Raw genomic sequence first — 144,179 nt, forward strand, 5'->3', positions numbered from 1 at the left:
TGCAGCAGTGGGGAGTCGGCAGGACCGGAGACTGAAGATCAGCACCACGGACAGCGACGCCAGGGACAGGTGAGAAGAATGTTCCTGTTCTCCGCATGTTATCACGGAGAACACACGTGTGCCATAAACAAGGCTCACAGAGGGCAAAACGCACATTTGACACGTCCGTGAAAAACGTGCGTGGTTTTTCACAGACGTGTTAAAGAGGCTTTAAAGTATGCTAATCCCACCATCATGCATTACTCCATTTCACCCCGCTTTTCAATCGAAGGCGCAAAATAAGAGGCAAACCACACGACTGCAGGATCAGACTACACACAGGACTGGTTTGTAGTCTGCACATTAGTCTGCATGGAAGCTGTGAACAATAATATAGAATATTCTGAATGAAGATTGTTTATATTTTTTTCTTTAGAGCCACTTTCAAACTTGCCTATTTAGTACCAATAATTTTAAGCCAAAATCAGTGAAGCCTACACACAGAAAAAAAAGAAACCCTAAACTGGAAACATTGTCATGTTTTAGACCCACTCTTTTGTTTGACTTGATAATACTGATGCAAAAATTGAAAGTGACCAATTTGTGTTCATGTAGCCTTGGTGGACACAAACTATAGGGCTGTTTTACAATATTTTCTCTCTTTATAGATTATAGATATATATTATATCTATCTATCTATATATATATTATATTATTATTATTATATTATACACACACAGTGGAACCTTGCTTAACGAGAACAATCCGTTCTGGGACTGTGCTTGTTAACCAAGTTACTCGTTCAGCAAAGCAAGATTTCCCATAGGAAATCATTGCAATGCTGACAATTCGTTCCACAACTAGTTAAATGTCCCATCCTGGTCCCCTATTCTGTCATTCCACACACGTACAAACACGCAAAAACACACAAGCACGCACGCAAACGCACATATTATATGCTCACCTTACCTTCCATCGCCGGTCTCCTGGGACTTGCTGTTCTCCGGTGCGGGCCGTGTATCAGGTAACTATAACGACGAGGGAGGAACTTCCTGCCAGAGCGCTGACGTCAAAGGCAGAGCCGCTTGCCTCTGATTGGCCAGCGCACTGCCTTTGAGTAGCGGTGACAGGAACCAGGAAGTTCCTGCTTTGTCGCTATGGATGCAGATGCCTGGAGTGGAGCGGAGCGGCGCACTACAGGACCCAGGAGACCGGCGATGAAACGGAAGGTACACATATTATATGCTCACCTTACCTTCCGTTCCACCGCCGGCCTCATGGTACTTTTAGTTCGCTGCGAGCACGTCGTGATGTACCTGGGAACTACAAGATCCATGAGGTTGGCGGTGGAACGGAAGGTAAGGTGAGCATAATACTGTATGTGTGTGCGTGCGCGTGCGTGCGTGTGCATGTGTGCGTTTGTGTGGACTGCAAGTGTGGGTCAGAGCGCGGTGGATGGACGAAACTGTAAGTGTCTGAGGTGAGGATTTTGCTCATACAGCAAAGCTTTCTCGTAAAGCGGGTTACAAATTTACAGAAGGCTTTGCTTGTTAAGCAAAATTCTCGTTTAGTGGGTTACTTGTTAAGCGAGGTACCACTGATATATATATATATATATAAATTACATATACATACATATAGATAGACATCTATATATCTCTATCTAATCTCTCTCCATCTAATTATCTATACATGGAGATAGATATATCAATCTATCTATCTATATCGACATGTATAGATAGAGATTAGATGGAGAGAGATATATAGATTTCTATCTATAATATGTATGTAAAAAAATAAATAAATATAAATGAGATATTATATATATATATATATATATATATATATATATATATATATTTTTTTTTTTTTCCCCTTTCACAGAAATGTCATTATTTTCAGAGACATGGAAGAAAATGAAATACAGTAAACGAGTCTTTTAATCAATATTTCCCATCAGTATACAAGAAAAGCAAAGCAAAAACGTATATATAGTCATCCACTTTACTATTCATCTTGCTCTTTTCTGGCCTAGTGTTAATAATTTATAATTTTAAGCAAATATAATGAAAAATGTGTTATAGCCACTTTTTATGCAACTTTATAGAAAACTAGACAGGAAAGAAGAAATAACCCGGTCGAGTTTTTAATTATTGACTCTTTGGTAGCTTTTTAAAATAAATTCTGAAGAACATAAATCACAAATATATTGTCGCTAGAATATATTCACAGTGCATTTAGTTACAACATCAAAAAGGTGCAAGGAATCCTCAGAAATAAGTCATAAAAAAAATAGTCAATGTATACTTTCATTGAAAAGAAAAAAAAAAAATCAGTTTAACATCAAACCAATAATGGGCACAAGGTTTGGGCCAAACTCATCTATGTTACCTTATATGCAGATCACACCTCAATTCATGTAAACACTCAGGCTTCAAACCTCACCTACTGCAATATGTGCCTAAGGGGTATTCCCATCTCAAAGATCCTATACCAAAATGTATAAGTGTGATAATAATATTAGCAAATACCTCAAATTAGAAATGTAGTATAGTTCCCTTGATTAACTGTTTCTTACCTCATGAGCAGGGCATTGCAGTAGCCTAGCTATCCATGGTTACAACCAACAACTAATTAACCATCACTATATGGAGTGATTGTAACAATAGATACCTAAGCTGCAATGCCCCGAACTTGAGGTAAGATACATAGCTAATCATAAGAACTATTAGATACTAGTAAGGGTATGTGCCCATGATCAGGACTCTCTGTGTCCTGGATGCAGCGGGTCAGTGAGTTTCCTCCGCAGGAGACTGCAGCTGCTTCTACCCACGATCAGGGTTCAGTACGCTGCGGTCTCTCACTTGTGTTCTCCCTACGGAGGACGCAAGCAAATCCGCAGCAAACAATTGACATGCTGCGTCTTGTAAAGCCGCACCACAGGTCAGTGTTTGCTGCGGAAAAAACAAGCATGGTAGGCACGGGATTTCTAGAATCCATCCACTGTGCTTGTACTGTACAACGCAGCGAAAACACGCTACATCCAAAATGCTGCAAACACTGATAGTGGGCACACAGCCTTAGACGTTGCTAATATTATTACACCTACTACATATTAGAAGAGGATCTTTGAGATGGGAATTCCCCTTTAACGCTTTTTAAAGGGTTGTGTGGGCATGTAAGTGTTTTAATTAAACCCTCTGCTTTGAAGAATAGCAAGAAGGCTACAGTGTTAACTTTTTTTGGACCATATCCGCTCTATGTTGATTATTACTCAGCATAAGAAACTGGATTTAAATTTGGAACATACACTAGGGGCTCATGGATACTGCTGTGTGGGGCGAGAATTCAATCAATAAAGAGATGGTGGAAACCTGTTTTTTTTTGGATACTGTTTTAACGTCACTCTGCTGGGAGAAGACAAAAACACCCCTGAAATAGCCCTAAAGTGTGTGTGCATACAGATTGTGAGTGACAAACCACTTCTGGTAAAAGAAGCATCCCTCCAAACAATTCCTGCCTTCTATTCAAAGGGAGCTTGTAGAACCACGGGGGTCACAAGTCAGCTACTGGCTGCGTTATTGCAGCTTTATGTATTACTCTAAAACGCTGCAGCATTTCACAGTAAACATATCTAGAAATGCCGGCCGGGAACTACGCATCTCAAATGATTAGTCCGAAGCAGGTTACTGGCAGGTCAAGCAAAGAAGGGGGGAGATGGGATAATGGGGCTAGTAGAAGAAGAAGATGTGCCTGCAGCAGAAACTGCCCCGCAGAGAAACTGCCCCGCAGAGAAACTGCCCCGCAGAGAAACTGCCCCGCAGAGAAACTGCCCCGCAGAGAAACTGCCCCGCAGAGAAACTGAACTAATTTTCAGTTCCAAAAGTTTTAGGAAAGAGGTTGATTCTTTTCAAGGAATAGCCCTGTCCATGAAGGGTTGCATGGGGTAATCCACTGCTGTCAATTTTAAACCTGTTGGGTGACATGAAGGCACACCTAAGACACCTATCCTTCGGATAGGTCATCAATGTCTGATCATCCGGGGTCAGAGTCCTGGCACCCCCGCCGATCAGCCGATTCCTGTGTCTGCAAGAAGAGTCCGGAAATGCTCAGTTCTGGAGCTGCCACGTCACCCAAGAGTAACGTTTCCAGAACTGAGCATTTCTGGCCGCCTACACTGCAAACAGCTCATCGGCGGTGGTGTGGGGTGTTGGACCCAGGCCAATCAGACCGATCATAAGGTTAGACCGTCAATGTTAAAGTAGTGGTCAACCTCTGAGTCTACATAAATAGATAAATTGTGGAAGAAGTAGAAAACTAGTGTAAAGGAAATGTAGTGCAGTCAGGCAGATGAAGGATGTGCGATTCACCTGAACTGCAAAGAATAATCTGTTCCAATCTATACAGTAAAATCTCCAACAATTTGCTCTAGTTATTTATGATGTAGCCATGAAAGACTTGTGAGCTTTGTTTCCGGTGTTAGGTCCCTGCATATACCAGAGTCATGTGCATAGAGGTCAACTCAATAGCAGGGAGCTGTACAGTTCTAGTGCATTGCCGTACAGGCTCAGTTGGATATTGCCTATATGGAGAGTAGCCCAGAATATACAACATCCGATGGAGGGTGCCAAGTATATTTCAAAGGGTTGTCTGGTACATTATATTGATGGCCTTCCTTATGATAGGTCGTCAATACAATACTGAAGGGAGTGTGATACCCAGCACCCAGGCCAATTAGTGGTTCCTGGAGTAGGCCGGATTTGCTCAATAGTGGCGTGGAACAGTAAATCTCAGTCAACTGCATAGTTGCAGCAGCATGGTACTGCAGAGCCATCCCTAGTAACTCAAATAGGGGCGGATGTGCAGTACCCAGCCACAGCGCAGTTGATGGAACTGTGCTGTTGCTTTACACAACCGAGCACATCTGGCCGCAACGGTAGAGGTTCATCAGTGGAGGTGCCGAGTGTCACACTCCAATCAGTCCAGTATTGATGACCTATACTAAGGATAGGCCATCAATATTAAAAGAAGAACTGGACAACCCCATTAGTTAAGATGAACTACATAGGCATTCCAACATGTTGTGTATTACAATGCAGTGATATATAATTATATATATATATATATATATATATATATATATATATATATATATATATATATATATATATATATATATATATATATATATATATATATATATATATATATATATGAGACCATTACTATTTATTGAAGTGCAAGCACCAAACATATCCTTTCAAATTCCATTTTTATTCAAATTTGTTTTATGAGCGTGTTACTTAACTTGATGGTTTCTCGTCTTACATCTCCTGCTTTCTGGAGTAGAGCTCCGCAGTGAATTTACACTGTGGGAACAATAACCGTGAATCTCGATATTCCCCCTATTCATTTCTCGATTAGTAATTCAAAAACACAGCAAGGATTACAGTACATTAGTGTCAACATTAAAATTAATAAAAAAATAAAATCTAAGAACCATGTCAATCCCAGTGTGCCATATGCAATAACCCGATTGCCAATATCAGGGTAGAGCGTGACAGAGCAGTCACTAAATGGCCAACTGTGCGCTCGAGTATCCATGCAGGCACGTGAGACATGATGGACGTGAACGTCAGACAGCCGGACATGGGCTACAAACTTCATGCAATGAGTCAATTTCTGGGACATGAGCACAAAGTTATAAGGCACTCTGGGACCGAAGATCCGGAAAGCAGTAACGTCATCCACAGTACAGTCGTGTTCCCACAGTTTACTCCAGGAAAATACAGCTGCCGCAAAGAAAAACTAAACCCTGATCAGTGTGTGATATATACCACCGAGAATGCCCGCCGCAAAGGGAAAAGTGATCTGACATAATACTGGACCAGTGTAGAGATTCACCAAGTTACTAGCGAACACGTATATTTACCAAGACAAACTTCTTTATACATCACAAAAATATTAGGATTTGTAGACCGTGGTCCTTGCAGGTGGGCGACACATTAGAAAATACTTACACACACAAGATCCAAAAAGGTCTGCACCCAGTGATATAAATACAAAGCACATTTTCGGTATGCATCGTGCAGCTTTAGAGAGGAGACGAATGCTTTGGAGGAGCTGGAGGTAGTCAGTCTTTAGAAAATTTGCTGCTCAAATAAGATCTTCTCAAAGCCGGGAGGAGGAGTGTGATAGAACTCGCTGAACTGGCAATCCAGGATGGCGCTGTCATCCACTGCAGGAGAAAACATGGGCACAAGGGGTCAGTGAATATCCGCGAGACCCCACAGCAATTCAGATTGTTACTGCGCACAACATGAGAACTTGAGAGTTCTCCTGTCCACGGTTAAAGGAGCTGTCCAAGACTTTTATATTGACTGCCCCATCCAGTCAATGGATATAGAAAAAGTCTACACAATACCAGGTTTTGTCATGTAAAAATATGATACCAAGAAGAATCATTGTAGACCTATACTGGTATGAACCATATTTATATAATGATGCAGACAGACTCACCGGGTTCTCTGTCGTGCATTATTTTAGTCTATATATGCCTATTGGAGGCGGACAACAAGACGTAGTAGATGATGACGTCTGCATCATTATAGTCAATGGCCTCATCGGCGTACAACCAAATTCAGTTTTGCTGGTAATTCGGACGCAAGAAAACGCAGTGAGAAAGGGCCCTTAACAGAGACTGGTGTGGTCATGCAATGCGCACTACCCCTCCATTCACACTGATAATATGGGACCTCTGTTTTCAGATTGGTGGTGGTTACTGATCGTATTTATCACCATAAATGACGGTTGGATATTCCCTTTAATCCCTTCACCCCCCAGCGATTTTTCTTTTCTTTTCCTTCCTTTTTTTTCAAGAGCCATAACATTTTATTTTTCGATCAATATTGCCATGATGGCGTTTTTTTTGCGGGGCGAGTTGTACTTTTCAATGAAATTATCAGTTTTACCATATAGTGTACTGGAAAACAGGAAAAAAAAAAACCCAAGTGTGGTGAAATTGGAAAAATGAATAGCGCTTTTGCTGCCATTTTCCGAAACCTATAGAATTCTCATTTTTCGGGATCTGGGGCTCAGTAACGGCTTATTTTGGCTTCTTGAGATGCAAGTTTGTAATTATACCATTTTTGCGTAGATGTGAAGTTTTGATTGCCTGTTAATTGCATTTTTTGCATTGTTTTGGCGTTTGGAATTTTTTTTCTCGCTATACGGTTTAGCGATCAGGTTAATTGATTTTACATTTTCGTAGATCGTACATTTCTGAAGGCGGCCATACCAAATGTGTATATATTTTTTATTATTTTATTTTCAATGTTGCGAATGGTGTGGGGGAGGCGATTTGAACTTTTTTTTTTTAACTTTTTACCAGTTCCCCTAGGGGACTATAAGGATCAGCAGTCTGATCGCTCATTCATTTCTGTTGTTGCAGAATTCCTATTGGAGCCGCTGCTCTGCCGGCTGTAACAGTAACTACGTCATGATAGCGACAGCCATCACATGACGGGGCCTCGGTTGGCGGCGGGAAAAGGAGCTTTACGCGCACATTTTAAAAGGCGTGGGTGGATGGATCGCGAATCCACCTGTGCCCTGATAGCTACACATGTCTGCTGTTCATATCAGCAGACATGTGCAGGGATCGGTGACGGCTCACCGCAGCAGCCGGCGGTGATCACCCAGACACGATTTAGGACGTAGCGGTACATCCTTGGTCATGAAGGGGTTAAAACCGTAGTCTTCAGTACCAATCCTTCTGAAACAAACATTATAACTCTGTAGCTGACTGCTACCTGGATCTCTATATACTCAAGAGATGTCCATGTTACAGATTTTAGAAGCGTAGTCCAAATACGTTGACATGTCCACGTAATCACAGACAAATCAGTGCATCCAAGAGGGGGATGTGCCTACTAGCCCACAACCCCTTGTCCTCAGATAGGATACTTTGTAGTCTTACGGGTGTTGTTGTTAGCCACTTTTCTCCATTAAGAACACAGATATTCAGCTAAACCAGTGGTGGACATACACAGAAGAGGGCTCATGTGCAAGAACACTATATTGACCCTTTCCAAACCAATAGTTTATCATAATGAACTTAAAGGATACCTGTCACCAGAATTTTCGCTATTCAACTAAAAGAATCCCCTTCTGCAGCTCATGGGCTGCATTCTAGAAAGGTTCATCTTGCTACTGGCCCCCCCTTTCAGACCTAAATAAACACTTTATAAAATATTACCTTTTGGTATGCTAATGAGGTTTGCTGGCCCTGGGGGCGGGCTGTATTTCGTCCGTTATTCCCCCTCCTGCCGCTGTTTGCTGTCTCCCAGTGTTCATTTACATAGATGAGACCGCCGCCCTCATCTTCTGCAGTGCTCCTGAAGTGTCGCGCATGCCCAGTGGCACTATCACGGGACTTGAGCATTGTTCAAATCGTGAGCGCCGTTGATGTTATTGCGCATGCACGAGACTATGGGCGGCTACTTGGATGACGCTGGTGATGACATTGTCATCACCAGCGTCATCCAAATACCCGCCCATAATCTCGCACCTGCGCAATAACATCACCGGCGCTCACCATTTGAACAGTGCTCAGTCCAGCGATAGGAGCACTGTGTAACATGAGGACGGCGGCCTCATCTATGTTAATGAGCACTGGGGGACGGCGAACAGCGGCAGGAGAGGGAATAACGGACGAAATACAGTCCGCCCCCGGAGCCAGCAAACCTCATTAGCATACCAAAAGGTAATATTTTATAAAGTGTTTATTTAGGAAAGGGGGGCCAGTAGCAAGATGAGCCTTTATAGAATGCAGCCCAGGAGCTGCAGAAGGGGATTCTTTTAGTTTATTAGCGAAAATTCTGGTGACAGGTTCCCTTTAAATCTGTTACAGAAGATGCTTTAAAAGTGGACGCCCCCGTCTCCAGCATTTTTTTTTTTTTTAACCTGTTGGGGCCCTGACCACAGGTTGCACCAACAGTATATCCACTCCAGACTCAAACATCCAAGTATATGGGGGAGTAGTGAGGAATAGCTGTCAGCTAATGGAGCATGACAGAAACTGAAGATTAATCTCCATCTCTGTTCTGTGCTAAAAGCCACGAGCTGTTTGGAGATGCACATGAAGACATATCCAAAGTAATCCGAATTACAGCCACACATCACAGCATATTAATATGGTTTCTTTCCTAAAATCAGTCAGAGAGAACACTACTTACCATACACAACAGGATACACGGTCCCTCTGATACCTGATGAAGGGCAGAGCATGTTCTTCCCATTCAAGTAAACATTTAATTCTACGTGATCATAGGTGATACCCTAAAGGAACAAGCAGACAAAATACTTAAGCTTCAATTGATAAACTCTCTAAAATAAAGTTTGCAACTTTTGTGAAAAAAAGCAACATACATTTCTGATTAATAAAATAAAAATGGGGGGGGGGTGCGCGTTATCTGGGACTAAAGGATTGATGACCTTTGTAGGATGGTGACTGGGAGATGGTGGCCACTGCTTAGGTCTGCACTAACTATGAGGCAGCTGCGTTCCACCCGTTACATCACATAACGGACCGATGAGGCAGATTACTACTGATTGATTGGGTGATGTACCGCCATAGATCTTACACTGATGATCCATCGTAGACATAGGTCTTCAAATGTAAAGTACCAGACACCCCTTTATTAACTTGCAAGAATCTGCAAAGGGAAAAGCACCAGGCGGGGCCAAGCAAGTTGGTTTACTATTTCAGGAACTTTATTGGAAATATTCTGTTGAAAGAGAAAAGGGTCATTCACTCAGGAATTCAATGTAGGAGGACTAGTAAACCAGCTGCCATGTAGTCCTCCATATTCATGAGCTCGCTATAACCCTGCTCTCATCACTGATTGTCAGCTGTGTACACTGTGCATAGGCAGGACCTGTGTGAGTTCAAACCCATGTGACCAGAAGGGGCGGGGCCTCAGCTAACAAAGCAGATACCACGAAGCAACATTTTTCTGTTGGCTTAGGCCCCGCCCCTTCTGGTCACATGGGTTTGACCTCACACAGGTCCTGCTATTGAAATAGTGAATTGTTTGTATAATACTTCTGCTAATTCTAACAGGGGGAGTGGATAAATATGCATATCCCGCCTGTTATTATCGGATTTTGTTAATTCCAAGTAGGTGTGATAATTTTTTGCTGGGGGCATGTACTTTTCCCTATATAATGCTGACCAAACATAAGCAGTCAGTCAAGAACACAGAAAACCCCCCACTCCCGCACAATTCTCAGTGTGTGAGATATAATCACATTTATGTCGCAACTTGCAATCTCTGCAGTGCAAGCAGAGGCAGCTACTTATTTGTGAAATTTAATGAGAGCCTGCTCTCATCTCACTGCAGAGCAATTACAAGTTGCTCTGAGCAGAACAGTCAAATGTATTCAGTGACATCGACAGTACAGCAGAGCTGCCTGTGCTAAGGAGGAGGAGATCTGATAGAAGGGTTTGTAATGTGGCACAGCTAACCTCAGCTGTGTTGCCTCTTCCCCAACAGGAACCTTATATGAAAGCTGTTAACCAACTGTGCTCTACTCCCAGCACCTTCTAATCATGCAGGAGGTTAGACCAGAAGATCAGAGCTGTATACTTCTATCTCACACCAGAGACCTGCTGTAACCTATGGCCGTGGGAGTGCTCTTCCTTGTTCTGAATGTTACTACATCCTTATTATTGGTCCAAAAAGTTAACTCTGATGCAAAATATTTGGGATTGCCAATGCCTCCACAAAGGAGAGCAGAAAAACAAAACAAAAAAAACAATGCATTCTGCTCTGCAGTCACCATTACATCATATGTTTATTTCAGCATGAAAAATGTGTAGGGGATGTATAATGTAAAACTGCTATAACACTAGGTTTTCTCTTAAAGGCCTCTCTACAGTACGGCTTTGGAATAAACCAAAGTGTAATAGGATCAGGCTTTAAGTCACTACATCATACTACCCATTATAAGCTTGAAGGCAGAAAATAAAAGCTGGTTTACATTATAATTTCACATTTTTCGCTATAGGGCTATAGAGAATGGAGAATTTGTTGTGATCACAGCCGTCTTGTATTATCCTGGAGTGTAAGAGACTGCTAAACTAAAAAGCCACCTACATCCAGCACGCAGCGCTCCACAGATGCCTTAGCAGTAAAAAATACTTTTTGGGAACATATAGAGCACAAATAGTAACAACCACGACGCAGAAAATATAACTACTTCAGTGCAGGAAAGCCACACTTTGCTTACCACCACGTCACCCTCCTGCGGGAGGCTATTTGCCGGCAGCCTGTTCTTCTCCTCATCGTTGTAATAAATGGCCCCATCGTTTCTTATGACCAGACTGTGCACATCGCGACCCAACGGAATCTGATTTAGATTTGCTTTCTGAGTTGCAACTCCAATGCCCCACACACCTGGAACAGCAAGGAAAACAAGTAGCAGCACAGTCTTCTGCATTTTCTGCAATGTGTATGGTTTTGTTGTGACAACTATAGTATATGAAAAAGAACAATCATCAAAAGAAACATCAGCGTTGCAAAAAATAACGGTCACCAGGAACAGCGGCAAAGACTCAGCGCTGGATCTGGGGAGAGTAAGTGAAGCAAAATCTATTACAACACGCACCTGTGAAGAGGGCTTTTCGGAAAGAGGACCTTGCTTACAGTCTCACTGTAGATATGTGCATTACGGAGGTAGTGACAGTATAATATGGTATCACCGCGCCTCCTCCGTGCACATGCCTACAGAAAGACTAGTTGTAAGCAAGTTATATAGGTGACCAAAAGACTGACTGGCCACTAGTGATGTGTCAGTCGCGAACGATCCAACACAAAGATCCGGGTCCCTGCTATGACTGACAAGATCCGGATCCCCAGTGAGCGCCACCAACATTTCTAAACAGCTCTTTTCGCTGCTGAAACCCCGCCCACCCGCGTTTAAACCCCAAACACTCAATATAATTGGTCCCTTGTAAGTGGGCGGGATTTAGCCTCGGGTGGGCAGGGTTTCATCGGCGTTACTATAATCTTAAATGTGTTCACCTGGGGTTAACACATTTAATAGGGAGCCATGAGCAATCCGAATGAGCAGTCTCTTTTTGGTGAGCGGAGCCACGGGAACCGGATCACCAAAAAGAGTTGGACTGCCCATCACTATGGCCACAGTAGCTGGAAATATACATAACTTTTAAAAGGACAGTTGCACTACACTACCCTATTTCACAACATATCTGATACCATAAAGGTCATCCTTGTCTGAAGAACAGATAGATAACAGACAATGGATCAATATTAAAGAAGTTACTTTGAAGGACAAGTAATTAATAGGGTCATTCCGTGTCAAGTGGACCAGTTTTAAAAATCGTCCCCACTCAACGTTCTCCGATTTTGCTGAAAATTTATAAGGATGTACATGTATGTTTGAAAAGAGGTTCTGTAAATTTTTAGGGCCAGATCTCAAATATGTTGGGCACTGTTGACTTTTCACTGGAGGCCCCCCCCCCCCCAAGCCTGCGGCTTCAGCTAAGAGGATTTTGCAAACTTTGGCACATAGCCATTAGAGTTCTATACTGGCTATGATGCTGAAATTTGGCATACTAGCTCAACTTTTGCTGCTAAACGCGATAAAATTATTACCGGCTATGACAAAACAATATTTCGGCCGCAATTTTGTGTCAAAGTAGCTTGCAAAACGCCTCGCATAAAATTCATGCCAAACTTTGCCCATATATAACTCAAGACCAAAAACCAATAGGAACTGGTGCTTTACCCTGTACAACAAACATCTTCATGACTTTGCATTCCTGCAATATCACGGTCAAAGCATATGTATTTGTGGAAATATTCACACCCACATATGATGAAAAACTTAAAAAAAAACGAATTTTACCTATTTTTAGGTCAAATTTCCCAAAAAGGGTACCCCTAAAGTATATTAATTCTGTTATCATTTGAAAGAGCACATTTTTCTCTACAAGGATCATTGGGGTTTTTTTTGGAGTCTCTCCATTTAAGAAAAGAAAAATGCCACTGAACATTGTGTTATTTATTAATACGCAATGAATGCTAACTGCACTATTCAAACCCTTGCGTTGGTCCATGGTGGTTATACCACAACCAATTCCCTAAGAATTGGTATTATAATCCTATTAAGAATTGTAATAATGCTGTCTTTCGAGAATTGGCAGCCCCATCGCCTAGGAGCCATGGCCGATAGCCGTGCAAGGCAAGTCGCGGGTGGTCTCTTTATCGCAGGTTCCAAAGCCTGAGGGTGGGTGTCTTTGCCTAGGATCCCAAGCCTAATATTGGGTATCTTTTGTTGGTTCCCAAGCCATAATGTTCAGTCTAAGTAAGTGGTCTGGAATTGTTGCTGAATTTGCAATGAAAGATGAAGGGTCATTTGACACCCTTGTTGCAGTCCACACTTTCTTAACAGTAATTGTGGAGTATCTCAAGACTCTCATCAATGGGATTCATCATATCCACTACTTCAGTGATGGATCTGCAACCCAGTACACAAATTTCAAAAATTTTCTCAACTTGTGCCACCACAATGCTGATTTCAATATCAGCGCTGAATGGAATTTTTTTGGTACCAGTCATGGAAAGTCGCCCTGTGATGGGATTGGAGGGACAGCAAAGAGGTTGGCAGCTCGTGCCAGTCTTCAACGCCCAACTGAAAACCAAATATTGACCCCGGTGGATTTATTCAACTTTTGCAACGAGCAACTGCATGGAATCAAGTTTTTTTTTGTTCCAAAAGAAAAAAATTGACGAAATACGGGTAGTTCAAGAGGAAAGGTTCAAAGATGGACATACAATTGCTGGAACAAGAGAAAATCACCAGTTTGTGCCAATTGATGACAAAAAGATTCGCATTTCAAGGGTGTGAAATGACCCTTCATCTTTCATTGCCCATGTAGATGGATCTGTCAGATCAGAAATGCCTTTTGTGCCAATTGCAAACCTCCAGCCAGGGCAATACATTGCCTGCATTTACGATAGGAACTGGTGGATTGGAAATATTTCTGAAATTTCAGTCGACGACCATGATGCATTAATACATTTTATGCATCCTCATGGACCAGCTAGCTTCTTTCACTGGCCTGTGAGAAATGATACATGCTGGATTCCCGAGCAGTCGATCATTGCAATAATTCCAGCACCAGCTGCAACAGCAATGGGCCGACAATACAGCTTCTCTGAACCCATTATGTTGCAAATTCAGCAACAATTCCAGACCACTTACTTAGACTGAACATTATGGCTTGGGAACCAACAAAAGATACCCAATATTAGGCTTGGGATCCTAGGCAAAGACACCCACCCTCAGGCTTTGGAACCTGCGATAAAGAGACCACCCGCGACTTGCCTTGCACGGCTATCGGCCATGGCTCCTAGGCGATGGGGCTGCCAATTCTCGAAAGACAGCATTATTACAATTCTTAATAGGATTATAATACCAATTCTTAGGGAATTGGTTGTGGTATAACCACCATGGACCAACGCAAGGGTGTGAATAGTGCAGTTAGCATTCATTGCGTATTAATAAATAACACCATGTTCAGTGGCATTTTTCTTTTCTTAAATGGAGAGACTCCAAAAAAAACCTAACGATCCTTGTAGAGAAAAATGTGCTCTTTCAAATTATAACAGAATTAATATATTTTAGGGGTACCCTTTTTGGGAAATTTTACCTAAAAATAGGTAAAATTCGTTTTTTTTAAGTTTTTCATCATATGTGGGTGTGAATATTTCCACAAATACATATGCTTTGACCGTGATATTGCAGGAATGCAAAGTCATGAAGATGTTTGTTGTACAGGGTAAAGCACCAGTTACTATTGGTTTTTGGTCTTGAGTTATATATGGGCAAAGTTTGGCATAAATTTTATGCGAGGCGTTTTACAAGCTACTTTGACACAAAATTGCGGCCGAAATATTGCTTTGTCATAGCCGGTAATAATTTTATCGCGTTTAGCAGCAAAAGTTGAGCTAGTATGCCAAATTTCAGAATCATAGCCAGTATAGAACTCTAATGGCTATGTGCCAAAGTTTGCAAAATCCTCTTAGCTGAAGCCGCAGGCTTGGGGGGGGCCTCCAGTGAAAGGTCAACAGTGCCCAATATATTTGAGATCTGGCCCTAAAAATTTACAGAACCTCTTTTCAAACATACATGTACATCCTTATAAATTTTCAGCAAAATCGGAGAACGTCGAGTGGGGACCACTGGTCCACTTGACACGGAATGACCCAATATTAGATTGGTGGGCGTCTGACACCCGGCCTCCCCACTGATCAGCAGCCAGATAGAAGCAGTGTATGGAGCTGGGTTAGCTGAGTACTGCAGTTTATATACAGTCAGGGCCAGAAATATTTGGACAGTGACACAAGTTTTGTTATTTTAGCTGTTTACAAAAACATGTTCAGAAGAAGGGAATTTTGTTACTTACCGTAAATTCCTTTTCTTCTAGCTCCAATTGGGAGACCCAGACGATTGGGTGTATAGCTACTGCCTCCGGAGGCCACACAAAGCATTACACTAAAAAGTGTAAGGCCCCTCCCCTTCTGGCTATACACCCCCCGTGGGATCACGGGCTGCTCAGTTTTAGTGCTAAAGCAAGAAGGAGGAAAGCCAATAACTGGTTTAAACAAATTCAATCCGAAGTAACATCGGAGAACTGAAACCGTTCAACATGAACAACATGTGTACCCGAAAAAAACAAAAATCCCGAAGGAAACAGGGCGGGTGCTGGGTCTCCCAATTAGAGCTAGAAGAAAAGGAATTTACGGTAAGTAACAAAATTCCCTTCTTCTTCGGCGCTCCATTGGGAGACCCAGACGATTGGGACGTCCAAAAGCAGTCCCTGGGTGGGTAAATTAATACCTCAAGTTAGAGCTGCAAAACAGCCCTCCCCTACGAGGAGGCAACCGCCGCCTGCAGGACTCTTCTACCTAGGCTGGCGTCCGCCGAAGCGTAGGTATGCACCTGATAATGTTTGGTGAAAGTGTGCAGACTCGACCAGGTAGCTGCCTGGCACACCTGTTGAGCCGTAGCCTGGTGTCGTAATGCCCAGGACGCACCCACGGCTCTGGTAGAATGGGCCTTCAGCCCTGATGGAACCGGAAGCCCAGCAGAACGGTAGGCTTCAAGAATTGGTTCCTTGATCCATCGAGCCAGGGTGGATTTGGAAGCCTGCGATCCTTTGCGCTTACCAGCGACAAGGACAAAGAGTGCATCCGAGCGGCGCAGGGGCGCCGTGCGGGAAATGTAGATTCTGAGTGCTCTCACGAGATCCAACAAATGCAAATCCTTTTCATACCGATGAACTGGATGAGGACAAAAGGAAGGTAAGGAGATATCCTGATTGAGATGAAAAGAGGATACCACCTTAGGGAGAAACTCCTGAATCGGGCGCAGCACTACCTTGTCCTGGTGAAAAACCAGGAAGGGAGCTTTGGATGACAGCGCTGCCAGCTCGGATACCCTCCGAAGAGACGTGACCGCTACCAGAAAGGCCACTTTCTGTGAGAGTCGAGAAAGTGAAACATCCCTCAGAGGCTCGAAGGGCGGCTTCTGGAGAGCAACTAGTACCCTGTTCAGATCCCATGGATCTAACGGCCGTTTGTACGGAGGGACGATGTGACAAACCCCCTGCAGGAACGTGCGTACCTGAGGAAGTCGTGCTAGACGCTTTTGAAAAAATACCGATAGCGCTGAGACTTGCCCTTTAAGGGAGCTGAGCGATAAGCCTTTTTCCAAACCAGATTGCAGGAAGGAAAGAAAAGTAGGCAATGCAAATGGCCAGGGAGACACTCCCTGTGCCGAGCACCAGGATAAGAAAATCTTCCACGTTCTGTGGTAGATCTTAGCAGACGTGGGCTTCCTAGCCTGTCTCATGGTGGCCACGACCCCTTGAGATAATCCTGAAGATGCTAGTATCCAGGACTCAATGGCCACACAGTCAGGTTCAGGGCCGTAGAATTCAGATGGAAAAACGGCCCTTGTGACAGTAAGTCTGGCCGGTCTGGTAGCGTCCACGGTTGGCCGACCGTGAGATGCCACAGATCCGAATACCACGACCTCCTCGGCCAGTCTGGGGCGACGAGCAGGACGCGGCGGCAATCGGACCTGATCTTGCGTAGCACTCTGGGCAAGAGTGCCAGAGGGGGAAACACATAGGGCAGCTGGAACTGCGACCAATCTTGCACTAAGGCGTCTGCCGCCAGAGCTCTGTGATCGCGAGACCGTGCCATTAAAGTTGGGACCTTGTTGTTGTGCCGGGACGCCATTAGGTCGACGTCCGGCCTTCCCCAGCGGCGACAGATTTCCTGAAACACGTCCGGGTGAAGGGACCATTCCCCTGCGTCCATACCCTGGCGACTGAGGAAGTCCGCTTCCCAGTTTTCTACGCCGGGGATGTGAACTGCGGATATGGTGGAGGCCGTGGCTTCCACCCACATCAGAATCCGCCGGACTTCCTGGAAGGCTTGCCGACTGCGTGTTCCGCCTTGGTGGTTGATGTATGCCACCGCTGTGGAGTTGTCCGACTGAATTCGGATCTGCTTTCCTTCCAGCCACTGCTGGAAGGCTTGTAGGGCAAGATACACTGCCCTGATTTCCAGAACATTGATCTGAAGGGTGGACTCCTGCTGAGTCCACGTACCCTGAGCCCTGTGGTGGAGAAAAACTGCTGCCCACCCTGACAGACTCGCGTCTGTCGTGACCACCGCCCAGGATGGGGGTAGGAAGGACCTTCCTTGTGATAATGAGGTGGGAAGAAGCCACCATTGAAGAGAGTCCTTGGCCGTCTGGGAAAGGGAGACTTTCCTGTCTAAGGACGTCGACTTCCCGTCCCATTGGCGGAGAATGTCCCATTGAAGTGGGCGCAGATGAAACTGCGCAAACGGGACTGCCTCCATTGCTGCCACCATCTTCCCCAGGAAGTGCAAGAGGCGTCTTAAGGGGTGCGACTGGCCTTGAAGGAGAGAGTGCACCCCTGTCTGTAGTGAACGCTGCTTGTCCATCGGAAGCTTCACTATCGCTGAGAGAGTATGAAACTCCATGCCAAGATATGTTAGTGATTGGGTCGGTGACAGATTTGACTTTGAAAAGTTGATGATCCACCCGAAAGTCTGGAGAGTCTCCAGCGCAACGTTCAGGCTGTGTTGGCATGCCTCTTGAGAGGGTGCCTTGACAAGTAGATCGTCCAAGTAAGGGATCACCGAGTGTCCCTGAGAGTGCAAGACTGCTACCACTGCTGCCATGACCTTGGTGAAAACCCGTGGGGCTGTCGCCAGACCAAATGGCAGGGCTACGAACTGAAGGTGTTCGTCTCCTATAACGAAGCGTAGAAAACGCTGGTGCTCTGGAGCAATCGGCACGTGGAGATAAGCATCCTTGATGTCTATTGATGCTAGGAAATCTCCTTGAGACATTGAGGCAATGACGGAGCGGAGAGATTCCATCCGGAACCGCCTGGTTTTCACGTGCTTGTTGAGCAGTTTTAGGTCCAGAACAGGACGGAAAGAGCCGTCCTTTTTTGGCACCACAAACAGATTGGAGTAAAAACCTTGACCTCGTTCCTGAAGAGGAACAGGGATCACAACACCTTCTGCCCTTAGAGAGCACACCGCCTGCAGAAGAGCATCGGCTCGGTCGGGATGTGGGGAAGTTCTGAAGAACCGAGGCGGAGGACGAGAACTGAACTCTATCCGGTACCCGTGAGACAAAATGTCTGTTACCCACCGGTCTTTGACCTGTGGCAGCCAAATGCCGCAAAAGCGGGAGAGCCTGCCACCGACCGAGGATGCGGAGAGAGGAGGCCGAAAGTCATGAGGCAGCCGGCTTGGAAGCGGTTCCTCCGGCTGCTTTCTTTGGGCGTGAGTGAGTCCGCCAGGAATCTGAACTCCTCTACTCCTTCTGAGTCCTTTTGGACGAGGAGAATTGGGCCCTGCCCGAACCTCGAAAGGACCGAAACCTCGACTGTCCCCTCCACTGTTGAGGTTTGCTTGATCTGGGCTGGGGTAAGGAAGAGTCCTTACCCTTGGACTGTTTAATGATTTCAGCCAATTGCTCACCAAACAGTCTGTCTTGAGATAATGGCAAACTGGTTAAGCATTTTTTGGAAGCAGAATCTGCTTTCCATTCCTTTAACCATAAGGCTCTGCGTAAAACCACAGAGTTGGCGGACGCCATTGACGTACGGCTGGTAGAGTCCAAGACCGCATTGATAGCGTAAGTCGCAAACGCAGACATTTGCGAGGTCAAGGACGCCACTTGCGGCACTGATGGACGTATGACAGAGTCCACCTGCGCCAGACCAGCTGAAATAGCTTGGAGTGCCCACACGGCTGCGAATGCTGGAGCAAACGACGCGCCGATAGCTTCATAGACAGATTTCAACCAAAGGTCCATCTGTCTGTCATTGGCATCTTTAAGTGAAGCCCCATCTTCCACTGCAACTATGGATCTAGCCGCAAGCCTGGAGATTGGGGGGTCCACCTTTGGACACTGGGTCCAGCGTTTGACCACGTCAGGGGGAAAGGGATAACGTGTATCCTTAAGACGTTTGGAGAAACGCTTATCTGGATAAGCATGGTGTTTCTGGACTGCTTCTCTGAAGTCAGCGTGGTCCAGAAAAGTACTCAATTTACATTTGGGATACCTGAAATGGAATTTCTCCTGCTGTGCTGCTGCCTCCTCCGCTGGAGGAGAAATATCCAGCAGTCTATTGATGGCCGCTATAAGATCATTCACCATGGCGTCACCATCAGGGGTATCCAGGTTGAGAGCAGTCTCAGGATTAGACTCCTGATCACCTAGCTCTGTCTCATCATACAGAGAATCCTCTCGCTGAGACCCTGACCAGCGTGATGACGCCGAGGGTCTCTCCCAGCGAGCTCGCTTAGGCTGCCTGGGACTGTCGTCCGAGTCAGAGCCTTCAGCCTGTGATGCCTGGGACCCCCTTGGAGCACGGATTAGTTCCAACTGAGGGGGACCGGGGAACATTGAATCAGCAGTGCCCATGGTCTGAGTGACCGGCCTGGACTGCAAAGTTTCTAGAATTTTTGTCATAGTCACAGACATCTTATCAGCAAAAACTGCAAACTCTGTCCCCGTCACCGGGGCAGGTTTCACAGGCGTCTCTGCCTGGGCCACTACTAGCATAGGCTCCGGCTGACGAAGTGGCACAGGGACCGAACATTGCACACAATGGGGGTCAGTGGAACCTGCCGGTAGATCAGCCCCACATGCGGTACAGGCAGCATATAAAGCCTGTGCCTTGGCACCCTTGCTTTTTGCGGATGACATGCTGTTGTCTCCTCAGAGCAATATAGGGGTATAAGCCAAGAAGCGACCGTACAGTGCAATATATAGGTACAGACAAAAGTACACAAAACAACACTGTGGCACTAGTGGGGTCAGCACCTAGGTGCTGCTTACCGCCCGCTTAACAGCGGGTGTGTGGTCGCCAGAATCCCCTGTCTGGGTCTCCCAGGGCTATGTCCGTTCTCCAGCTCAGACTGTGTGCAGGAATGGCTGCCGGCGTCCTGTGAAGAGGGGCGGGCCGTGGGCGTGCTGCAGACAAAGAGCGGGAAACTGGCGTCCCACTGTGCCCAGTGAGAGGGCTGGAGTATGTAAATAAGACTCCAGCCCTCGGCGCTGACTATTGTACAGCGTCTCTCCCCTTCCCTGACTGACAGGGCTGGGGGCGGGAACGAAGCGTAACTAGGCCGCAGAAGCCGGGGACTAGATTTATAAGCGCTGCCGTCGTAAAAGCACGGTCGGCGCGAAGTCCCCGGCGCACCACAAGTCTCAGCCGCGCCGCAGTCTCCGGGGGCGGCCGGCGCGGTAGTTCCCCACACATAAACTCACTCAGCCAAGCTGCAGTGAGTATAACCCAAGCGCGCAGCGCTACTGTCCCCGGCGCACTAGAACACCCAGCAACGCTGGAGTGTGTCTGTGCCTGTCTGTACGGGGACACAGAGTACCTGAATGTTGCAGGGCCTTGTCCCTGACGGTACCCAGCTCCGTATCCAGCAGGATCTCCGGGTCTGTGGATGGAGCCCGGCCTCAGAGCCTGGAGGCCGGTAAGATCCCACTTCACCAGAGCCCTTCAGGGGGATGGGGAAGGAAAACAGCATGTGGGCTCCAGCCTCCGTACCCGCAATGGGTACCTCAACCTTAACAAACACCGCCAACAAGAGTGGGGTGAGAAGGGAGCATGCTGGGGGCCCTTTAGCATGGGCCCTCTTTTCTTCCATCCGATATAGTCAGCAGCTACTGCTGACTAAACAGTGGAGCTATGCGTGGATGTCTGACCTCCTTCGCACAAAGCTTGAAAACTGAGCAGCCCGTGATCCCACGGGGGGTGTATAGCCAGAAGGGGAGGGGCCTTACACTTTTTAGTGTAATGCTTTGTGTGGCCTCCGGAGGCAGTAGCTATACACCCAATCGTCTGGGTCTCCCAATGGAGCGCCGAAGAAATACAATTATATATATAATATGGGCTGAAAGTGCACACTCCCAGCTGCAATATGAGAGTTTGCACATCCAAATCGGAGAAAGGGTTTAGGAATCATAGCTCTGTAATGCATAGCCTCCTCTTTTTCAAGGGACCAAAAGTAATTGGACAACGGACTCTAAGGGCTGCAATTAACTCTGAAGGCGTCTCCCTTATTAACCTGTAATCAATGAAGTAGTTAAAAGGTCTGGGGTTGATTAGAGGTGTGTGGTTTTGCATTTGGAAGCTGTTGCTGTGACCAGACAACATGCGGTCTAAGGAACTCTCAATTGAGGTGAAGCAGAACATCCTGAGGCTGAAAAAAAAGAAAAAATCCATCAGAGAGATAGCAGACATGCTTGGAGTAGCAAAATCAACAGTCGGGTACATTCTGAGAAAAAAGGAATTGACTGGTGAGCTTGGGAACTCAAAAAGGCCTGGGCGTCCACGGATGACAACAGTGGTGGATGATCGCCGCATACTTTCTTTGGTGAAGAAGAACCCGTTCACAACATCAACTGAAGTCCAGAACACTCTCAGTGAAGTAGGTGTATCTGTCTCTAAGTCAACAGTAAAGAGAAGACTCCATGAAAGTAAATACAAAGGGTTCACATCTAGATGCAAACCATTCATCAATTCCAAAAATAGACAGGCCAGAGTTAAATTTGCTGAAAAACACCTCATGAAGCCAGCTCAGTTCTGGAAAAGTATTCTATGGACAGAAGAGACCAAGATCAACCTGTACCAGAATGATGGGAAGAAAAAAGTTTGGAGGAGAAAGGGAACGGCACATGATCCAAGGCACACCACATCCTCTGTAAAACATGGTGGAGGCAACGTGATGGCATGGGCATGCATGGCTTTCAATGGCACTGGGTCACTTGTGTTTATTGAGGACATAACAGCAGACAAGAGTAGCCGGATGAATTCTGAAGTGTACAGGGATATACTTTCAGCCCAGATTCAGCCAAATGCTGCAAAGTTGATCGGACGGCGCTTCATAGTACAGATGGACAATGACCCCAAGCATACAGCCAAAGCTACCCAGGAGTTCATGAGTGCAAAAAAGTGGAACATTCTGCAATGGCCAAGTCAATCACCAGATCTTAACCCCATTGAGCATGCATTTCACTTGCTCAAATCCAGACTTAAGACGGAAAGACCCACAAACAAGCAAGACCTGAAGGCTGCGGCTGTAAAGGCCTGGCAAAGCATTAAGAAGGAGGAAACCCAGCGTTTGGTGATGTCCATGGGTTCCAGACTTAAGGCAGTGATTTCCTCCAAAGGATTCGCAACAAAATATTGAAAATAAAAATATTTTGTTTGGGTTTGGTTTATTTGTCCAATTACTTTTGACCTCCTAAAATGTGGAGTGTTTATAAAGAAATGTGTACAATTCCTACAATTTCTATCAGATATTTTTGTTCAAACCTTCAAATTAAACGTTACAATCTGCACTTGAATTCTGTTGTAGAGGTTTCATTTCAAATCCAATGTGGAGGCATGCAGAGCCCAACTCGCGAAAATTGTGTCACTGTCCAAATATTTCTGGACCTAACTGTACCACCCTTGAATTTCAACTTATCGGTGGAGGTGATGGGGGTTGGAATCTGCAGATCTCAGATTAATGACATCTTGGAAGGAGAAGTCATCCAAGTCCAGGACCACTGATTTAATATGTTGGAAAGCATAAGAATAAAGGCCCAGTCACACTAAACAACTTACCAGCGATCCAAACAACGATACAACCTGATAGGGATCGCTGGTAAGATGTCACACTAAGCGACGCTCCAGCGATCCCACGAGCAACCTGACCTGGCAGGGATCGCTGGAGCGTCGCTACACGTGGCAGCATGCTGCGCTTGGTAACTAAGGTAAATATCGGGTAACCAACCCGATATTTACCTTGGTTACCAGCGCACACCGCTTAGCGCTGGCTCCCTGCACACCTAGCCACAGTACACATCGGGTTAATTACCCGATGTGTACTCTGCTACGTGTGCAGGAAGCAGGGAGACGGCTTCTGCGGACGCTGGTAACCACGGTAACCAAGAAGCCCTTCCCTTGGTTACCTGATATTTACCTTCGTTACCAGCGTCCGCTGCTCTCACACTACCAGTGCCGGCTCCCTGTTCTCTGCGCACATAGCCACAGTACAAATCGGGTTAATTACCCGATGTGTACTCCAGCTACATGTGCAGAGAGCGGGAGCCGGCACTAGCAGCAAGAGGTAAATATCGGGTAACCAAGGTAAGGGCTTCTTGGTTACCCGATGTTTACTGTGGTTACCAGCGTCCGCAGAAGCCGGCTCCTGCTGCCTGCACATTTAGTTGTTGCTCTGTCGCTGTCACACACAGCGATGTGTGCTTCACAGCGGGGGAGCAAGAACTAAAAAATGGCCCAGGACATTCAGCAACAACCAACGACCTCACAGCAGGGGCCAGGTTGTTGCTGGATGTCACACACAGCAACATCGCTAGCAAGTTGTGCCTCAGCAGCGATGTTGCTTAGTGTGACGGTACCTTAACTGTCAGCTGTACACACAAGATATCAGGTATACTGGAGACACAAAATGACAATGAATCAATGGCTCCACCTTCAGGGACAACACGGAGCAAGACATTGAATAGTTAGAGGACCTTTCATCACTTTTTAAATGCTAAACTGGACACATCATTACAAAAAAGCTAAAGAGCTGAATAAGAAGGGAATTTTGTTTACTTACCGTAAATTCCTTTTCTTCTAGCTCCAATTGGGAGACCCAGACAGTGGTGTATAGCTACTGCCCTCTGGAGGCCGCACAAAGAACTACACTTAAAAGTGTAAGGCCCCTCCCCTTCTGGCTATACACCCTCCCGTAGGAGTACAGATTCCTCAGTTTTAGTACCAAAGCAAGAAGGAGGAAAGCCAATAACAGTTTCAAAAACAAATTCAATCCGATAACATGATCGGAGAACTTAAGAAACAACATGAACAACATGTGCACCCGAAAAACGAAACCCTAAGAACAAATAGGGCGGGTGCTGGGTCTCCCAATTGGAGCTAGAAGAAAAGGAATTTACGGTAAGTAAACAAAATTCCCTTCTTCTTTTTCGCTCCTAATTGGGAGACCCAGACAGTGGGACGTCCAAAAGCAGTCCCTGGGTGGGTAAAAAGATACCACATGAACGGGCTGTCAGACAGCCTCTTCCTACAGGTGGGCCACCGCCGCCTGAAGGACCTGTCTACCTAGGCTGGCATCTGTCGAAGCGTAGGTATGCACTTGATAGTGTTTGGTAAACGTGTGCAGACTCGACCAGGTAGCCGCCTGGCACACTTGCTGAGCCGTAGCCTGATGCCGCAATGCCCAGGACGCACCCACGGCTCTGGTAGAATGGGCCTTCAGTCCAGATGGAATCGGAAGCCCAGCAGAACGGTATGTGTGAAGAATTGGTTCCTTGATCCACCGTGCCAGGGTGGATTTGGAAGCTTGCGATCCCTTATGCTGACCAGCGACTAGGACAAAGAGCGCATCAGAACGGCGTAGAGCCGCCGTGCGAGAAATGTAAATCCTGAGTGCTCTCACCAGGTCCAACAGATGTAAACCCTTTTCAAATTGGTGAACTGGATGCGGACACAAAGATGGTAAAGTGATATCCTGATTGAGATGAAAGGAAGAAACCACCTTGGGAGAAAACTCTGGAATTGGACGCAGTACTACCTTGTCTTGGTGAAACACCAGGAAGGGAGATTTGCAAGATAACGCCGCTAGCTCGGACACTCTTCGAAGAGACGTGACCGCCACAAGAAAAACTACCTTTTGTGAAAGCCGAGAAAGGGGAACCTCTTTCAAAGGCTCGAAAGGCGGCTTCTGGAGAGCAATGAGAACCTTGTTCAGATCCCAGGGTTCCAATGGCCGTCTGTAAGGAGGAACGATATGACAAACTCCTTGGAGAAAAGTGCGTACTTTAGAAAGCTGTGCCAAGCGCTTCTGAAAGAATACGGATAGCGCGGAGACTTGACCCTTAAGAGAGCTAAGCGACAAGCCTTTTTCCAACCCAGACTGCAGGAAGGAAAGAAAAGTTGGCAATGCAAATGGCCAGGGAGAAAACCCTTGAGCCACGCACCACGCTAAGAATATCTTCCACGTTCTGTGATAGATCTTAGCTGAGGATGGTTTTCTAGCCTGTCTCATTGTGGCAACAACTTCATGAGATAAACCTGAGGCCGCTAGGATCCAGGACTCAATGGCCACACAGTCAGGTTCAGGGCCGCAGAATTCAGATGGAAAAACGGCCCTTGAGACAGCAAATCTGGACGGTCTGGTAGTGTCCACGGTTGGCCTACCGTGAGATGCCACAGATCCGGGTACCACGACCTTCTTGGCCAATCTGGAGCGACGAGTATGGCTCGATGGCAGTCGGACCTGATTTTCCGGAGAACTCTGGGTAACAATGCTAGAGGTGGGAACACATAGGGGAGTCGGAATTGCGACCAATCCTGAACCAAGGCGTCTGCCGCCAGTGCTCGGTGATCGTGAGACCGTGCCATGAAAACTGGGACCTTGTTGTTGTGTCGTGACGCCATCAGATCGACGTCCGGCGTCCCCCAGCGGCAACAGATCTGCTGAAACACGTCCGGGTGAAGGGACCATTCTCCTGCGTCCATGCCCTGGCGACTGAGAAAGTCTGCTTCCCAGTTTTCCACGCCTGGGATGTGAACTGCGGATATGGTGGACGCTCTGCTTTCCACCCACGTCAAAATCCGTTGGACTTCTTGAAAGGCTTGGCGACTGCGTGTTCCCCCTTGGTGGTTGATGTACGCCACCGCCGTGGAATTGTCCGACTGAATCCGAATCTGTTTGCCTTCCAGCCATTGTTGGAAGGCTCGCAGGGCAAGATAGATTGCTCTGATTTCCAGAACATTGATCTGCAGGGTGGACTCTTCCAGAGTCCACATCCCCTGAGCCCTGTGGTGGAGATACACCGCTCCCCACCCTGATAGGCTCGCATCCGTCGTGACCACTGCCCAGGACGGGGGAAGGAACGACTTTCCCTGTGACAATGAGGTGGGGAAAAGCCACCAACGCAGAGAGTCCTTGGCAGTCTGAGAGAGGGAGACATTCCTGTCGAGGGACGTCGATTTCCCGTCCCATTGGCGTAGAATGTCCCATTGTAGAGGGCGCAGATGAAACTGCGCGAACGGGACTGCCTCCATTGCTGCTACCATCTTTCCTAGGAAATGCATGAGGCGCCTCAGTGAGTGCGACTGGCTCTGAAGGAGAGATTGCACTCCAGTCCGCAGCGAGCACTGCTTGTCCAGTGGAAGCTTCACTATCGCTGAGAGAGTATGAAACTCCATGCCAAGATAAGTCAGAGATTGGGTCGGGGTTAGATGAGACTTTGGAAAGTTGATAATCCACCCGAAACTCTGGAGAGTGTCTAGTGCCACTTTCAGACTGTGTTGGCATGCCTCTTGAGAGGGTGCCTTTATAAGCAGGTCGTCTAGATACGGGATGACCGAGTGACCCTGCGAGTGCAGAACAGCTACTACTGCTGCCATGACCTTGGTGAAGACCCGGGGGGCTGTTGCCAGACCGAAAGGTAACGCTACGAACTGCAGGTGTTCGTCGTGTATGACGAAGCGTAGGAAACGCTGATGCTCTGGTGCGATCGGCACGTGGAGATACGCATCTTTGATATCTATTGATGCTAGAAAATCTCCTTGAGACATTGAGGCTATGACGGAGCGTAGGGATTCCATCCGGAACCTCCTGACTTTTACGTGTCTGTTGAGCAACTTTAGATCCAGGACGGGCCGATACGATCCGTCCTTTTTTGGGACCACAAACAGATTGGAGTAAAAACCGTGACCTTGTTCCTGAAGAGGGACAGAGGTCACCACTCCTTCCGCTTTTAGAGCGGCCACCGCCTGCAACAGAGCATCGGCTCGGTCTGGTGGGGGAGAAGTTCTGAAGAAACGAGTTGGTGGACGAGAACTGAACTCTATCCTGTACCCGTGAGACAGAATATCCCTCACCCAACGGTCTTTGACGTGTGACAGCCAGATGTCGCGAAAGTGGGAAAGCCTCCCACCGACCGCGGGTGTGGGAATCGGAGACCTCAAGTCAGGAGGACGCCGTTTTGGCAACGGTTCCTCCGGCTGCCCTTTTTGGGCGTGACTGAGACCTCCAAGAATCTGAGCGTCTCTGGTCTTTTTGAGTCTTTTTTGACGATGCGAATTGGGACCTGCCCGGTCCTCGAAAGGACCGATAACCAGACTGACCCTTCCTCTGTTGGGGTCTGTTTTGTCTGTGTTGCGGTAAGGATGAGTCCTTACCCTTGGAGTGTTTGATGATTTCATCCAAACGCTCTCCAAACAATCGGTCACGAGAAAAAGGCAAATTGGTTAAGCACTTCTTGGAATGAGAATCTGCTTTCCAATGTCTCAACCACAGGGCCCTACGCAAAACAACGGAGTTGGCTGACGCCACTGCCGTGCGGCTTGTAGCGTCAAGAACAGCATTAATCGCGTACGACGCGAATGCCGCCATTTGCGAGGTCAATGGTGCTACCTGCGGGGCAAATGCACGTGTGACGGAGTCAACTCGCGCAAGCCCGGCTGAGATAGCTTGGAGTGCCCATACGGCTGCAAAAGAAGGCGCTAATGACGCTCCAATCGCTTCATAGATGGATTTCAGCCAGAGCTCCATCTGCCTGTCAGTGGCATCTTTAAGTGCCGCTCCATCTTCAACTGCAACCAAGGATCTAGCTGCAAGCCTGGAAATTGGAGGATCCACTTTTGGACACTGGGTCCAACCTTTGACCACCTCAGGGGGAAAAGGATAGCGTGTATCTTTAAGCCGTTTAGGAAAACGCCTTTCAGGATAAGCGTGGGGTTTCTGGATTGCGTCTCTAAAGTCAGCGTGGTCCAGAAAAGTGCTTAAAGTACGCTTAGGGTATCTGAAATGGATTCTCTCGTGCTGCGAAGCTGACTCCTCCACAAGAGGAGCTGGTGGGGAAATATTTAACATCTTATTGATGTTAAATATAAGATCATTAACTATGGCGTCACCATCTGGTGTATCTAGATTGAGAGCGGTTCCAGGATCAGAATCCTGATCAGTTACGTCCGCCTCATCACCCATAGATTCATCTCGCTGGGATCCTGACCATTGGGATGAATGTGAAGGCCCGTCATAGCGAGCCCGCTTAGGCTGCCCGGGGCCATCGTCCGAGTCAGAGTCTTCACCCTGAGGTGTATATGCCCGCCCCGGAGCTTGGAGCTGAGGGGGACCAGGGGGCAATGATTGCACAGTGTCCGTGGCCTGAAGTACAGGCCTAGCTCGCAATGTGTCAAGAATTTGTGACATAGTGAGAGACATTCTGTCAGCAAAAGCTGCAAACTCAGTGCCTGTCACCTGGACAGCATTCACAGGTGGTACACCCTGGGTCACGTCCAGCAGAGGCCCCGGCTGTGCAAGCGCCGCAGGGGCCGAGCACTGCACACAATGGGGGTCTGTGGAGCCTGCCGGTAGAAAAGTCCCACATGCGGTGCAGGAAGCATATAATGTCTGTGCTTTGGCACCCTTGCGTTTTGCGGACGACATGCTGCTGGCTCTCTGAATGTGAGAGAGTCTATAGCCAAAGGGCGACCAGCGCTATGTAATACCAAGTATTTGTAGCAACAAAATACTAAGAATACTACTGGCACAAGAGGGGTGAGCCCTGAGGGCTGCTTACCGCCCGCTGAATAGCGGGTAAGAGGCGCAGAATTCCTTGTCTGGGTCTCCCCGGCTCCCCTCTGCAGCTCAGCGTGTCAGCAGGAATGGCTGCCGGCGTCTGTGGAGAGGGGCGGTCCGTGGGAGTTCCCAAACAAAAGTGCGGGAAACAGTGTCCCCTCTGTGCCGATTGTGAGGGCTGGAGTATGTAAAAACGACTCCAGCCCTCAGCGCTGATGCACTGGCCAGCGTCCCGCCCCTCTCCTGACTGGCAGGTCTGGGGGCGGGAACGAACGGGAGCAGGCCGCAAAAGCCGGGGACTCGAGTTATCAGCGCGGCCGCCGTAAAAGTGCGGGCCGCGCTGAAGTCCCCGGCGCACCACAAGTGCCAGCCGCGCCGCAGTCCCAGCGGCCGGCATGACCGATCTCTAGATGTGGCCAGCGTCCCGCCCCTCTCCTGACTGGCAGGTCCGGGGGCGGGAACGAACGGAAGCAGGCCGCAAAAGCCGGGGACTCGAGTTATCAGCGCGGCCGCCGTAAAAGCGCGGGCCGCGCTGAAGTCCCCGGCGCACCACAAGTGCCAGCCGCGCCGCAGTCCCAGCGGCCGGCGCGACCGATTCCTGGAAGTGTGCCTGCTTCAGCTAAGCTGAATGAGGCCATGGCACAAGCGCCGTAGCGCTGATGTCCCCCGGCGCACTACAACACCCAGCATGCTGCGGTGTGAGCGCCTGCACGGGGACACAGAGTACCTTGAGGATGCAGGGCCATGTCCCTGATGTACTCCGCTCCATCCAGCATCTTGTCCAGGGGCTGTAGATGGAGCCCGGTCTCAGTGCCTGGAGACCAGTAAATCCCACTTCACCCAGAGCCCTGTAAAAAGGGATGGGGAAGGAATCAGCATGTGGGCTCCTGCCGCCGTACCCGCAATGGGTACCTCAACCTTACAAACACCTCCGACATACAGTGGGGTGAGAAGGGAGCATGCTGGGGACACTATATGTGTCCTCTTTTCTTCCATCCGACATAGTCAGCAGCTGCTGCTGACTAAAAACAATGGAGCTATGCGTGCGTGTCTGACCTCCTTGCGCACAAAGCTAAAACTGAGGAATCTGTACTCCTACGGGAGGGTGTATAGCCAGAAGGGGAGGGGCCTTACACTTTTAAGTGTAGTTCTTTGTGCGGCCTCCAGAGGGCAGTAGCTATACACCACTGTCTGGGTCTCCCAATTAGGAGCGAAAAAGAAAACAGGTTTGTTTGTTTAATTTCTCCTCTTCACTGTGGAGATATTGGGCCGATTCATCAAAGCTTTCACCTGAGAATTGTGCGTAAAAGTTTTGAAAAGTTGTGCCAAAATTTGACTTTTGTGCGGTCACAGAAGTCTCTCCCAGTTCCAACAAAATGGGCATAGCTGAGGAGGAGAGGGTGGGACGCCACAGCTCGTCTAATTCATGAGGAGCTGCGGGATTTTGTATCTGACTCCAGTGCGCCCCCTTATCAAGACCAGCATGATCAATACAGTCTTGATGAATTGGGCCCTTTAGCTTGTAGATTTTAGTGTACCTAATTTGTGAATTCCTCCCACCTCCACCAAACGGGGGCGTTAATAGATTCTTCTTAGGGAAAATCAAAGCAGGAAACTATAGACAGGAGGGGGAAAAAAATCCCAAACAGATAGCAACCCCCTAAGAACCAGGTGACACAGATCTCGCTACCGGTGTATGTGGGCATTATGAGAGCAGGGAGACGACAGGAGCTCTGCGTGTAATTACATACACCGCTCTGCAGCCATCATAGGCATCAGGGAATAATACCCCAGTAGCTGGGATAGACACAAAGCAGTGTGACACGCAGCAGCTCTGCTCTCACTGACCGGCCATGGCATTTACATTATGAATGACAAAGAGAGCAGAGGAGTGAAACAGTGTCACATACCACTGCCCCAATGTAGAGCGGTGCATGTAACGTCACTGCAGCGCAGCTCTCCTCCCACTGCACTTCTGTCAGTGCACACTTGCAGCAAGATATGTTCGATTTGGTTAAAGAGGACCAGCCGCCAGGATTTCCGATATAAACTAAAGCCAGTGCTATACTGGTGCTATCAGGCTGAGTCTATACATACCTTTAGCTGTGAGATCAGATGTATACGTTCTGACATACAGGCAAATAAAATTTGTGAAATGCCCTGTTATTTGATGGGATGGGTTGTTCCCACTCGTCTGCCTTTGTGTCCTTTGTCCCCTGTCTCTTTTAATACAGGGGGAGGAAGGAAGAAGGACAGGGGAGGATGGACAGGCAGACAGACAGAAATAACTAGCAAAACCCAACCCACCTATTAGATATTCCATTGCACATCATAACAAGTAACAGGGCATTTCACAAACTTTACTTGCCTGTATTTCAGAAAGTATACATCCGACCTCACAACTAAAAGTAGGTTTAGAATCAGTATGATAGCGCCAGTATAGCACTGGCTTTTGTTTATATAGGAAAATCCTGGTGGGTGGACCTCTTTAAATATACAAGTCATACCAGATAACAGTGGAAAAAGCCAGTTCTAAGCTTCTCTGAGGTTTGCTCTCCCCACTCCTGTAGGACGCTGCCTATGATTTTATAACGTCATGCAGTTGTAGACATAATTGCCCCATTGAAGAATCACTGCTAAAGCCCTTTGGATACATTTTGTTCACAGCTCTTCACCTACGTTATGATGGTAAGTTTAGAGAGTAAACACGGCCGTATTTTCGATCCAAGTGCTGACAGTTCTAAAAAAAAAAAAAAAAAAAAAAAAAAAAAACCCGGAACCTTGGACGGGTTTTTTTTTTTTTAAACTGAATTATAAGAGGCTGCAGCAGTCAACCCCCTGCCAGTAAGTAACGTCCGAAGTAACGGCAGAAGAGAATACCGCCAAGGCAAGGTTCACTTCCAGTGATCATCCGTTATGACTGACACAGCAGCAGTCTGTTGGCAAAAAAGATCTGCAAATACAATTTTTAAAAACAGATTTCAGCTGGTTCCATTTAGTTTACCATTGATGTCTATGGAAAATGAATCCATTAAGTAGTCATCCATTCTCTTACAATTTAAAGTTATCGAGCAAGCAAAAAAACATCCTTTTCAAATGAAAGAAAAACAAATGGCTAAATAATGGACCTGTTTTCCATAGACTTCAATGTTCAGAAAAATAAAAAATTAGACCCAGCTGAAATCAGTTTTTTAAAAAGTTGTGTTTGCAGAACTTTTTTTTGCCAACAGATCGCTGCTGTATCTGTTCTAACAGATGATTACTGGACATGTGAACTCAGCCTGACCTGTATAAACATGGCCAGGTTCAGTCCTCCTAATATCACTGTACTGATATGAGTACCAGGCCTGTGCCAGGATCCTGCCCTCACCCACCTGTAGATTGCACCTTAAACTCAAAGTAGCTCTTGTTTTGATGCAGTGGGGCATTAGCAAGACATGCCCCCGTGCCACAGATCCTTCTGCCATTCTTCACAATTACGACATCAGTTCCTGCAATAAGAAAAATGAAAAATACATATGGGGTAAATATATTTTATAATTTGATAAATTGGACTTTAAGGCTATGTGCCCAGGGGACATTGTACCTGCGGATATATCTGCAGGTTTCCCGCAGCTGATCCCCGGAATCCGCAGTTATACATAGCTGCGGGATTCCAGCAAAATATCTGCGGTAAACCTGCGGACATTCATGCGACTTACCTGTGGAAGTCCCGGCCTCTATCTCCATAGTGGAGGAGCGGGATTTCCGAAAATATTTCCACAGGAATAATTGACATGCAGCTACGTGCGGCTGCGGGACATCCGCAGCATATTACACAGCCGCACATACCGCAGCATGGACACAGACACTCCCCATATCCCATAGGATAACATGGGGAGTGTCTGTACTTGCTAAAACCTACGGATTTATCTAGAAAATCCAGATAAATCCACAGGTTTTCCACTGCAAAATCCGCAGGTACGTTGTCCCGTAGGCACATAGTCCTACAGGGATTTTAAAAAAAAGTCAGTAGCCTCTATTTTAAAATGGGAAAACAGGAGTGATTCAAACTTTCGTTTATCTTTTGATATATACTATTTTTTTTTGTAAATCTTTGTTGGCTTCGACTTATTATTTACTTCTCTTAAGTGACCTGAACCTACAATAGTTTGCACTACATAGTGAAATACATCACTATTGCAGCATATAATAAAAAAAAAAGTCAATCTTCTGGTCTACATGATACATGGTAGTTCAAACATGGCGCTGATGGGGTTTTTAGTGTGCCACTACCTGCCATGGAAAATCATTTAGACCCTAAGGCGGGCTTTGCACACTACGACATCGCAGGTGCGATGTCGGTGGGGTCAGAAGGAGGCGGGTCGCTGGCCAGAGCGACGTCGCAGGGCAGGTGAGTGCATGTGAAGCTGCCGTAGCGATAATGTTCGCTACGGCAGCTATCACAAGATATCGCTGCTGCGACAGGGGCGGGGACTATCGCGCTCGGCATCGTAAGCATCGGCTTGCGATGTCGCAGCGTGCAAAGTACCCCTAAGACTACAGAGCACAGCAGATTCCAGCCACCTAAACGCCGCTGATAGTGAAATATACCGTAAACAGTTTAAAGGAACATGACAGCAGATACAAGCTGCCCCATGCAGCCTTTCAGAGAAAAACAGTTTAATAGAGGTCGGGGACCAAACTGGAGCGCGAGTAGGCAGCCAGGCATTTTCCAGCAACTTCTCCTTGCTGCTGCCAGTGACTGACAGGTGTCTCCCTATATCCACACGCAGGAAAAAAAAATGATCACTCAAGAGAAGAGCAGCAGTCGGGACCCACCTGTCTGACTAGTTTCCTGTACGGTTTAGTCCCAGGCGCCTTACAATGCAGCAGCACTTCAGAGTCAAACATACCTGTCTGAGATCTGCCTGCATCAGCTGTCAGCTTTCCATTAAACAGCAACAGGAGCGAGCTCTGGTCATTGCTGTTAGCCTGCTCCATACACTCAACATAGGATGTACTCAAAAGCCAGATTTCAGGAAGAGGTTAAATAAGTTGTCCAGGACTCACACACTAATGATCAGTCCATAGCCTACGTCATCAATAAGAGATCAGACGACATCAGCACGATTAGCGAGTACCGTATGTGCTTTCGCCTGGATGTATGTAATGTATAGGGAGCAGCTCCACAGCTTTGTGCTGGATGTATGTAATGTGCAGGGAGCAGCTCCACAGCCTTGTGCTGGATGTATGTAATGTACAGGGAGCAGCTCCACAGCTTTGTGCTGGATGTATGTAATGTACAGGGAGCAGCTCCACAGCTTTGTGCTGGATGTATGTAATGTACAGGGAGCAGCTCCACAGCTTTGTGCTGGATGTATGTAATGTACAGGGTGCAGCTCCACAGCTTTGTGCTGGATGTATGTAATGTACAGGGAGCAGCTCCACAGCCTTGTGCTGGATGTATGTAATGTACAGGGAGCAGCTCCACAGCTTTGTGCTGGATGTATGTAATGTGCAGGGAGCAGCTCCACAGCTTTGTGCTGGATGTATGTAATGTGCAGGGAGCAACTGCACAGCTTTGTGCTGGATGTATGTAATGTACAGGGAGCAACTGCACAGCTTTGTGCTGGATGTATGTAATGTGCAGGGAGCAGCTCCACAGCTTTGTGCTGGATGTATGTAATGTACAGGGAGCAACTCCACAGCTTTGTGCTGGATGTATATAATATACAGGGAGCAGCTCCACAGCTTTGTGCTGGATGTATGTTATGTGCAGGGAGCAGCTCCACAGCTTTGTGCTGGATGTATATAATATACAGGGAGCAGCTCCACAGCCTTGTGCTGGATGTATGTAATGTACAGGGAGCAGCTCCACAGCTTTGTGCTGGATGTATGTAATGTGCAGGGAGCAGCTCCACAGCTTTGTGCTGGATGTATGTAATGTGCAGGGAGCAGCTCCACAGCTTTGTGCTGGATGTATATAATGTGCAGGGAGCAGCTCCACAGCTTTGTGCTGGATGTATGTAATGTACAGGGAGCAGCTCCACAGCTTTGTGCTGGATGTATGTAATGTGCAGGGAGCAGCTCCACAGCTTTGTGCTGGATGTATGTAATGTACAGGGAGCAGCTCCACAGCATTGTACTGGATGTATATAATGTGCAGGGAGCAGCTCCACAGCTTTGTGCTGGATGTATGTAATGTACAGGGAGCAGCTCCACAGCTTTGTGCTGGATGTATGTAATGTGCAGGGAGCAACTGCACAGCTTTGTGCTGGATGTATGTAATGTGCAGGGAGCAACTGCACAGCTTTGTGCTGGATGTATGTAATGTGCAGGGAGCAACTGCACAGCTTTGTGCTGGATGTATGTAATGTACAGGGAGCAGCTCCACAGCTTTGTGCTGGATGTATGTAATGTACAGGGAGCAGCTCCACAGCTTTGTGCTAGATGTATGTAATGTACAGGGAGCAGCTCCACAGCTTTGTGCTGGATGTATGTAATGTACAGGGAGCAACTCCACAGCTTTGTGCTGGATGTATATAATGTACAGGGAGCAGCTCCACAGCTTTGTGCTGGATGTATGTAATGTGCAGGGAGCAGCTCCACAGCTTTGTGCTGGATGTATATAATGTGCAGGGAGCAGCTCCACAGCTTTGTGCTGGATGTATGTAATGTACAGGGAGCAGCTCCACAGCTTTGTGCTGGATGTATGTAATGTGCAGGGAGCAACTGCACAGCTTTGTGCTGGATGTATGTAATGTGCAGGGAGCAGCTCCACAGCTTTGTGCTGGATGTATGTAATGCACAGGGAGCAGCTCCACAGCATTGTACTGGATGTATATAATGTGCAGGGAGCAGCTCCACAGCTTTGTGCTGGATGTATGTAATGTACAGGGAGCAGCTCCACAGCTTTGTGCTGGATGTATGTAATGTGCAGGGAGCAGCTCCACAGCTTTGTGCTGGATGTATGTAATGTACAGGGTGCAGCTCCACAGCTTTGTGCTGGATGTATGTAATGTACAGGGAGCAGCTCCACAGCTTTGTGCTGGATGTATGTAATGTGCAGGGAGCAGCTCCACAGCTTTGTGCTGGATGTATGTAATGTACAGGGAGCAGCTCCACAGCATTGTGCTGGATGTATATAATGTGCAGGGAGCAGCTCCACAGCTTTGTGCTGGATGTATGTAATGTACAGGGAGCAGCTCCACAGCTTTGTGCTGGATGTATGTAATGTACAGGGAGCAGCTCCACAGCTTTGTGCTGGATGTATGTAATGTGCAGGGAGCAGCTCCACAGCTTTGTGCTGGATGTATGTAGTGTGCAGGGAGCAGCTCCACAGCTTTGTGCTGGATGTATGTAATGTGCAGGGAGCAGCTCCACAGCTTTGTGCTGGATGTATGTAGTGTGCAGGGAGCAGCTCCACAGCTTTGTGCTGGATGTATGTAATGTACAGGGTGCAGCTCCACAGCTTTGTGCTGGATGTATGTAATGTACAGGGTGCAGCTCCACAGCTTTGTGCTGGATGTATGTAATGTGCAGGGAGCAGCTTTGTGCTGGATGTATATAATACGCAGGGAGCAGCTCCACAGCTTTGTGCTGGATGTATGTAATGTAGAGGGAGCAGCTCCACAGCTTTGTGCTGGATGTATGTAATGTGCAGGGAGCAACTGCACAGCTTTGTGCTGGATGTATGTAATGTGCAGGGAGCAACTGCACAGCTTTGTGCTGGATGTATGTAATGTGCAGGGAGCAACTGCACAGCTTTGTGCTGGATGTATGTAATGTGCAGGGAGCAACTGCACAGCTTTGTGCTGGATGTATGTAATGTACAGGGAGCAGCTCCACAGCTTTGTGCTGGATGTATGTAATGTATAGGGAGCAGCTCCACAGCTTTGTGCTGGATGTATGTAATGTACAGGGAGCAACTGCACAGCTTTGTGCTGGATGTATGTAATGTACAGGGAGCAGCTCCACAGCATTGTGCTGGATGTATGTAATGTACAGGGAGCAACTGCACAGCTTTGTGCTGGATGTATGTAATGTACAGGGAGCAGCTCCACAGCATTGTGCTGGATGTATATAATGTGCAGGGAGCAGCTCCACAGCTTTGTGCTGGATGTATGTAATGTACAGGGAGCAACTGCACAGCTTTGTGCTGGATGTATGTAATGTACAGGGAGCAGCTCCACAGCTTTGTGCTGGATGTATGTAATGTGCAGGGAGCAACTGCACAGCTTTGTGCTGGATGTATGTAATGTACAGGGAGCAACTGTACAGCTTTGTGCTGGATGTATGTAATGTACAGGGAGCAGCTCCACAGCTTTGTGCTGGATGTATGTAATGTACAGGGAGCAGCTCCACAGCTTTGTGCTGGATGTATATAATATACAGGGAGCAGCTCCACAGCTTTGTGCTGGATGTATGTAATGTGCAGGGAGCAACTGCACAGCTTTGTGCTGGATGTATGTAATGTGCAGGGAGCAACTGCACAGCTTTGTGCTGGATGTATGTAATGTACAGGGAGCAACTGCACAGCTTTGTGCTGGATGTATGTAATGTGCAGGGAGCAGCTCCAGAGCTTTGTGCTGGATGTATGTAATGTACAGGGAGCAGCTCCACAGCTTTGTGCTGGATGTATGTAATGTGCAGGGAGCAGCTCCACAGCTTTGTGCTGGATGTATGTTATGTGCAGGGAGCAGCTCCACAGCTTTGTGCTGGATGTATGTAATGTACAGGGAGCAGCTCCACAGCATTGTGCTGGATGTATATAATGTGCAGGGAGCAGCTCCACAGCTTTGTGCTGGATGTATGTAATGTGCAGGGAGCAGCTCCACAGCTTTGTGCTGGATGTATATAATGTACAGGGAGCAGCTCCACAGCTTTGTGCTGGATGTATGTAATGTACAGGGAGCAGCTCCACAGCTTTGTGCTGGATGTATGTAATGTGCAGGGAGCAACTGCACAGCTTTGTGCTGGATGTATGTAATGTACAGGGAGCAACTGCACAGCTTTGTGCTGGATGTATGTAATGTGCAGGGAGCAGCTCCAGAGCTTTGTGCTGGATGTATGTAATGTACAGGGAGCAGCTCCACAGCTTTGTGCTGGATGTATGTAATGTACAGGGAGCAGCTCCACAGCTTTGTGCTGGATGTATGTAATGTGCAGGGAGCAGCTCCACAGCTTTGTGCTGGATGTATGTAATGTGCAGGGAGCAGCTCCACAGCTTTGTGCTGGATGTATGTAATGTACAGGGAGCAGCTCCACAGCATTGTGCTGGATGTATATAATGTGCAGGGAGCAGCTCCACAGCTTTGTGCTGGATGTATGTAATGTGCAGGGAGCAGCTCCACAGCTTTGTGCTGGATGTATGTAATGTGCAGGGAGCAGCTCCACAGCTTTGTGCTGGATGTATGTAATGTACAGGGAGCAGCTCCACAGCTTTGTGCTGGATGTATGTAATGTACAGGGAGCAGCTCCACAGCTTTGTGCTGGATGTATGTAATGTACAGGGAGCAGCTCCACAGCTTTGTGCTGGATGTATGTAATGTACAGGGAGCAGCTCCACAGCTTTGTGCTGGATGTATGTAATGTACAGGGAGCAGCTCCACAGCTTTGTGCTGGATGTATGTAATGTACAGGGAGCAGCTCCACAGCTTTGTGCTGGATGTATGTAATGTACAGGGTGCAGCTCCACAGCTTTGTGCTGGATGTATGTAATGTACAGGGAGCAGCTCCACAGCTTTGTGCTGGATGTATGTAATGTGCAGGGAGCAGCTCCACAGCTTTGTGCTGGATGTATGTAATGTACAGGGAGCAGCTCCACAGCTTTGTGCTGGATGTATGTAATGTACAGGGAGCAGCTCCACAGCATTGTGCTGGATGTATATAATGTGCAGGGAGCAGCTCCACAGCTTTGTGCTGGATGTATGTAATGTGCAGGGAGCAGCTCCACAGCTTTGTGCTGGATGTATATAATGTACAGGGAGCAGCTCCACAGCTTTGTGCTGGATGTATGTAATGTACAGGGAGCAGCTCCACAGCTTTGTGCTGGATGTATGTAATGTACAGGGAGCAGCTCCACAGCTTTGTGCTGGATGTATGTAATGTGCAGGGAGCAGCTCCACAGCTTTGTGCTGGATGTATGTAGTGTGCAGGGAGCAGCTCCACAGCTTTGTGCTGGATGTATGTAATGTACAGGGAGCAGCTCCACAGCTTTGTGCTGGATGTATGTAATGTACAGGGTGCAGCTCCACAGCTTTGTGCTGGATGTATGTAATGTGCAGGGAGCAGCTCCACAGCTTTGTGCTGGATGTATATAATGTGCAGGGAGCAGCTCCACAGCATTGTGCTGGATGTATGTAATGTGCAGGGAGCAGTTCCACAGCTTTGTGCTGGATGTATGTAATGTATAGAAAGCAGCTCCACAGCTTTGTGCTGGATGTATATAATGTACAGGGAGCAGCTCCACAGCTTTGTGCTGGATGTATGTAATGTATAGAAAGCAGCTCCACAGCTTTGTGCTGGATGTATGTAATGTACAGAAAGGAGCTCCACAGCTTTGTTCATCAAGTGACAACTGCTGAATAATTAATTTTATCTCCCATTCACTTTGATAGCAGCTGCTAAGCTGCAGGTCCTGAGACCGGTCACTAAACAATGGACACATCCGGCTGCCGCTTATTGTTGGGGTTTCAGAACCGCCACCAAATATTAAAAACCTACGCTAAAGATAGGTCATTAGTATCCATGTTGTGGAAACCTCCAGTCGGACACTCGGACGCAACTTGAGCACCTGAGTATAATAAAAGTTAATGGGGAAAAATGCTCGAGTTCCCCATTGGCTTCTATTATCCTCTATACATGAGTTCGAGTGTGACTGCTCAGTACGAGTACCGAGTATGGCAGTGCTCATCACTAATGTTCACTCCTCCACTTATCCCTACAAAACTTTTTATTTTACTACAACATATCCGCATGAGTCTGGGGGTTTTTTTTGTGTGCCATGAGTTGTAGTTTTGTATAAGGTTATTCACTTTACCATATAATGTACAGATAGTGTATATGTGAAGAAAATGCCAAGAGCAGCAAATAAAGTACAGAGCGGAAAACACCAGAAGAACAGGCAGGTCACTTCCTTTAGTCACTTGGCGTCTGTGGAAACCTGAAGTGGTTAAAAACACTCAAAAGACTGAGCATAGGTAGAGCAAGTCACCCGTGATCGGCGAGTATGAGAGAGGGGGTGAGAGACCAGGAGTGATATTAAACGATTTCGATCATTCTGCTGGACGTGCTGAGCATGCTTAGTAGAACGTGACGGAATCCGCCATCATAGACAATCATTAGACACCTTGGCGGATTCCAACGGAATCCATCATGGTGTGTTATTTTAACGACCCAAAAAACGCTACATGTAGCGTTCCGTCCGCTGGCACGGCATCAAAATAACGACTCGGCGTCGTCCAGCGGATGAAACGCAGACACTTGCGTTACTGTGCGTCGTCAATACAAGTCTATGGAGAATAGCGCAGTGTGTTAACGGACTGCGCTATTCTCCATAGCGGCGGATTGCGTTGAACGCAAGTGTGAAAGTAGCCTTACTCAGAAATGCATGTTTATTCTTTTAAAGGGAACCTGGCACTAGATTTGGAGCCTATCAGCTGCGGCCACCACCACCAGGCTCTTAGAATGAGATAGAGATATAGATATATATATATATATATAACACATGCTGTATATAAGAGCCCAGGCCGCTGTGTAGAACGTAAAAATCACTTTATAATACTCGCCTAAGGGGCGGTGTGGTGCAGACTGGTCGGATGGGTGTCTCCGTTCTCCGGTGCCTCCTCTTTCGGCCATCTTTGTCCTTCTTCTGAAGCCTGGGTGCATGATGCCTCCTACATCAAGCACACAGGCTGCCATTGAGGTCCCGTGCGAGCGCACTACAATACTTTGATCTGCCCTGCTCAGTACAGATCAAAGTGCACCTGCGCAGGACCCCAGTGTCAGCTTGTGTGGATGACGTAGGAGGCATCATGCACCTAGGCTTCAGAAGAAGGAAGACAAAGATGGCCGAAAGAGAAGGTGTTGGTACCGGAGACACCCATCCGACCAGTCTGCACTGCATCGCCCCTCAGGTGAATGTTATAAAGTGATTTTTATGTTCTACACAGCGGCCTGGGCTCTTATACAGCATGTTAGAATGCTGTATATGAGTCCACTGGTGGTGGCGGCAGCTTAGTTACCAAATCTGGTGACAGGTTCCCTTTAAGAGAATAGTCTGCAGTTCTCTAGGTGGTTTTTGTAGTAGAATCTACATGAAAAAGACACTGTGTGTATATACTCTTATGATGTCTATCTTCAGCAAACTGGACTCAAAAACAGCAAAGTAAGGCTAGGTTCACATTTCCGTTATTTTGCATCAGTCACATGCGTTGCTTGACACTTGTGACTGATGTGTTGTATAACGGATGACAAGAATTGGAATTCATTGTCACGAGAAAGCGGATTTAGTTGTAAAACGAGTGATTGTTCACAATACTCGGCCGCCGGCTTTTGAGAGCGATCAGCTGATCGCTCACACAAGGCGGCCGCCGGGCGATCAGCTGATCGCTCACACAAGGCGGCCGCCGGGCGATCAGCTGATCGCTCACACAAGGCGGCCGCCGGGCGATCAGCTGATCGCTCACACAAGGCGGCCGCCGGGCGATCAGCTGATCACTCACACAAGGCGGCCGCCGGGCGATCAGCTGATCACTCACACAAGGCGGCCGCCGGGCGATCAGCTGATCGTTTGACCGCCAAGAGAGAGCATGCGCAGCAAAATCAAAAGGATTCTGCTGCTCAAGAAACGTTACATGCTGGGTTCCTGCCGCCCAACGGTCAGTCGTTCCATGACTGATCAGTCGGGAGGCGGATGCAACGCAAGGGCATCAGTCACAATCTGCCGCTCATACAAGTCTATGGGAAACAACGGAATCTGCCAAACGGATTGCATTGTTTATCAGAGCGGCAGATTGTGACTGATCATAAACAACGGAAATGTGGACCTAGCCTAACAGGTCCTCACCTTCCCTCGGCATAGCCGCTATGCTCAGTGATTGGCTGCAGCAATTATCTACCACTGTAGCCAGAGCACAGACTCTACTGTTTGTTGTTTTACACCATTTGAGATCCACTTCCATTAAATTGGGAAACCCCTTTAAGAGGCCCACATGTGGCTAAACCTGTCCCCAATCCAACATGATGTTATTAGACCCACCAACTACCTGAAAACATGGAATAAATGTTAGGAGCCTTTTTGCTGTGTATCCAGTGCATCAGACACACACAGTATATACACACACAGTATATACACACACACACACACACACACACACACACACAGTATATACACACACACAGTATATACACACACACAGTATATACACACACACAGTATATACACACACACAGTATATACACACACACATAGTATATACACACACACATAGTATATACACACACACACAGTATATACACACACACATAGTATATACACACACACACATAGTATATACACACACACATAGTATATATATACACACACACACACACACACACACACACACACACACACACACACACACACATACATACATACAGCTGTGCAGGGCCCTGTGGAGGCTGTTTCACCCCGCACAGCTGATACACGCTTGTGAGCAGCCGATACAGGAAGTGCTCGGGACCCCGGAGGACGCGCACACATCTGCTCCTATGTGCCGTGTATTCCGCTCACCCATGTGCTGAGTGTCCAGCTGCACCGCCGGCATCTCCTTCAGCGGAATGTGCCCGGAGCCGCCATCCCCGCAGCACCTGAAGCAACAGCACAGGAACGACATAGCGACTGACTGCACAGCGAGCTGCCGGCCGCAGATACCGCTCTGAGCTGTGTACAGGCCGCCTCTGCGTCAGAGCTGGAGAAACCACAACGACCCCTGCTGCACCGGAGCCGCAACTGTAACGTTTCTCACTGCGCGTTTGAAAATGAAAGCTGCTCTGTGATTGGTTGGTATAGTCAATAAAAGCCAGTTTTGGTTGAGCGTTGTCTTTGTGCTTCTCTGTGTGATACAGACTGAGTTGATGTGATAGTGTACACGTATGTCCGCACTTTCCGGGGCGCCGTTTCGATGTGGTTTTCTGCCAAATGTACAAATGACAGCATACCTCCCAACTTTTAACCCCTTCAGCCCCCGGGCACTTTCCGTTTTTGCGTTTTTGTTTTTTGCTCCCCTTCTTCTGAGAGGCGTAATATTTTTATTTTTCCATCAATCTTGCCATATGAGGGCTTGTTTTTTGCGGGACGAGTTGTACTTTTAAATGAAACCATAAGTTTTACCATATGGTGTACTGGAAAACGGCAAAAAAATTCCAAGTGCGGAAAAATTGCAAAAAAAGTGTGATCGTACAATAGTTTTTGGGATATTTTATTCACTGTGTTCACTATATGGTAAAACAGGTATCTATGTGATGCCTCAGGTCGGTGCGAGTTTGTAGACACCAAACATGTATAGGTTTACTTGTATCTAAGGGGTTAAAAAAAATTCACAAGTTTGTCCAATAAAAGTGGCGCACGTTTTGCGCCATTTTCCGAAACACGTAGCGTTCTTATTTTTAAGGATCTATGGCTCAGTGATGGCTTATTTTTTGCGTCTCGAGCTGACGTTTATAATGGTACCATTTTTGCGCAGATGCTACGTTTTGATCGCCTGTTATTGCATTTTGCGTAAAACTTGCGGCGACCAAAAAACGTAATTTTGGCGTTTGGAATTTTTTTGCGACTACGCCGTTTACCAATCAGATTAATTGATTTTATATTTTGATAGATCGGGCATTTCTGAACGCGGCGATACCAAATATGTGTATATTTATTTATTTTTTAACCCTTTAATTTTCAATGGGGGGAAAGGGGGGTGATTTGAACTTTTAGGTTTTTTGTTTTTTTTTTTATTTTTTAAAACTTTTTTTTTTACTTTTTTTTTTTTATTTTACTAGTCCCCCTAGGGGGCTATAGCGATCAGCAATCCGATTGCTGATCGCTATCTGCTGATCACAGCTATACCTCTGTAATCAGCAGATTCAGTCACTGTGGTTTTCCCTCTGCTCTCGGCCGAGGGAAAATGAAAGTGAAACATCGTAGCAGCAGGCGTCATCACATGACCCTGTGCTACGATGGCAACCACCGATAGTCACGTGATAACACACGTGACTTCCGGTGGGGGCGGCGGTGAGTAACAAACATGGCCGCGCGCATTTAAATCTTGCTGCCAGACTTTGGCAGCAAGATTTAAGGGGTTAATGGCCGCGGGTGGAAGCGATTCCACCCGCGGCTAGCAGGCACACATGTCAGCTGTTGAAAACAGCTGATATGTGTGCCGATCCACGCCGCCTGCCCGCGGCAGGGGGCGGGGCTTAACGGGACACGATCCTGGACGGATAGATCCGTCCAGGGTCGTGAAGGGGTTAAAGAAGGGGAAGTGGGACAAAGTTTGCGGTGCGCAACGCGGCAATTTTTAGGCCACGCCCCCTAATCATCCATTTTACAAACGGCCACACCCATATCCACTCCCCATCCACACCCAACTGCAGACGATGCTGAAGTTGGTTTCTTATTCGTCCAGTTTCTAAAAGGGGGCTTTACACGCTGCGACATCACTAATGCGGAGTCGTTGGGGTCACGGAATTTGTGACGCACATCCGGCCGCATTAGCGATGTTGCTGCGTGTGACACCGATGAGCGATTTTGCATCATTGCAAAAACGTGCAAAATCGCTCATCGGTGACATGGGGGTCCATTCTTGATTATCGTTACTGCAGCAGTAACGATGTAGTTTGTCGCTCCTGCGGCAGCACACATCGCTCCGTGTGACGCCGCAGGAACGAGGAAGCTCTCCTCACCTGCCTCCCGGCCACAATGCGGAAGGAAGAAGGTGGGCGGGATGTTACGTCCCGCTCAGCTCCGCCCCTCCGCTGCTATTGGGCAGCCGCTCAGTGACATCGCTGTGACGCCACACGGACCGCTCCCTTAGAAAGGAGGCGGTTCGCCGGTCACAGCGACGTCGCCGGGCAGGTAAGTATGTATGACGGGTCTGGGCGATGTTGTGCGGCACGGGCAGCGATTTGCCCGTGTCGCGCAACAGATGGGGGCGGGTACCCACACTAGCGATATCGGGACCGATATCGCAGCATGTAAAGTAGCCTTTATTCGGGGCTGAAGTTGGTTTCTTATTCGTCAGTTTCTTATTCGGCAATTTAGTTTTTTCAGTTTTTTATGCATTTATCAACAAAAATAACACATCACAATAATAAAATACAATGCACTGATGTGCCCTAATATAAATACACTCAAAATCAGCTGCGAAAATTATAAAACTGGCAAAAAAATGGGCATCAAAGTGGGCACCAAAGTAAGTTAGTGAAAGGGTTAAATGGCTTTGGGCCACTGATCTAACACCACAATTGCATATCTAGTGATGCCCCTAATCAAACTCAAGTGACACCAGCCTGGCCCAAAGGGGTTCTGGGCATCAAAACTGGCATCAAAGTGGGCACACAGCCAATTTTCACAGATTTGAATAAGTAACTGGTGTTTTTGAGGGGTTAAATGGCTTTGGGCCACTGATCTGACACCACATTTACATACCTAGTGATGCCACACATCAAATTCAGATCACTCCAGCCTGGCCCAAACAGGTTCTGGGCATCAGAACTGGCATCAAAATGGGCAAAACCCCAGTTTTCACAGATTTGAATAAGTAACTGGCGTTTTTAAGGGGTTAAATGGTTTTGGGCCACTGATCTAACACCACATTTACATACCTAGTGATGCCACACATCAAATTCAGATCACTCCAGCCTGGCCCAAACAGGTTCTGGGCATCAGAACTGGCATCAAAATGGGCAAAACCCCAGTTTTCACAGATTTGAATAAGTAACTGGCGTTTTTAAGGGGTTAAATGGTTTTGGGCCACTGATCTAACACCACATTTACATACCTAGTGATGCCACACATCAAATTCAGATCACTCCAGCCTGGCCCAAAGGGGTTCTGGGCATCAGAACTGGCATCAAAGTGGGCAAAGCCCAGTTTTCACAGATTTGAATAAGTAACTGGTGTTTTTGAGGGGTTAAGTGCCTTTGGGCCACTGTTTTCACATTACATTTACATACCTAGTGATGCCGCACATCAAAATCAGATCACTCCAGCCTGGCCCAAACAGGTTCTGGGCATCAGAACTGGCATCAAAGTGGGCAAAACCCAAGTTTTCACAGATTTGAATAAGTAACTAGTGTTTTTGAGGGGTTAAATAGATTTGGGCCACTAATCTCACACCACTTTTACATACCTAGTGATGCCACACATCAAATTCAGATCACTCCAGCCTGGCCCAAACAGGTTCTGGGCATCAGTACTGGCATCAAATTGGGCAAAACCCCAGTTTTCACAGATTTGAATAAGTAACTAGGGTTTTTTTGAGGGGTTAAATGGCTTTGGGCCACTGATCTCACACCACATTTACATACCTAGTGATGCCGCACAACAAATTCAGATCACTCCAGCCTGGCCCAAACAGGTTCTGGGCATTAGAACTGGCATCAAATTGGGCAAATGGCCAGTTTTCACAGATTTGAATAAGTAACTGGTGTTTTTGAGGGGTTAAATGGTTTTGGGCCACTGATCTAACACGAAATTTTCATACCTAGTGATGCCACACATCAAATTCAGATCACTCCAGCCTGGCCCAAACCGGTTCGGGGCATCAGAACTGGCATCAAATTGGGCAAAACCCCAGTTTTCACAAATTTGAATAAGTAACTGGTGTTTTTGAGGGGTTAAATTGCTTTGGGCCACTGATAGCGTGCCGCAACCGGAAAAAAACAGACGGGCTGCATGTAAAAACCTATGCAAAGGATGCGGTGTTTTCACAGCCGGTTGAGCCGCAGTGCTCAAACCGGATGTGTGAAAGTAGCCTTAGGCGACAAAACCGCATCCTTTGCATACGTTTTTTATAGATTTGGGCCACTGATCTCACACCACATTTACATACCTGGTGATGTCACACATCAAATTCAGATCACTCCAGCCTGGCCCAAACAGGTTCTGGGCATTCAGTGATCTGAATTTGATGTGTGGCATCACTAGTTATGTAAATGTGGTGTGAGATCAGTGGCCAAAAGCCATTTAACCCCTCAAAAACACCAGTTACTTATTCAAATCTGTGAAAACTGGGGTTTTGCCCATTTTGATGCCAGTTCTGATGCCCAGAACCGGTTTGGGCCAGGCTGGAGTGATCTGAATTTGATGTGTGGCATCACTAGGTATGTAAATGTGGTGTGAGATCAGTGGCCCAAAGCCATTTAACCCCTCAAAAACACCAGTTACTTATTCAAATCTGTAAAATCTGGCCATTTGCCCAGTTTGATGCCAGTTCTGATGCCCAGAACCCCTTTGGGCCAGGCTGCTGTGTTCTTAATTTGATGTGTGTCATCACTAGGTATGTAAATGTGGTTTTAGATTAGTGGCCCAATACCATTTAACCCCTCAAAAACACTGATTACTTATTCAAATCTGTGAAAACTGGGGTTTTGCCCACTTTGATGCCAGTTCTGATGCCCAGAACCTGTTTGGGCCAGGCTGGAGTGATCTGAATTTGATGTGTGGCATCACTAGGTATGTAAATATGGTGTGAGATCAGTGGCCCAAAGGCATTTAACCCCTCAAAAACACTGGTTACTTATTCAAATATGTGTAAACTGGGGTTTTGCCCACTTTGATGCCAGTTCTGATGCCCAGAACCTGTTTGGGCCAGGCTGGAGGGATCTGAATTTGATGTGTGGCATCACTAGGTATGTAAATGTGGTGTGAGATCAGTGGCCCAAATCTATAAAAAACGTATGCAAAGGATGCGGTTTTGTCGCCTAAGGCTACTTTCACACATCCGGTTTGAGCACTGTGGCTCAACCGGCTGTGAAAACACCGCATCCTTTGCATAAGTTTTTACATGCAGCCCGTCTGTTTTTTTCCGGTTGCGGCACGCTACTGAGCATGCGCAGTGGAAGAAACCGCATGCGGCGGCCGGATGCGGTTTGCGCCGCATCCAGCATCCATAGGCATGCATTGAAAAATGCGCCACAGCGGCCAGATGCGGAGCGATGCGTTTTTTTTGCCGGAGCAAAAAACGTGCCAGGGAACGTTCCATCCGGCCACCGCATCGGCTAAATCTGCCGTATGCGGCAAAAAACGGACGGAACGCAAGCCCATGCGGCGCCAATGCAAGTCAATGCTGGAAAAAACATAACCGGCGGCAAAAAAAAAAGGTTTTGTTTTTTCAGCAGAGCGCCGGATTGTGCCGCACTGCTACAGCTGGATGTGTGAAAGTAGCCTAAGATGCAGCAGCTCTGCCAGGCAGGAGATCATGTGGTCGGTAGCTGATAGAAGCATTGGCAATGCTTCTATCTTTGCATATTACCGGCCAGTGCTGTCTGTGCACCTGCAGGAGAGGACACAAGTGGTAAGTACACACTGTCCTCTCCCTAATGTCCTGATCTACCGTGTGCCTGCAGCATTGAGAAGCAAACACTGCACACGCGATAGATCAGGACACAAACACACGGGAGTCAGAGAAACAGCTAGAGGAGTACAGGCTCCGGGCCGGGGGGAGGGGAATCAGCGCTGGGGACATTCATTACCTTAGCAGCAGCAGCACAGAGACTAGCGTGCTCTGCTCTGTAATGCTCACGACACGTATTAGGATGATAGGAGGGAAAAGCAGCGAGGTGGGGAGAGAGTGGGTGGGCGGAGCCACGGGATACAGACCTCCCGCCCGGGGCAACGGGACAAACTCTGCAAATCGTGATAGTCCCGCTGTATCCGGGACGGTTGGGAGGTATGATGACACGTGGGATGCGAAACGGCCACTGCGCCAGCTCTGTATTGCCCCAAGGATTATGGTGTGTTTTACTATAAAATAGAAGCCCTATAGATAGTAACATTTCCCTGTAGAAACTATTAATGCCCTTTATCAATGCTCTAGAAATGAAAAGTGCCCACATTCTGCCCTTAGAAAGTAATTTCTCCTGTGTGCCCCATTAACCACTGAGACTCTGAGTGCTCCTATAATGTAATGATACATTTTAAACGCCCATTTTACATTCAACATTATCTCCCACATGTTGTTACATAGTTACTTAGGTTGAAGAAAGACCCCGGTCCATCTACTTCAACCTTCCTCCACCAATTCTACATTTTATCACTAAGTCACTTATAACCAACAATGTTGTGTGTACTGAGGAATCATCCAGCCCTTTTTTGAAAGCTGTTATAGTATCTGCCATTACTACCTCTTGTGGTAGGGCATTCCACAGTCTGACTGCTCTAACTGTAAAGAACCCTTTCCTATTTAGCTGTCGGAATCACTTTTCTTCCACTCGCAGCGAGTGCCCCCTGGTCCTTAGTATTGTCTTTAGAAGAAATGAGTCATGTGCCAGTCCTTTATATTGACCACACATGTATTTATACATATAAATGAGATCTCCTCTGAGACATCTTTTCTAAGCTAAACAAATCCAACTTTTTCAACCTCTCATCATATGGGCGGCCTCCATTCATTGCAATAATCTAGTTGCTGCCTTTGAACTGACTCTAACTTCTGAATATCCTTTTTAAAATGGGGAACCCATAAGTATTAGGCTGGAAACACATCTATGCGAGTAAAATCGGTCCGACTGGGCTGAAAAAAAACTCGGCTGATTTTAGTTCACGTTAGGTCCGAGTGCAACACAAGTGCGATGCTTTTTCTAAATAAATTAATGATTTTACTAGCGTGTGTAATGCGTGTGTAATGCGTGTGTAATGCGTATTTTTTACTATGTCATCTGCCATTCAGCTCTGCTACATGGCAGATGACAGCAGACACAGACAGAGCCGCACGATCAGAATGAACTCGGGTTAACTTCACCCGACTTCATTGTCATGCTGCTGCTCTGTCTGTGCCGCGTCCTGATTAGCGGTCACCAGTGAAGGGCTCACCGGTGACCGCTAATCTCCTGAGTGACTGAATTGAGCAGCCCTCTCTCATATACTCACGATCGATCCCCGATCTCCGGCGCGGCGATGCACGGTATTCACACTGCTCCGGCGGCTTTTACTATTTTGAAAAAGCCGGCCGCTCATTAAACAATTTTGTATTCCCTGCTTTCCCCGCCCACTGGCGCCTATGATTGGTTGCAGTGAGACACGCCCCCACGCTGAGTGACAGGTGTCTCACTACACCCAATCACAGCAGCCGGTGGGCGGGTCTATACTTTGCAGTGAAATAAATAATTAAATAATTAAAAAAAACGGCGTGCGGTCCCCCCCAATTTCAATACCAGCCAGATAAAGCCATACGGCTGAAGGCTGGTATTTTCAGGATGGGGAGCTCCACGTTATGGGGAGCCCCCCAGCCTAACAATATCAGTCAGCAGCCGCCCAGAATTGCCACATACATTAGATGCGACAGTTCTGGGACTGTACACGGCTCTTCCCAATTTACCCTGGTGCGTTGGCAAATCGGGGTAATAAGGAGTTAATGGCAGCCCATAGCTGCCACTAAATCCTAGATTAATCATGTCAGGCGTCTCCCCGAGATTCCTTCCATGATTAATCTGTAAGTTACAGTAAATAAACACACACACACCTGAAAAAATAATTTATTAGAAATAAAAAACATTAACAAATTCCCTGGTTCACCAATTTAATAAGCCCCAAAAAGCCCTCCATGTCCGGCGTAATCCACAGACCTCCAGCGTCGCTTCCAGCTCTGCCGCATAAAGGTGACCGGAGCAGCAGAAGACACCGCCGCTCCTGTCACCTCTACGCAGCAACTGAGGTGAGTATCGCGATCAGCTGAGCTGTCACTGAGGTTACCCGCGGCCACCGCTGGATCCAGCTGATCGCGCTACTCACCTCAGTTGCTGCGTGGAGGTGACAGGAGCGGCGGTGTCTTCTGCTGCTCCGGTCACCTTCATGCAGCAGAGCTGGAAGCGACGCTGGACCATCCTGAATTACGCCAGACATGGATGGCTTTTTGGGGCTTATTAAATTGGTGATGAGGGAATTTGTTAGTGTTTTTTATTTCTAATAAATGATTTTTTCAAGTGTGTGTGTTTTTTTACTGTAATTTACAGATTAATCATGGAAGGTATCTCGGGGAGACGCCTAACATGATTAATCTAGGATTTAGTGGCAGCTATGGGCTGCCATTAACTCCTTATTACCTCAATTTGCCAACGCACCAGGGCAAATCGGGAAGAGCCGGGTACAGTCCCAGAACTGTCGCATCTAATGTATGCGGCAATTCTGGGCGACTGCTGACTGATATTGTTAGGCTGGGGGGCTCCCCATAACGTGGAGCTCCCCATCCTGAGAATTCCAGCCTTCAGCTGTATGGCTTTATCTGGCTGGTATTAAAATTGGGGGGGACCGCACGCCGTTTTTTAAAATTATTTAATTATTTATTTCACTGCACAGTATAGACCCGCCCACCGGCTGCTGTGATTGGGTGTAGTGAGACACCTGTCACTCAGCGTGGGGGCGTGTCTCACTGCAACCAATCATAGGCGCCGGTGGGCGGGGAAAGCAGGGAATACGAGATTGTTTAATGAGCGGCCGGCTTTTTCAAAATAGTAAAAGCCGCCGCAGCAGTGTGAATGCCGTGCAGCGCCGCGCCGGGGATCGGGGAACAGTGAGTATGAGAGAGGAGGGGAAAATGACCGACAGACTGTGAGAGAGGGACAGAGATAGTGACGGACCGACAGAGAGAGAATAGAGACCGAGAGGGAGAGACCGACTGACAGAGAATAGTGATTGACAGACATTGTGAGACATCACTCATTTCCAGTGTTTTAGGAAACATGCGAGAAATGTATTTAGAAAATCGCATGTCACTAGGATGGTGTGAGTGCTGTCCCGTGACATCCGATTATTTACACGCTCCCATAGACTTGCATTGGAGAGACTCGCAGTAGAAACTCGCAAAAAAGCAGCATTCTGTGATTTTTTTCTCAGTCCGATTTGTACTGAGAAAAAAATCGCAAATGCGAGCTGAATCATTCACTAACATGTGTCCGATTCCAATGCGAGATTTTCTCGCATTGCTCTACTGCGAGAAATTCGCAAGTGAGAAGCAGCTCGCCCTAAGCCACACGGCGAGAAAATCGGTGCGAGTAGAGTGCGATGAAACATCGCATTCCACTCGGACCAATATTAGCCTGTGTCAGCACACATGAGCGATTATTTTCTCAGCCCTAGTCAGACCGAAAAAACAATCGCAGCATGCTGAGACTAATGCGAGACTCTTTTTTTTCTCACACCCATTCAAGTGAATGGGGAGAGAAAAAACGCACTGCACTCGCCGTACACCAGTGTACTAAGAGTGCAGAGCGAGAATGGCAATAGCCGGCTACGGAGGAGAGAGGAAGATAAATCCCTCTCTCCCCTCCTTCGTGCTGGCCCGCCCCTCCTGAGAGCCGGGCCGCCCCCCGCAGCTGAGGTCCGCTTGCACAGTTGGACTGCAGTCACAGGGATACTAGCATGACACTCTGCTCCTGCTGTGCTGCCATCGAGCATCGCAGTAGTGCCCCGTGTAGCCCCAGCCTTAAAATTTAAATTTTGAATTGCATGACCTGTGCTGATGTCATACCCATGTGACCAGAAGGGGCGGGGTTTCAGCCAACAAAGCTGATACCAGGAAGCAATTTTTCTGTTGACTGAGGCCCCGCCCCTTCTGGTCACATGGGTACGACCTCACACAGGTCCTGCAAGTCAAAATTTAAATTGATGGTATAATACTTACACTAATTCTACCAGGGGGGGGGGGATAACTATGAATACTCCCCAGATATTATCTGATCCTCAGCTGCTGTCACTCAAGAAGCTGATGATTTTAGAAAGTTTTTTTCTCCAATTTCAAAAGCCATACATCCGAGCTGAGCACTACAGGTATGTATAGAATCAGCCTGATAGTGCCAGTATAGCACTGGCTTTAGGTTTTATACGAAAATCCTGGTGATTGGTTCCCTTTAAAGGAAAATTGAAAGCAGTGTCCGCTAAAATGCGCAGAGAAATATGAAGAAAGACGCTCCTTGAGGCTGACACTCAGCTGTTTATTTTATTCACCACCCACTCACTTCTTGAAACAATATCTCTTTCAAAATGCCGGCATAAAAGTGCAGATCCTTCACAAGTCCAGCTGGAAGCGGCACAAAGAGCAGGCAGCGGAGAAATCACATAATCAGCGCTCAGTAGCTTTACTTATCAGCCGGGTCAAACTCAAGGAAGAAGGAATATTGTGTGAATCTTCCCATCAGATCAATGCTTTATTCTGTTTGTCTAGTCACATCTGAGACCATTATGTATCTATGGTGGCGGCAGTGTATTATTCTGTATTAGAAATGGATGTCTGGCAAGAACATGATACTGGTGGGAAAGTAAGCAGCGTTACAATGACACTTGTTTACATTGGATGCAGTGAATAGATCTTAAAGCTTTTGGGCTCCAGTACAAACCACAAGCCAAGTAGAAGTTATATAGAAGGGGAACTGTCAGTTTAACAAAGTTTGTATAATTCATGAGAAATTATGAAAAGTTTTGTAATATATCTTGTCAGAGAAATCTGCTACTTTCTCCACTTATGAGCCACTTCCTCCCCCTTTCTTCCAGATTATGAAATGGTAATTCGCTATGAAGAAGACCGGGGCCACACGGGGCAATAGTGCGATCCTCGCATCGGCTCACGCTGGCAGTACAGGAGAGTCAAGTGTCATGCGAGTGTCCCTGCGACTGAGGTCCGACTGTGCGAGCGGCCTTCAGCTGCAGAGGACGGGCCGTGAGGGGCAGGCCGGCTCTGAAGAGGGGAAGGATGGATTGCTCTCCCTCTCTCCTCCGTAGCTGGCTATTGCGATTCTCACTCTGCACTCGCGGTATACTGGTGTCAAGCGAGTGCAGTGCGATTTTTCTCTCGCCCCATACACTTGAATGGGTGCAAGAGAAAGAGTCTCACATTGCACCCTCAGCATGCTGCGATTTTTTTCTCGGTCCAATTAGGGCTGAGAAAATAATCGCTCATGTGCGCTGACACATAGGCTAATATTGATTTGAGTGGAATGCGATGTTTTATCGCACTCCACTCGCACCGTTTTTCTCGCCGTGTGGCTTAGGCCTAACAGGACCAATCTATAATGCACAAAACAATATGGGTCTGACATCTCTTATTGAAGACTATGGGGAAGAAAAGAGGAGATGGAGAAGAGTGATAGACAAATGGACTATTTAGATGCTTGCTAGAAATAGTTGTACCTCACCCTGGGATTCAGACACTGCTGTATACAGCTGTATATGCTGCTGACATGCCACATAGAGGCAGGAGAGCAAGAATCCCTCATGTCTGTGTGTGCTGTGTATGGGAGACCTCATAGTAGATAGTCTCTACCAACTGATTCAGAGACAACTGAAAATTAGAGATGGAGTCTCAGAGGAGAGTGGCCAATACAAAAGACTGGCACATGACTCATTACATGTGGGGGACAGGCAACGTTTGCAGTTAAAGGGAATCTGTCACCAGGTTTTTGCTCCCCCATCTGAGAGCAGCATAATGTAGAGACTAGAGTTGAGCGCGGTTCGCGGTTCGAGGTTCTCCAGTTCGCAGCTCGAGTGATTTTGGGGGCTGTTCTAGATTGAACTAGAACGCGAGCTTTTTGCTAAAGCTCGATAGTTCTAGATACGTTCGAGAACGGTTCTAGCAGCAAAAAGACCAGCTAATTCCTAGCTGGCTTTCCGCTGTAATAGTGTAAGTCACTCTGTGACTCACACTATTATGAAATTTCAGTGTATAGTGTGCGGGAACAGCGCATTCAGATCACTGCTGTATGGATAATTTTTTTTTTTTTCCTTGTCTTCCTTCCCTAAGCGCGCGCGTGTAGTGGGGAGGGCCAGCATGTCAGCCAATCCCAGACACACACACAGCTAAGTGGACTTTTAGCCAGAGAAGCAACGGCATGTGTGATAGGATGTCCATGTCACATGTCCCTGCATTATAAAACTGAACATTTTCCTCCAGCACGCCATTATCTGCCTTCTGCGTCCTTGGTGTCAGACATCACTGGCGCAGCTCCTATCGCCGATACTGCTGTGTACGCTCCATACACAGCGCTGTACATCATAGGGATAGCACTTTCTATCAGTCCTTTTAAGGGCTCATACCGGCAGGGTCAGAGCCATAGGTGACAGGTCCTGAAAACAGAGTTTAACAGCTACACAAGATGACAGCGTCTGTGTAGCTAAGGGCAGGGATTTCCTCGCTGCATTTCCCCATTAGGAGGGATAGAAAGGCAGGCTTCCATTCCTCTACCCAGAGACCCACAACCCTGCCACTGTACCCTCCTGCCCTTTGCACACTCATTGTTACTAAGCCATTATACTAGCAAACACTGAGTGAACTTAGTGGCATCCTAAACGTGGCTATTGGACTTCTGTATAGTCCCACTAGTGCAAAGATATTTGCAGCACGTCTGCCTGCATTGCACACTCAAACTCATTAAGCCATTATACTAGCAATTTATGCTGCCAGTTTAAGGGCCGTAGTTGCATTGTCAGGGATAATTATTGTTGTTTATTCTGCTGTTAATAAAGCTAGACCACCGCTGCAATCTACACCACCTCTCAATTTTTACTACCACATTTTAAGTGCACAATCTTGTCGCAATCAACATGAGTGGCAAAATGACAGATGCTGGTGGAAAGGGGAAGAGGCGTGGTGGAAAAGGAAAAAAAAAGGTTTGTCCGTGGGGAAGGTGGCAAAGCTCCATTAACATCTGCTGAAGATAGACCATCTACCAGCAAAAGTAAGATGTCTACTACTTACCGTGGACAATCCCTTTTTTACGGACACGAACAACAGGAAAAAAGGTAGATGATGGCCAAAAAAGGAAAATGCTTGAATGGATCTCAAGTGGTCCAACAAGTGCCCTTTCAGCCACCTCAACTACCGCATCCAAAAAACACCAGTCCTCTGAGTTGTCATCCCAATCAAACTTGCTTTCTCCCAGCTCTGAAGTCTCCATCAGCCCTGCACAGTATGGTGGAACTGAGATGGCTGAGTCTGCAGAGCTGTTCAGTCACACTATAGCCTGGGAATCAGAGGTCTGCTCCCAAGCTACAGTGAGTACAGACCAGGAAATGGTCTGCAGTGATGCCCAGAACCTTTGTGACTCTGATTCAGGCCGTGAGGACCAAGTTTCTGAGCATAATGTTGACCCTTTTTCACAAACTGTAACACCTGTGGTTATAGACAATGAGGAACATACTGATGACGATGAGACGCAGATACCAGATTGGGATGACAACTTAAATATTCGGTCAGGGCAAGAAGAGGCTCGGTCTGAGGGTGAGGGGAGTGCAAACACAACAATTGATGATGAAGTTCTTGATCCCACCTACTGTCAACCCACAGTCAGGCACTCGAGGAGGTCAACAGAGGCGGTGGAGGAGGATGCAACCGACGACGAAGTTACCTTGTGCCTTCCTGGACAGAGTCGGAGCACTGGTAGCACGTCTACAACTGCATCATCAGCCACCACTCTGCCTCTGAGCACTAGTCGAGGGGGCTCAGCAGGTCGCATGCCCTCTAAGCCTTGCCTAGCCTGGTCCTTTTTTGACATAGAAAAAGATCGCCCAAATTATGTGATCTGTAAAATTTGTCGTGATTCTGTTAGTAGAGGTCAAAACCTCAGCAGTTTGACAACTTCTTCCATGAATCGTCACATGAATAAATATCATATGTCCCAGTGGGAAGCTCACCGTGCTGCAATGCGGCCTAGCGGAGCGAACCATCCACGGCCTGCCCCTTCCAGTGCATCCGCGCGCTCTTCATCTTCTAGGACTGTGGGGACAGCTGTCACACCTGGTTTTCCACGCACAACTTCCACCACTGTAACCGCAACAGGCAGTTTGCTTGGTAGGTCGTCAGTTGGTTTGGAAGGGGAAACAAGTGCGTGTGTACAGCTCTCTCAGACATCGATAGCACCAACGTTGGATGAAGGCAACATCATGTCTACGCCTGCACTTTCCTCACAAACCTGCATTTTTCCAGGGACACCCTACTCAACACCGTCTTCACACAGCAGCCAGATCTCTGTCCCTCAGATGTGGACAAATAAAAGGCCATTTCCTGCGACCCATGACAAAGCTAAGAGGTTGACTTTATCCCTCTGTAAGCTCTTGGCTACCGAAATGCTGCCTTTCCGCCTGGTGGACACACAGGATTTTAGAGACCTTATGTCTGTCGCTGTGCCCCAGTACCAGATGCCCAGTCGCCACTACTTCTCTAAGAAAGGTGTGCCCGCGCTACACCAGCATGTCGCACACAACATCACCGCTTCCTTGAGAAACTCTGTGTGTGAACGGGTGTATTTCACCACCGATACTTGGACCAGTAAGCATGGACAGGGACGTTACATGTCGCTGACTGGGCACTGGGTAACTATGGTGATAGATGGTGAAGGGTCTGCTGCACAAGTCTTGCCGTCCCCACTACTTGTGTGTCAATCCTCTGTCTGTCCAAGTTCCGCCACTGCTTCTGCCTCCTCCACCTCATCTGTGTCCTCCACCTCCGCCCCAAGCCTGCCTGGTCAGGCCACCAGCGTTCTCACTGCGCAGAACGAATCACGCACCCCTCATTACTATGCTGGCAGCAGAGCGCAACGGCATCAGGCGGTCTTTAGCTTGACATGTCTTGGGAATAGGAGTCACACAGCTGAGGAGTTGTGGTCAGCTCTGTGGTCCGAGTTTAATAAATGGTTGTCTCCACTCAACCTGCAGCCTGGTAAGGCTGTGTGCGACAATGCTGCAAACCTGGGTGCGGCCCTTCGCCTGGGCAAGGTGACACACGTGCCTTGTATGGCTCACGTGTTGAACCTTGTTGTCCAGCAATTTTTAACACACTATCCCGGCCTAGATGGCCTTCTGACCAGGGCACGAAAACTGTCTGCTCACTTCCGCCGTTCAACCGCCGCAGCTGAGCGACTTGCATCGCTCCAGAAGTCTTTCGGCCTGCCGGTTCATCGCCTGAAATGCGATGTGGCGACACGCTGGAATTCGACTCTCCACATGTTACAGCGACTGTGGCAGCACCGCCGAGCCCTGGTGCAATACGTCATGATGTATAGCCTGGGCCAACGAGATGCAGAGGTGGGGAAGATCACCCTGATGGAGTGGTCTCAGATCAAGGACCTATGCACCCTTCTGCACAGTTTCGACATGGCGACAAATATGTTTAGCGCTGACAATGCCATTATCAGCATGACAATTCCAGTCATTTACATGCTGGAGCACACGCTAAACACTATTCGGAGTCAGGGGGTGTTACAACAGGAAGGGGAGGAACTACAGGAGGATTCATATGCGCAAGACACAACAACATCACCAAGGTCCAGACGTTCATCATCACCAACGCGGCAGGCATGGGACCATGGGGGACAGGGATCAACAAGGGCGCATGGTAGCAGGCGAAATGTTGAGGAAGGTGCAGGAGAACATGAAGAAATGAAGGACGAACTGTCCATGGACATGGAAGACTCAGCGGATGAGGGAGACCTTGGTCAAATTTCAGTTGAAAGAGGTTGGGGGGAGATGTCAGAGGAAGAAAGAACGGTTAGCACCTCTATGCCACATACACAGCGTGGACTTTGTCCGCATGGCTGCGCAAGACACATGAGTGCTTTCTTGCTGCACTACCTCCAACATGACCCTCGTATTGTCAAAATTAGAAGTGATGATGACTACTGGCTTGCCACACTATTAGATCCCCGGTACAAGTCCAAATTTTGTGACATAATTCCAGCCATAGAAAGGGACGCACGTATGCAGGAGTATCAGCAGAAGCTGTTACTCGATCTTAGATCGGCTTTTCCACCAAACAACCGTGCAGGTGCAGGGAGTGAATCTCCCAGTTGTAACTTGACAAACATGGGACGGTCTCGTCATCTTCAACAGTCTACCCGTACCAGTAGGACTGTGTCTGGTGCTGGTAACAGCAATTTTATGGAATCTTTACATAATTTTTTTAGACCCTCCTTTGCAAGGCCACCAGAGACAACAAGTCTGACACATAGTCAACGGCTGGAGAGGATGATACAGGAGTATCTGCAAATGAACATCGATGCCATGACTTTGCAAATGGAGCCTTGCTCATTTTGGGCTTCAAATCTTGAAAAATGGCCAGAGCTCTCCAGTTACGCCTTGGAGATTTTGTCGTGTCCAGCTGTCAGCGTTGTCTCTGAACGTGTCTTCAGTGCTGCTGGGTGTGTGCTGACAGATAAGGGCACAAGTCTGTCCAGTGACAATGTGGACAGACTGACGTTCATCAAAATGAACAAGTCATGGATCCAGAAGGAATTTACTACCCCTGTGTCATCCTGGGGAGAGTAAATGCTTGTGGATTTGGAATGTGCTTGATGCAAATCAAAACATCCTGTTTGCAACTAGGGCACAAGTGCTGCCACTGATGGGGTGTCTGTGTGGCCCAATTTTTGGAAAAAAGGGAGACTCTGCTTGGAGTAACCCTTGCTTACATTGTTTTTAAAAATGATCCAAGATGAACAGAGCTGGGATCAGGAAAGACTTTGCTACCTACCCCGGGGTCATCCTGGGGACGGTTAACAATGGCGTATTTTTGAATGTGCTTGATGCAAATCTAGCTGTGAAGTGTACAACTAGGGCACAAGTGCTGCCACTGAATGGGTGGGTGTGTGTGGGGCACAATTTTTGGAAAAAAGGGAGACTCCGCTTGGAGTCACCTTGCGGTGTTTTACATGATTTTAGAAGGGCGTGCCATGCCTATATCTGTGTCTCGTCCTCTTTTTCCTCGTTACGCTCTTTTGTTTTCGCATGAGAATTTGTTCTTGTCACTTTCCCATGTGTTTGTGTTGTGTTGAGTTGTTTGTCACCTTTTGGACACCTTTGAGGGTGTTTTCTAGGTGTTTTTATGTGTTTGTGAATGCCTGCCATTGTTTCCTATGCAGTTCGAGTTTGGTTCGTCGAACGTTCGACGAACCGAACTTGAACGGGACCTCCGTCGGCGAACCGAACTCGAACGGAACCTCCGTTCGGCGAACCGAACTCGAGCCGAACCACGACCGGTTCGCTCATCTCTAGTAGAGACAGAGACCCTGATTCCAGCGATGTGTCACTTACTGAGCTATTTGCTGTCATTTTGATAAAATCAATGTTTTTTCTGCTGCAGATCTAGCAGTTATACAAAGCTCATGAATATGCTGGACTTATTGGCAGCACGCCAAGTAGTCCTGCAATGATAATCTACTGCTGATTAAACAGGGATTTGTAGACCTGACTGTATGTCACTGTCTTGCCAATCTATAGAAAATAAGTTGAGGTGAACGGATTACTTCACATAGCTCCTATCCACTGTCCAGGTCAGTGCTCTTTATTCTTAGCTGTGGACAGGTGCTATGTGAATTTCGTAACCTATTGATTCTTCGGAGCGGCTTGTGATTCGCCAGCCTGGTGTGATGTCATCTGATGCTCGAGTTTTTGATTGACTTCCAATATACTCAGTACTCGAGTTGCACCTATCCGAGCGTCCGACTGCTCGCCTCAAGTACCCAGCACCCACAGGGCTGCCATGAGGGCATTAGAACCGTGACTCCTGTACGGGAACCGGTGAGCAAAAACCAGAAGGGGGGCCTGGCCGCTGATAGCCCGGGCCCCTCCCCTTTTATCCCTCAGCTCACAAGGGCCCAGGGGTCGGGGCCGCAATCAGGGCAGAGAGAGGGGGCCCGGGCCGCTCACAGAGAACTGCCCTCTCTTTTCCTGCTCTGCACTGATCTATGTGATCGGTGCAGAGCAGAACAGGAAACCTATCAGACCAGAACGGAGGCTGCAGGAGCTGAGAAGGTGAAGGACCTTCTGCCCAAGTAACTTCAGGACCTTCCAGGAAATCTGATTAATAATGTGCCTGATCACATAACCAGAAATGAAAGTTGCTGTAGCTGTTCAACTGCTGCAGCCTCCATGAAGATCACACTGGCTCCTTTCCTGCTCTGCACCGATCTGGAACTGCAAGATGAGGTAATGCATAATGTGTGTAAATGTACCTGTTGTAGGGCTGTGTGTGTATATGTGAATGTATTCTGTGTGTAGCAGAGCTATGTATGTGTATATGTGCATGTATTCTGTGTGTAGCAGAGCTGTGTGGGTCTATATGTGCATGTATTCTGCATGTAGCAGAGCAATGTGTGTGTATATGTACATGTATTCTACATGTAGCAGAGCTATATATGTGTATATGGGCATGTAGTAGAGCTATGTTTGTGTATATGTGCATGTAATAGTGCATGTAGTTGCATGAAGTAGAGCTATGTTTGTCTATAGGTGTATGTAGTAGAGCTGTGTGTTTCTATATTTGCATGTAACTGAGCCGTGTATGTCTATGGGCATGTAGCAGAGCCATGTATGTCTATGGGCATGTAGCAGAGCCATATATGTCTATGGGATGGGCATGTAGCAGAGCCATATATGTCTATGGGATGGGCATGTAGCAGAGCCATATATGTCTATGGGCATTTAACAGATCCGTGTATGTCTATGGTCATTTAGCAAAGATGTGTATGTCTATGGGCATGTAGCAGAGCTCTGTATGTCTATGGGCATGTAGCAGAACTATGTATGTCTATGGGCATGAAGCAGAGCCATGTATGTCTATGGGCATGTAGCAGAGCCATGTATGTCTATGGGCATGTAGCAAAGCCATATATGTCTATGGGATGGGCATTTAACAGAGCCGTGAGTGTCTATGGTCATTTAGCAGAGATGTGTATGTCTATGGGCATGTAGCAGAGCTGTGTGTGTATATACACTGCAGAAAGACACTAACAATAGAATTATTACATCCCTATTCTACCCTAGTACATTAAAATTAGTAATTCACCATTAGTGAAGTTTTAACAGGAAAAATGTTTTTTTTCTATTTTCTGCTGTGTAAACCTGGGGTGTGTCATATGGTAAATCGCATTTTATAGTCCAAAAAATATGGTGCTTAGCTTTATTAAGCCCTGGGGCCCCAGTCCTAGCCACAGCTACGTAGGTATGGCCGCTGAAGAGTGGGCCGGCCGTATGTGACTTCATTAGTGATGGCATTTTTTCATGCTTATGTGTGACAAGGTTATATATGGGTTATTCTGAATTGTATTATGCTACAACCTGCACTAACTTGTGGTTACCACTTTGTTATTGTGCACACTTTGTATTTCGGGAGGCTGGAGTAGGGGTTATCACTTTATTATATGTAACCCCTGGTATTTCTATACACTTGATTGAGTGTGTGTTTTTAAATGTTTTAATTACTCATTAGTGGTTCAGATGCTGCAACCATCATTGATCATAAAGATCTTTTACCGTATGCTAATGAATGCGGGGACTAGTCCCCTGGGCGTTAGTTCCCCTGGCTAGTCAGCCCCATTAGCATGTTAGCACGCCCCTGTGTGTGTACTAACATACTAATGAATGTGCAGCATCAGAGGATGATCTCACTCACCTCTCCGCTGCCATGGCCGCCCGATGGGGGATTTCGGCTCCGTGCGCATGAATGTCATGCTTACTACTTCAGTTTGAAGCCAGGACGCGTACACCCGGCTTCATACTGTGCATGACCCAAACCCCGAGGTTATGCGCACTGAGCCGAGGCGTGCTAACATGCTAATGCAGCCAACTAGCCAGGGGAACTAACGCCCTTGGGACTAGTCCCCACGCTCATTAGCATACGATAAAAGATCTTTAGAAATACTTTTTCTAAAGCTCTCTTTATCTATGCTAGTGTATACAGGGAGAGTTAGGCAGGGATTAGCAATATGCACCCAGAACTGCTCGTGCTTCTGTGTGCACATTGCACCTGACAGGTTCCCTTTAAGTCGTATAATGTACATACAGTAACAAATGCTAAGCATTACCTATGTGACAATCTTACTGATTCCCACTAAGTCTTATCTTATTTGTACAAGTAACATCTGAATCATAAAGTGCTGCAGTACATGTTGGGGCTATAGAAATTAAAACTTATTGTTATAACTTGTCATTCCATTTTCTGCTTGTAATGAGAGGTCTCTCCAGTAGGTGCCGCTGTTGTCTTTTTTGTTAAGTGTTTCAAAAGTTTTGTAGTAAAATGAAACTCCACTAAAGGCTTCCTATTTGTTATCAAAATGATTATTTCACAATGTGAAAGTTATTAAATTCTGATAGAATATGGTGAATATGGTAAAAATTAAGTTAGTTTTTTTTTTTTACTATTTCAGAAGAGTTTTAGAGTTTATGTTCTCCCTGATTGGCATTGGCTGCAAAAACTGTTGAAGTGTCTTGAAGTATTTCCATGAGGTGTGAAAGGGGTTGTTCAGGACTATTGATGGCATATCCTTAAAATAGTTCAGCAATATGATATTGGCACCTCTACCAATCAGTTGATTGCAAGTCTGATTGGTGCCAGAAAGAAGCACAGTGTAAAAGTGCATATATATATATATATATATATATATATATATATATATATATATATATATATGTGTATGTATATATATATATACACTAGAAGGTGGCCCGATTCTACGCATCGGGTATTCTAGAATTTACGTATTGTGTAGTTAATGTATGATTTTTGTTATATATATATATATATATATATATATATATATATATATATATATATATGTTGTTGTGTGTAGTTACCAAGTGTTTGTGTAGGGCGTTGTACATTTTCTGGGTGTTGTCTGGGTGTGGCGGGGGGTGAGAGTGGTGTTATTTGTGTGTTGCGTTATTTGTGGAGCGCTGTGTGTCTGTAGCGTTGTGTGTGTGTTGCGCGGTTTGTGTGGGTGTGGGGTGTGTGTTTTGGGGGGAGGTATGTTTTGTGCAATGTGTGTGTTGTGCGGTATGTGAGTATATTTGTGTGTGCCGCGGTGTTTGTGTGTTGGATGTTGTGTGAGTGTGAATGTCTGTGTAGGGCAGTGTTTGTGGTTCCCAGTGTGTGTGTGGTGTGTTGTGCAGTGCGTGTGTGGCGGTGTGTGTGTGTGTTTTGGGGGGAGGTGTGCACCCCCCATCGTGCTCCATCCCCCATGCTGCGCACCCCCCATCGTGCTCCATCCCCCATGCTGCGCACCCCCCATCGTGCTCCATCCCCCATGCTGCGCACTCCCCATTGTGCTCCATCCCCCATGCTGCGCACTCCCCATCGTGCTCCATCCCCCATGCTGTGCATTCCCCATCGTGCTCCATCCCCCATGCTGCGCACTCCCAAACGTGCTCCATCCCCCATGCTGCACACTCCCCATCGTGCTCTATCCCCCATGCTGCGCACTCCCAAACGTGCTCCATCCCCCATGCTGCGCACCCCCCATCGTGCTCCATCCCCCATGCTGCGCACCCCCCATTGTGCTCCATCCCCCATGCTGCACACTCCCCATCGTGCTCCATCCCCCATGCTGCGCATTCCCCATCGTGCTCCATCCCCCATGCTGCGCACTCCCCATCGTGCTCCATCCCCCATGCTGCGCACGCCCCATCATGCTCCATCCCCCATGCTGCGCACCCCCCATCGTGCTCCATCCCCCATGCTGCGCACTCCCCATTGTGCTCCATCCCCCATGCTGTGCACCCCCCATCGTGCTCCACAGTCACACATCAGACTGTATACACGCACACATCTGATCGCATACACTCACACACACACCCCACTTCTCCCTGTGCCCACCGGTGGGCGGTCCCAGCATCTGTGCTGCACGCCGTGCTCATCTGCCGACACTCACAGATCCGATCGCATACACTCACACACACACACACTCACACATCAGAACACACTCACACACATCCGATCGCATACACTCACACACACACACTGACGATATCGCACATACGCGCTCACACAATCACAACATCCGGAGATACCACATGCTTCTGGCCATGTGATCCTCCGGCAGGTCCTGGAAGGTCACTGCACAGTATCGCCGCCGAGAAGCAAGCGATATCACGGGATGTTGTGAGTGTGTGGATGCGATCTGATGTGTGTGTGAGGTGTGTGTGAGAGTGAGTGTGATCTGATGTGTGTGTGTGTCTGTTCTTATGTGTGTGCGTGTGTGTGTGTTCCGCCGCTGCAGGACCTTGATGCGCTCACCTGGGAGCTGGTGTACGCTGGTAACCATGCTACACAATATTACTCGGTGTACCATGGTTACCAGCATACCCCGCCCCCCGCTCGCACGGGAGCCCACACCAGCGTACGCCGGAAACCCCAGCAATGCGAGGGTATGTGTCGGCTGGGTTGGCGGCGTACGCTGATGTGGGCTCCTGGGGGTACAGCACTGACCTGGGAGTCGGGGCTCCTATCGGTTCGGGGAATGCGTGCGGGGGGCGGGGCCAGAGCGAGCGTGCAATGCGTGAGGGGGGCGGGGCGTGACCGAGTTGGAGCCTGGGTGAGCGGCCAATCCGTGCGGGGGTGGAGCCGAGGCGAGGCAAGCGGACAATCCGTGCAGGGGGGCGGATCCGAGGCGAGGCGAGCGGCCAATGAGACGCTTGTCGCGGTAAGGACACAATTTTGGAGCAAGACAGACAGACAGAATAAGGCAATTATATATATATATATATATATATATATATATATATATAATTTATTAGTACAGACCAAAAGTTTGGACACACCTTCTCATCTCTAGAACAACTGTTAAGAGGAGACTTTGTGCAGCAGGCCTTCATGGTAAAATAGCTGCTAGGAAATCACTGCTAAGGACAGGCAACAAGCAGAAGAGACTTGTTTGGGCTAAAGAACACAAGGAATGGACATTAGACCAGTGGAAATCTGTGCTTTGGTCTGATCAGTCCAAATTGGAGATTTTTGGATCCAACCACCGTGTCTTTGTAGGTGAACAGATGGACTCTAAATGGCTGGTTCCCACCGTGAAGCATGGAGGAGAAGGTGTGATGGTGTGGGGGTGCTTTGCTGGTGACACTGTTTGTGATTTATTCAAAATTGAAGGCATACAGAACCAGCATGGCTACCACAGCATCTTGCAGCGGTGTGCTATTCCATCCGGTTTGCGTTTAGTTGGAACATCATTTATTTTTCAACAGGACAATGACCCCAAACACACCTCCAGGCTGTGTAAGGGCTATTTGACCAAGAAGGAGAGTAATGGGAGGCTACGCCAGATGACCTGGTCTCCACAGTCACCAGACCTGAACCCAATCGAGATGCTTTGGGGTGAGCTGGACCGCAGAGTGAAGGCAAAAGGGCCAACAAGTGCTAAGCATCTCTGGGAACTCCTTCAAGACTGTTGGAAAACCATTCCCGGTGACTGCCTCTTGAAGCTCATCAAGAGAATGCCAAGAGTGTGCAAAGTAGTAATGAAAGCAAAAGGTGGCTACTTTGAAGAACCTAGAATATAAGGCATATTTTCAGTTGCTTCACACTTTTTTAAGTACCGTATTTCATTCCACATGTTTTAATTCATAGTTTTGATGCCCTCAATGTGAATCTACAATTTTCAGAGTCCTGATAATAAAGAAAACTCTTTCAATGAGGTGTGTTCAAACTTTTGGTCTGTACTGTATATATATATATATATATATATATATATATATATATTTTCTTTATTTTCATGACTCTGAAAATTGTAGATTCACATTGACAGCATCAAGACTATGAATTAACACATGTGGAGTGAAATACTTAACAAAAAAGTGTGAAACAACTGAAAATATGTCTTATATTCTAAGTTCTTCAAAGTAGCCACCTTTTGCTTTGATTACTGCTTTGCACACTCTTGGCATTCTCTTGATGAGTTTTAAGAGGTAGTCACCGGAAATGGTCTCCCAACAGTCTTGAAGGAGTTCCCAGAGATGCTTAGCACTTGTTGGCCCTTTTGCCTTCACTCTGCGGTCCAGCTCATCCCAAACCATCTCAATTGGGTTCAGGTCTGGTGACTGTGGAGGCCAGGTCATCTGGCGTAGCACCCCATCACTCTCCTTCTTAGTTAAATAGCCCTTACACCGCCTGGAGGTGTGTTTGGGGTCATTGTCCTGTTGAAAAATAAATTATGGTCCAACTAAACGCAGACCGAATGGAATAGCATGCCGCTGCAAGATGCTGTGGTAGCCATGCTGGTTCAGTACGCCTTCAATTTTTGAATAAATCCCCAACAGTGTCACCAGCAAAGCACCCCCACACCATCACACCTCCTCCTCCATGCTTCACAGCGGGAATCAGGCATGTAGAGTCCATCCGTTCACCTTTTCTGCGTTGCACAAAGACATGGTGGTTGGATTCAAAGATCTCCAATTTGGACTCATCAGACCAAAGCACAGATTTCCACTGGTCTAATGTCCATTCCTTGTGATCTTTGGCCCAAACAAGTCTCTTCTGCTTGTTGCCTGTCCTTAGCAGTGGTTTCCTAGGAGCTATTTTACCATGAAGGCCTGCTGCACAAAGTCTCCTCTTAACAGTTGTTCTAGAGATGGGTCTGCTGCTAGAACTCTTTGTGGCAGTCACCTGGTCTCCAATCTGAGCTGCTGCTAACCTACGATTTCTGAGGCTGGTGACTTGGATAAACTTATCCTGCGCAGCAGAGGTGACTCCTGGTCTTCCTTTCCTGGGGCGATCATCATGTGAGCCAGTTTCTTTGTAGAGTTTCATGGTTTTTGCCACCTTGCTTGGGGACACTTTCAAAGTTTTCCCAATTTTTCGGACTGACTGACCTTCATTTCTTAAAGTAATGATGGCCTCTCATTTTTCTTTATTTAGGTGCTTTTTTCTTGCCATAATACAAATTCTAACAATCGATTCAGTAGGACTATCAGCTGTGTATCCACCAGACTTCTGCACAACACAACTGATGGTCCCAACCCCATTTATAAGGCAAGAAATCCCACTTATTAAACCTGACAGGGCACACCTGTGAAGTGAAAACCATTTCCGGTGACTACCTCTTGAAGCTCCTCAATAGAATGCCAAAAGTGTGCAAGGCAGTAATCAAAGCAAAAGGTGGCTACTTTGAAGAGCCTAGAATAGAAGACATATTTTCAGTTGTTACATACTTTTTTGTTAAGTATTTCATTCCACATGTGTTAATTCATAGTTTTGGTGCCTTCAATGTGAATCTACAATTTTCAGAGTCATGAAAATAAAGAAAACCTTCGAATGAGAAGGTGTGTCCAACGTTTGGTCTGTACTATTAATGTTAACATTTTTTCTTTACAACAATTTGGGTTTTTGCAACAGCTATTTCAGTTTCATATATCTAATAACTGATGGACTCAGTAATATTTCTAGATTGAAATGAGGTTTATTGTACTAACAGAAAATGTGCAATCCGCATTTAAACAAAATTTGACCGGTGCAAAAGTATGGGCACCTCAACATAAAAGTGACATTAATATTCTGTAGACCCTCCTTTTGCAAAAATAACAGCCTCTAGTCGCTTCCTGTAGCTTTTAATGAGTTCCTGGATCCTGGATGAAGGTATATTTGACCATTCCTGTTTGCAAAACAATTCCAGTTCAGTTAAGTTTGATGGTCGCCGAGCATGAACAGCACGCTTCAAATCATCCCACAGATGTTCAATGATATTCAGGTCTGGGGACTGGGATGGCCATTCCAGAAGATTGTAATTGTTCCTCTGCATGAATGCCTGAGTAGATTTGGAGCGGTGTTTTGGATCATTGTCTTGCTGAAATATCCATCCCCTGTGTAACTTCAACTTCCTCACTGATTCTTGCATATTATTGTCAAGAATCTGCTGATACTGAGTTGAATCCATGCGACCCTCAACTTTAACAAGATTCCCGGTGCTGGTATTGGCCGCACAGCCCCAAAGCATGATGGAACCTCCACCAAATTTTACTGTGGGTAGCAAGTGGTTTTCTTGGAATGCCGTGTTTTTTTGCCTCCATGCATAACGCCTTTTTGTATGACCAAACAACTCAATCTTTGTTTCATCAGTCCACAGGACCTTCTTCCAAAATGTAACTGGCTTGTCCAAATGTGCTTTTGCATACCTCAGGCGACTCTGTATGTGGCGTGCTTGCAGAAATGGCTTCTTTTGCATCACTCTCCCATACAGCTTCTCCTTGTGCAAAGTGCGCTGTATTGTTGACCGATGCACATTGACACCATCTGCAGCAAGGTGAAGCTGCAGGTCTTTGGAGGTGGTCTGTGGATTGTCCTTGACTGTTCTCACCATTCTTCTTCTCTGCCTTTCTGATATTTTTCTTGGCCTGCCACTTCTGGGCTTAACACGAACTGTACCTGTGTTCTTCTATTTCCTTACTATGGTCCTCACAGTGGAAACTGACAGTTTAAATCTGAGACAACTTTTGGTATCCTTCCCCTGAACAACTATGTTGAATAATCTTTGTTTTCAGATCATTTGAGAGTTGTTTTGAGGAGCCCATGATGCCACTCTTCATAGGAGATTCAAATAGGAGAACAACTTGCAAGTGGCCACCTTAAATACCTTTTCTCATGATTGGATACACCTGCCTATGAAGTTTAAAGCTCAATGAGGTTTCAAAACCAATTTAGTGCTTTAGTAAGTCAGTAAAAAGTAGTTAGGAGTGTTCAAATCAAGAAACTGATAAGGGTGCCCATACTTTTGCTTCAGTCAAATTTTGTTTAAATGCGGACTGCACATTTTCTGTTAGTACAATAAACCTCATTTCAATCCAGGAATATTACTCAGTCCATCAGTTATTAGATATATGAAACGGAAATAGCTGTTGCAAAAACCCAAATTGTTGTAAAGAAAAAAGGTTAACATTAATAGGGGTGCCCAAACTTTTTCATATAACTGTGTATATGTATATATATATATATATATATATATATATATATATATATCCAAACTTTTTGTCTGTACTATATATATATATATATAAAATTAGTTTTTTGTTTTGTTTTCCACATCTGGTATTGCGTTTTGTTTTTTGCTTTTTATATATTGCAAATAATAAATATAGTAAAGTACAACTGTAAAATTAGAATGTTTATAGTCTTCTAGTATTTCGAGTATGAAACCATAATTTTCCATTTATGAGAAGCTAATGCAAATGTAATAGTAACTGATGCAAGAACTTGACCTCAGGAAAATTAACAAAACCTCCTTTTTGGTCATGCTTAAATTTAACATGTGCTTGGCAATTGGCAGTTTTACGTGTTTTTTTTATGTTCATGTTCTATGGTTTTTATCCATAGGCACAGGGAACAATCTACAGAAGATGCAAAAATTGTAGTTGCCAGTAAGTTGATAAAGAGCGGCCAGATGTCACATCGTAGTGGATCAGATCTAAAAAAAAATATGCTCAGTTTTTAGGGTAGGCCCTTTCACATTGCGTTCTTCCCCATGTTTGTTGGTCCCGTTGGGGCTCCCTGCAAAACAGGATTTGGACATATACACTGCCATTGACTATAATGGCCATTGACTATAATGGTGAAGACGGAGGAGACGGGAGGCGGACACCAGACGAAGTCTTTATGTGGCTCCAGTAGGTGTATGTGTAGCGCCCCTGAGGCTTTGGTCGCTATAAGGTACTGCAACTGAGTTAAGGAGCAGTATCTATCTGGGGTAGGTGACGGGTGGTTTGCCGGTGCTCACACCAGACACATTACACATGCAGTTAGATGCCTTCCCCACACGGGTGAGTGGACTGGGGTGGACAGGGAGAGTTAGCCATTCAGTAGAATGGGACATCCCGGTCACCAGAACAACCACTGGGGGGTGGGTGCCACATGGGTTATAAGAGCCATGACACATAGCCATGACACATAGAGAGCTTTGCTGGAGGGACGTCCCATGAGACAAGACTGGGTGCAGGAGAGCACCAGTGCTGGTGGGACACACACAGCTTATCTTTCCGTTGTGGAGCCTGAGGCTTGTGAGCTGGAGCTCAGCCCAGGTTCCTTCTGCTGATCGCTGGATAGTGAGGACAAACAGTACATTTACACTGACACCGGTAATTACCTGGATCTTGCATCGGATGACCAGAGACTTACTAGCAGTGAACCACGACGCTCCGAGGCAATCAACTAACCAGTGAGTAAAACACCTGAACGGAGCTCTTGCCTTGTCCTCATTATTTACCGGTGACGCTGTCCCGTGCTCCGGCGCCTACGGCCCACTAACTCCATCACCTGCCCTCCTGGGGCGCCGGCACTACTTGCGGAGGGCCCAACAATTAGGCTGCCATTACCATCAGTCACAGCGGTGCGAGACTTTGCAGCGGCAGTTCCATCACCATAACTGCAACCCGCAAGTGGCGTCACGATACATACTTTATAAATATTCTCCTGTACATAACCCCCTTCAAGCGACCCCCCAGGGTCACGGAACCAGGCAACGGCCCCCCAGTGAACTGTCCCCGTAAATATACAGCCCGAGACCGAGTACCCCATAGCTCTGGGGAGACTCATATGCGCCTGAACATTTTGCACAACAGAGCACACTACGACATCGCAAGTGACGCCGGATGTGCGTCACTTTCGATTTGACCCCACCGACATCGCACCTGCGATGTCGTAGTGTGCAAAGCCCGCCTTAGGCTTCGTTCCCATGATGAGTTTTCAGTGTTGCAGAACTTCTGTACTAATTCTGCTTCTACTGTATTATGTAAATTAGGTAACTTGCGATTTTTACTTGTGTTTTTATCAAGTTAGTGACGCTGTGTTTTTTTTGTCTCTTTTTATTATGTGATGCTTTAAGATAAGCTGCTTTGTTTTTGATACTTCCTAATATTTGGCTTTGACCTTATTATGACAGCCTTAGGCCCCCTTCAAAAGTCAGTGATTCTGGTACGTATGTGCTTTTTTTTAAACATACCAGAATCACTGACAAACGCAGACCCATTATAATCAATGGGTCTGCTCAAACATCAGTGATTTTTCACTGAACGTGTCTCCGTGCAGCGTACATCCGTGGCCGTGTTTCTGCACGGAGACAAGTCAGTTTTTTTCTGGCATCACTTATGTCCCACGGACCACACTATGGTGTGATCCGTGTGTGATCCGTGAAACACGTACCAGAAAATCACGGACATATTAAATATTAAATATTTTCAACTTACCTTGCCTGCGATTCGCTGTGCAGCCTCCGCTCTCTGCTGCTCCTGCCTGGCTCATGAATATTCATGAGAGCAGGAATAGCCGACCAGGAAGTAGCTGCAGAGAGCGGTGGGCGGACGCTGGAGACCCGAGGAGTTCAGCAACATGGACAGCAGTAGGGAAGGCAGGTGAGTAATGTCCATATGCAATCACTGATCACGGATTGCACATGGAAAACCCACGTGTGCCGTGAATCACGGAACACGGAGGGACATGTGCGTGTTTTACACGTCAGTGAAGAACGTCAGTGTTTTTCACTGATGTGTGAAACGGGCCTAATGGAGATAAACGGTGGCAGTAAAAAGTCAATAGCACCCCCTAGTGTCGGAAAATCTCTGGGGTTTCAGCTACTGGGGGTAGCTGAGACCCTGGAGATCACGATACGGGACGTTTTTCTGGTCCCTGGTCACATGATCATCGGTATACACCGTATAACGATGCTGACGTTGCAGTAAACGGCGGCGCTGGTAAAAAATGATTTATTTCCCATCTGCCATGATCAAACATGTCAGATGCGAAATCTCCTCTCCCGGTCCCTCGGTGTGGCCAAAGTGCCCCCCTGACCCCCAACCCCCTTTTCATAATCCAAGATGGTGGCGCGCACAACCAGCACGCCGACCTTATTCATTCTCCTCCTCTGCACATGCGGCCATCATCTATTGTGAAGGAAGAGGAGGGATCGTGGGAGATAAACGCTGCGAAAGATACAAGTGTGACGCCCCTGGACTATCGGGCAGTCACAGGGTATTGCACAATCTGCCCTTCCGTGCAATATCTGCCTCCTACTTGGTTGTGGGTCCCCAACTACATGGTGTTGCCTACATCAGCTGATTAAAGTCCTAAGGTACACTCTGCACCACACCCACCAGACACACCATTGGACGGCCTCAGTTGAATAGGGTCGCCCACTTGGGGGGGTTGATAAGGGGAGGTCAGTAGTGTCAGTCAGTGGAGAGTTGAGTGTGGGAAGTGAAGGAGAGGGGAGGTCAGGAGCCGGGCTCCTTGGAGACACCTAGGTAGCAGACAGTGGTCTGGACCTGGTAGGAGCTGGACCCCCGGTCGAAGGGGATCGTGACAAGGGGCACAGAACTGTCGAGCAGGACAGCCGGTGGCCTTGTACCATCACCGGGCTGGGACCAGGGCATGACGGGGTACGTAGACCCCTGGTCAGGGAGTAGCCTCAGGCAACCTGACAATTTACCTGACGAGAACGGAGCCTTCAAGATCCGCTCTCCACCCACTCCAAAATCAGGGTACTAGTGCAACGAGGGGGATAGGAGTTTCCACAAAAACTTTCCAGAAAATCCCAGGCGTGAACCCTGAGAGCAAGCTCCCACAGTTAGCCATACTGGGGAGTGGGACCCGACTAGTTCCATACTTCCGGTACCAACAGAGAAGTGAACTTAGTGCCAGGAGGAAGGTCACGGATCACCAGGCAGCACCATTGGGGACGGGACCCGAACTAGCTCCCCTCAGCGGCAGCGGTATCCAGAGCTTTGGTTTATCCAGTTGTCGGTGTCAGTTTACTGGACTGAGTGAGTACGAAAGTGACCCCCTTCGCACCCAACGGCACTCCCCAGACACCATCACTGAGTCCCGGGGCATTCCCCCTACCCATGGAGGATTCTAACACCTGGCTGCCCCACTCCATCGCCCCCGGGTACTCCCAACTGCAGCAGTGGTACTCCACATTACCACACACCACGGGTGGTGTCACGAACTCTAAACACAATCCCTTGTAAATACCCCCTTCATTTGAGTGGCCGCACGACAGCCGAGTATGGACACCCTCGAGCCACCGCGGATCCGGATCCAAGCAGCCCGGCTGCTGGCACGGGGGCGGCACACCTCAAATTCCTGGCGTCATGAACAGGATACGAGCAGGACCCACTTACCTGGGTGACGTGCGCCTTAGAAGTCGAAACCGCGAGTCAAAATCCTTGTTTTCTGCCATTTCCGCCATCTTTTGGCGCCAAAACGCTGTCTTCTCCACAAAAGCGTGCAAAGCAGAAGCCCCGCCCTTTGTCCTGAGAGTGAGCCCAGAACTGGATGTTCCCAGAGGGCCACAGCATCGATGAGATTGCTGAGTGACGAGGGGGCATGACGGAATGTAGCAGCAGCGGAAGAGAAGCAGGGACGCTGCTATAACGTTCCTGGACAGCGCAAAGGCAAGTGGCGGAGCGGAGCTGGTCACCAGAATGTGCTGTTCCCGGGACCGCGACCTGGATCAAGGAAGAGAAAGAGCAGCTTTGCAGGAGAATGCGGACGCAGTTCCTGTTTATACTGGACCACTGGAGGGAAGAGATGAGGAGCCTGGCGATGGCGGTGCGAGCCCGTGAGATTGAGATCCCACATGAAGAGAGGGTAAGCGGTTAGTCATGGATTCAAAATTCTCACTATACCCCTGGATAAAAGCCTTGAGGTGTCTTGTTTCCAGAATGGGGTCCCTTGTAGGGGAGCTCCACTGTTTAGGCACTTTATGGGCTCTCCAAATGCGACATAGTGTTCGCTAATGATTCCAGGCAATTTTGCAGTCAAATTGGGCGGTTTCTGCTGTTTAGGTACCTTAGGGGCCCCACAAATGCAACATTGTGCCCGCCATCTATTTCAGCCAAATTTGCTTTCATAAATTCAAATATTGCTCCTTCTGTTCCGAGCCCTCCCATTTCTCCACATGAGGTTTCTGACCACATATCAGCGCACTCAGAAGAAACTTGGTAATACATTTTGGGGTCCATTTTGTTGTGTTATTTCTTCTAAACGTGAATAAATTGGGTCTAGAGCAACATTTTTAGGTAAAATAATAATAATTTTTTTTTTCTTCATTCCATATCGCTTTAGTTCCTGTGAAGCACCTGAAGGGTTAGCAAACTTCTTGGATGTGGTTTTGATTACTTTGAAACGTGCAGGTTTTAGAATGGTGACACTTTTGGGTATTTTCTGTCACCTAGGCTCCTCAAAGTCTCTTCAAATGTGATATGGTCCCTAAAAAAATGATTTTGTAAATTTTGTTGAAAAAATGGGAAATTGCTGATGAACTTTGAAACCCTCTAACTTCCAAACCCCAACAAAAATTTTGTTTAAAAAATGGTGCTGATGTAAGGTAGACATGTGGGAAATGTAATTTATTAATTATTTTGTGTGACATAACTCTCTGATTTAAGGGCATAAAAATGAAGTACCACACACCACCACATTATGGGTGTCAGGTCTGAGCATTCGTACATGAACAGTGTCCTGGAAAGTGGATTGGTCATCGTGGGCCAGTTGAATGGCCACCAAGGTCTTCTGATCTGACCTCCTTAGACTTTTATCTTTGGGGTCATCTGATGGCAATTGTCTATGCTGTGAAGATACAAGATGTGCAGCATCTGAAACAACGGATACTGGAAGCCTGTGCTAGCATTTCTTCTGCGGTGTTGCTATCAGTGTGTCAAGAGTGAGAGAAGAGGGTTGCATTGACAATCAAACACAATGGTCAGCACTTTGAAAACATTTTATAGGTGGTCATAAAATTGTAAATACCAAATTAACAAATAAAGTTACTTTAAAACCAATCACACCATTGTTTTTCTTGTGAAATTCTCAATAAGTTTGATGTGTTACATTACCCTCTTCCCATTGGAAAAAATAAAGTTGGATCCAAAATGGTCAACTTCAAAATGTCCTCCATGGTCACCACGCATCTTAAAAGGTTCCCCCCTCCCATATACTAATGATCCACAAACAGGAAGTTGATATCACCAACCATTCCCATTTTATTTAGGTGTATCCATATCAATGGCCCACCCTGTATATTAAATTACTGCAACAGCCAGAATTAAAATCCATCATTAAATCCAATCTTACATCTGTAGAGGGATCAGCAGTATCGCCTATACTAAAAGTGGCAGTAATTGGATCAAAAGGAAAAATTATTATAGCTGCTTACCATTCAAAACACAAGCCAAGCTCAGCCCCTCACAGGCCACAACAGACCCCTTCCAATGCACGTTTCGCGTGCAAAGTGTGACAACTTCTTTAGGGAAGGTATAATGGGAGATTCTTTGCAGGACCTTGATAGTACAATATTACTAAATAATATGGATTAGATGTCAGAATAGGCAGACACTTGGCAAATGAGATTTAATGTTGATAAATGTAAAGTAATGTACCTAGGATGGAGTAATCTTATAGCTGCATATACATTAAATGGAAGAAAACTCGGGACTGCAGAACAGGAGAAGGACTTGGGTATTCTCATTACAAATAAGCTGAGCAGCAGCACTCAGTGTCAAGCAGCAGCTGCTAACGCAAACAAGATTTTAGGGTGTATTAAAAGAGAGATTAGATCCCGTGATCCCAATGTATTGTTACCCCTCTATAACACTAGAAGTCCCTGAAATTTCGAGCTCCCCCTGAAGTCCCAAAAGAGGGTCAAATGACATACAATAAACTGAATAGCACTAACTAGAAACTAAATGGCTAAACTCAATGGAAAACAACAACCTCCTGTGGTGCGACAGTAATGGCCTTAATTACAGAACAAAAGACTGTGATTATAGGATGTTAGCTAAAATTCTTCAGGTCATTCGACCCGTCTCTGGGTTCCAAAGGTAGAAATGTTAAATGACCCCTCTCTGGGACTTCTAGTGATAAATCACTTGTAAGGCTAGGTTCACATTTCCGTTGTTTTGCATCAGTCACAATCCATCGCCTTGAGGAATTACGGTATCCTGCAAAATATTTAGCAGGAATCCAGTTTTTCCCCATAGACTTCTATTAGTGACGGATTGCGACTGATGATGCTGCGTTGTATCCGCTGCGTCGCGGTCAGTCGTTTTTTAACTGACCGCCGGGCGGGAGCAACGCAGCCTGTAATGGTTTTTGAGCAGCGCAATCCATAGGATTTTGCTGCGCATGCTCTCTCTGGCTCCCTGCACCCGTAACCAGGATATACATCGGGTAACCAAGCAATGCGCTTTGGTTAGTTACCCGATATTTACACTGGTTACCTGTGCAGGGAGCCAACGCTAAGCGTTGTATGCTGGTATCCAAGATAAATATCGGGTAACCAAGCAAAAAGTGGTTTGCTTTTAGTTACCCGATATTTACCCTTGGATATGTGTGCAAGGAGGCCAACACTTCCCCACTCGGCTCCGCCCCCTCCCACACTCCGCATGTGTACAAACACACACACACACACACACACACACACACTCACACACTCACACACACACACTCACTTGTCCCCAGCCCTGCAGTCCCCTCGGCACTGACGTCTTCAGCGCCACGGCCCCGCTCGGCTCCGCCCCCCTCGCGCTCTGCCCCCCTCGCGCTCCGCCCCCCGCACACAATGGACTTCGACAATGATTTTTGTTCTTTGTCATCCGTTGTACAACGCATCAGTCATATGCGTCAAGCATTGCATGTGACTGATGCAAAACAACGGAAATGTGAACGTAGCCTAAGGCCACATCTAGAATATGGGATCCAGTTTTGCGCTCCACATTTTATAAAGGACATTCAGAAGTTAGAATCAGTTCAAAGGTGGGTAACAAGATTATTGCAAGGAATAGAAGGCCTCCCATATGATGAGAGGTTGGAAAAGTTAGATTTGTTTAGCTTAGAAAAAAGACGAGGAGATTTAATTTATATGTATAAATACATGTGTGGTCAATATAAAGGACTGGCACATGACTTATTCCTTCTAAAGACAATACTAAGGACCAAGGGGCACTCACTGCGAGTGGAACAAAAGCGACTCCAGCAGCTATATAGGAAAGGTTTTTTTGCAATTACAGCAGTCAGACTGTGGAATGCCGACCACAAGAGGTAGTAATGGCAGATACTATAACAGCTTTTAAAAAAGGGCTGGATGATTTCCTCAGACACACAACATTGTTGGTTATAAATGACTTAATGACAAAATGTATAATTGGTGGAGGAAGGGTGAACTAGATGGACCTAGGTCTTTTTTCCACCTATGTAACTATGTAACTATGAAGGGAACCCCATAAGAACCTCGACGTAGCCATTCACTTGAATGAAGCTGATGAAGTCACTATGGACCCCGTCTGGCCTTTGTCCTATTGCAGAGCAAGGCAGAGAACACTGTCTTAATGTGAATTTAGGCAGATATTCAGGGGTATCCCCTGTCTTACAATAAGGATCACGTGATTGGAATTCAACAACCTAATCCGTTTGTTTAGTGGGAGATGATAAGCCTCTGGAAGATAATTATGGTAACAACTGTCATATAAATGAAGGAGAGTAATGGGCCTCGGGCTGTACAGGCACCGCTCTCCTTCAACAAGGAGAATCTGTGTGCGAAACTGACTTCGATCAGGGTGCGCGACACTTGCGTACTGCTTCACGCCGGTGTCCATCACCCCTACTGCCAGTCCTCTATGTAGCAAGACACATGACACCAGAGTTCACTTGGCCAACCAGTTTTGTTTACTTTTATTTTTCACACTGTTCTGACAGACATGGTCTTTCTTCTTCTCTCTGTGGGGTGCTAATCTTCATGCTGTCCCTGGATATCTTGGACCTTGTCCTCAATACTCCGGGATCTGTGCCTCCTTTCCCCTAATACCGCTCACTTTTGTTCGTTTCTGGGTCCCACTGGCTCTCTAGCCTGGTGACTCTCTAAGACCACCAGGGTGAGCCGTAGACTCTGTGTCACACGGTGTTTGGTTCTAAACTGTTTACACTGCAGAATCTGATACTCTACACTATGCCTCCTTTGGTGCTTCGGAGTTACACAGACAGGCTCGGCATCGACCAGCTGTGTTCTCATTAGTGATTCGGCTTTCAGGAGTTAATTTCTTCTAGCCTGCTGGTTACATCTTAGATTACATGTTGTGGGTGACCTATCACAGTCACTCCCTGCTTTTTTAAGATGATGGAGCCTGTCTTCCCATGGCAACTATAGCTTTTGTTAAACCAGTCTGTGTGCTGTTGTATCCCAGTCCTGATGGTGATTGTATTACTTTGTGCGTGGAGTTATTGTGGAGTTCTCCTGTTGTCTTGTTGTTTCCTCCCTGCTCATATTTTCCTCCTAAGCTCTTTTTGTCTTATACCTCTGTGTGTGTACTGTGAAATAGAGATTTGTTTTCCCCTGTTTGTCTATTTCTGTTGGCTTTATCACTTCTGACCTGGCCCTCTTCAGAGGTTGGGGGAGAAGGTATAAGATCATTGCTGGTCAACAGCAGGGCAAGGAAGGCAGCCCAGATATCCTCACCATCGGGGGTAACTCTGGGATTAGGAATAGCTAGGGTCCCCTAACCTGAGGGCCAGTCTAGGAGCCCCTGTCCCTTGTTCTTCACCAACAGTGTTACACTGCGGACCTTCAGAGGTTACCTCAGGTTCCCTGACTAGCCCTAGCACCGAGGTCACATCTTCTCACTTTGAACCTACTTCTTCACTGTTTCCCTCTGTAGCTCCTCTTCCCAACCATTCATCCTGCCGTCTCTCACTCCTCCCTCAACTACTTTATCCGTATCTTATCTAACACCTCTTCTAAACTCTCTACCGCCAGCTAGCGCGACAGCTGGAACAACCATTTATAACTTGATAGAAAGTCCTAGCTCTGCAGCATTACTGTACTGGTTGAGTGAAATTCCATTGTCAAAGGTATCCTAGAGAAGTGGCGGATACAGACAGAAGATAGCCCCTATATAAGAGCAGTACATGGGCCACACTTTATCTCCGTGACAAAAGCTTGGGCCCCTGTGCGACTGCATAGGTTGCACTAATGGCATGTTTGCCCCTGTGTTATGCTCGCCGGGTGAGCAGAGGTTTAGCGAAACCACTGGCCCACAGCACACAGAAAACCCAGACGGGCTTGACTGCGGAACCACACCTGGTTTTCACCAAAGCCTCAAATGGTGAGGGTGTTATGCTGTAGATGAGACCGTGTGTCACTCTGAAAGACTGGTGCTGCGATGGCTGACCCCAGGGGCATGGAAGCGATTGTCTTTGGAGATGGGTAACAGTGTCAGCTGTTTTGACCCGGATGGATGGATATGACAGAAGCAAGATAATTTGCGGCAGCAAGTATCGTCATTGTCGGCTGCAGGTTAGTGATAGAAGCAGCAGTACACTGATACACAAACATGTCAGCTGCAGAAACTAGCACAATACAACAACAGCAGCGGAGATAGCAGCATAGTGCTAGGGCACCTGATAACTGCCGTGTTTTTCCAAAAATAAGACACTGTCTTATACTTATTTTTGCCCCCCCAAAAAGCATTAGGGCTTATTTGTGGAGAAGGTCTTATTCTTGGAAAAACACCCCCCCACACTTCTCAGGAGACTCATACTTACCAGACCTGGATGTCTGCGTGGCTCCCAGGTCCTCCCTGTGGTTTCCAGTGGGTGCTGCACGCCGTCCTCCCCTGCTTCTGGCCGACACACTCACACACAGCAGATCTCACACACATCGGATCACTCACTCATTCACTCATCACAACCAGCGTTACAGAATACTTCCGGCTGCAGGGAATGATGGGATGAAGCCTCGTGTCGGCAGGGCCTTGCACTCCACCGCACGGCCTCTCAGGATTCTGCTGGTGAGAAGAAATCGGTGTCGCTGGATGTGGTGAGTGTGTGTATGATCCAATGTGTGTGTGATCCGATGTGTGTGTGTATGTGATCTGATGGGTGATTGTGTGTGCGATCTGCTTGTGTGTGTGTGACATCACTGCAGTACTCTGCTCGGTATCTGGTGAATGTGATGGTTGGGTGTCCACTTTCTATAAGGAAGTGTTCTGCAGTACTCGTTCACTTTTTTAGCTGCACTGACACTTAATTATGGAACCGCGATTAGGGTTAGTTTCAGGGGAGGGCTTTTATTTAAGCCTTACATCGAAAATCCTGAAAATTCCTGCTAGGGCTTATTTTTGGGGGAGGTCTTATTTTTGGAAAAATACGGTAGCCACATATAAGACTCGTTGGCCAGTCACTTCCTAAAGGGAGGAAGCACCTTAAATAGTTTCAGCCTCTCAGCTCACCTGAGAGGCAGTTCCAGGTTTAGGGTACGCTGACCCTTTAAAAGAGGGGGAGTGGCCACATGCACCCCTAGGGCAGAACCTGAAGCCTGCAATGTGTACACAGCCTCCGTGACACAGCAGCTTGGGACCGGAATGCGGCGACCACCGCAAGAAGGCGAGAAGTGTGAAAGGGCCAACGTCCCCGCCAGGTTAAAGGTACATTGACCCTTTAAAAGAAGGGACATGGCCATGTGCACCCCTAGGGCAGAACCTGGTAGCCTTCAATGTGTACACAGCCTGTGTGAGACAGCAGTATGGGACTAGAATGGGGCGACCACCGCAGGAAGGCCTGACGGGTGAGAGGGCCAACGTCCCCGCCGGGGAAGGGGGGGTAGAACAATGCGGGGACGCTGGTGTGGGCATTACACCCTGTCCTAGAGAGCTTATAACCAGCAACTTCCCCGATCTGTTTGCTATGGCTTTCATGGTAAATAGGTTTTCTGTAATGAGACAGCTACTTTATTGCAAAACAAATTTCCATATTGATTTTTGAAGCCATGAGCTTTCAATTACACATGATGGTTTGGTAAATACTTTGGCATATGACATCTCAGAACATATTTTGATTAACTTGTGATCTGCTAAATGTTTACTTGACATTGACTACATTTTTGACACAATCATTTTTTTTTTTAAACCGCTTAAATGTTTACGTTTTCAAAGTAAAAGAAAGAAAAAAAAGAAAAATGTATTGTAAAAATTAAGAAACTAAAAATGTCTATAGCTAATAATGTAAATTTACAAGCACCAGTAATGTAATCCACTGGTCAATGGCCAGCAGCAGCTGTTTGTAGCCATAATTCTGTTTTGTTAATGCCTTACTATTTTTTTTATTAATTTTAATATTGTAACATGCACTTTCCAGGGCTGTGTGTGATTTGTAATGTTCTTTATTCTGTAGGGAGGGTCAGGTGATTTGTTTGTTACTATGTTGTCTGGAGTTTTTAAATATTGACTTACACAGACATTTATTTTTGTTTCTTTTAATAAACATGTGTTTTAGATGAACTGTAAATAAACAGTTTGCTAGAAAATTCCCAGATGTTTCATTTTGAAATTTTTGTGCGAAATGGAGAAAAATTGGGGTTGCAAAAGGGACACGCGAGAAAGGAGTTTTTAGGATTTGAAAAACTCGTTCTTGTGATTCGGCCACAAAACTCATCTATTCATTATCTATTCTTGCTCAACCAGTTTTATAATCTCTCTGTTAATCCATTGGTAATTCTAATAAAAATGCTAGTGGTGCAATGTTGTTTGGGATTTCTATGGTTTCTGATGATTATGTATTTTCTCTTCTTCAAAGGATGCTGCGAAAACTTTCATATGACTGTATTACCCCCATCTTCTACTGCCTCTTTGGCTTATTTGTGTTCTCTACATGAGTTATGAAAATATGCATTTGATAAAGGTAATGGTCAGTAAAGTAAGCTGAATGCCAAATGCAAAATGGCTTTTAGCCCTTGGACTAATCCCTCCTCACTAAATGTTACATGTCTCCAGGAGACCTGCTTGACAGGTGTAACGCTGGTATAAGGATAGCAAGCAAGGTTAGTGACCCACTGGACCACAAAAGCTTACCTTTTAGTGGAAGGGGCTTAACTAAGTGCCCACCACAAGGCAGACGCCAGATACCACTCCCAGGGCACTGACTGGGACTGTGGCAACTGAACCCCAGGACAGGAGACGGACTCAGGTAACGACACAGCAGCAGGCAGGTACAGGCGGAAAGGCTGAGGTATACGGGCAGGCAGGTACAGACAGGTATGGTGGGCACGGCAGGGACAGATAGGTATTGGAAGGTAGACTCAGGTACAGGTGACGGATGCAGGGATAATGGAGCCTGACAACTAGCTAGACAAACGGGACACTGACTAAATAAAGGTGTTGCGCAGGCACCTCCCCTAATGGGAGGATGGCTTAAATACATTGCCATAGGCTGAGAGGCATTTCCGGGAAATGGCCCGCCGACCCTTTAAGCGGACTGCTGATGTGCGCACGCGCACCCTATGTACACTCCCAAGGAGTCTGTGCGGTGTGCACAGGCCCCGAGGGGAGACAGAGGCAGTAGCACACATGGATGGCCGGAGAAGTGCGCAGGGAGGATGTGACCCGGCAGGCGCTATGAGTAAGTCGGTGTCTCTCCTGGGACGCCGTCACTACAACAGGCCAAAAAATATTTGTTTCTTAAAAAGTCTGGGAACATCAAACTATTACAGAGGCGATTTATAAATAATAATAATAATAATATATATTACCTGGTCCTGTTTTTAACTAGAAATTGACAGAAATGGCTCCGTCCTAAAGCCTGCTTTACACCTTACGATCCAGCATACGATATCGTATGCGATCGTAATCGCCCCCATCGTATGTGCGGCACGTTCAATTTGTTGAATGTGCCGCACATACGAGTAACCCCCCCCCCGTCACACGTACTTACCCGTCCATACGACCTCGATGTGGGCGGCGAACGTCCACTTCCTGGAGTCGGAGGGACGTTCGGCGTCACAGCGACGTCACGCGGCAGCCAGCCAATAGAAGCGGAGAGGCGGAGCTGAGCGGGACGTAAACATCCCGCCCACCTCCTTCCTTCTGCATTACCGGCCGGGAGCCGCAGGACGCAGGTAAGATCTGTTTATCGTTCCTGGGGTGTCACACACTGCGATGTGTGCTACCCTGGGTACGATGAACAATCTGACGTTCAATTCATGAGGAATGAACGACATGCGTGCGATGAACGTTTTACCGTTCAATCGCAATCGCACGTAGCTGTTACACACTGCAATGTACCTTACGATGCCGGATGTGCGTCACTTACGATGTGACCCCGCCGACACATTATAAGATACATTGCAGCGTGTAAAGCGGGCTTTAGCCAAAACACTCTCAGAACCGATCACCACTTTAGCCAATGTATCCTGACATTTTAGCTGCACTAAGATGGCTCCAGGAATTAAAGATGAGAGTGGAATGAGTATAGAGGGTCCTGTGCATGTGTGGGCAATCTTATTGGTCAAAATACGTTTATGTGTATATATTTTCCAAGACAACTCTTGCTATTGTTAAAAGAGGAAAACAAAAAATGTGTCAGTATTGTCAATGGATGACAAACATTGAAAATTCCCAGTGGTTAGATCATTCTGACAGACCATATGCCCCTACTCCCAATCTAAAAAGAACAGTTGACGCCGCCCTTACTGACTCAATATGCCAAATGGATCTGTATAGAACTAGATCAAAACCTTGTAATCTAGATGCTTCTGATTTTTTTTTAAATAGCCTCTATACAGAAGCTTTGAAACACCTTACTGGGAGTTCTCCTGTCATCACCTGAGGTTGCAGTGGCCATCATGTTTTTTTCCACTGTAAAAACATCTGACATTAAAATTGGTTTTAGTCTCCCTCTATATGTGAAGCACCTCTAGAGGTTTGGGCAAAAATCCTCACTAACAGACTTAAAGGGAACCAAACATTAGGATTTTCGTATATAAGGTAAAGCCAGTGTAGCACTGGCATTATCAGGCAGATTATCTACATACCATTAGTGGTCAGCTCGGATGTTAGGCTTTCAAATCCAAGAAAGTGAAGTTTAAAAATTCAGCAGCTTTTTGATTGACAGTTGCACTAAGCAGATGATATCCGGGCGGGTTATGCAAATGACCACAGGAGCGCGCGCGGTCACAACAGAAGAGGAGAACAGCTGATTGATCAGTTGATCGGAGGACACCGTGCCAGCGCCAGGTTGAAGAAGACAGAAGACTAGGATTGTGGAGGGGTGAAAAGGAGTAATAAACATGGAGTACCTAAGTGTATCTATGTATTTATTTCTAATAAAGTATTTTTTCTCTGTGTGGTGTCTTTTTTTTTAACCCTTTATTGGAGATGCTTAATGGCCGGGTCAAACTTGGCCTGACATTAAGAATCTCGGGCTTTATATCAGCTGGTAAAACAAAGCTGGTATTAACCCCTTATTACCCAGCATGCCACCCGCCACCAGGGCTGCTGGAAGAGTTGGATACAGAGCGAGAAGATGGCGCTTCTATGAAAGCGCCATTTTCTGGGGTGACTGTGGACTGCAATTCGCAGTGGGGGGGCATAAAACTTGGGCCACCCTGTGCTGCGGATTCCAGTCCCCAGCTGCCTAGTTGGCGAAGCTCATGTTGTTTTTTTTTTAATTATTTCATTAAATTCATGAAATAATTAAAAAAAGGGCTTCCCTATATTTTTGGTTCCCAGCCAGGTACAAATAGGCAGCTGGGGGTTGGGGGCAGCCTGCCTGCTGTACCTGGCTAACATACAAAAATATGTCGAAGCCCACTTTTTTTTAAGTTTTTGGGCAAAAATTAAAAAAAAAAAAAAAAAAAAGGCTTCCCTGGATTTTCCATTGCCATTTAAGGTAACACCAAGCAGTGGGTGTTAGCAGCCAGTAGCTGCTTGGGTTACCCTTAGCTAGCAATAGAAATTGCAGCAGGAGCCCAGGGCTTCGTAATATTTTTGTATGCTAGCCAGGTACAGCAGGCAGATTCGGGCTGCCTCCAACCCCCAGCTGCTTATTTGTACACGGCTGGGAACGAAAATTATAGGGAAGCCCTTTTTTTTAAAAATGACGTGGGCTTCGCCATATTTTTGTATGCTAGCCAGGTACAACAGGCAGGTATGGGCTGCCCCCAACCCCGAGCTGCCTATTTGTACCCGGCTGGGAACCAATAATATAGGGAAGCCCTTTTTTTTAATTATTTCATGAATTTCATGTAATCATTTAAAAAAAAAAAAACGACGTGGGCTTCGCCCAATTTTTGTATCCAGCTAGATACAACTAGGCAGCTGGGGACTGTAATCCGCAGCGCAGGGTGGCCCTAGCTTTCTGGCCCCCCTACTGCGAATTGCAGTGCGCAGCCACCCCAGAAAATGCCGCTTTCATAGAAGCGCCATCTTCTGGCGCTTTTCAAACTCTTCTGGCGCTGTCCAACTCTTTCAGGGCCCTTGTGGCGGGTAGCATGCTGGGTAATAAGGGATTAATACCAGCTTTGTTTTACCAGCTGATATAAAGCCCGAGATTCTTAATGTCAGGCCAAGTTTTACCTGGCCATTAAGAATCTCCAATAAAGGCTTAAAAAAAAAGACACCACACAGAGAAAAAATACTTTATTAGAAATAAACACACAGACACACTTAGGTACTCCATGTTTATTACTCCCTTTCACCCCTCCATGATCCTCGTCTTCTGTCTTCTTCAACCTGGCGCTGGCACAGTGTCTTGGGGCTGAATGGTATCCTCCGATCAGCTGTTCTCCTCTTCTGTTGTTACTGCGCGCGCTTCCACGGTCACAAGAGAGCAGAGGATGCAAGGGCGCATGTGCCGCCCTCTCAGTCGGAAGATTGGAACAGCTGGGGGTACGGCGGGCTTCAGAAAGATGGCACCGGAGATAAGCGCTATGAGCAGGCGCCAACTCCGACGCCATGTTACTGAAAAGAAAAATTAGCATAGAGACAGAGAGAGGGAGGAACAGGTGGCGGGGGGGAGGGGTATCATGTGCATAACCTTCCCGGATATTATCTGTTTAGTGCAACTGTCAATCAAAAAGCTGGGAAATTTTTAAACTTCACCTTCTTGGATTTGAATGCCTAAACATCCGAGCTGACCACTAATGGTATGAAGATAATCTGCCTGATAGTCCCAGTACTGCACTGGCTTTACCTTATAAACAAAAATCCTGATGTTTGGTTCCCTTTAATAGTGATTCTTCCACTCATATAGTATAAGCCCCAATAAAAATCGGCCACTGTAGTAGATTGGCTCACTCAGCTGTTCAATGAGGTGGACAAGGGAATTCTTTCCATTTAAATTTTCAGCTGGTATATTTGTGACGCCCTGGCAAAACCAGGTAGTCACAATTAGGCCCCCGCACAACACCGTTCCCTCATTAGGAAACACACAGCCAACCATTAAACCCTAGTCACCCCCCTTAGGGACAGTTAGACACACCAGTGGGCGTGGCCAGGCAGTTGGTGCATGCCCACCCAGGGGTTTAGACAGCCCGGGGGCGGAAAAGTAGTCAGATCAGTTTTGGAGTTCAGTGTGAGTGGAGGTCAGGCCTGTGTGTCAGGCCTGAAGCAAACTGACAGGTACCAGGGTAGGAGACCTGGTGCCACTGGCTAGGAGGCAGACGGTGGTCTCCGTCGACAGGAGACGGGAAGACGGCTCGGTGGAACCGAGGTGGATCGGGCCAGGGTTGGAGCCCGCCGGTACTGACACGGGGAACCGACCCGGAAACCGTAGCACAAATGGGGGTACTCAGACCCTGAAGCCAGGAACCAGAACCTACAGGAACTGGTCAATTAGCCGATTGAGGCCACGACTAGAGGTCCTGTCCCACCCAAAGTCCCTGATAGAAGACAACAGCCCACCAATTAGGGATAAGAGGTCACCGCCAAGGCCTATAGATTCCACGGGCCAGCGTCTTCGGGCACGGCTCCTTAGGCCACATCCAGACGGGAGCGGACTCCTATGTTTCCTACAAGGAAGTCTTTTCTACTAAAACAGTGCAGGAAAAGGATAGAGACCACCAGCCGGGTGGGGGATCCTGAACGCAACCCGTCACGGCACCGGCCACCACCACCTTGGTTTACCAGAGACCTGTGTGTTTTACTAAAAGTGAGTACACCAACACTCCCTGCGGTCGTCATTCCCCCTGCACCAGAGCCATCAAGTCCCGGGGCCACCATCCCTGCCCACAGAGGGGTTAACATCTTGCTGCACAACATCTCCCCCGGGTGCCCCGTAACAGCAGCGGTGGTGTCCCACCTCACCAAACACCGTGGGTGGCGTCATGAACCTATTACGGCCTAGCCCATACATCTACGTCCCCCATTTTATTTGGCATGTCCGCGAGACCCCTGGGTCCGGAGACCCTTGAGCCACCACCCCTGAAGGTCCGGATCCGAGCAGCAGCGGCTGCAGGCACGGGGGTGGCACATATTCAACTCCATAAAACAGCCCAAACAAAACTAAACAAAGTAGCTTTTCTGGCATAAAAAAAATAAAAAAGCAAACAAATAGTCCATATAACTGCAGGGTTGACCCCCTTAGGTACAAGGTTCCACTCTTTGCAACAAGAGGACAACTCTGGAGGTTGGCTACCTCATTACACCAACACTGAATGGATCCAAATTCCTTCACTTTACCTGCTGGACCATACCCTAGGGTGGATATATGTGAACAGCCATCCCACCCATCTCTTTGGAAGTTCACAAAATATCTGGCCTTTGCCAAGGCCAATCACCCCTCACATTACCCCAGCACATAGCATGCTGGAGCTTAATGTCACGCTGTACAAAGGCTAGTAAGACGCAGTACAGCGTAATGCCCACTAGGTGGCAGCAGAGTAGTGAAGGAGAGATAAAGGAACACTGTAACGGAAAGGCAGCTGAAGTATAGCAGAGTAACTTCAGCAATGTTAACAGGCGAATCACCAGGGGGCAAAAGAGTAGTCAAATAGTCAGGGTCTAGCCAGGAAAGTCAAGTCACTGCAAAGGGAGGATCAATATCAAAGTTAGAAAGCAGAGCCGAGTCAGAAGCCAGAAGATCAGGTATGCAGAGGGAAACAAACAACAGACAGGGGAGAGAAATCAGGGTCTGGGACAGGCAGACAAACGGGGGAGGGTCAAAGTCAGGACGTAGCAGGGAGGCAGAACAGATCAGGTACATGTGGCACCCCTGACCTGGTCAGGCACCACTGAGTACTGCACCCATGCTGAGGGCAGTACAATACAGGTAATTCAGAAGGCTGACTGAGGTGTGACTACACAGGCGCATAGTAATCAGGTATCACACATCTACCTTTGGGAGGACCCCTGGGGAATCCAGGAGGGAGCGTGGCCTCCATGTCCACTCAAGGGGTGTGGTAGAGAGCCTGGTTGCTAGGTGGCGTAGGCAAGAACAGGAGAGTAGGAGCAGTGAGCCAGTTTAGTGTGCAGCTCAGGGAGAGCAGACGTGAGGAGCAGACCCTGGAGCTGTTGCAGTCTAAGGCTGTGTTCACACACTGCGTTTTTTACCTGCGTTTTTGGTCCGTTTTTGCTGCAGAAATTTCTTGAGAAATTCTTGTAACCTTTCTGCAGACATTCCCCAGCAAAACCTGAGGCAAAAAAAAATAGCTGTGCGCACACTGCGTTTTTTTCTTAAGAAAATTCTTTCAGTAGATTTTCTTAAGAAAAAGAATGAGCATGTCACTTCTTTTCTGCAGCTAACTGCGTTATTTGCCATAGATAATTGGCACAATAACGCAGGGAGCAACCAGCGGTAAAAACGCACCGAAAACGCACCAAAAACGCACCGAAAACGCGGCAAAAACGCAGGTGCGTTTTTGGTGCGTTTTTTAACGCAGGTGCACTAATCCTTCACTCTTAAGAAATTTCTTAAGAAATTTCTAATTTAAGAAATTTCTTAAGAGAAATCATTTTTCTAGTGTGAACATAGCCTAACAGCGTCCGCGCAGTGACTACCGACGGGGGAGATCGGTCACCTGGTAGTGCCACCCGAAATCTACCCAAGGCTAGAGAGAGCAAAGGGGTGGCAGAGTAAGGGGACTGCCAGGGAGGTACCAGGCCCGCAAGGGTAACAGGTCCCAGTGCAGAGATAGATTCACCTTTCTTCTGCCAAACCTATCTGAGGGGCACTTCAGACCTCCAAGACAACACCACAGAGTCCGCAGCCACGTAGCAAAAAGAGGGTTCATAGTTCACAGGAGGCAAGCAGCCGGAGTGACTTAGTCCAGGCTACAAGCAAACTGGCCGAAACGAGGGGAGAACAGTCAGCAGCAACTTCCCTGGTCCCCCGTAGGGACTTCAAGTCGAGGTCACCACAAAAACATAAAGGGCTAAGGAAGCGAGTTGGTAGTCACCCTCATCAGGCAGCCAGAAGGATTCCTGGTTCCAGCCTGGCTCATCCCAGCTACGCCCGGGTTACTCACCCTGCCACCTAATGTGAGTAAAACCTCTGAAAGACATTCTACTTGTGCGTGAGTCATTCTGTGACTTGTGGTGCCACACACTTACAAAGGGCCCTGGGGCTTGCCTCACTCTCGGGAGGCCACTACAACTGACTGCACCCACCATCAGCCCCAGGCACCCCTTAATCTGCAGTGGCGGTCACCCTGACCGCAATACCGAGAGTGGCGTCACGAAAATCCTAAAGGAGGTTCCCTACCTGTGACCAGACTGTTCCATCCACGTGTAGTCCCTGAAGGTAATGCACCGACACAACACCTGTGGGGCTCCACATACACTCACCAGAGCCAGTATACATGCTGCAAGGCAGAAATATCACTGGCACTGAGCCATAGGTAGAGAGGCAATATATAGCGTCCGGGGATCCAGAACGAGTGCTTATCACTGTATATATATTGTGGGGATTCGCTCAGGTAGGCATAGGCAGAGTCGCAGTAAACACAGTCTTTTAAATAGAGTTGAGCGCGGTTCGTGGTTCGAGGTTCGCCAGTTCTAGGTTCGAGTGATTTTGGGGGGTGTTCTAGATAGAACTAGAACTCGAGCTTTTTGCTAAAAGTTCGGCAGCTCGAGTTACGTTCGAAAACGGTTCTATCAGCAAAAAGCCTAGCTAATTACTAGCTGGCTTTTCACTGTAATAGTGAGTCACTCTGTGATTCACACTATTATCAAATTTCAGCGTATAGTGTGCGGGGGGGACGGGTTTTAGATCTGTGGTGCTGAGAAAATGCCAATCGCCATTTTTTTTTTTCTAAGCGCACGTGTAGTGGGGCAGGCCAGCATGTCAGCCAATCCCAGACACACACACGGCTAAGTGGACTTTTTGCCACACAAGCAAGGGCATGTGTCATAGGCTGTGAATGTCACATGTCCTTGCATTATAAATACGGCCATTTTCCCTCAGGACGCCATTATCTGTCTTCTGCATCTGGGTGACAGTCACCATTCATGCAGCTCCTGACGCCGGTCCTGCTGTGTACGCTATACACACAGCGCTCTACAGATTAGGGACAGAAGTTTATTTCAGCCCTTTTGAGGGCTCATTTCCTCAGGCTCAGAGCCATAGGGGACAGTCAGGTCCGTGGAAACGCTGTATACAGCTTCAGATAACAGCGTCTGTGTACCCAAGGTCAGGGAATTCCTTGCTGCATTTCACCATTAGGACGGATAGAAAGTGAGGCTTCCTTACCTCTACACTGACGCACAACCCGGCCACTGTACCGTCCTGCCCTTTTTTACAAAGCCATTTTACTAGCAAAGAGTGCTGCCAGCTAGTGCCATCCACAAAGTGTCTGCTAGACTACATTAGGGTCCCATTTGTGCCAAGCAAGTTCCACCACCTCTGCATTGTACCCTCATGCACATTTTTGCAAAGCCATTTTAATTGCAAAAAGTGCTGCCGGTTAGTGCCATCCAAAAAGTGGCTGCTGTACTCCATTAGTGTCCCACTGGTGCCAAGCAATTTCCAGCACCTCTGCATTCCACCCTCCTGCTCATTTTTACTAAGCTATTATAATAGCAAACACTGCTGAAACTTAGTGCCATCCAAAAAGTGGCTGCTGTACTCCATTAGTGTCCCACTGGTGCCAAGCAATTTCCAGCACCTCAGCATTCTACCCTCCTGCACATTTTTACTAAGCTATTATAATAGCAAACACTGCTGAAACTTAAGCGGGCTTTACACGAGACGATAGATTGTGCGATATGTCGTTGGGGTCACGGTTTTCGTGACGCACATCTGGCATACCGCACGACGTGGTTTCGTGTGACACCTCCTAGCGACGCAGTATTGCTCACAAATCGTGAGTCGTGTACTCGTCGCTAGGTTTTATAAAATTGTTTAATTAAATGGCGGCGGTTGTTCATTGTTTCCGTGGCATCACACATTGCTCCGTGTGACACCCCGGGAACGATGAACAGCAGCTTTACCTGCCTCCCGCGGCACCCGCCGGCTTAATGGAAGGAAGGAGGTGGGCGGGATGTTTACATCCCGCTCATCTCCGCCCCTCCGCTTCTTTTGGCCGCCTGCCGTGTGACGTCGATGTGACGCTGAACGTCCCGCCCACTCCAGGAAGTGGACGTTCGTCGCCCACAGCGAGGTCGTCTGGAAGGTAAATACGTGTGACGGGGGTTAAACGAGTTTGTGCGCCATGGGCAACTAATTGCCCGTGACGCAAAAATGACGCGGGCGGGTACGATCGATTGTGCTATCGCACAATCTATCGTCTCGTGTAAAGCAGGCTTTAGTGGCATCCAAAAAGTGGCTTCTGTACTCCATTAGTGTCCCACTGGTGCCAAGCAATTTCCAGCACCTCTGCATTCCACCCTCCTGCACATTTTTACTAAGCTATTTTAATAGCAAACAGTGCTGAAACTTAGTGGCATCCAAAAAGTGGCTGCTGTACTCCATTAGTGTCCCACTGGTGCCAAGCAATTTCCAGCACCTCAGCATTCCACCCTCCTGCTCATTTTTACAAAGCTATTATAATAGCAAACACTGCTGAAGCTTAGTGGCATCCAAAAAGTGGCTGCTGTACTCCATTAGTGTCCCACTGGTGCCAAGCAATTTCCAGCACCTCAGCATTCTACCCTCCTGCACATTTTTACTAAGCTATTATAATAGGAAACACTGCTGAAACTTAGTGGCATCCAAAAAGTGGCTGCTGTACTCCATTAGTGTCCCACTTGTGCCAAGCAATTTCCAGCACCTCTGAATTCCACCCTCCTGCTCATTTTTACAAAGCATTTATAATAGCAAACACTGCTGAAACTTAGTGGCATCAAAAAAGTGGCTGCTGTACTCTATTAGTGTCCCACAGGTGCCAAGCAAGTCCCACCACCTCTGTATTCTACCCTCATGCACATTTTGCTACGCTAATTTTATAGCAAACTCAGGGAATTCCTTGCTGCATTTCATCATTAGTAGGGATAGAAAGTGAGGCTTCCTTTACTGTCCTGGTACCCACAGAACACGGCCACTGTACCCACCTGCCCACTTTTGCCACGCTATTTAATTTGCCCAAAGAGCTGACTCTTTTTCTGCCATCCTAAAATTGTCTGGGATACTAAGTTAGTGTTCCTTTGCTGCCAAGCAAGGTACAACACATGTGCATTCTACACTCCTTTCCATTTGTGGTATGCAATTTTAATTTACAAAAGTGCTGACACTTTTAGGGGCATATAACACTTGTCTGGGATACTACCTTAGTGTTCCTTTGCTGCCAAGCAAGGTACAACACATGTGCATTCTACACTCCTTTCCATTTCTGAAACGCAATTATTAACTGCAGGTAGTCCAGCCAATCTGTTACGAAGGTGCATGTGTACCGCCCTGAGAGGGGCCCGGCCGCTTCTCCGCTGCTCGGGCCGAGCTGCTCGAGGTCCGGGCTCGGGTTGTCGGTGGCACGAGCGCCTCCGGACCGGGGGCCACGTCGCTCTGTTAAAAGGGGGAGGCAGTAGGGTGGTGGTGGCGCGGGACGAGGCGCGCAGCCGGGCGGGACGCGTCGTCGTCCTACAGGTCGTGACGCCACCCACGGGTCGTGGTGACGGGATGCACCACTGTTGCGGCTGGAGTGAAGGGTGGGCTCGTCTGGGATCGGTGTTGCGGCCGCAGCCTAGATGTTAGCCCCTTCGTGGGTAGGGGCGGTGTGTCCTGGGGCCCGGTGGAGGAGAGACTGATGCCGACGGTGCTGCTGTCGGGGTGCAGGGTGCCGTGCTGCTTTGCAGTGTCGTGCCCGGATGGCACTGGTGTACTCACGATTAATTCACACTCAGAGTCACTGGTAAACCAAAGTTCGGGTATGGTCGGGTCCCGCAGCCAGCTGCTTGTGTCCCCTGTGAGGTTGGTGGTGGCCCCTTTCCCTTGCACCTCTTGTTGTGGTTTTTTCGGCTCCCCTGCCTGGACAGTGATAGCCCGCTCCCCGGCGTTGAGCTGCCGGAGGAGCCCTCGGTTGTCCGCAGGCGCTGGCCTGTCGGGTGTTTGGCCCTTGGCGGTGGCTCTCACCTGGTATCGGTGGGCTTTTGCCTTCTTTCGGGACTTTGGGTGTGGATGAACCCGTGAGGTCCAGCCAGCAATCAGTCAATTTGCCTAAACTCAGTGGCTTCTAAGCTAGGACAGGGTCTGAGTACCCGGTTTCTGGTGCTCCGGTACTCGGTTGACTCCCCGGTTCAGGGACGGCGGGCTCCAACCCTGGCCCAGTCCCTACGGTTCCGCCGATTGCTGTACCGGTACTCCTGTAGACGGCCACCACCGTCTGCCTGCCTGACGTTTCCACGGGTCCCAGGCTCCTACCCGGGTCCCTGACAGGTCTGCAACTCCACTCCTCTCACTGTCACACTCTACAACTGTTCTGTTTGTATTTCCTGCCTCAGGCCAGTAGTCTCCTCGGTGGGCGTGCCTTTGCACCTGACTCTGCCCACCTGGTGTGCCCTACTGGCCCTGAGGGAGGCATCAGGTCTCCCTTTCGGGTGACAGGTGTGTCCTCACAGGGGATGGGGGGTGTGTGTAATGTGCTAGGTGTTATTACCTGTAACCCCTGGGGTCCAGGGCATCACACAGGCGTGGATATAATGTTGCCTTCATCCAATGGTGGTTCTCTCGATGTCTGACAGCTCAACAATACCATCTGTTTCCACTTCCAAAACAAGTGACGACCTGCCAATCACACTCCCGCTTACGGGTAAAGGTGTGGAAGTTCAGTGTGAAAAAGCATGTGTGACTGCTGTCCCCACAGTCACAGAGGATGAAGAGCACACAGATGCACTTGATGGGGCAGGTGGTGGTTGCACAGGCACGCTAAGCCGCATTGTAGCACAGTGAAATTCCCATTGCGACTTATGATTCATTTTAAGTTGTGTACAGGGTGGGCTCCCCAGTATGCAGCAAAACCACGCAACAGGAAAAGGACTCTAGGCAGTTGGGTTGATAAATGATTGTTTAACTTTCCCAAAACAAACAATAAGAACCATGCATAAAATTGAAATAATAGAACAATCTATTCTGTTGTCTACTACCTGCTAATCCCTCTGCGTAGCAGTAGTAATTGTGTGTGTGTGTGTGTGTGTGTGTGTGTGCGCGAACACGACTTACCAGTGGCGCATCACAAGAGCTTCCAAGTTATCTACCTAAACATAGACAAAACACATTACCCCCCCTGAATACCCTTGTTAGCTAAAGCCTCACAGATAAGGCAGATGATAACAGTGTGAATGCAAACCACACAGCTCTGCAACACAGTCATGGAAATCTTGAAAAACAACAGTCAATGCAAACATGTGTCGCTGTCCATCTATGATTTAAACTGTACGTGACAATTTGACAGTGCAGAGGCAGTAAGTCTTATTGTCTATATCAGGGATTCTCAATTCCAGTCCTCAGGACCCACCAACAGATCAGGTTTTCAGGTTTTCCCTCCATATTTGACAGGGAATAATTCTACAACCTGTGCAACATTAAGGAAATCCTGAAAACCTGCTTGAGGAAAACCTGAAAACATGATCTGTTGGTGGGTCTTGAGGACTGGAGTTGAGAAACACTGGTCTATATAGTCGGCCTACCCAAAACAGATATGTGTTTTGATAATAAAACAAAGTGTTGCGTGCCCGCATTACTGTCTGGGCACAGCCTACCGTACCCGGGTACTGTGATGTCCAGTTGCCAGAAATACAGACTTTACGCTCCTCTCACGGTAAACAGTATAGACAACACCGGAAGAATGTTGGTCTGTGGCACAGGATGCTGCTCATTGGCGTTACGGTGCTCATCAAAGTACAACACGACTCCCCTCACAATTGAACGAAGTGTTTCCGCGGTGGCTCCTTCCTGTAACACACAACTTTAGCTTTTCCTTCTGTTCATAGACAGCATCTCCAAGTCCACTCCCGAAGACCAATTTGCTATTGCTATAGTGACCAAACAGACAAAGGCAGATCCAAAAAACCAGCAGCCCCTTGTGTGTAGTCTGCAACAATGCATGCAATGAACGGCAAATAAGCATGTTGCATTGACAGTGGCTAAAGCTGAGCTATACACCTTCACGCTATCAATTCATATCCATGTGACACTTCATGGAGGAAGTACTCAAAGGTGTGAGTTTTTACCTTCTACTTAGAGATTGTTGACAAATCTTACAGATTCCATGACTTAGGTGATCCTTTGCGATATCCAAAAAGTCCCAGGCTAGGCAAGGCTTACAGCCCATGCGACCTGCATAGCCAACAAGACTTCTGCTCAGAGGCAAAGTTGTGGCCCAGGATCAGTTGTTGACGTGCTTCCAGTACTTTGTCTATGTCCAGGAAGACGCAACGTAATCTCGTCGTCAGTAGCATCCTCCTCCACCTCCTCTGCTGACCTCATCGACTGGATGACTTTGGTTTGACAGTAAGTGTGGTCTCCCACCTCATCAATCACCCTGTGTGTTTTCATTCCCCTCTTCCTGAGTCCTCCGAGACAACCTCTTCCTGCCCTGACTGAATAGTAAAGTTGTCGTTCAAATCAGGTATCTGTGTCTCCTCATCATGTTCCCCATTGTCTCCACCAGGAGGATTTACTGTTTGGAAATGAGGGTGTAGATTAGGCTCAGCACCTTCTTCATCGGGGTCTGGATCCGACTCACAAAGCTTCTGGCCATCTGTGCAAATCATTTCCCCTGTCTCCTGGAACTTGCTACCTCAACACGTCAGATTATCTGCTACACCCGCAAGCTTCAAATGGAATCTGAAAACGTATCTGTTCAGAAATGACTATAACCTTCAATGACACCACCACCGTGCGTACCTGACGCCCAACCTAAGACACACCTACTGTCTCCTCCCCAAAATCCTTTAGAATGTAATCCCACAAGGGCAGGGCCCTCTTCCCTCTGTTACCAGTCTGTCTATTTTTACTTGTATATGTATTCTGTATGTAACCCCCTTATCATGTACAGCACCATGTAATCAATGGTGCTCTATAAATAAATAATAATAATAATAATAATAATAATTTCCTTCTCTGTACTCACTGCAGCTTTGGAGCACACCTCTGATTACCAGGCTATAGTGTGACTGAACAGCTCTGCAGACTCAACCATCTCTGTTACCCCATACTCAGCAGGGCTGGTGGAAACTAGAGAGCTGTTAGGAAGCAAGTGCGATTGGGTTGACACCACAGAGGAATGGAGTATTTGGGATCTTGAACTTGAGGTGGAGGAGAGGCCACTTTATGGAGCACTTGAGATCCATTGAAGCAGCTGCTGTTTTGGTGCCTCTTCCTCATTTGTTAGCGATGGTCATGTCCGTGAAAAAAAGGATCAGATTATCAATGGGAAGAAGTACACCTGTTCTTTTGGCTGGTATTTGTTGTTACGAAACGGTGCCGCCTTAAACGCAAGCAGCCTGCTGTGGTTCCAGTTGCGCCCAGGCGTCAGCTGCTATTTAGGGCTGTGCCTCGGGTTGTTCAGCTGGCTGCTTTCTCCTCCATGTCTAAGTGTGGAGAGGCGGCTAGTGCGCATGCGTGTGCCGATTTACCCCAGCAGCAGACTAAGTACAGTGTTTCGCCTACTGAGTATGGTCAGCCTGACTGTGCCATTCCTGAGGCTAAAGGGCGCTTTACACGCTACAATATATCTTGCGATGTGTCGGCGGGGTTACGTCGTAAGCGACGCACATCCGGCATCGTAAGTTACATTGTAGCATGTAACAGCTACGTGCGATTGCGATTGAACGGTAAGATGTTCATCGCATACACGTCGTTGAATCCTGAAATATTGCACGTCGGGTTGTTCAATGTTCCCAAGGCAGCACACATCGCAGTGTGTGACACCCCAGGAACATTGAACAGATCTTACCTGCCTCCCGCGGCTCCAGATGGCAATGCGGAAGGAAAGAGGTGGGCGGGATGTTTACGTCCCGCTCAGCTCTGCCCCTCCGCTTCTATTGGCCGGCTGCCGCGTGATGTCGCTGTGACGCCGAACGTCCCTCCCACTCCAGGAAGTGGATGTTTGCCGTCCACAGCGAGGTCGTATGGTAGGTAAGTACGTGTGACAGGGGGTTACTCGATTGTGCGACACGTTCTATAAATTGAACGTGCCGCACATACGATGGGGGCGGTTACGATCGCATACGATATCGTATGCTTAATCGTAACGTGTAAAGCAAGCTTTAGTCTTCATTTCGGGCTACAGCGCATGCTCCCACACTTAGTGCGAAAAGCCTCTTTGCACAGGTACTTGCACTCCGTGCCGGGTCTAAGTCCTGTGTTGTGCCTAGACAGCATGCTGAAGCTGATAGTCTTTTTTCGGAGACTGTATTTCATGCTATTGAGCATGCTCAGGCACTTACTGCATGAGAGGCTAGGTCTGATAATGAAGTCTTTGGCCCTGCCCCTGATGTGGGGGGCCCATATAGACCACAGGGCATCAGGTGTCCTGACGATGTGGCCAGGCCACTCCCAACTGGCTTGCAGAAGCCCGCCCCTATGACTTGTCACCTCATTATTCTTGGTCAGACGATGACTGGTGAGGTGTTTGGGTCATGGCTGCCATGAGGTCATCATTGAAGTGGCGGTTCCGAATAGGACGCTAGTTATGCCACTCATGTCGTGTCACTCTGCTTTTGTCTCCAGGAGGTGCATTGTGGTCCACCCTGGTTTGGGGCGGACCCAGGTTATAAAAGGGGCTGGAGCCAACAAGGAGGTGCGCAGTCTTCTATTATGCTCCAAAAGAGCACACCTCCATGTGTTGAACTCATTGCGGCTTTAGGCCAGAGGTAGACAGGGATAGGGCGTCGATGCAGGCCGCCACCACAGTTGGTAACGCAGAACGGTTAAGACCAGCTCCTGTCCTACCAGTCCTGCTAGTGCAGCCCAGTGGCATTAACAGGCCTGCTGCTGCTGATGCGCCTACTGTCCACAGGTGTGGCCCCTACGCACATGTGAAGCCCCGCAGGTGTTGTGTCGGTGCATACCTTCAGGGACTCCACGTAGCTGGTGCTGGTCACAGGTAGGGAATCTTCGGTTTTGATCGTGACGCCACTCTCAGTATTGCGGTCAGTGGGGACCGCCACTGCAGGTTAGGGGACGCCTGGGGCTGATGATATGTGCAGTCAGATGTAGTAGCCTCCTGAGAGTGAGGCAAGCCCCAGGGCCCGGTGTAGGTGCGTAGTACCACAAGTCGCAGAATGACCACACAGGCAGGATGTCTTTTAGGGTTTTTACTCACATTTGATGGCAGGGTGAGTAACCCGGGCGTAGCTGGGATGAACCAGATGGGAACCAGGTATCCTTCAGGCTGACTTTATGAGGGTGACTACTGACTCGCCTTCCTTAGCCCTTGGTGGTTTGGGGTGACCCCGACTTTGAGTCCCTATGGGGGTCACCCAGGGAAGATGCTGCAGCCTCTCTCTCCCCTTCGTTCGCCGTATGCTTGTTCCCCGGACCAGGCCACTCCAGCTGCTTGCCTCCTGTGACCTATGGGCCCTCACTGTGGTTACGTGGCTGCGGCTTTTGTGGTGTTGTGGTGTGGGCTTTGAGAGCCCCACACCGGCAGGTTTAGCAGGGAAAGGTGGATCTATCCCCGCTTCGGGATCTGCCGCCCGGTTGGGCCTGGTGCTCTCTAGCAGTCTCCTTACTTCCCACTCCGTTGCACTCTCTAGCTGAAGCTGGCTTTCAGGTAGCACTCCTAGTTGACCGTTCTCCCCCGTCTGTAGCCACTGCGCGGACGCTGTCAGATTGCACAGCTCCAGGGATCTGCTCCTCACTTGAGCTCCCTGGACTCTACACTGAACTGGCTCACTGCTCCTCCTCTCCTGTTCTTGCCTACGCCACCTAGCAACCAGACTCTCCACCACACCCCTTGAGAGGAGATGGAGGCTCTACCCCCTCCACTATTCCAGTGAAGGTGAAGGCTTGCCCCCTCCTGGGATCCCCAGGGGTCCTCTCATGGGTACATGTGTGAGACCTGGTCACTATGCGCCTGTGTTCCACACCCCTGTCAGCCATCTGGATTACCTGTATTGTACTGTCCCCAGCATGGGTGCAGTACTCAGTGGTGCCTGACCAGGTCAGGGGCGCCACATTCCCCCTTAGTTATCACCAGCACGTCCTCGGGCTGCAAGACAACATTTTAAAATGCATAAAACATTAAAACATGGTAAAACATTTTAAGATCACCAGTTATCGTACATCACCACCCTCCACCCACAAGTCCGTTAACCCACCCAAAACCCTCTCAGGAGGCAGGTCACCGGTCCTGTTGGTAACCAGGTCTGGGCCATCCGTTTCCCCAGACCTTTCCTCCAATCTTCCTCTCCCGTTGGCCGCGACTTCAGCCACTTCTGGCAGGATGTAGAGGCGGCTTTCATGGGCTGGTGGTTTCAGGGTATACCTGGCCTGGTGGATCCGCGCCTTCAGCCTCTTCTGGCAGGATGCAGAGGCGGCCTCAACAGTTGGTGCTGACCAGGTACCCTCTTTGTGGTGGTGAGCCAAGGCCCCATAAACAGGCGTGCTCTCTGGTCGCAGGTGAGCCAAGGCCCTTTTCTACGGACGGGCCCCCCCTGGTTGCAGACGAGCCAAGCCCCTAAACAGGCTGGCCCTGGTGGTGGTGCCACTGGTGTAACTATTTACACTGCGAGAGTTTGTGGCTATAGCAAGTTCATAGCCTTAAGGTTTATGGTTTTCTCACAATAGTTTTTGTGGGCGCATTTCTTAAACGTTGCAAACAAAACTTGTCAAAACTTCAACTGGTAACTTGCTGTATTTCTTTACTTCTCTCTACTCTACTCCTCCATTTCACTAGGGCGTGGGCATGTAGGGCACCGGCACCTGTGACTTTCTTGCTCTCCGTCGTCGTCCGTGGTTGTTTCATCTGTAGGTTCTTTATCTTTCCTTTCTTGGTCTTCGTCTGTTTCCTTTTCTGCATCTGTTTCTTTATCTCTGTCTTGTCTTTCTTGTCTTTCTTGTCTTTCTTGTCTTTCTTGTAGCATGGGATGGCTGTAAGGTTTGCTGGGACATAGCGCTACGTCAAGCGCGTACAGTCCTCTCTCGCCTTGATGCATGGTAAACTGTACTGAATCCCCCATCTTTAGGTTTCTGCCAGGGTGTCCTCTAGGCAGATGAGCGCTCACATCTCTCCTGTTAACAAATATCCCCTCCTTGATGCCAGGGGCTACAATGAATCCATAACCACTTCTCAGATTGAAATCTTCCACTACGCCATAACACAGGGGTCCTCTGGCCTGGGCTTTGGACCTTCTTAGGCACCTTTTCTCCTCCAGGTCTCTGACCGTGACTTCTCTCTGCTCTGGGGATTGTGGTGCTGGAGCAACCTGTGTTCTGCTGCGCCGTGTCTTGCGGGCTGGATTCATGCCTGTGGGCTCCCAGGTGAGGTCTTTGGGTTGATCTTCATCTGCTGACGGTGTCAAGTCTTCCTCCTCCCAGCGGGAATAGGGCAGCATCTCCGGCTCTGGGTAGGGGTCTGCTGCGGTTGGCGTCGGAGTCAGCCCTTCTGCTTCCTGGTCTCCTCTCCCCCTTAGTTCTTCGCTGCACTCTGGTTGTGGCAGCGCTGGGGATGAGTGGTCCTCAGCTGGTCCGGGCGGTGGACTCTCTGGCGCGGCTGCAGGGGTTGCCTGAATCTCCTTGGGGGTATGCGGAGGGAGCAGATACCGATCCACCATCTCTTGTGGGAACTGGGCCTCTAGATCAGCCTTCAGCTTCCAGTATTCGGGGTCCTCTCCTATCAGGGACTTCCTAACAGGGACCTCTTTGGACTGGGGAGCGGTGTCTGCTCTGGCCTTGCAGGCCGGGGAAAATAGTGATGCAATCTCTTGGCGGGCCGCGCCTGGCATGGCGGCGGCCTGGTCTTGGCGGGCCGCGCCCGGCATGGCGGCGGCCTGGTCTTGGCGGGCCGCGCCCGGCATGGCGGCGGCCTGGTCTTGGCGGGCCGCGCCCGGCATGGCGGCGGCCTGGTCTTGGCGGGCCGCGCCCGGCATGGCGGCGGCCTGGTCTCGGCGGGCCGCGCCCGGCATGGCGGCGGCCTGGTCTTGGCGGGCCGCGCCCGGCATGGCGGCGGCCTGGATCAGTGTCGCTGTTGCAGGGGGCTCTGTGCAAGCTGGGCTGGACGTCGCTGCAGCAGTCTGGGCTTGGCGGGCCGCGCCTGGCGTGGCTGCGGCCTGGTTCAGCACCTCACTTGCGGCGCGGACGAGCGTTGCTGCGGCGGTGGGGTCTCGGCGGGCCGGGCCTAGCAGGGCGGCGGCCTGGGTCAGCGTCACACCTGCGGCGCGGATGAGGGTCGCGGTGGCAGCCGGTTCTTTGCGGGCCGGACTGGGCGTCGCTGCAGGGACCGGGTCTTGGTGGGCCGAGCAGGGCATCGCTGCGGCCGCTGGGGCTTGGAAGGCCGCACCTGGCGTGGCTGCGGCCTGCTTCAGCGTCGCCGCACCGGACGCCTCTTCGGGGACCGCGGGCGTGGCAGCAGGGGTCGGGGCACTTGCACTAGCCGGGGCATTACTCGACTCACCCACCGGTGGCAGCATCGGGGTCTGCGTCATCGCCGTCCTGTCTGGCACTCGGCGCGCGGCTCTCCTCTCATAGGCCCGAACCGCGGCAGCCATCTCCAGCAGTTCCATTCGTTCTTCCCGGATCTGCTCCACAACCCGGTTCTCCAGTCGGTCGCAGAACTGGGCCAGCTCCCGATACCACCAGGCAGCGGAGCCCGGTTCTGGATTTCTGCGGTCAGACGCCATTTCTTCTGCGCCCTCTTCTGCACGATCTCCCAGCAGTGGACTCGTCGCTGCCTCCAGTAGCAAGCTGTTCAGTTTCCGCTCTGCCTCTTGCAGCAGCTCCCTTCCCAGCAGCAGGCTTCTGGCTTCTTCTCCGTTCCGCCGTCTCTGGACGCTTCCACTCTCATAGCCGGCAAGGTCAGACCTCTGCAGGGGATCTCTGGGTAGCCACACCTCTTCGTGGGCGGTAACTTCTTCCAGCGCGGGCTGCTGTTGTTTTTCAGCGCGCTTTTCATGGTGGCAATATGGCGGCGCTTCCAATTTTTCAAGCGGACCGCCTAGGCACATGGTCACCTGTCTGAACAGGTCTAGTCCTTATCCTGTTCGTGACGCCAGATGTGAAGCCCCGCAGGTGTTGTGTCGGTGCATACCTTCAGGGACTCCACGTAGCTGGTGCTGGTCACAGGTAGGGAATCTTCGGTTTTGATCGTGACGCCACTCTCAGTATTGCGGTCAGTGGGGACCGCCACTGCAGGTTAGGGGACGCCTGGGGCTGATGATATGTGCAGTCAGATGTAGTAGCCTCCTGAGAGTGAGGCAAGCCCCAGGGCCCGGTGTAGGTGCGTAGTACCACAAGTCGCAGAATGACCACACAGGCAGGATGTCTTTTAGGGTTTTTACTCACATTTGATGGCAGGGTGAGTAACCCGGGCGTAGCTGGGATGAACCAGATGGGAACCAGGTATCCTTCAGGCTGACTTTATGAGGGTGACTACTGACTCGCCTTCCTTAGCCCTTGGTGGTTTGGGGTGACCCCGACTTTGAGTCCCTATGGGGGTCACCCAGGGAAGATGCTGCAGCCTCTCTCTCCCCTTCGTTCGCCGTATGCTTGTTCCCCGGACCAGGCCACTCCAGCTGCTTGCCTCCTGTGACCTATGGGCCCTCACTGTGGTTACGTGGCTGCGGCTTTTGTGGTGTTGTGGTGTGGGCTTTGAGAGCCCCACACCGGCAAGTTTAGCAGGGAAAGGTGGATCTATCCCCGCTTCGGGATCTGCCGCCCGGTTGGGCCTGGTGCTCTCTAGCAGTCTCCTTACTTCCCACTCCGTTGCACTCTCTAGCTGAAGCTGGCTTTCAGGTAGCACTCCTAGTTGACCGTTCTCCCCCGTCTGTAGCCACTGCGCGGACGCTGTCAGATTGCACAGCTCCAGGGATCTGCTCCTCACTTGAGCTCCCTGGACTCTACACTGAACTGGCTCACTGCTCCTCCTCTCCTGTTCTTGCCTACGCCACCTAGCAACCAGACTCTCCACCACACCCCTTGAGAGGAGATGGAGGCTCTACCCCCTCCACTATTCCAGTGAAGGTGAAGGCTTGCCCCCTCCTGGGATCCCCAGGGGTCCTCTCATGGGTACATGTGTGAGACCTGGTCACTATGCGCCTGTGTTCCACACCCCTGTCAGCCATCTGGATTACCTGTATTGTACTGTCCCCAGCATGGGTGCAGTACTCAGTGGTGCCTGACCAGGTCAGGGGCGCCACACACACGGACAGCGTACTCAATGGCCCCTGTGTTGTTAACAGGGAGTTCCTGGGCTGGGTGGGCATGTGGACCCTGTGACGCTAACAGGGCTCCCAGTCTCCAGATCCGAGTGTCGTCTAACTCGGTTCAGGCTACTATTAGTTTCATAGCCACACAGCTCTGTATCCTCCACCTACCCTTCCAGTTGCCAACCTCTCCTTTTCCATCTGGGAGCACGGTGGACACCGACTGCCGATGGGGATATATACCTTTCTCTTTCTTTTCTTATTAATTTTTGTTATATAGCGGTAACATAGTATATACCACCTTCTCCAAATCTGCCAGTCCCACCGTAACAGATGGTGTTTCTTCAGCAAATGTTACTGTTGCTTAACCACCAAACTCACGGACAAAAACTTTTTTCCCCTTTCCAACACACCTGTTCCCCTTTCCACCAGCATCTGTCCTTTTTCAACTCATTTTGTATATGACCAAAAGTGCAACTCTGCAGGGACACTGTACTCAACGCCGTCTCAGCACAGCAGCCAGCCCTCGGTCCCTCAGATGTGTTCAAGTAAAACACCATTTCCTCCTATCCATGACAAAGCGCTGAGATTCACTCTGTGCAGCACTGGTGTTTACTGGAAAAGCAGATCTAAGAATCCGTACCACCTTCTGCTGATACTCCTGCATTCGTGCGTCCCTTTCTATGACAGGAATTATTTCGCCAAATTTTGTCTTGTGCTGGGGATCTAACTGTGTGGCAACCCAGTAGTCAGCATTACTTCGAATTCGTACAATACGAGGGTCATGTTGTAGGTAGTGCAGCAAGAAGGCGCTCATGTGTCTTGTGCATCCAGGAGGACAAAGTCCTTGGTGCGTTGGTGGCAGAGAGGTGAGAATCGTGCCTCCATCCTCTGCCCTCTCCCCCCAACCTCGCACAACCGAAATGTGAGCTAGCTCTCACTCATCAGCTGAGTCTTCCATGCCCATCGCCAGTTCGTCCTCCATTTCTTCATGGGCTCCTGCACCTTCCTCAACAGTTTTGCTGATTCTATGCGCCCTTGTTAATCCCTTTCCCCCACCGTCCCATGACTGCTGCATAGGTGCCGCTGACCGTCTGGACCTTGTAGATCTTGTTATCCCTTCTGCATATGACTCCTCCTGTACTTCCTCCCCTTCCTCTTGTCCCAACACCTGACTCCGAATAATGCTTACAGTGTGCTCCATCATGTAGATGACCAGAATTGTCACGCTGAGAATGGCATCGTCAGTGCTAAACATCTTCGTCGACATTTGTAAACTGTGTAGAAGGGTGCATAGGTCCTTGATCTGACACCACTCCAGCAGTGTGATCTGCACCACCTCTGGATCAAGTTAGACCAGGGTATACATCATAACGTATTTTAGCAGGGCTCGGCGGTGCTGCCACAGACGCTGCAACATGTGCTGTTTCAAATTCCTGCGTGTCAGCACATCGCATTTCAGGTGTTGAACCGCCAGACCAAAAGACTTCTGGAGCGATGAAAGTTGTTGAGCTGCTGGATGCAAACGATGGAAGTGAGCACATAGCAGCGTGCCCGCTGCACAAGGCCATGTAGGCCGTGATGGTGGTTTAAAACTTGCTGGAGAATCAGATTCCACACGTGAGCCATACAAGGCACGTGTCACATTGCCCTGATGAAGGCCCGCAGCCAGGTTTGCATCATTGCCGCACACGGCTGTTAAGTCACCACCGGAATCCGCTCCATCAATTTGTACTCCGGTCACCAGGTGACTACATGTTCCTTTCATGCATAGTGCTGATGATGGGAGAGGAGTCGATGCCAGCGGCGCAGCTGAACGCAGGTTATGCTCACCCACTGGGCTGCGTTACCTTGACAGATGCAGAACCACTGGCTGAATGTAGGTGGTGGGTGTCTCACAGATGAAGTACCATCATTCAGCTACAACCAATGGGACGACACCACACCCTTTTTTAGGCCCATCCTGTCTGCTGATCACTGTCACACATAGCTAGGAACCTCTGGTTACTGTTACCCCCAGTTCTGTTTTGTGAGTTTGTGTGCTTGTTTCCTGACTACTTTTCCTGCCTGCTGTTTATGTTCCTCGTTGGCCAATCCACATTTCACCTGTGCTTGTTTTCTGATTAAGTCCTGGCCGTCCCATTCTGTTCCTGTTCCTCAATTAATGTTTTCACCCTGCCTGACTACTACTCTCTTGGACTGCAGCATTCCACAGGTATTGATCACCTTGGGCCCTGGTTAATTTCAAATCCCTGTATTGGGGTTAAAGGGTTTAAGGTTTCTGGGGGTCCTGCTTGGTGAGTAGCTTCCCTCTAGCCTATCCTTTACAGCCTGTCTGAGTGTGTCGATGCAGGTAGGCGTTACACCGTGCCCTCTGCAGAAGGCCATGTAGGTCGGGATAGTGGTTTAAAAATTGCTGGACAACCAGGTTCAACACGTGAGCCATACAAGGCACGTGTGTCACATTGCCCTGAAGAAGGGCCGCAGACTGGTTTGCATAATTGTCGCACCCGGCCTTCCCTGGTTGCTGGTTGAGTGGAGTCAAACATTGATGAAACTCGGTCTCACTCTCCAGAACTTACCATCCACAACTCCTCAGCGGTGTGACTCACATTTCCCAGACATTTCTAAGTAAAGAGTCAACCGCATCATGCTGTTGAGCTCTGCTGCCAGCATAGTAAGGAGGTGTGTGGGATTCCTTGTGCGCAGGTACAACGTGGGTGGCATGACCACACAGGGTTTGGGCCAAGGTGGAGGACCCACACGAGGTTGAGGAGGCAGAAGCAGTGGAGGAACTTGTACATACAGAGGAAGGATTGACACACAACTCGTGGGGACGGCAAGACTTGTACAGCAGACCCTTCTCCATCTCTCACCATAGTTACCCAGTGCCCAGTCAGCGACTGTAACTCCCCTCTACATGCTTACTGGTCCAAGTATCTGTGGTGAAATGCACCCTGTCACACACAGAGTTTCTCAAGGAATCGGTGATGTTGTGTGCGACCTGCTGTGGTAGTGCGGGCACGCCTTTCTTGGAGAAGGAGTGGCAACTGGGCATCGGCTCTTGGGGCACTGCGATGGGCATAAGGTCTCGAAAATCTTCGGTCTCAAAAGGGTGTAAAGCAGCCTTTCTGTATCCAACAAGTTGCAGATGCTGAAACTCAACCTCTTAGGCATGTCATGCCCTTCGAAAATCATGTAAAACACAGCGAGGGGACTCCAACCACAGTCTCCCTCGTTTCCACTAATTGGGCCACACACACACACACACACACACACACACACACACACACACTCCACTTGACTGGCATCAGTTGACCCCCATTTTCAAAATGAAAAAGATGCTTTGCATGAAGCACTCTCAAAAATACACGTGCCTTTTCGCCTCCCCTGGATGACCCAGGGGAAGAAAAGTCCTCTGTGACCCATGACTTGTTCATCTTGGTTCTTTTTTCAAAAGCGAGGGGACTCCAACCACAGTCTCCCTCGTTTCCACTAATTGGGCCACACACACACACACACCCCACTTGACTGGCATCAGTTGACCCCCATTTTCAAATCGAAAAAGATGCTTTGCATGAAGCACTCTCAAAAATACACGTGCCTTTCGCCTCCCCTGGATGACCCGGGGAAGAAAAGTCCTGTGTGACCCATGACTTGTTCATCTTGGTTCTTTTTTCAAAAGCGAGGGGACTCCAAGCACAGTCTCCCTCGTTTCCACTAATTGGGCCACACACACACACACACACACCCCCCACTTGACTGGCATTAGTTGACTCCCATTTTCAAAATGAAAAAGATGCTTTGCATGAAGCACTCTCAAAAATACACGTGCCTTTCGCCTCCCCTGGATGACCTAAAGGAAAGAAAAGTCCTCTGTGACCCATGACTTGTTCATCTTGGTTCTTTTTTCAAAAGCAAGGGGACTCCAAGCACAGTCTCCCTCGTTTCCACTAATTGGGCCACACACACACACACACCTCACTTGACTGGCATCAGTTGACCCCCATTTTCAAAATGAAAAAGATGCTTTGCATGAAGCACTCTCAAAAATACACGTGCCTTTCGCCTTCCCTGGATGACCCAGGGGAAGAAAAGTCCTCTGTGACCCATGACTTCCTCATTTTGGTGAGCGTTAGTATGTCCACATTGTCAGTGGACAGACGCGTGTGCTTATCTGTCAGCACACCCCCAGCAGCACTGAAGACAGGTTCCGAGAGAACGCTGGCTGCGGGACACGACAAGATCCCCAAGGCGTACGTGGCGAGCTCAGGCAATTTATCCAGATTGGAAGCGTAAAATGAGCAGGGCTCAAGTTGCACAGTAATGGCATCGATGTTCCCTTGCATATACTCATATATCTGTTTCTCCTCCTCTTTTTCCTTGTCCAGCTCTTTTGTTTTTGCATGAGTATATGTCCTTGTCACTTTCCCATGTGTTTGTGTTGTGTTGTGAGTTGGTTGTCACCTTTTGGACATCTTTGAGGGTGTTTTCTAGGTGTTTTTATGTGTTTGTGATTGCCTCCCATTGTTTCCTATGGGGTTCGAGTGGTTCGTCGAACCGATTCGCTGAACCGAACTCGAACGCTACCTCCGTTCGATGAGCCGAACCGCGACCGGTTCGCTCATCTCTACTTTTAAACCAAATACAGCAGTTTCCTGGTTTAAAGAAAAATGCAGCCACACATACTGTGGGCTTCCAGTCCATTAAAAGTCTCTGTTGGAGATATGGCCACCTCCACACCCTGGCTCCTGCCAGTGTACACCTCTAGCCGAGGTTTCTTGATACTGCCCCAGCGCTCTCCAGCCAGGCTGCAGTTTCCTTCCAGCCTATATCTGAGACTGATCTCCAGCACACTATCACCACGGGCTGCACACTCTCTGCCCGAGGTCCTTCCTGCAGCCCCAGCACTCTCCAGCCAGGCTGCAGTCTCTTTCCAGTCCTGACCCAGATTGAGACCTCCAGCACACTATCCCCATGTGCCAAACACTATATCCTCCACTGCAAAACAGCAGACTCCATTTTAGAAGTCATGTGACATACCCATAGGCGAGGCTACATAGGTGGCCAGACCCTCCCATCTCTCTAGCCACCTGAGCCTCTCCTGTGAACACTAAAGAAAAATACATAATGTGGCACTACAAGTACCAGCATTCCCAAGGCTCACACCACTCACGTGGTACATACCTCCCATTAACAACATCACCGGTCACCTTCTCACAATATATATATATATATATACATACATATATATATATATATATATATATATGTCTTGTGAGGCATCAACCGGCTGCATTGTAAATGGCCGGTATGTTTTGCAGAAGCATTGGTGTTCTGCAATGTAAATATTGCTGGGACCTGTGGTTCCACGGATTGCAGTACATGCAGAGTAATGGTTATGTGCTGGGAAGGGTGTGTGGCTGATTAAACACTCCTTACCACCTGTGGGTGTGGCTCCAAAGGTTAAAGCAATCCTGGGTTTCTGACACAGAGGCAGTGTGTGTGCTGCAGTGTCTAGAGCAGTCTAGGAGAGGCTGGCTCTAGACTGTCAGAGAGTGTAGTGCAAATGGAGATTGTGCACTGGAGGACTCCCTTCAGTCGTGAGCACAAACAGGCTCTAACCAGAGTAGAAAGAGAAGGGGGAGGCCCTGCTGCACAACTGAGCAACAAGACAAGTACATTAAAGTCTCTAGTTTGGGAAATCGACACCTCACAGGTCCTCAACTGGCAGCTTTATTAAATAGTTCTCTCAAAATGCCAGTGTCAACATCTACAGTGAAGAGGCAACTCCGGGATGCTGGCCTTCAGGGCAGAGTGGCAAAGAGAAAGCCATATCTGAGACTGGCTAATAAAAGGAAAAGATTAATATGGGCAAAAGAACACAGACATTAGACAGAGGAAGATTGCAAAAAAAGTGTTATGGACAGATGAATCGAAGTTAGAGGTGTTTGGATCACACAGAACATTTGTGAGACGCAGAACAACTGAAAAGATGCTGGAAGAGAGCCTGACGCTATCTGTCAAGCATGGTGGAGGTAATGTGATGGTCTGGGGTTGCTTTGGTGCTAGTAAAGTGAGATATTTGTACAAGGTAAAAGGGATTTTGAATAAAGAAGGCTATCACTCCAATTTGCAACGCCATGCCATACCCTGTGGACAGCGCTTGATTGGAGCCAATTTCATCCTACAACAGGACAATGACCCAAAGCACACCTCCAAATTATGCATGAACTATTTAGGGTAGAAGCAAGCAGCTGCTATTATATCTGTAATGGAGTGGCAAGGCCAGTCACCAGATCTCAACCCTATTGAGCTGTTGTGGGAGCAGCTTGACCACATCGTAAGCAAAAAGTACCCATCAAGCCAATCCAACATGTGGGAGGGAATTCTGGAAGCATGGTGTGAAATATCTCCAAATTACCTCAGCAAATTAACCGCTAGAATGCCAAAGGTCTACAAAGCTGGAATTGCGTCAAAGGAGCATTTTGTGATGAAAGCAAAGTTTGAAGGAGAAAATTATTATTTCAAGTAAAAATCATTATTTCTTACCTAGTCAATGTCTGGACTATATTTTCTATTCATTATGCAACTCATTTGATAAATAAAAGTATAATTTTTCATGGAAAAGACAAAATTGTCTGGGTGACCCCAAACTTTTAAACTGTAGTTTATACAGTACAGACCAAAAGTTTGGACACACCTTCTCATTCAAAGAGTTTTCTTTATTTTCATGAAAATTGTAGATTCACATTGAAGGTATCAAAACTATGAATTAACACATGTGGAATTAAATACTTAACAAAAAAGTGTGAAACAACTGAAAATATGTCTTGTATTCTAGGTTCTTCAAAGTAGCCACCTTTTGCTTTGATTACTGCTTTGCACACTCTTGGCATTCTCTTGATGAGCTTCAAGAGGTAGTCACCGGAAATAGTTTTCACTTCACAGGTGTGCCCTGTCAGGTTTAATAAGTGGGAGTCCATCCGTTCAACTTTTCTGCATCGCACAAAGACACGGTGATTGGATCCAAAGATCTCAAATTTGGACTCATCAAACCAAAACACAGATTTCCACTGGTCTAATGTCCATAACTTGTGTTCTTTAGCCCAAACAAGTCTCTTCTGCTTGTTGCCTGTCCTTAGCAGTGGTTTCCTAGCAGCTATTATACCATGAGGGCCTGCTGCACAAAGTCTCCTTTTAACAGTTGTTCTAGAGATGTGTCTGCTGCTAGAACTCTGTGTGGCATTGACCTGGTCTCTAATCTGAGCTGCTGTTAACCTGCGATTTCGGAGGCTGGTGACTCGGATAAACTTATCCTCCGCAGCAGAGGTGACTCTTGGTCTTCCTTTCCTGGGGCGGTCCTCATGTGAGCCAGTTTCTTTGTAGCATTTGATGGTTTTTGCCACTGCACTTTGGGATGCTTTCAAAGTTTTCCCAATTTTTCGGACTGACTGACCTTCATTTCTTAAAGTAATGATGGCCACTCGTTTTTCTTTACTTAGCTGCTTTTTTCTTGCCATAATACAAATTCTAACAGTCTATTCAGTAGGACTATCAGCTGTGTATCCACCAGACTTCTGCACAACACAACTGACGGTCCCAATCCCATTTATAAGGCAAGACATCCCACTTATTAAACCTGACAGGGCACATCTATGAAGTGAAAACCATTTCCGGTGACTCCCTCTTGAAGCTCATCAAGAGAATGCCAAGAGTGTGCAAAGCAGTGATCAAAGCAAAAGGTGGCTACTTTGAAGAACCTAGAATATAAGACATATTTTCAGTTGTTTCACATTTTTTTGTTAAGTATTTCATTCCCCATGTGTTAATTCATAGTTCTGATGCCTTCAATGAGAAGTTACAATTTTCAGTCAGGAAAGTAAAGAAAACTCTTTGAATGAGAAGGTGTGTTCAAACTTTTGTTATTCTTTATATATATATATATATATTTATATATATATAGTGTACATATAATATTAAATATATGTATATATACTGTCCTTAAAAGAATTCAGCAGGACTCTGTTAGTACTAAGCTGTACAAGTTTGAATATATGATATGAGACTTGGATTGCATTACTGCTATATAGAAAACATACTTTTCACTGTCCCGTCAAAGGTAGGTGCGCCTTGTCGTGGCCGATGGGTTCTCATGATTTATCATTTGGACAATTAATGCACACTAAGTATTTTCATTTTATAAGTACTTTGTATGCAGCAGTAATGCAGTCCAAATTTCATATTTTTCATGTTTGCATACATCTTAGCGCTTACAGAGGCTGTTGTATTGTTCTTTTTTATACTGTATATATACTGTACATACTGTGTATACATTTATATTCTCAGATGAGCAACAGCAAGGGTCACATACTGTAGGTGTAAGTAGTGACCTCAGTATGGGGCCCTAAAAGAAGCCTGTCTGTAAAACAATTCCCACACAAAAAGCTCCTGAATGTTGTCCCCGGGGACTAAATACAAGAGATTTTGTGGTAAAACAGTCTGGAAAAGCATTTACGTCTGTGAATTGTAGATAAAATGATGGGACCAGATGTGTCTCTTGGGCCACTGACTGGTTGTGAACCTTATTTGGAAAAACATGAAAGAAGCTTAAGGGAAATACATAACAAAACAGTCCAGGGGCTTATGTGCTTTGAAGATTTCTGTATAAATAATCTTACAGTTATTTTATTTTTATTGTTTGGGGACATTTCGGTGGATTTTATAATTTTTTTCACTTCATTTAAGTCAGTTATGAATTATTTTTAAAGTGTGTCATTCAATTTATTGACTTGTATATTGTCAGTCGTTAAATCCAGCGTGGAGGGAATGTCGGGTATTTAAAGCAACCATGACCTGAAAATGGTTTAGTTTAAAAGACTGTTGTGTTTTATATGATAGCGAGCTCTGTACAACAAATTAAATTTCTTGTTAGTTAAAGACTGCAAAACAATAACATAGATGGGGGCTATGGGGGGGGAGTTTGGTGAAATCTATAAAAATGAGTGTTCATGAAATTTTGGAATTTAAGCAGCACTCCAGAAGAAATGAGAATATAGGCAACTAGCTGTAGTACCCTGCGTTGCCCGGGATAGTAACTCAATGTCTGTTTCTCTCCCACTCTCCCTCTCTCTGTCTGCCTCTCTGTCTGTCTCTGTCCTGTCTTTCGCAGTCTGTTTCTCTCTGTCTCTGTCTAGTCTTTCGCTGTCTGTCTCTGTCTGTTTTTGTCTATCTCTGACTCTTTCTGTCTCTTTCTCTCTGTCTGTCTCTATCTCTCGCTCTGTCTTATCTGCCTTTTTCTGTCTGTCTATCTCTGTCTGTATTTCTCTGTCTATCTATCTCTCTCTCTATTAGTCTTTCTCTGTGTCTCTGTCTCTCTCTCCACCGATATCATATTACTACATAAGCTTATAGTAAGAATGTCCTTCATTGCCTATAGCAACCAATCAGAGCTCCTATTAATGACCTGTAGCTCCCAGCTCCATTGACTTTAATGTAAGCAGATTTTTTGGCAAATAACTGTAAAGCGCGGGGTTCAATTTTCCTCTCAAAACATAGTCTATGACGTTCAAGTGAGGTGTCTGTGCAAAATTTTGTGATTGTAAATGCAACGGTGCAGATTTCTTTAGGGGACATACATACAAACTTACATATACTCAGCTTTATATATTAGACTAGCTGTAGTGCCCGGCGTTTCCCGGTATAGTAACTGTCTCTCTCTGTCCCAGTCTCTGTCTGTCTGTCTGTCTTTGTCTGTCTGTCTCTCTGTCTCTTTCCCTGTCTGTCTCTGTGTGTCTATCTGTGTCTGTCTCTGTGTCTATCTCTCTGTCTGTCTCTGTATCAGTCTCTCTGTCTCTATCTCTGTCTGTCTGTCTCTCTCTATCTCTTTCCCCGTCTGTCTCTTTCCCCGTCTGTCTCTGTCTGTCTCTCTCCCTGTCTCTTTCCCCGTCTGTGTCTTTCCCTGTCTTTTTCCTAGTATTTGTCTCTTTCCCTGTGTGTCTCTTTCCTTGTCTGTCTCTGTCTGTCTCTTTCCCTGTCGGTGTCTGTCTGCCTCTATTTCTCTGTCTCTTTCCCTGTCTGCCTCTTACTCTGTGCCTATGTCTGTCTGTCTCTATCCGTCTTCCCACCGACATCATATTACCTCACACATAAGCTTGTTATACTATGAATGTCTTTCGTTCCTATAGTAAATAATCAGAGCTGCCATTAATAACCTGTGTCTCGCAGCTCCATTGAATTTAATGGAGGCAGGTTTTTTGGTAGAGCAATTGTAAAGTGCGGGGTTAAATTTTCCCATCAAAACATAGTCTGATGTTCCCTGAGTCAAATGAGGAGCCTGTGCAAAATTTTGTGATTGTAAATGCGACGGTGCGGATTCCTTTAGCGGACACACAAACACACACACACACACACACACACACACACACACACACACACACACATATACACTCAGCTTTATATATTAGATTTACTAATATATACTAGACGTTCTGCATTGTTTTATCACCCATGGCTCTTCTTAAAGAAGTATTTTTTTTTACTGTCAGCACTTCACTCCTATTCAGAAATTACCCAGAAATGGAGAATTTTATGATGTGACCATCAGCATAAGCCATTATAGTCTAATAGGTTGTTTTCTGCCTATGCACAGTGTACAGAGGAAGCTGCCAATTAGTGGTGTGGACAGGATTTTACAGCATTCAAAGAAATGCTAGATTGCAGCAGACAAATCAATGATTTTATCAAAACTGCAGCAAGCAGCCCAGTAAGTGACACATCGCTGGAATCAGGGTCTCTGCTCCTACATCATTCATGGTGCTATCATTTGGATAGCAAAAACCTGGTGACAGATTCCCATTATTTTTAATAGTTCAACATTCAAAGATGAGCTGAGCCAACAAGAAGCACAGCTGAAGACCGCTCAGTAAGTAGTATGGGGACAGGGATGGGCACAGTAGTATAGTATGGGGACAGGGATGGGCACAGTACTATAATATGGGGACAGGGATGGGCTCAAGGACGGGGCATATTACTATAGTATTATAATATGGGGACAGGGATGGACACATTACTATAGTATGGGGACAGGGAAAGGGGACATTACTACATTATATGTGCGGTGGATGTGAGGATCACTGCTCTGCAGGGGTGGGATTCAAATTTTTAACAGGTTCTCTGTAAACCCTGCCCAGTTGAAAACCACACCCATTTAGTAATCACACCCATTTTGTTAGCCACACCCATTACACGCACTTTCCTCAACCAAAAAATCCAAGTAATTTAAAGTAAAATCTTTTTCCCCTTCTTCCCCTCCTATACCGTCACTCTCCTGTCCAGCACCAGTTGTTCCAGTCACTGTCAGTCATATTGTATTAAACGGTTTTTCTAAAATTTTTAAAAATTATAACTAAAGGAGCCCTGCTAAAATTGGAACGGACAACCTTCCCCATACAGATCTCATCCCATGTGGCTCCTTTCCCCCTACAAATCCCATCCCATCATGGCTTCTTTTCCCAGCAGATCTTATCCCATGTGCTCCTTTTCCCATATAACTCCCATCATATGTGGCTGTAATGCTGCCACCAGAGGGAGCCAGAGCTCTGCAGCAGACGACACTACACAGAGCAATGAGAACCAGGAAGGAAATGCACAGTGTTCTCATGCACTGCCTAATCAGCACAGCTGAGAGGCAGAACTGCAGGTTTGTGAGGAATAGTCAGACAGGCTGGGTCAAACACCGTATGGGCAGAAGCAGGACCAGAGGAGCAAGCAGAAGCGAAGTCAAAGTCAGGCTAAGGTCAGTACCAGAGGAAGCAACAGAGTGGGGAATAGGAGGGGGGACACAGGACAGGAGGGACGACCAGGGGACAGAACACAGACAAGGGCACGGGGGCACAGGAACAGACCGATCAGGATATCACTCACAGGACCAGCAATCACAGGCAAAGCAGAGCTAAGCTTATAGCCGGCGCTGGTTCACTGGAAGTGTCAGCTTTTAAGGCATCCAGGGGCCGGAAGTGAGGCCTGAGAGAAGGCTCCGCCCCCTAGCCATGTGGATAGGGAGGCGAATCATGACTGTGGCCTCCTCTCCCCATATAGCTCCCATCTTATGCGGCTCCTCTCCCCATATAGTTCCCATCTTATAGGGGTCCTCTCCCCATATAGTTCCCATCTTATGCGGCTCCTCTCCCCATATAGTTCCCATATTATGTGGCCTCCTCTCCCAATATAGTTCCCATCTTATGCGGCTCCTCTCCCCATATAGTTCCCATCTTATGCGGCGCCTCTCCCCGTATAGCTCCCATCTTATGTGGCTCCTCTCCTCATATAGCTCCCATTTATGCAGCCTCCTCTCTCCATATAGCTCCCATCTTATGCGGTTCCTCTCCCCATATAGTTACCATCTTATGCGGCTCCTCTCCCCATATAGCTCCCATCTTCTGGACCTCTTCTCCCCATATAGCTCCCATCTATGCAGCCTCCTCTCCCCATATAGTTCGCATCAAGTGACCTCCTCTCCCCATACAGTTAGGTCCAGAAATATTTGGACAGTGACACAATTTTCGCGAGTTGGGCTCTGCATGCCACCACATTGGGTTTGAAATGAAACCTCTACAACAGAATTCAAGTGCAGATTGTAACGTTTAATTTTAAGGTTTGAACAAAAATATCTGATAGAAATTGTAGGAATTGTACACATTTCTTTACAAACACTCCACATTTTAGGAGGTCAAAAGTAATTGGACAAATAAACCAAACCCAAACAAAATATTTTTATTTTCAATATTTTGTTGCGAATCCTTTGGAGGCAATCACTGCCTTAAGTCTGGAACCCATGGACATCACCAAACGCTGGGTTTCCTCCTTCTTAATGCTTTGCCAGGCCTTTACAGCCGCAGCCTTCAGGTCTTGCTTGTTTGTGGGTCTTTCCGTCTTAAGTCTGGATTTGAGCAAGTGAAATGCATGCTCAATTGGGTTAAGATCTGGTCATTGACTTGGCCATTGCAGAATGTTCCACTTTTTTGCACTCATGAACTCCTGGGTAGCTTTGGCTGTATGCTTGGGGTCATTGTCCATCTGTACTATGAAGCGCCGTCCGATCAACTTTGCGGCATTTGGCTGAATCTGGGCTGAAAGTATATCCCGGTACACTTCAGAATTCATCCGGCTACTCTTGTCTGCTGTTATGTCATCAATAAACACAAGTGACCCAGTGCCATTGAAAGCCATGCATGCCCATGCCATCACGTTGCCTCCACCATGTTTTACAGAGGATGTGGTGTGCCTTGGATCATGTGCCGTTCCCTTTCTTCTCCAAACTTTTTTCTTCCCATCATTCTGGTACAGGTTGATCTTTGTCTCTTCTGTCCATAGAATACTTTTCCAGAACTGAGCTGGCTTCATGAGGTGTTTTTCAGCAAATTTAACTCTGGCCTGTCTATTTTTGGAATTGATGAATGGTTTGCATCTAGATGTGAACCCTTTGTATTTACTTTCATGGAGTCTTCTCTTTACTGTTGACTTAGAGACAGATACACCTACTTCACTGAGAGTGTTCTGGACTTCAGTTGATGTTGTGAACGGGTTCTTCTTCACCAAAGAAAGTATGCGGCGATCATCCACCACTGTTGTCATCCGTGGACGCCCAGGCCTTTTTGAGTTCCCAAGCTCACCAGTCAATTCCTTTTTTCTCAGAATGTACCCGACTGTTGATTTTGCTACTCCAAGCATGTCTGCTATCTCTCTGATGGATGTTTTCTTTTTTTTCAGCCTCAGGATGTTCTGCTTCACCTCAATTGAGAGTTCCTTAGACCGCATGTTGTCTGGTCACAGCAACAGCTTCCAAATGCAAAACCACACACCTGTAATCAACCCCAGACCTTTTAACTACTTCATTGATTACAGGTTAATGAGGGAGACGCCTTCAGAGTTAATTGCAGCCCTTAGAGTCCCTTGTCCAATTACTTTTGGTCCCTTGAAAAAGAGGAGGCTATGCATTACAGAGCTATGATTCCTAAACCCTTTCTCCGATTTGGATGTGAAAACTCTCATATTGCAGCTGGGAGTGTGCACTTTCAGCCCATATTATATATATAATTATATTTCTGAACATGTTTTTGTAAACAGCTAAAATAACAAAACTTGTGTCACTGTCCAAATATTTCTGGACCTAACTGTATAGCTGCCATCTTTTGCGGCCCCTCTCCCCATATAGCTCCCATCTTATGTGGCCTCCTCTCCCCAAATAGTTCCCATCTTTATGCGGCCCCTCTCCCTGCATCTTCGGCTCACTGAGTGCTTACCTGAGGTGGCAGTAGGAGAAGCTACCTCCTCACACTGCCGTAACCTCTCTGCAGCATCAGAGCATCGCTGCGTGCCGGGTCAGGGAGCAGACAGACTCCACTGAACCCGGAAGTGCAGCACGTACGGAGGGGATTCATTTGTGCTAGTGTCTTAAAGACACTAACACAAGTGAATACAGGGAACTGGATTACCAGAGCTGTTTCTTCCTGGTTCTGGGAACTGGCTGCTATTTTAACAACCGTTTCGCCCGAACTGAACAGAACCGGCTGAATCCCACCTCTGCTGCTCTGTACTACCAATGATTGAATATACCTAGCAGTGATATCTCATCTGTGACAGAACAATCACTGCACATATAATGTAATGCTGGTCAGTGCTGGGGTAGAATACTGACAACCAATGAGTGTGCAGAGGGCGGGGCTGGACAGTGAGGCCGGGCAGTGCCAGCTCTGACTGTGAGGTTTGGCACAGGAAGATATCATGTTTGGTTGAGCTGCATGTAAACAAAGAGTTGCAGAGCATAAAGTGATAATTCAAGAGAAACAAAAGTTAGAAAACCAAAAATAACAATGTAGGGGTGTTTTATATGACAATACAGCACAGATTAGCTTAAATTTTTTTTTGGAGTTTATGTCAGACAACTCCTTTAACACGGAGCTCCCTGCTGTGAGCTGGACACGACCTCTGGGCTGTCCAGATCACAGCAGAGGGAGGAGATTGGTGCCATCTTTGTGGAGCTCACAGTGTATGCTGTGTGCTGCACTTTCCCCCTGTTACCCGTTCGAGATGTGTGAGTAGTGGCGCCGGAATGACGCTTCTACCCTCCCCTGCGCTGCTACCCTCTCTCCCCGCTGCTGCCACTACCCTTCCCCCGCTGCCACTACCCTCTCCCCCCGCCCCTTTCCCCGCGACCGCCATTTCCCCGCCATTCCCCCTCCCCCGCTGCCACTACCCTCACACTGCTTCCCTGCCACCGCCACTCCCCCCTTCCTTCCTGCCGCTCTCCCCGCCGCCACCACTCCACTCCTCAGCTAAGCAGAGCACAGTATACTGAGGAGTGCAGTATACAGTGGAATACAGTGAAGCACGGAATACAGCGGAGCACGGAATACAGCAGAGCACGGTATACAGCGGAGCACGGTATACTGAAGAGCGCGGTATACATGAGCGTGCATGTGGTAGAGCATTGCGAGTGTGCATGCAGCAGAGCACTGCACGCGGGCGTGCATGCAGCAGAGCATTGCAGGTGTGTGTGCGGCAGAGCATTGTGAGTGGGCATACAAGCAGCAGAGCATTGCAAGCGTGTGTGCAGCAGAGCATTGCGGGTATGCGTGCAGCAGAGCATTATATATGGGCGTGAGGCAGAGCATTATGGGTGTGCGGCAGAGTATTGCAGGCATGCGTGCGGCAGATCATTGCGGGCGAGCCTGTATGCAGCAGAGGATTGCAGGTGAGCATGTGGCAGAGCATTGCGGGCGTGCGTGCGGCAGAGCATTCAGTGTGGGTGTGCATGCAGCAGAGCATTGCGGGCATGCGTGTGTGCGGCAGAGCATTGTGGGCGTGCATGCGGCAGAGCATTGTGGGCGTGCGTGCAGCAGAGCATTTCTTGCGGGCGTGCATGCAACAGAGCATTGTTGACGTACATGCAGCAGAGCATTGCGGTTATTTGTGCGGAAGAGCATTGCATGCGTGCGTGTGGCAGAGCATGGCATCTGGGTGTGCGGCAGAGCATTGCGGGCGGGTGTGCATGTAGCGGAGCATTGCAGGTGGGCGTGCGTGCGGCAGAGCATTGTTGGTACAGAGCGTGCAGAGCGCTATGTGGGAGCACTATGCAGCTGTCCTCGGTGACACTTTAGACATATTAGGATCACTTTGCTGTCACCAACAAAATGGCTCCGCACTGTGATCCTAAACTTCATCTTCCATTATCTTTTTGGAAACACCCAGATTGGGGGGGAGGTGACATCACACACAGGAGAGCAGATTTCACCCACTTTTACTGAAGTTGTAATGTGAGCTAGGTCTGCAGTAGGATTTCAGCAGCTGCTCCACCTAGTGTTTAAGAGTGCAAAACATCAAACTTTTTAATTTTTTTTATATTTTGCTCAATTAAAAACAAATAATAATATTTAAACAAAACATTAAAACATTAATACTTTACATTTATTTAGTTATTTTTTTTTTTTTTTTGGGATGACACCTTTACTTTAAATCAATATAACAAGTAAATATGAGAAACTGTGTATCATATGTTATTAGAGAAATCTGCTTTTTTGTCCACTTATGAGCCACAATGACTCCCCCCTCCCCTTACTCCTAAACTCCTCATTCTGAAAAAAAGCTCAAATCTGTTTTGTTCAAAGCAAGATAGACTGCCAGAACAGTGATGTGTCATATTGTTATGTTTTTTTAAACTCAATGGAGGGAGGAGGAGGATGAAGAAGTGAGGAGCACTCAGCACAGTGAGTTACCAGTCAGACAGAGGCAGCTTCAAACCTGGTTTCACATAATATCCTCCCTTCTGTTTCTGCCTGTTTGTAGTATAAAAGACATCATAGCTGCTGGTCTCCATGCACTAGCTCAGAGAGAACTAAAAAGTCATATAATTGTGTAAGATGGGAACCGGCTACATGGTATATGGCCGGTGTGTAAACCTGGAATGTCTATGTTGGTACTTTTTAGTGTCACGAGTTTTGTTAAGGCATTTAAAGGGCCAGGTTTACAGAGAGCTGGAGAGATGGGTGGATCTTTCTGTCTACATTTCCCTACTTATGGGTCTGCCTCATGTTTGTAAAATGGAGACTGTTTTGTTTGGCACATGGCAGTCAGTGTAAATAGGCTGTGTGTGGAGCCTCTGGGAAGAAGCCTCTGTTTGAAGAGAGTATTTGTGGGTCCTAACCGGGTCTGCGTGTGTTGTGGTTTGACTCCTATGGAAGGAACGCTCTCAAGGAAGTGAGTGTTCACTGCATCTGCCCGCGGTCAGTGAGTGGAGCCGGACTTAGCCCCACTAGGATACTGGAAAAGTGTATCCGAATCTGTGAGGGTGTACCGTGAGGTAATCGGACTGTATACTGTGTATTGATGTTTGCTGAAGCCAGATAAGGGCTTGTGTTATGTGACCAGGACTGTGGATTATGGAATGATTATAAACCATCCTGTGTTCCTGTGTAAGAAGCAGCCAAGTGAGTAACCCCATCACATATAGTGAGTGCACTGTCACAATGTCAAGAAATAGCGTTATTCTTCAAGTACACACGACAGCTTCTTCTGAAAAATAACACATACACTTTTACATCCGAAACAAATCAGCTTTTATTGCGTCTTTTCTTTCTAAAGTCAAAATATTCCTAAAAGGAACAGTATCTCAAAATGTGCTGAAATATATCCTAATTCTTTACAACTAAGACTCAATCAGCCGAGTACATATCATAAGGAATTTAATGAATGAGATACACACATTTTGCTTCTCACATAATCATGGGACTCTGAAATTGTCTCAAGGGGACGTCTAACATGAGAAGTAAAATTCATCGTTCTGAGCCCATGGTTTCAATTTGCTGCCACATGGTTTAAATTAGACATATATTTATTAAGGCTGTTAAATGTTCAGATTAACTAAGGGAAGAAGGTCATTCAAGTTAAGAGAAATTATGTTCAGTACTTTACAGAGCTGCAAGTTAATTATCCTATAACATGCTGAGTAAATATTACAAACAAACAGCACTCTACAGGAAGAAATCACATTCTCAAAATATTAGAGTGTACAATGGAAAACTCATCACAGTCAGCATCTCAATGAATTTCGCGAAACTAAGCGATTTTCGGTTCAGTTCTATTAATATGAGACTTCTATTTCAAAGACTTTCCAACATCAAAGTGAGAATTTAAGTTTGAAACAAATATGACTAATAACTGTTTCTCTTCAAAAGATAATGGAGGTTTTGGCTGATCCTTTCCCAGTCCGGCATGCTTCTGTGGTCTGGTGCAAGGTCTGTCTTGAGAGTTATCGTGTATCTGGAATTTTTGCTGTACGTAAAAACAAAAATAACAATAATTAAAAAAATGAATGAGCAATGTAAAGGCCCCATAAACAATATAGACTAAAGTTGTCCAAATCTGACAATATCAATGGGAGCAGCCAATAATCCTGGCTGTTGTCCAACAATTGATATCAAGGGAGAGAAGGATTGGTCAATTTAATTTAAAAGTTCTATTTAAGGAGACATAAGATCTCAGCATTTTTCGTCCTTTTTCCCCCACTATGTTTTTGTGCCCAACCACAGAAACAGATATAAGAAATAAGAAATACAAGTGGAGTCCATTTGAACTCAATTTGTGTGATTGCACTCTTAAGGGCACTTTACAAACTGCGATATCGGTATCGATATCGCTAGCGAGCGTACCCGCCCCTGTCGGTTGTGCGACACGGGCAAATCGCTGCCCGTGGCGCACAACATCGCTTACAACCATCATACAGACTTACCTTCCCTGTGACGTCACTGTGGCCGGCGAACCGCCTCTTTTCTAAGGGGGCGGTTCGTGCGGCGTCACAGTGACCTCCCACGGCAGCCGTCCAATTGAAGCGGAGGGGCGGAGATGAGCGGGCGGAATATCACACCCACCTCCATCCTTCCTTCCTTTTCCGGTGGACGCAGGTAAGGAGATGTTCGTCGTTCCTGCGGTGTCACACACAGCGATGTGTGGTGCCGCAGGAACGACGAACAACAGCGGCATGCACCACCAACGATATTATGAAAAGGAGCGACGTGTCAACGATCAGCGGTTTTTGATGTTTTTGCTTGTCGCTCCTAGCTGTCACACGCTGCGATGTCGCTAACGACGCCGAATGTGTGTCACAAACACTGTGACCCCGACGATATATCGTTAACGACCTCGCAGCATTTAAAGCACCCTTTAGACTCTGTCATGGCTTCCATCACAGCTATGGTATTTATCCATCTCTCAATTTATGTCTCCTAGGTCATGTGGCGCCCCATAGACAACTCAAGAACAATGAGGAGATCATCCTCTTCTGTCAGTCAGCTCTCTAGGAAAGAAGGTTTGTACATCAACATATTTGGGGATTCTTTACTGTAAAGCCCCCATATATATTGGAAAAAAGTTGGCCTGGTCAAAATGGCCAATATCAATTCCAACGAGCAATCCGTTGTTTTGGTGAAACAAGCTATTGTTTGTTTTGACAAATGTCAAAATTTCATTATGGTTCAAAAACCTGGACAGGCTTGATGGAATTCGTCAGCAACACAGTCTGAGATCATTTTTTTCCTACTGACAGATAACCATTTGTCTGACCTATGAACGATCATTTGTCGACGTATTTTGGTCTTATGTTTTTAGAGGCCTTATTGGAAGTAAGACTATGGAACGCACTACCAAAGGAATTAGTCACGATTAATTAATTGATGATTTAAAAGTGGCCAGGATGCCTTTCTTGAGAATGTAATGATATTACAACTTTACTGAATAATAAATATGTGGAAATCGGTCATTGATCTTTTTACTATTTTGCTTCTGATACCTTAGGCCAGGTTCACATTTCCGTTGTTTTGCATCAGTCACATGCGTTGCGTGACTGATGCATTGTACAACGGATGACAAGTATTGTAAGAGAAAGCGGATTCCGTTATAAAACAAGGCAGAGAGAACAATCAGCTGATCGCTCTCATTAGCCGGCCGCCGGCTTTTGAGAGCGAACATATGATCTCCTGGTGGCCAACTAATGAGAGCGATCAGCTGATTGTTCACAATAGCCAGCCACCGACTTTTGAGAGCGAACAGATGATCTCCCGGTGGGTGGCTAATGAGAGCAATCAGCTGATCGCTCACAATAGCCGGCCGCTGGCTTTTGAGAGCAAACAGATGATCTCCCGGCGACCGTCTAATGAGAGTGATCAGCTGATTGCTCTCATTAGCCGGCCGCCGGGTGATCAGCTGATCGCTCTCATTAGCCGGCCGCCGGGTGATCAGCTGATCGCTCTCATTAGCCGGCCGCCGGGTGATCAGCTGATTGCTCTCATTAGCCAGCCGTCGGGTGATCAGCTGATCGCTCTCATTAGCTGGCCGCCGGGTGATCAGCTGATCGCTCTCATTAGCCGGCCGCCGGGTGATCAGCTGATTGCTCTCATTAGCCGGCCGCCGGGTGATCAGCTGATCGCTCTCATTAGCCGGCCGCCGGGTGATCAGCTGATCACTCACAGAAGGCAGCTGCCGGGCGATCAGCTGATCGTTCGGCCGCTGAGAGAAAGCATGCGAAGCGAAATCAAAAGGATTCCGCTGCTCAAAAAACACTACATGCTGCGTTCCTGCCGCCCGACGGTCAGCCATTCTACGACTGATCAGTCGGGCGGCTGATGCAACGCAGCGTCATCAGTCACAATTCGCCGCTCATACAAGTCTATGGGAACAACGGAATCCGCCAAATGGATTGCGTAGTTTATCAGAGCAGCGGATTGTGACTAATCATAAAAAAACGGAAATGTGGACCTAGCCTTATATGAAGTCTGGAAAGGTAATTTAAGATGAGGAAAATATTTTTATGGGGTGCTTTGCAGTCTTGCTGATCAACATTGCTGGATAATAGACTGAAATGGGCAAATTTACACCATTTTTCAACTTTACAAACTATGTTACCAAAGGTGGTGCAGGATTTTTGCAATTAACCAAAATTCATCTAGTACATGATGTTCTTTTACAGAAAAGCAAATCTTCCAAAATTTGATTTGCACAGATTTACTCCATTTTTTTTTGCAGATTAATTTTAGCCCACATTGAACCTGCCCCAATTGCTATAAGGTACAGAAAAGTAAAAAAAAATAATTAATACTTTATACTCAACTTTCCTCATATAGCACCTCCACTGCCTCTGCTACGGTTCCCTCCATGTTATGATGTGCGTTGCTGGCCGCATGAATTGTAGAGGTCAGATACAGGTTTCTTTTTATCTTAATTTCAAAGGAATCCAGCAAGATGGTGTCTTGCTGGATTAATGTGGATCGAATCACGGATTTCTGGTAAATCTGAATTTTGTGGGTAATTTGTAATTTATTTTATTAATTACAAATCATTTAGCTTTGTCTCTACATTCTACCCTTGTTTGTGTGAATCTTTGTGTCTGAGATCAGGAATTAGAAAGTAAAGGCCGCTTTACACGCTGCGATATCGGTACAGATATCGCTAGCGTGGGTAGTCGCCCCCATCTGTTGTGCGACACGGGCAAATCGCTGCCCATGCCGCACAACATCGCCCAGACCTGTCACACATACTTACCTGCCCGGCGACGTCGCTGTGACCGGCGATCCGCCTCCTTTCTAAGGGGCGGTTCGTTCAGCGTCACAGCGACGTCACAGCAGCGTCACTGAACCGCTGCCCAATAGAAGCGGAGGGCCGGAGATGAGCGGGACGTAACATCCCGCCCACCTCCTTCATCCTGCCCACCTCCACCTCCTTACCTGCCTCCTGGGAGGCAGGTAAGGAGAGCTTCCTCGTTCCTACGGCGTCACACGGAGCGATGTGTGCTGCCGCAGGAACGAGGAACAACTTCGTTATTTGTGCAGTAACGATAATTGAGAATGGACCCCCATGTCACTGATGAGTGATTTTGCACGTTTTTGCGACGATGCAAAATTGCTCATGGGTGTCACACGAAACAACATCGCTAATGCGGCCGGATGTGCGTCACAAAATCCGTAACCCCAACGACTCCGCATTAGCGATGTCGCAGCGTGTAAAGCCCCCTTAAGTGTGTGAATTGTTGTTACAGTGCCTTGCAAAAGTATTCACACCCCTTGAATTTTTCAACCTTTTCCCACATTTCAGGCTTCAAACATAAAGATAAAAATGTAAATTTAATGGTGAAAAATCAACAAGTGGGAAACAATTGTGAAGGTGAACGATATTTATTGCTTATTTTACATTTTTGTAAAAAATAAAAAACTGAAAATTGGGGCGTGTAATATTATTTGGCACCTTTACTTTCAGTGCAGCAAACTCACTCCAAAAGTTCATTGAGGATCTCTGAATGATCCAATGTTATTCTAAATGACTGATGATGATAAATATAAGCCACCTGTGTGTAATCTAGTCTCCATATAAATGCACCTGCTCTGTGATAGTCTCAGTGTTCTGTTTAAAGCACAGAGAGCATCATGAAGACCAAGGAACACAACAGGCAGGTCCGTGATACTGTTGTGGAGAAGTTTAAAGCCGGATTTAGTTGCAAAAAGATTTCCACAACTTTAAACATCCCAAAGAGCACTGTGCAAGCGATCATATTGAAATGGAAGGAGTATCATACCACTGCAAATCTACCAAGACCCTGCCATCCCTCAAAGATTTCATGTCAAACAAGGAGAAGACTGATCGGAGATGCAGCCAAGAAGCCCATGATCACTCTAGATGAGCTGCAGAGATCTACAGCTGAGGTGGGAGAGTCTGTCCATAGGACAACAATCAGTCGTGCACTGCACAAATCTGGCCTTTATGGAAGAGTGGCAAGAAGTAAGCCATTTCTCAAAGATATCCATAAAAAATGTTGTTTAAAGTTTGCCACAAATCACCTGGGAGTCACACCAAACATGTGGAAGAAGCTGCTCTGGTCAGATCACACCAAAATCGAACTTTTTGGGCACAATGCCAAACGATATGTTTGACGTAAATACAACACAGCTCAATACCCTGAACACACCATCCCCACTGTCAAACATGGTGGTGGCAGCATCATGGTTTGGGCCTGCTTTTCTTCAGCAGGGACAGGGAAGATAATTAAAATTGATGGGAAGATGGATGGAGCCAAATACAGGACCATTCTTGAAGAAAACCTGTTGGAGTCTGCAAAAGACCTGAGACTGGGATGTAGATTTGTCTTTCAACAAGACAATGATCCAAAACAAAAAGCAAAATCTACAATGGAATGGTTCACAAATAAACGTATCCAGGTGTTAGAATGGCCAAGTCAAAATTCAGACCTGAATCCAATCGAGACTCTGTGGAAAGAGCTGAAAACTGCTGAAAACGCTCTCCATCCAACCTCACTCAGCTCCAGCTGTTTGCAAAGAAAGCATGGGCAAGAATTTCAGTCTCTCGATGTGCAAAACTGATAGACACATACCCCAAGCGACTTGCAGCTGTAATCGCAACAAAAGGTGGCGCTACAAAGTATTAACTTAAAGGGGCCGAATAATATTGCACGCCCCAATTTTCATTTTTTTTATTTTTTACAACAATTTAAAATAAGCAATAAATTTTGCTCAACTTCACAATTGTGTATCACTTGTTGTTGATTCTTCACCATAAAATGTAAAATTTTTATCTTTATGTTTGAAGCCTGAAAGGTTGAAAAATTCAAGGGGGCTGAATACTTTCGCTAGGCATTGTATATAACATCTTGTTTTGTCATTGCCTTTTAAAGGGTTATTCTCAAGTTGTCTCTTAAGCAGCTTGGGGAAGTACAGTTTTCTTACTTCCTGGTTTCTAGCAGGGCAGGGTCTCCTCTTTGATTGACAGATGTGGTGAAAAGTAAAACTATAAGATTAGTAGAACTATGAAATTCAGGAAAACTTCAGTTGTAACACATTTAGCTACCAATAGTTTGTTCTGGAGTCTACACTGTCATCTCTCTATTTTCACATAAAGATAACAAGGCATTTGAACAAGCACACAGGTCCAGAGCAGACAGTTGTAATTAGACCTGCTCTGAAAGTTATGGTCTGGTGATATTGCAAGAGAGCAGAAAGGGAAGGGGAGGGAGGTGAGCAAAAATTTCTGCATAGAAATCAATAGGCTGGACAGTGGTGGTTGGTATGTTAAGAGTTAACCTCTCTCATGGAATGTAAGTACTATGCACACTGGACCAGACTCTATAGGCTGAGCTCCATGGAAAGGAGTTCTGTACTGTAAGGCTGGATTCACACGAACGTATGGCATCCGATGCGAGTGCATCAGATGCGTCAGATGCAATATGCTAATGACCCTCGGCTCCCACTTTGCTTCCAGCATGAGCCGAGTGTCATGCAACTGTGATCCGATCCTGCGATCGGATCACAGCTGAGGAGGAGAGGGAAGGATAAATCTTCCCATTTCCTCCATCAGCTGATGCGATTATCGCACTGCACTTGGATGTTATCCGAGTGCAGTTCGATGTTTCACTCAAACCCATAGACTTATATGGGTGCGAGTGACACATCTCTCGTTGACAATCACATCATGCTGCAACTTTTTTTCGCTCATCCAGAATCTGGATGAGAAAAAAGTTGACCATCTGCTGTCCCTCTTTGTATATCATTGGTCTCAGTGCAATGCGAGATTTTCTCGCATTGCACTCGTCAGAGTCATATGCTCGTGTGAACGTACCCTAAACGATAAAACCTCTCAGTGCAGAAAAAATACAGCAGATAGAAAAAGCAAGTAAATTGCAAACTTGCTTATTTTCATTCTGTCTAACTAATTAAAGCAATTTAAAAACTTGAGTACACCCATTTAACACTCTATCTCCCATTCAAACTTTTTCCCCTTTATCTCATAGGTTTGTACCACATGTAAGCCTTAAATTGGTTTCCTGATAGGAATATGAAACAATAATGGCCATTGATGTAGACTTGACCAACCTGGAGGACTGCACAGGAGCCACATAGCCACACAATTCCCTTTGCTTAGCAATGTTACTTCATTTATAAATTTGGAAATCTTAGGATTAGTTTAATGGATATTATTATATGCTTTTTTTATTCTAATATATAATAATAATCCGTTGTAGCTCATTATAACTAACACTGTAAGCAGATATTCTGGCGCTGGTACGATATACCCGTGGAGCCACTTAATATTCCATTGCTGTGCTTTATAAAGTTCTACATAGTGTAAATAAACTAAGATGTATTTTACCATTTACAAATGTTGGTTAATAAATTATATCTTTGAGAGTGCTGGGAACAACATAATGAGTGTATAAAGTTTTCAGAATTGTCAATACCTCATTAAATGTACATTAAGCATCACTATGTGCAGGCACTGAACACAGCTGAATGTTATTCAAGCTTTTTAATCAACAGGATTGCCCATAGGACATAACTTATCTACAGTTCAACTAAGTTTAATATATATATGAGGAAACCTAATTAAAAACATTACAGAGAAATGCTTCACTTGAACACTTGAACATGAAAATAAAATCAAAATAAAAAAATAAAAAAACCAAAAAAACCAACTTCACATAAAATTGCTATTGATAATGTACTAGTCCAGTAATATGACCCACTATATTTCGGTTCGATAAAAACGGGTCTCTTGATGTCATGTTTAATGGTTCAAACCTTACTAGAAAAATAATTATCCCCTGGTGAGGACTTTTGAAATAATGGTAGGTGCAAAGACAAGTATAAAACTGGCCATACACATTAGATTGCTGTCGGTCAATTGTTTTTGAGGCAAATGGCGATCTCTCCCAATCCTTCCCTCCAAACATGAGTGCTTAGCTTAGCCCAGCGTTCACTTCTCCAACATAATGCACTTATACACATAGGTTGGCGAGTGTAACGCCCATGCCGTTGGTTTCCTCACCTGTCCAGGCGTCCTGTGGCAGCAGTCCCGTCCCTGTTCCATGCTGCTGCCTCCGAGAGTGTCTCTATACCTTGTAGGCTTCCGGCCTTTGCCCGTAGGGCACGCCCATGGCCATGGCCCCTTTCTTAAAGGACAAGCATCCTCATAACCCGAAAGTGCCTCCCAGGTCAGCTGTGAGACTGCAGGTACTTAAGGCACCTCTGCCCTATGAGGGGTGCCTGTGCCATGAGTTAGTTTCATTGCTAGTTGCCAGGTTCCTTAGTGCTGCGGCTGATATAGTGTTGTCTCCTGCTGCTGAAACTTGTTTGTATTTCATTGCTGTGTTCTGTTCTGTTGCTGCCGCTACTATCCACGCCTATTGGCTTACATGATACCCGTCTTTGCAAGTATCCACAACAGTCGCTGCTGCTGTATCATCCATCCATCCATCCATCCCGGATGGAACCCCGATACTGGCTGCTGCTGTAGTCTATCCAAGAGAGACTGTCGCTCCTGTACAACTGGAGCCAGCCGTTGCAGCATCAGTCTTCCCGCGTGGCACCTGGACTCACACCAGTAGCATAACATCCTCACCATCAGGGGGTCTAAAGAAAACCAGGTGTAGGTTCCTGGTCAAGCCCCTCTGGGTTTTCTGTGTGCTGTGGCCCAGTGGATTCACTAACATCCCTGCTTGCCCAGCGAACGTAACAGCGATCAATTCCATTAAAATTGGTGGGCTCGCCTCATTTTCATTTTATGTGTATTGGTGCTTTTAAAGCAATATAAATTGATCTTTTTCTGGTAGTGTTTGTTATGGCATATTTAGCACCTACGAGTATTACAGGTAAAAAAAAGAAAAAAAGCTGTGGACAAATATTTAACATAAATTAATAAAAAAATCTAAAACCCAATATATTTTTTGTTTGGCATTGCATTAATTTATTTTTCATCTCCAAAAAAACCCGTGTAATGTGTATTATTTTTTGTTGTTTTTTTTTTTTTGTTGCTGCCTTTTGATATTAGAAATGATGTGACTTTAAAATTAAAAGATTTATTAAACCCATGACTTATATTTCACATAAAACACAATTTAAAAATGTAAACATTTTCTTGATTTTAATTCTATTTTTAAAAATATTTTTAGTCGCTAAAATGCTTATAAAAATGTAATTTACCCCTTCTCGACATATGACATACATGTATATTACATACCGAATATCAATATCTCTTACACTGCATTGTACCCCCAATGATACAGCTAATGATATCCTTTTGAAGGACTCTATGTCTACCATCTTTGTGCTTTTATGAAGGATAGGTAATTAATGGCCCCCCACTGATCACCTTCTCTCAATGAGAGTGACTGCCAGATGTGCTCAGTTGTGGAGCGAAACTACAGAGCTCCGTCAACTGTATAGTGGCTGCAGTGGAGTTTTACATATCAACCCCTGCTTGAATGGGGATGGATTTACAGTATCCTACTGCAGCCATCGAGCTGTACAGTCATGGCCAAAAGTTTTGAGAATGCTACAAATATTAATTTTTACAAAGTCTACTACTTAAGTTTTTCTAATGGCAATTTGCATATACTCCAGAATGTCATAAAGAGTGAGCAGCTTAACAGGAATTACTTGCAAAGTCAATATTGGCTAAGAAAATGAACTTTAACCCCCAAAACACATTTCAACATCATTGCATTCCTGCCTTAAAAGGAGCAGCTAGCATTGTTTTAGTGATTGTTCCATTAACACAGGTGTGGGTGTTGATGAGGACAGGGCTGGCGATCAATCAGTCATGATAAAGTAAGAATGACACCACTGGACACTTTAAAAGGAGGCTCGTGCTTGGTATCATTGTTTCTCTTCAGTTAACCATGGTTATCTCTAAAGAAACACGTGCAGCCATCATTGCTCTGCACAAAAATGGCCTAACAGGGAAGAGTATCGCAACTACAAAGATTGCACCTCAGTCAACAATCTATCGCATCATCAAGAACTTCAAGGAGAGAGCTTCCATTGTTGCCAAAAAGACTCCAGGGCGCCCAAGAAGGACCAGCAAACACCAGGACCGTATCTTAAAACTGTTTCAGCTGCGGGATTGGACTACCAGCAGTGCTGAGCTAGCTCAGCAATGGCAGCAGGCTGGTGTGAGTGCTTCTGCACGCACTGTGAGGCGGAGACTCTTTGAGCAAGGCCTGGTTTCAAGGAGGGCAGCAAAGAAGCCACTTCTCTCCAGAAAAAACATCAGGGACTGACTGATATTCTGCAAAAGGTACAGGGAGTGGACTGCTGAGGACTGGGGTAAAGTCATTTTCTCAGATGAATCCCCTTTTCGATTGTTTGGGACATCTGGAAAACAGCTTATTAGGAGAAGAAGAGGTGAGCGCTACCACCAGTCTTGTCTCATGCCAACTGTTAAGCATCATGAAACGATTCATGTGTGGGGTTGCTGCTCAGCCAAGGGAATCGCACCACTCACAGTCTTGCCTAAAAACACAGCCATGAATAAAGAATGGTACCAGAATGTCCTCCAAGAGCAACTTCTCCCAACTGTCCAAGAGCAGTTTGGCGCCAAACAATGCCTTTTCCAGCATGATGGAGCACCTTGCCATAAAGCAAAGGTGATCACTAAATGGCTCATGGAACAAAACATAGAGGTTTTGGGTCCATGGCCTGGAAACTCCCCAGATCTTAATCCCATTGAGAACTTGTGGGCAATCATCAAGAGACGGGTGGATAAACAAAAAACAACAAATTGTGGCAAAATGCAAGCATTGCTTATGCAAGAATGGACAGCTATCAGTCAGGATTTGGTCCAGAAGTTGATTGAGAGCATGCCAGGGAGAATTGCAGAGGTCCTGAAGAAGAAGGGTCAACACTGCAAATATTGACTTGCTACATTAACTCATTCTAACTGTCAATATAACCTTTTGGTACTCATAATATAATTGCAATTAGATTTCTGTATGTGATGTAAACATCAGACAAACACAATTAAAAACCAGAGGGCAACAGATCATGTGAAAATATAATTTTGGTGTCATTCTCAAAACTTTTGGCCATGACTGTATAGTTCTACTCAACAACTGATTACTTGCAGGCACCAAGAATATCTGATCAGTGAGGGTGCTGGTTGTTGGATATTTATAGGTCATCAATATAAAGTACTGGACAACCCCTTTAAGGATAATAATCATTGTACGTGACAAACGCTGCTCCTGCAATCAAATTCACTGCTCTCCTCTGCAACTCTTCTTCCCTCCCAGCATTGTAATGACAGGAATCAATGGTAGTGAGCAATTTTCAGCATGATCAAGTAACACCAGTTTCGCCAGATCTCCCAGAAATGCCAGTTTTGACCTTCTCTTGGGGTGTTACAATTTTTTCACCCTGTATGATGCTGCCTTCTTACGATTGGGCATTGAATTACAGGGAAAAAAGTACACGCCCCCAAAAATAATTCTATTGGCTGAAGGAGTAATTTGAATATTAAATTCAAAAGCCCATGTCTCTACAGTGCATAGAAGAAAAAAAACAACAACATAAACTAAAAATACAACAAGAATTGTTTTAATCAGCCCCTATTTTCTGATGTATACAGTTAAAAAAAATATGATGAAAAGTCCTCTTTAACTTTGGAATCCAGAATACTGATATTATTCAAAATGTTAGTGTGACTGAAAATGGTCTGTGAACTTATAAATCAATTGCAAAGTGTCTTCTTAGCTGGAACAAGCAAGCTATTCTAATGTATTCATTTAGAACAATGTTGCCTTAGTTCAGAAAACAGGGTGATGTGAATAGCCCTTAGTGATAGTGTGTGGATGCCAATGTACAGCTGACAGTGGATGCACTGTCCCGGAGGGATGCACCCAGACTCAATCAATTTGATGAACTAAGCTGTCATTGACATGCTACATATAGATATCTGTTCCATAACGATCCAAATAGAAACACAGAAAAGCTGTAATAAATATGTTAATTAAACTGCAGATAAATTGTCTGGGTGTATGCCTAACTAAATGGAGCGTTCTATGAAACACGGCAAATATTAGTCTGGGGGAAACAAAATACCAGATGGTAATGTTTATATTCTAAACTTTGGATTTTTTCAAGTTGATTTTACTCAATTTTTAACATATAAAAAGTTACACAGATTTATAAATCTCAATCATGAGTAATCAAAAAGGATATCCAGACAAAAAGAAAAGTGAAGTAAAACGGGTACTGGTATAGTAATTTCAGAATTTCATATGGCATTCACCAGAGAAGGTGCCATACACACCGACATGCAGATGAGGTGAATGGCTGTAGTAGGGGCTTAGTCACTAGAGGGTTAATCCTCTCTTAAAAAATGGGTGTTACTGGAAAATATTTGTAACAGTAATTTCCAACACTGGTCTGTTGTTTGTCTACTTCTGTCCGCCTGACGGTAGCGTGAACCCTGTGGGGTTGGAGTCTCTGGTCTTGTCCCCAGTACCCCTTTGCTACTGAGTCTTTGGATTCTTTAGGGTCAGCAAGGTCCTTGACGGTCCCCTCGCTGTGGAGGTGTTAATAGGTTGGCTTGAAGCTCTTTCCTGTCCTAGGGTCCTGTACCGTGTCGGTGCGTAGTTCCAGGAGTACTCTACCGTACTCCATTGGCACCAGGTCATCGTTAACCCGAGTCAGGGTGTCATTTCAGTTACACCTTTACACCTCTACAGTCACTACTCAACTCTCCTCTCCACTGTCACTGCAGTCATAGACTGACTACTCTCCACAGTCTGCCCCTCCCACCTGGTCAACTAGTGGACTGGAGTGGCTCCACCTCTAGGCGGTCATCCATTGTCCCAGCGTAGCTGGGTACCATTGTATGGGGGAATGTCGGGGAAAACTGGGATTACCTGGGTTTTTGGTGTTACCAGCACTGGGGTTCTGGGTCCCTAAGGGGGTAGGCCCTGCATCCTGGTGGGGATACAGAACTTCGGGGCGCTACATCTAACTCACTGAAGCAAGCTGAGTAGCCCCCATCATAGTTCAGTAGGTGAGCTGCCACAAGGGGCAGAGACCCTGATTCCAGCAAAGTGTCACTTAATCACATGATTACAACAGTTTTAATAAAATCACACTTATGTTTGCCACAGATCTACCCTGGTTTTTAAATTTAAAAAAAAAAAAAAAAGTTCTCCCCAAAAATAAGCCCTAACAGGAATTTTCAGCCTTTTCGGCGTAAGGCGGGCTTTGCACACTACGACATCGCAGGTGCGATGTCGGTGGGGTAAAATTGAAAATGACGCACTTCCGGCATCGCATGCGACATCGTAGTGTGTAAAGGCTCAATGATACGATTAACGAGGGCAAAAGCGTCGTAATCATATCATCGGTGCAGCGTCGGCGTAATCCATGATTACGCTGACGCGACAGTCCGATGTTGTTCCTCGCTCCTGCGGCAGCACACATCGCTGTGTGTGAAGCCGCAGGAGCGAGGAACATCTCCTACCGGCGTCACTGCGGCTTCCGTAGGATATGCGGAAGGAAGGAGGTGGGCGGGATGTTTACATCCCGCTCATCTCCGCCCCTCCGATCCTATTGGCCGCCTGCCGTGTGACGTCGCAGTGACGCCGCACGACCCGTCCCCTTAATAAGGAGGCGGGTCGCCGACCAGAGCGACGGTCGCAGGACAGGTGAGTCCATGTGAAGCTGCCGTAGCGATAATGTTCGCTATGGCAGCTATCACAAGGATATCGCAGTTGCGACGGGGGCGGGCACTATCGCGCTCGGCATCGCAGCATCGGCCTGCGATGCCGCAGCGTGCAAAGTGCCCCTAAGGCTTAAGTATAAGCCCTACCCTGAAAGTAAGCCCTAGTCACGGTTCAATAAAGTGTCCATGCAGCTAAAAAAGTTAAGGAATACTGCCAGACACTTCATCATAGAAAGCATACACCCCCAAAAGAAAGAAGAAAGAAGACAGAAGATCCTGCAATCATACTCACCAGACGCAGAGCGGGAGGACCCACACATCAGATCGCACACACACACATCACATCGCGCACACCCACAAACATCAAATTGCACACACACACAATCACACATCAGATTGCACACACAATCACACATCAGATTGCACACACAATCACACATCAGATTGCACACATACACCCACACACCACGTCCGGCGATACTGACTGCTTCTGGCCGCCGAGTCCTCTATGCGTTTAACTGCAGGTCTTCGTGCTCCACTGCATTGCTTCCCATCTTCCCCAGCCAGCTGGAAGAAATCGGTATCGCCGGATGTAGTGAGTGAGTGTATGTGTGCAATCTGTTGTGTGATACCTGATGTGTGTGTGTATGAGTATGAAGGTGTGCGTGTGTGTGTGTCGGCCAGAAGCAGGAGAGGACTGCGTGCAGCATACATGCTGAGAGCGCCCACCAAAGATTGTAGGAGGACCTGGGAGCCACGCAAATATCCGGGGTCTACTAAAGGCCGCTTTACACACTACGAAATCGCTAAAGCGATCTCGTTGGGGTCACGGAATTTGTGACGCACATCTGGTCGCTTTAGGGATGTTGTTGCGTGTGACACCTATGAGCAATTTTGCATCGTCACAAAAACATGCAAAATTGCTCATCGGTGACATGGGGGTCCATTCTCGAATATAGTTGCTGCTGCAGTTGTACTGCCCCGCTCGGATCCGTGCTCATACTGCGGGTGGTGGCTTGAGCCTCTCATGGACCCAGGGGTCACGTCGCTCTGCAAGGGAGTTGGCGCTACACGCGGGGACTTGGGTGAGGAGTTCCACGGCCGGGACCGCGGTCATTTGGTTTGGATTGTAAGTTCATGACGCCACCCACGGGTTGTGGTGAATGGATGGACACCACCGCTGCCATTGACTAGGCGTCCCGGGGATGGTGTTGCGCAGCTTGGTGTTGACCCCTCCGTGGGTAGGGGAGCGATGGTCCCGGGGGCCCGAGGGAGGTGCTGAGGCGGGGAAGCGGGTTGGACGCTGGTGCGGTGCGGTGCGCGGCCCGAAGGCACTGGTGTACTCACTCTGACACAATACACTGGAGTCTCTGGTAAACCAAACGGAGTGATGAATGGGACCCACAGCCGGCTGCAGCTTCTCCCGGTATAGGTTGGTGGTTTCCGCCTTTCTCCTGCACCTCTGTGTGTAAATGTTTGACTCCTATGCCTAGACACCGGTAGTCCGCTCTCCGACTTGTATATGCCGTAGGAGCCCGTTTGCCCGCAGACGCTGGCCCTTTAGGTCTCTATGCCTTGGCGGTGGCTCTACCCTGTATGGTTGGGCTGTTGTCTTTTAACGGGTCTTGTGTGGGATAGGTCCTTAAGTTCAGTCTGCAATCAGTTGATTAGACTCGGCCCTGTCGGTTCGGGGCTTTGTCAGGGTCTGAGTACCCCTCCTGGTGCTCCGGTTTCCAATCGGTTCCCAGGTTCGGTACCGGCGAGCCACCGCCCGGTCCTTACGATTCCACCGGCTGTAATCCGAACTCCTGCAGGCGGCCACCACCGTCTGCCTCCTTGCCAAAGGTGACTGGGCTCCGACCCAGCCACCGGAGTAGTCTATGGCAGGCACTGTCAACTTGAACTTGTGTCTGTGTTTTCCCGCCTCCAGGCCTGTGAACTCCTCAGTGGGCGGAGCCAACCGCCTGGCTCTGCCCCCCTGGTGTGGACATCAAACCTAGAGGGTGGTGACAAGGTTTTTAGTTTGACTGATATCACCTAATCGGGAGGGGGTGTGGTGTTGTGTGTGACTACCTGGGACGACCTGACTAGTCCAGGGCGTCACAAAGTAACAATGCAGTTCGTCGTTACTGCGGCAGCACACATCGCTCCATGTGACACCGCAGGAACGAGGAACCTCTCCTTACCTGCGTCCCACCCGCAATGAGGAAGGAAGGAGGTGGGCGGGATGTTACGTCCCGCTCATCTCCGCCCCTCCTCTGCTATTGGGCGGCCACTTAGTGATGTTGCTGTGACGCCGCACGGACCGCCCCCTTAGAAAGGAGGCGGTTCCCCGGGCACAGCGACGTCGCTAGGCAGGTAAGTAGTGTGACGCGTCTGGGCGATGTTGTGCGCCACGGACAGCAATTTGCCCGTATCGCACAACCGATGAGGGTGGGTACCCACGCTAGCGATATCGGTACCGATATCGCAGCATGTAAAGTGGCCTTTAGTATGGTTCTCCTGGGAAGGGAGGGGGGTCTGCTTTTTTGGGGGGGGTAAACTTACCCCAACCGTGTTTCTCAAAGAATAAGACCTACCCGAAAATAAGCCCTACCACTTTCCTCAGGGCAAAAAAAAAGTATAAGACTGTATCTTAATTTTGGAAAAACACGATAGCAGTTCTCTGAATGTTGATCTCTGTATAACTATGCCTACACCACTGATTGGCTGCTGGAATCAGGGTCTCTGCCCCAACATTGTGCGGCTCTCAGATTAGGGGCTAAAGACCTGGTCACAGATTCCTTTTAATACATTTAGAGCAGCAATACACAGTGGTTTTAATTTGTTGCTTCTGATTTTACGTTTCTGGTGAACTGTATATAATCTGGGACATGTGTTGGGATGCTGACTCAAAAAGGATTTTTGTATGTGTATTTTGGAAATTAAATACATGAAAGGATATCACTTAATAGGATTGTTGTTTCTCCCTCTCATTGATTGTCGACAACATGAACAGTCAGTTCTGGGAAAAGTGTTAGATGTTTGTATGTTGCTATTTTCAATCACTATGCTATAATTAGGATGCTCATATCATAATGAACTTATTTGTATTTTATTGGACCTGTCAGAAATAAGGCCGGCTGGAAATAGCCGAGCACTGAACCTTGCTTTTCTCAGCAGTCCCATAGACAATGAAGGGAGCGGAGGTCGAGCATGTGCACCTCTGCTCCATTCTAGATGGGGCTGCAGGATCAGGGTGTCAGCAGGGGCGTAACGATCGTGGTCGCAGGGATCACAACCACAACGGGGCCCAGTGGTGCAGGGGGCCCACCGACCCCAGCACCTGTTTCAGCTGGATGTGGGCACGCATCCAGCTGAAATACATTGCAGCTCATGCACTGTGCTATTTACATTCTAGTCAGTTGCCAGCACACCAGCGTCAGAGGAGGTCACTGGGAAGCAGCGGGAAGGTGAGTGAAATCATTTTGGTTTGTTTTTTTTTACTGATGGCAGTGAGCTGGGGGGTCATAATTACCAGGATGCGGACATATACCATAATGGGGCTTTATACCACGATGCGGACATGATTGGGACATATACCAGGATGGGGCTAAATACCATGATGCGGCCAGAATGGGGACATATACCAGGATGGGGCTAAATACCAGGATGGAGACATGATGGGGCCATATATACCAGGATAGGGACATGATGAGGCCATATATAACAGGATGGGGACATGATGAAGCTGTATACCAGGATGGGGACATGATTGGGACATATATCAGGATGGGGTTCTATACCGGGATGTGGACATATACTAGGATGGGGCTATATACCAGGATGGGGACATGATCAGGCCGTATATTCCAGGATGGGACCATATATACCAGGATGGAGACATGATGGAGCAATATATACCAGGATGGGGACATGATCAGGCCATATACACCAGGATGGGGCCATATACACCAGGAAGGGGTCATGATGGGAACATATATATCTGGATGGGCCATGATGGGGACATACATAACATGATGGGAACACATATACCAGAATTTTGCCATGATGGGGTCATACACCAGGATGGGGGATATATTTACCAGGAAGTGGCCCAGCATGGGGGTACATTAGTACACGATGAAGGGGATGCGGGGGGCGCAACTCGTTTGTCTTTATAGGATTTCAAATGCTACTGTGGCCACAGAGAGCAACACCAACACACCCCACACTCCCGGTCAGGCACACCGAAGTCAGACAAAAACCCTTGTTGCCTTCCTCCAGGGGCTGATGTCCACACCAGGGGGTGGGCCAGGCGGTTGGCCCCGCCCACCGAGGAGTTCACAGTCCTGGAGGCGGGAAAAGTAGGGCAGATTAGCTTGGAGGAGAGTTGAGAAAGGAGGAAAGTGGCAGTAGAGAAGCCTGAAGTTGGTCCGGGTGTGTGGCCCGGACGGATCAGCAAGGTTGGCAGACGGTGGTGACCGTCTGCAGGAGTGGCCTATTGGAGCTAACCGTAAGGACCGTGGACGGGCGGTGGCCCGGCGGTACCGGACCGGTACGCAAAGAGAAGCCAGCACCATCTGGCAGGGGCTTACGGACCGCGGCAAGGCTAGGAGTCGCCGTGAATTTGCCAAATCCGTTAGCGAAGGGAACCTCCTGGGTTTCCCAGCAGCCAAGTCCGGACAGAAGGCAACCATCCAACCGAGAGAGGGAAACACAGTCACCGCCAAGGCTGAAGTTCCCAGGGCCAGAGCCTGCGGGCAAATGGGGCTCCTTCAGCACCCATCCAAGCTGGGGAGCGGGTTACCGGTGGGAACTCATTGGAACCATTTACCGTACATAGGTGCAGGGAAAGGCAGTCACCATCAACCTGCCGGGAGAAACAACACCGCAGCCGTCTGTGGGACCCGTCCATCCAGCCGTGTGTTTTACCGAGAACTGTGTCCTCATCATTGGCTGAGTGAGTACCACCGTGCCGTGCGGCACAGTGCTGCCCCCGCGACCCTGCACCTCACCAGGCCCCGTAACCCGCCTGCCATCCATCCCTACCCCATCACCGGGCCCCAGGACAATGAACACCCCCTACCCACGGAGGGGAGAACTAACAACAAAGCTGCTCCCTGTCACCGCTCCCGGGATCCCCGTCTAGAGCAGCGGTGGTGTCACCAATATCACCACAACTGTGGGTGGCGTCACGGACAATCACCAAATCCCCCACCATCCAATCAATCCCCCTTTTCACTCACGGGCGAGGAACGCCGCTCGAGTCCCCGGGATCTGGCCCACCGCTCGAGCCACCACCGAGCAGCGGCAGCCGCAGCAGCAGCAGCGGCTGGACCCGAGCAGTGGGAGAGCGCAGCGTCCCCTCTCCGCCCGCGACAACTTGGCGTCACGAACAGGAGCCTACCGTTCTACCAACTGGTGGAAGTGCGCCTTGTGTGACCGCCGGAGGTGTTCGGCCGAAAATTTGGAGAAGCCGCCATCTTGGGCGTGAAGAATTTCCGCTCGAGCGTCTCCTCGAGTAGTAGAGGCGCGAAGGCCAAAACCCCGTCCCTGTAGAGGAGGAGCCGGAAAGAGACTAAGGGGGACTGATGGCGTCTGGCCGCATGTAGCCCGCGGCTATAAAAGCAGGGACGCCAGGACCCTGCGGCCATCTTGTTCCTGGGAGAGGCCGCCAGCAAGATGTATATGCCGTCCCGTAGCACCGTAGCCCCCGCACCTGGAACCGCGGCGTAGGTGGAGATCCGGACCGCGCAGCTCCAACAACGGCTGCAGGTCAAGATGCAGCTCCTCTTGGAGGAGTGGGAGGCCGACATGGCGGAGGTTATAGCGACCGTACGGAGACGCGAAGAGGAGGGAGCTTCGGAAGGGAGGGTGAGTGACCCACACCCCGGTACCCCTAGTGGGTTGGTCATCGTGGCTGCGGGACCCGGTCTGGACCCGCTCGCCCTGCTACCTCCCTCGCTACCCGTATCGGTTGCCGTGACCCCGCCACTAGGCCCGCTACCCCCGCAACCGGTAGCGGTACCCTGCATGTCCGCCCAGGCGGATCGACCTGTAGCCGGAGCCTGTGACCGACCGGAAGTGCTGCCTTGGAAAGTACAAAAGCCCGAGCCGGAGGCATTTACAGAGACTTCCCCCAAGCCAGAGCCGACAGGCCGCTCCGTGCAGAAGGCCCAGCGGAAGAGAGCCCCTGTGCCCATCCCCCACACCTCGGCTGAGGTTGCACCGGGTTGCCGCTGCAGAGCAGCACCCCAGGCCAAGTCACCGCGGGACTTTCCACCCAGATTGCCAGTGGTGGGCAGTGTCCAGAAGGTCTCGCGGGGCCCGACCCGTGCGCCGGAGCTCGCAGCAGCGCCGTACTGGGATAGGGAGCCGACGCCGCTGGGCCCGGAGATCGCGGAGGGGGAAGGGAAGAAGGCGGAGTTGGTGGCCCGTACGATCCGGGAGAAGGACAGCCTCTGCCAGGCGACCTTCTGTGTCCGGGGCCCCCTGTATGAAGGGCAGGTGAGGCGGTTCGATGTCCGCCGGGGCTATGGCTTTATATACGAACCGGGCCTGGAGGCCGAAGTCTTCATAGCCCGGTGGGATGTTAATGCCCACCTGCCGGAGGAGCACCCGGGCCGTAACCTGATTCCGGGCGACTTGGTGCAGTGCACCCGGCACTGTGGGGAGAGGGGGTGGTTTGCGCTGGATGCCGGGCTGAGGGGCAGCCAGGAGGCCCGGGTGTCCACCGCGTCCCCTCCCCCAGCCGACGCCGAAGAGTCGGATTGAGGTCGGCGGAGCCCCGCTGCAAGTTGTTCCCCGTTGGGACCGCAAGTGTTAAAAGTACCATTTGAAAAAGAATGATAAGAATAATCAACTGAGATGTCATCTGATTTGCTGCTTGATTGAAACCGGTCGTTGCCGGCAACTGGTCCCCGTTGGGACCCCCTTTTCAAGTAATGCGTAGAAACTGCTACGAACAGGCCCGAGAACTAGCAGGGCAACCACAGACTTGTGGCATGTAAATAAAATGTTTTATGGCTTTCACCGTTACCGCCTCCAGAGAGGCAGATTGGAGGAAGGGCCCGCAGTGGAGCAGGCTGGGGCCCAGCCACCACCGGAATCGGTGGCGATCCTCTGGGGGTTTCAGGGGTTCCCCATGGACGTGGGTCCCCTGGAAAGGACAGAACCCACTCGGGCAACTTGTGCTGGACTGGGGTCAAGGGGTGCTGCCTGTTTGCTTGGGAGCAGCATCAGGGCCAGGTTGCTTGGGTGGGAGAGAGTGGAAGCCGTAACCGTTACACAACGTTTAAGTGAGAGTACCTCCCGATGTGGGAAGATGTTATTTTACTTGTAATGTGTTGCCGTTTTTCTATCTTTCAGTTGTGAAAATCGGGCCGGTGATGGACGGGCAGCCCGCGGACGGTCTGCATTTTACTAAGGGGGAATGTGTCGCCCTGGACAAGCCAGGGGCCACAGAGAGCAACACCAACACACCCCACACTCCCGGTCAGGCATACCGAAGTCAGACAAAAACCCTTGTTGCCTCCCTCCAGGGGCTGATGTCCACACCAGGTGGTAGGCCAGGCGGATGGCCCCGCCCACCGAGGAATTCACAGTCCTGGAGGCGGGAAAAGTAGGGCAGATTAGTTTGGAGGAGAGTTGAGAAAGGAGGAAAGTGGCAGTAGAGAAGCCTGAAGTTGGTCCGGGTGTGTGGCCCGGACGGATCAGCAAGGTTGGCAGACAGTGGTGACCGTCTGCAGGAGTGGCCTATTGGAGCTAACCGTAAGGACCGTGGACGGGCGGTGGCCCAGCGGTACCAGACCGGTACGCAAAGAGAAGCCAGCACCATCTGGCAGGGGCTTACGGACCCCGGCAAGGCTAGGAGTCACCGTGAATTTGACAAATCCGTTAGCGAAGGAAACCTCCTGGGTTTCCCAGCAGCCAAGTCCCGACAGAAG

At 47.6% G+C, this 144,179-nt stretch overlaps 1 protein-coding gene across 1 annotated transcript; it reads right to left on the minus strand.

Annotated features, from left to right (window-relative positions):
- Positions 1-1,901: 1,901 nt before the first annotated feature.
- Positions 1,902-43,202, minus strand: SPRYD7 (SPRY domain containing 7). The gene is made up of 5 exons (XM_075337291.1): positions 43,006-43,202; positions 32,621-32,737; positions 11,269-11,435; positions 9,213-9,315; positions 1,902-6,217 (listed from the first exon to the last, which is right to left on the minus strand). Exons 1-5 carry the CDS (start codon positions 43,106-43,108, stop codon positions 6,120-6,122), a joined length of 588 nt encoding a protein of 195 aa, XP_075193406.1. The 5' UTR covers positions 43,109-43,202; the 3' UTR covers positions 1,902-6,119.
- Positions 43,203-144,179: the final 100,977 nt, after the last annotated feature.

The sequence above is a fragment of the Anomaloglossus baeobatrachus genome, chromosome 2 (genome assembly GCF_048569485.1).
Source record: "Anomaloglossus baeobatrachus isolate aAnoBae1 chromosome 2, aAnoBae1.hap1, whole genome shotgun sequence".
Taxonomy (NCBI): domain Eukaryota; kingdom Metazoa; phylum Chordata; class Amphibia; order Anura; family Aromobatidae; genus Anomaloglossus; species Anomaloglossus baeobatrachus.

Bases quoted from the DNA above. Each gene is read 5' to 3' on its own strand.
- SPRYD7 (XM_075337291.1), bottom strand. From the start codon at position 43,108: ATGTCGTTCCTGTGCTGTTGCTTCAGGTGCTGCGGGGATGGCGGCTCC. The intron at 11,436-32,620 runs GTGGGTGAGGGC...TTGCTGTTCCAG, and splicing joins GTTTAAGGTGCAATCTACAG to GTGTGTGGGGCATTGGAGTT. The intron at 6,218-9,212 runs GTAAGTAGTGTT...TTTCTCCTGCAG, and splicing joins CGTGTATCCTGTTGTGTATG to TGGATGACAGCGCCATCCTG.